At 45.8% G+C, this 144179-nt stretch overlaps 1 protein-coding gene and 1 long non-coding RNA gene across 2 annotated transcripts; one reads left to right on the forward strand and one right to left on the reverse strand.

Annotated features, from left to right (window-relative positions):
* The first annotated feature begins 11837 nt into the window (after positions 1-11837).
* Positions 11838-95652, forward strand: LOC142768320 (uncharacterized). Its single transcript, XM_075870289.1, has 9 exons — positions 11838-12083; positions 12259-12533; positions 21489-21524; positions 31118-31268; positions 42984-43093; positions 43975-44125; positions 49343-49531; positions 72014-72124; positions 95321-95652. Exons 1-9 carry the CDS (start codon positions 11838-11840, stop codon positions 95552-95554), a joined length of 1503 nt encoding a protein of 500 aa, XP_075726404.1. The 3' UTR covers positions 95555-95652.
* A 36305-nt stretch (positions 95653-131957) lies between these two features.
* LOC142769255 (uncharacterized) lies at positions 131958-141410 on the reverse strand. Its single transcript, XR_012885733.1, has 2 exons — positions 140916-141410; positions 131958-132743 (listed from the first exon to the last, which is right to left on the reverse strand). It is a non-coding gene; the product is annotated as an uncharacterized LOC142769255 (long non-coding RNA).
* Between the last annotated feature and the right edge of the window lie 2769 nt (positions 141411-144179).

Genomic DNA, 144179 nt, shown 5'->3' on the forward strand with positions numbered 1-144179 from the left:
TGGATTGCGACATTTACGTCGTCGACTTGCTGTGGCAAGCTAGTAAGCATGTCTTACTTGCGAGCTATCTCAGCCAAGGTGACAGAAAGGTCGGTATCTATCGCCTGTCATTTCACAGTGTTAGCTTTTGGTGCTCTGCATAACGCACATTGCCACGTCAAAAGCCCACTCCTGCCTTTACTTTTATACGTGGTTTCACTGCAGCCAGAACAATCTCCGAGATGGTAGCCGTACTCACATTGGAGCATTTCAGGCAGAGTTCATCTCCAGGAAGGGAGTCGTTGCAGGACCGGCACCGCATCTTCACTCGCCACCAAGTGTACAGTGTCAATTTTTATGAAAGGAAACATGGGATAGCGTGGCCTGCGTACACCGGCGGCTGCGAGCAGCGCGTTCAGGCGGGAGCGATAGCAACCACAGTCTCTTTTCAGGTCAACTCGCGGCAAGGAAAACGACCATTCGCTGCTGATATAGAAGCAGCGGCGAGACTGCGACGTACACCCGTCCCCTTCGAGCGGAATACGCGAGAGCCAATAATCACCTTGAAGCAGGGGGGGGGGGGGGGGGTCAAACCTGGATGTTTGATATCAGCTACGACTGGTTGTTTTGCTCACCCCGAGATGACGTGAAAAGAGACTGTGGTTGCTCTCAGCCCGCTTGAACGCGCTGCTAAAAGCCACCGGAGCACGCAGGCCATGCGTCGCCGTGTTCCCTTTCATGAAAATCGACACTATACACGTAGTGCAAAAGAGTACGAAAAAGCCAGAGCACTTCACACCAAAAGAAATATCAACATGGTGGCGATGGGGGTGGCGGTAGCATAAGGTACAGGATAACACAAGTCCTGTCAGGAATTAACCTGTGTTTACGAACCTGCAAAGGGTAAAATAAAGATTTAAGGGGGCGTCCTTCCATCACAGCTGTCACCGCTCATGTGAGCTAGGTCAGCTTGACTGTCACGAGCACAGCGAACACAGCCAAGATGAAAAACAGCGTTTGTGACAATATTGAAGCCGGCACACCACTGTCGCGTTGCGTCCGGCAAAGGGTAGAATAAAGATGTAAGGGTGGGCGGGGGGGGGGGGGCTTTTTTTACTACTGCCATCAGCGCGCAGTCCTGCATCCGTAAATTGGAGCATTACGGCCGTGTAAGAGTATGCTGACAATAGTGGCCAGGGCCCCGCAGTGTTGCATCCCATACCGCCCAAAAAAACGTACTGCTCACTTTTGCCGAAAATCTGGTGTGTAAATGCAGGCGTTTTTGAGAAGTACTCCCAGTACTCCATTTTTTTTTTAAATTCCGCCATTACGAAGCTTTCTTCGGCAGGGCTAGGTGAAATCCTTGCGCTGAGCTTCCACGAACCATGAACACAGCTGTGACTGTTTGCCAATTTTGATGCCGACATTAAACGCGGAGGGCAGGCTCAGCAATTCATTTCCTTTTTTTTTCTTACAGGTGACGAGTCAGCATTCCAGAGCGGATACGACTCCACCATAGAAGAGAGCAACTTCGGCTACTCGTCGGCAGTGCAGTCAACTGTAGGTTAGTACGCCGCCAAATTTCACTTCCTTCTCCAAAGCAACTGTTAAGTGAGTACATGCTATGGCGTCTCGAATGGGCCGAATATTTGGCATACATGTATCTTTCCGACTACAGAAATACGCTGTAGTTTATTTTAGAAAAGCTTCCGTCAATGTATGTAGTTTCATTTTTACTTAGGTAGAGAGAGATCATATGCTACGTCTAAATATTCTATTCCTATACCACAGCAGTTCAGGCGGCGCAAGTGTTCGGGCACCTTTTTTGGTCCAGCCTTCTTGCGCCTTGCAGTACTATCAGAGAGAATATTACGGCAGCTTTTCAGCAGAGGTGCCAGGCCTAAAAAAATGGCTGATTTGATTGGCCTTCGTTTTTTTTCCTTATCCTCTCTTGTATTTGTTGTTTTTCCTCGCTGTTTTGAATATCTTTAATATATTGGCCTGTTTTATTATCATTCTCTATATGTGTGCATATTTCTTTCGCTTTCTCGTTCTTTGCACCTTTGTCTATTTGTCAAGTTTTCGTGTCTATTTAAATTAGCCTCTTTTTGTTTCTCCTTTTTGTTGTCTTTCTGTGTTGTTTCTTTATATGTTTTGCACGTGTTTTCATTTCTTTAATTTTTCCTATATTCATTTTGCCTATCTATTCATCGGTCTTTCTCATTCTTGCGTCTATCTCTGTTTTCTTCTTTCTTTCAGTTCTGTTTCTTTTCACCTCTATCGCTCTATGTATTGCTCACTCTTTCTCTCTTGTTTGATACCCGTATCGTTCTCTCTCATCATATCTCTCTTTCACACACTTTGCGTGGTCCACTACACTGAGGAGAGTTTTAGTTTAACGGTCATATCTGCTGATGTGGTGCACTCAGTGGTCGAGACAGCATTTGTTCTGTGGCACGTACCCAGCTTGCGCGACAGAGCCCATGTTAAGTTTCGCTGTTGAAAACCGCCGACTTCATATACGCTATGAGGCTCTACTCTGCTAACTAGACCCGAAAAATGGAAGGCTAAATGAACACGCCGCAAAGCGTTCTCAATTCAGCGCACAAGCACATAGCCGAACAAAACGATCAATCTCAGTAGAAATGCACTCATGCTCAATGGTTACATAGAGCCAGCAAAAGTTTAAATATCAGTTCAATGCAGGAATCTATGTGCAGAAATCTATCATACAGCAATCTCTCAAGAATATTTACTGAGGTGTCCTCGAGAAAACTTTTGAAACGCATGTCCGGAATGCTTGCTTAGATAACATAACAACAAGAATTCAATACACTTCACTTATACAGAAACAATGCAAAATTTCAGGAGACTAGTGTGCTATGTAGCAACAGCACTTGACTTCCAAGTGTTCGTCCTCAAGGCTCATTTTGCCACTGATGCTCTGAGGGACGCGCTTTAATTGTTGTTCGGCGGGTATCTCACGGAACACTTCAAATCCTCTCCTCACTATGCTTTATCCTTGATATGGTTGCATGATAAATTTTCGGTAGCATGGGCTCATCTAATCTTTAATATTTATTCAACAATCTTTATTCAATCAATCAGTGATAAATCAGTTACAGAGTGCAATATAGACATGTAAGGGACAAAGTTGGCCGAAAGATAAATTAATATATGATAAGGTGTCATGGCTCGTTCCAGTCAATAAGGCATATAAGTGGCAGTAGCGTGCACATGTTAAAATATTACTAAACAGAGGAATACCGAGAGTTTCACTTGTTATACAGCAGTTCATAAAACATTGTTAGAAAAACACTTATACTTCGAGACCTGCCAGTAAGACTTGGTCTATATAACGGTGCAGTAAAATACTTTTTTTAAAGACACGAAAACAAGGTATGTGTGAAAATATTCGGACTTTTTGAATAACTACCCTGTAATTACAAATCACTAAATTAAAATGTGACGAATACTCATACACGTAAACTATAGCAAAAAGCCTGTGTGATTTCATAGGAAGATGACGAGGAATAACGTTATTGAAAGAGCGGCGAGTTGGTGGAGTGGGCCAACGTCTCCGCCTAGGTGACGGCCTGGAGTCCTTGAAGCCTGGCGGCTTCCTCGGTCCGCTGGACATCCCACCTTATCTTAATTCGAGGACGGAGCCTAGCATTGGGGAAAGCTGTCAGTAGAGGCCACGTATTCGTTATGGGGTCTAATATCTCGGCATTCCCATAACATATCCTCCAAAGCGGGTCTGGAGTCACAACGCTTGCACTTGTTCGTTGCGTAGTTACTGCGATATATATTGTGCGAGAGCGCAGTATTCAAATACGTCCTGATTCGCAACAGCCGCCATTCGACAGATAGTTTTTCTTTGGTTCATTTTGGGGGAGAGGGCGAGAATATGCCCCCAATGTAATCGATAATCTTTTGTGATGTCGTTGTATCTGCTCATTCTGTATTCGCACTTCCGCTCGTCGATAGCGCCGGCATCACCACAGCATGCTGGGGCAGGCACTTGAGTGGGCAGGTCGATCGTGAAGCCCTCGAGCTGCGTCATGTACAGCCCCGTTGTTGCTGTTCCCCGTGAGGGTTTCAGCGGATGTCCATGTGATGTGTGTATTTCCGTTGCTTGCTTGACAGCCTCCAAGTAAACTGCGCAGTGCCTTCGGGTGTATTCGGTCGTTGGCAATTTGAGAGTCCCTGACTATCACGGCTGGTTTTGTCTGAGCTACTTGTATTGCTATGGTTATCTTTTTCGCTGTATCACTAATCGTTGTGCGTATCGTCACGCATGTGACGATACGTACCAACTGCGTCTTTGTCATTACCGAATCATTTCTTTGTTTACTATCTCCTGGTCTGTCGTCTAGCTTTACTGTGTTGGGAGTGCATGTTTTTTGGCAAGAGGGGTATCATCATTGTGTCCCCGATCTTTCGGGATATCCTCCTTTAAACCGTGTGGTCTGTGATAGGTTTTATGCCTAGTCGCTCTATGACGTGCCTTCTTGCTCTCTTGCTCGTGTCTTAAAGGCTCCTTCATATTGTGCCGTACCTTGCACCTCAATGGGCTCATTTGTGGCATTGTGCAATCCTAGTTGTAGTAGATTGTCCGTGCTTGTGCTAATCGGTAGTCCTATTGCTAGTTTGAATATGATGTGCATGAGGCAGTATAACTTGATCTTTTTTGGCGACTTGTCATTTGAATTACGGCGCTACGTATACCATTCTGCCTATCACAAATGCCTGCATTAACCTTATAGGTTTTCCTCCCTCATGCCACTCGTTTTGATTGCTATCCTTTTTACGAGCCTTATTATTTGTGAGCTACGTTTGTATCCTATATTCTGAGGGTTCATCCGTTGTTGCCCTTGGCAATATGGAGGTGCTGACACCCCTTGTTAAGTTGTTTGCGCCACTTCGCGCACGTGTTTCACGCTTAAGCCGCAGTGCGAGTTCACAACTTCCGATCAGTAGGTGCCATTGTGCTCGCAAGTATTTGTTATCACCACCACCATCATTATTGTTATGGTTAGATTGGTAGCGCCGGCAATGACCCCTGTTGGCAAGCCTTCTGGGCAAGCCTTGTTAGCGGCACGAGAGTCTTCAGCGAGTCTCTTTCGCGCGTGGCGTTTGGCGCGAACGGCCGTCTCTCGCGGCGTGTCCCCGGTGCACGGCACTGCGGGCTGTCGGCCGGGGTGCCGGGAGCCCTCGTGGGGAGTAAAACATTCGCTGCCTTGTGTATGCTACTTTGTTTTTTCAGACGCAAGAACTGAGTGACTTTCTTTCACTAAGGTGGTATTCGGGATGTGCATTCAACATTTCAGGGATCCATATGCTGTTGCCTTTGTGTACCGTGTTTTGTTTGTATCCTTTCGCTGTAGTATCCTATGCATTTAAGGATGGCTGTAAATCCGTCTTCGAGAATATGGATTGTGAAATGTGACCGCATTAGATTTACATTTATTGCATACGATCATCTATGTTTTTATTTTTCTTTAAGATTTTCTCAAACGATAATAGTTTGCGTTTGTAAAAAAAGTGGGGTTGAATGCGTTTGAGAATTATTGCCTTCGATTATTCCTACTATTCTTTTGCGTAGTATGGCACACGAAGAACAATGCAAAGGCGGACAAGTGCAGCTCGCAACTCGTAATTGATAGTAATATTGGGAGTAACACATGAGCTGTGTGTCAGTGCTTTTGCCGTGTCCGGTGTTGAACAAGTGGTATCAGCCATTTATCAATATCATCAATATAGCTCGGCCACGCATATAATTAAGCTACGTATTACTGTTTATTAGAGTACGTTCACATAGAGTGCGGATTCGGAAAGCGGAGAAGTGGATCTGGAAAGCAAACGTGGAATATCTGCTTAAGCCGACGCAATAAAAGTGACCCCACAGTCGCTTTTCGGGATGGCGCCGGAACCGCAGTCACTCAGCGCCCGTCACTGCCGTGCGCAGTCCTGCGTAGTGCCGCAAGATGGCGACACATCCACCGTGGGTTGGTGTATTGCACCTTCCCGTGGCGGAGCTGGAAGAAGCAAGAAGGCGACGTTTTCGGTCTGAATAGCTGCGCGCACTCACTGCCTTTCAGCTTCAAAATCCGCTTGCCCGCTTGATTGCTGTGTGCTCGGTATGAAGACACATTTATTCTTAAGATACTCCTATGAAGGAGCGCTCAACACCCATGTGACTCAAATGCATGATACCGTGTCCGCATCATGAATTCTTTTGAGATGAAATTCATTAAAGGGGTGGTGCCACCAAACTTTAAGGCTACCCCGAGCCTTTTGTGGGTTTTCTCTGTATGCAAGGACTCTCCACACGAAGAGTCGGACACAACAAACGCGTAAAATATGTTTTAATTCACTTCCAAAAGTGTACCTGAATGCTCACTCTAGCGATCCAGTCCCATCGCTTGCGCAGAAACACTGACGTTTCTAAATAATAGGAGAAGCAACGTCAGTTGTCGTGACGTCACACCAGTTTTGTAGTGACGTGAGTGACCTCCGATATCTCCGAAATGAGGCTACTGTTAGGATCGTGCTGGCGTCGCTTGCAGTAGGCTGTGCGCGTCGCTCGAGGACACTGGGTGCTTTCGAAGAGACACTCTACGCGTCCTTTACTGACAACAAAGGCATCCGTCAGAGACGCCGTGCGCGTCCAACAGCGGGGCTGCCTCCTCCTCCTTGTGCGTACTATACATACGTTGTAAATATAGACGCTTTGTTTCCTTCTGGCTGCCTTTTGCTTTGCCAGTGCCTGGATGCTACTGCAGGTGGCCACGACGACTGTCAGCGCGTTTCTTTTGCTGGTGCTTGTGTGGCACGTCCGTGAGTGCAGACGAAACTCAGCACGATGTACGTTACAGCCTTGTGTCGTCACGGGACCAAGCCACCTATGCATGACGTCACTTCCCAACTCGGCGTCACGAAACCGAAACCGAAAATGGTGCCACATAAGTAGCACACTATTCAATTATTTAGCGAAAATACACGAATTTTGGGGCGTGCATCATGCTTCCTGGAGCCGAAGGAAACGCTTACAGCAAAGAACACGCATGCCATAAATTTGATGGCACCACCCCTTTAAAGTCAAGAGAGAGAACACGTTCGAACTACGGGGCTGCTACGAGCTCAATTCATTTGTGTGTAGCATAAATTGACTAAAACACCACATGTTTATGAACAATCTCAATCACGTTTCCAAGTTTGCAATTCTCACAAGGACCATGCGAATTTTCGTTCATGCACAAAGTGTCTCTGATTTACACAAGAGCTCCAGCTAATGAGTATGTTGCTTTGAAATTCGTTAGAAGTGAGAAGTACAATCTTTGTGCGATCGTCAGTCAGACACCTTTCTCTTACTGATTGAATTCTCACGAGGACACGTTTGAACTATTGAGAGAAACTCAACGTACTTGCAAATGTGTTGCTGTTGCATGTATATGAAAACTGCTTCACCACTACACTGCGGATATAATAATACCTGCAAACATTTTTTTTTTGCATCAAATTTAGGAAGCCAGTCGCAAATGAGCTCATCATGTAAGTACACAAAAGCTGCTGCCACTTTTCAGCTTTGTCGGCTTCTACTGCAATATTTTACGAAATTAACATTTTGTTTCAGATGCTTCCGAGTAAGTATGCTTCTTACAAATATTTGCTTTCTTCGAAGCTAAGGAATCCAATATTATTCGTGGCCTAGTTTGTCCATATGCTAACTTATGACAGGCCAAACACTGTTTTGAAGTGACGCGATGCTGTAAAATCCTCATATATCAAAATCAGGTAATGAAAACTATACTTTGTTTCAAACTATTTTAAAACATGCCAATTTCATACAGTGAATTCCCAGTTAAGCCTATGGCTACAAAAAACAAAAATAATGGCAACACCTGATACATCGAACGTCGTAATACACAGCACTACTCAGGAGGTTGATTTTTCCACAGAGGAGTTTGTCATTTCTCGTGGAAAAGAACTTTCCTGCCCAAAATTTAGATAGCGAGTGGTGTGAACGCTCGCTAATAAAAGCCCGGCACACTCGTGTTCACACTGTTATCCGCTCGCATGAAAAAAACTCCTTCATTGCGGAAATGAAAAACGGCTAGGCCTGTGCGGAACGTGCTGCACAGTCACAGCGAAAGCTGGAAAAGCAACCTTTCAAAACCCTTTTTCAACACTACTTGGTTAATCGCTCCAAGCGACTTTGCAAGGCACCCACCACACTATAAAACATTACATTATTTTATGTAGTGAGCAGGCATTCACTGTGTCGTCCTTCGTTATTCGGATAAGCATTGTAGCCGCTGCGCACTTGCAAGAAATTTTATTGCAGTTGTTTGATGCTGTTGCTGACGACGATGACGAATTACGCCTGAATCTTCAATAATAGGGTTCGAACATTCGATGACCCACTTGTTACGCGATTCGCATTGTATGACGCCACGTTGTGTCTTGGTTTTTCTAAAATGATTTATCACAATAACGTGATTCTTTTGCTGAACACAAGCCTACCTCAAGTAAGCTTGTGACGGACTTTCAAGCGCAGTCTTTGCTCTGTGTTAGAACACTAGGCTGGTACGCAAAGTCACCATTTGATTATGAGAGACGCCGTAGTGGAGGGCTCCGGAAATTTCGACCACCTGGGGTTCTTAAACGTGCGCCCAAATCTGAGCACACGGGCCTACAACATTTCCGCCTTTATTGGTAATGCAGCCGCCACAGCCGGGATTTGATCTCGCGACCTGCGGGTTAGCAGCCGAGTACCTTAGCCACTAGACCACCGCAGGGGCGCACGCTGTAAAAGATGCTGCGAAACTACATGTTGAGGAGAATCACATTGCAGCTTTTCGTCCAGTTTATTATATTCACTCCAGTTTATTAAAACTCAGTCAGTATGTCACAAATCGGCCGCCCAAGATACGGCAGTTTTGATGCATAACAATTACTTTCTATGATGATTTAATCGGTGAAGTTGGTGCCCTTCACACGCACTGCACACTTAATGCTCCCAGCTCAGACTCTAGTGTCTTACATTGTTACGATCAGCATTCAAAATTAGAATTACTAAGCCTTGCTTGGGTGTATGTGCCAACGCCTTACGCTTCTCGCAAATTAAAGCCCATGCTGAGGAAAAGTGATCACCACAGAATTGTTTCTAAGAGAATTTTTTTTCGGCCAGCAGGGGGGGGGGGGAGGGCTAGGCTTTACAATTCACGGGTAATTCATCTCTGGCTGCTAATAGTCGTAGAACGTCTTGAGGAGCACGGCATGAACTGCTTCTGAACGCACACGATGTCCTTGAAGTTGTGCCGTTCCGTCAAGAACAACCTCGTATACAAGAGAACCTAGCGGCGTAGTGACCCTGTAGGATATAAAGTAGCGCCGAAGCAGCTTCTCAGAAATCACACGGCCGCGGATAGCCAGCGGAAAGGGAACACCGCCTCGTAACAACTGCCCAGGTTCTATTCTTTCACCAAAATAATACAACTCTCTTGCACTCTCCTCGCCCACTATGATCGACATTGGCGCCTGCGCAGTACTTATTTTCGTGCGCCCGGCTCATCTAAGAAATAAGCATCTCCCCAAATGAAAGCACTCACCACCAACAAAGGCAGCATGTGGCACAGATAGTCGGTCCACACCAGCACAGGTGTCAATATCAACCGTCATTATTCGTGATTCCTATTTCATCGATTCCCGCTGTACGTTGGATCTGCCAGATGTTTTTATGCTTTCCATCTTTCCCATTTCAGAGAATCGTCGAAGTCGTTGCACTGCATATCTATCGCTGTTTGTTTCTGCGTATCTATGTTCCTCGGCTTTGCGATCATCCCGGCAATGAGTGGCACAAGTAAGAATTTTTTCCGTGTTATACTTGGAAACGAGCTTTTCACGATGGCAGTTTCTTTTTGATAGCATTACGAAAGTAACATTGAACATGACCAGAAGCATTTTCGTAAATGATTTATTATTCAAAGCTAAAAGAAAATGTACAATGAATAAAGAGAAATGTATTTCGACTGCCTCTGTTTCCTACCGAATTCGATTGCATCTCGAGTGGGCCAGCAGTGTTGCAAACCTTGCACGGTATGTAACATAACAAAACTTGCGGGAATTCAAAGACTGGTTTCAAGGATGGCTATACCGTTCGCTTCTAATAATTTTTTTACGCTCAAACAGCCGACTGATCTAATGAGGGCAATCATTATTGCAACACTTGCAGCGCATAGAAAGAATCTTTTCCAATTTCTTTCTCATTTGTCAAACAGAACCGCTCGAAGATGATGTAACATGAGACCACTTATGACGAAACCTACTCGCCAACGTCACGAAATCGGTCAGTTCGAATAGGCTGTTTCGGCTAGACATTGTCTAAGATGACCTACTTGAATAAAGCCGTTCTGCACAGGTGTATAGATGGGAATAACCTGCTTATTCAAGCACTTCATTTTTATATTTTGCATTTTTAATTTATTTATCGTTTACTTAATTTAATTATTATTTACTTTATTGCGTTTTAATAAGTTGCGTGATTAACGTTGCAGGCTTTTGATTAAAGCACTGTTTTTTTTGTTTTCAATGTAACTTTTTATATTTACGTTATAGACTATAAAGGCAACATGTGTTATCCTAACTGAGGTGAAAGAAAAAAAATTAAAGCACAACAGAAGGGCACCTGTAAAGTGCACTGTGCCTAGGTGTCTTTCTTTAGTTTTTGTGTTCTAATTTTTTTCGCGCACTTAAGTGAAAAAGAATTACCAACTGGGCCACCAGTCCGTGCTTCGCAAATATTTATTATACGAACAATCAATAGCACCTCTCAGCGTTTAGCTTGCTGTTGGTGTGGTTTTGTACTTCGATAAAAAAATACGTTCAATAAAAGAAATCATTAAGGAATACATCAGCAGCAAAAGGGATAAACATTGTATCAGCATGGCCCTGCATGGTTGTGGTTTGCATTTTTCTAGAGAGTAAAGAAACATGTGATTACTTGTATTGGAGTGTGCACGTGTTGTTTTTTTTTTTTGCGTAGTATTATCGTATTCATTATGCAGGCTGCTTCGCCATTATTTTTTCTTGATAGATATGCAATGGCTGTGAGGCCATCGGTAGTTGCCTGTGTCTTATGACTTCCATATTAATGCCACTGTGGGTCGGCTTTGTGAGTTGTCGATCTTTCTTTCGGCGCACCAGTTCAATATAAAGAAGAACCGTCAGAAAGTGGCTCAGGCTTTCATTTATTCTACATCAATGACACTAATATCTGCTGTGTACATGTGAAAAAAAAAACTCCACGCTTTACTGCATTCTTTTCAAGGTGCTCTCTCTGGCGAGGACGCACTCAATATTTAACGTACATGATCACCTGGTCCTCTAACATTGCTAAAGTCAGTGACATCCTAGTTAATGCCATGCAGTAACTGAGCCAGTCATCATTCAGTGGCAATTGTTTAAGGCTTGTCACAACATACGAAAACCACCAAATTTATTTCTTTAAACGTTGTGTTATGCACTCGGCTTCTATGCTGCAATATACACAATATTATACAGTAAAAAAAAGAACAGCAGCGTTGACCATTGTGCTTGTAACTTTTCAATATGAAAATTGTTCGGAACGCAGAAAGCGTTTTAGAAGAAAACCGGTTGTGTTTTTTTCCCATTTTTCGACATCACCTGGTTACACATAACACTTCCTGTACAATTTTTTATTAGGCGATGAACTGGCCACCGATAAAAATGACGACTTTCTTGGTGAAAGTGGAGGAAGTGGAGGAGGTGGTGGCCCAGTGCCTTCTTTCCCAACTCCGCACACCCCAATAACTAAGGCTGGAAATACAACCATGCCTGTAATCCACCCGTCAAGTGGTCCGCACCAGCTGAGCACGGATATCACTCATACGCATGCTGCTACACCGAGTACACCGCCTTCAACGCCAAAAGAAACTCCCTTCTCTTCGCTGTTTACTACTGCTCCGGCTACCCCCAATTTCGCTCCAACTGGTGCGAAATTGGTGGAAAAATGGCTACCAGGCCACCACGTCCGCCTGTCCCTCGTCCCACTCCAAGGGTACCGGCTCCGACTCAAGGTAGGCCTACCAGACGCCCTATTCCTACAACAGCAACACCAAGCTCGCATGCGTTTACCACACGTGCGACTCCGAGTGGACTATCTTTCACGACACTTCCGACTTTGAGTACACCAACTCCGACACAGCAGACGGCCGCTAAACCAGCGACTACAAGACTGACTTTCCAACCAAGGCTGACTACTTCAAGGCCGACTCTGAGACCGACGCCCGCACCACGACCCTCTACCACACGGACAACTGCAAGCCCAACTACTCCCACGCCACGACCCACTACCACACGGACAACTGCAAGCCCAACTACTCCCACACCACGACCCACTACCACACGGTCAACTGCAAGCCCAACTACTCCCGCACCACGACCCACTACCACACGGACAACTGCAAGCACAACTACTCAAGCACCAGTGACCACAAGACGACCTCGACCTGCAAAAAGTACACGAAGTAAGTTAGCATAATTGCCTTAAGATGATGGCTTTGTTATTTGAAATTTAAATACTACCTGGACTACCGTAACATTCGTATGGAATAGTTTTGAGCGTTTGGTGGCTTTGACGAGAAGATCACGTAATTTTAGGTGCGTGGTTTTTAAAAGGGCTGTCAAATGTGCTACAATATAACAGCCGACTCAAGTGCCATAGGCGTCACTTCGCAGCACCGCCTGCGTTTTTCGCAGGTGGTGCTGCGAAGTGGTGGTGCTGCGAAAAACGCTGCTATACCATTACCCTTTGATGTAGCCGGTGTTCTGCCCAGAGGACCTGAGCCAGCCAGAGTCTTGGCGAGATGTCGAGGAGAGGAGCCCGGATCTGTTAAGAGCTACTTTTAATTACAATATTTACAGGTAGCGTGTTACATGATGGTGGTAGCATCATAGAAGCTCTCGATGGAAGCATGACGGGAGCTTCTGGGAGCTAGTGGGAGCTTGTCAGGAGCACCTTGGCGCTCGCATTTTATTACCTGGTCTTCCCGAATTCCCTGCAGGAAAAAACAATGGAGGCCAGGACTGTACAATAAACTATGACATCTTCACCTTTGCCACCGAAAGGGGAAGGTGAAACGCCACCTCCTTCCCAACCCACTAAAGGGGGAAGAGGGATGCCCAGTTCAGCCCATGGCGAGGGAAAAAACACTTCACACCGCGCACGACACAGCACAGCACGAAGTCGTTGAGTCTTACGTAGAACTCAACTTTGTTGTCTGTTGCATTGATAGGTATGTGGCGCCAGGCAGACCACAAATTGTAGAAACAGCGGCATCAAGGCGCCACGGAGAACGTGAGAAATGCATACGCAGATAGTTCCGTGACGCTGGGTCCTTTGCCCGGGGCACCTTGACGACAATGCAAGCCGCCTCCACGGCCAACAACTCTTCCTAATTCGTCAGTTGGTCAGGCGTGTCCAAAGGGCTTTACGAGGGGTGCCGACGACATGAGATAACTAGAAGAACGTATTCTCTGTTGTCGCCGCATTTGGTGCATCTCTGGGAGCACACACTCGGAAGAAATCAGGGTACGCTAAGCCCCAGTGTCTAATGCGTCAAAGCGGCGTCAAGCCAGGCATGCAGGCCAATCGTAAGACCTCGTTGCCGCGCTGGCCATAACTGGGCACTACAATCAGAGCCATCCACAGCGAACGTGCATAAGCACTTCACATTCATTGATGTTGAAGCATGGTTTTTCGAAAATCCTTGATCTGGCAAGCTGTGCTATAGTTATCGCGCACCACCACGCGCACCATGGTCAGGGGCTCTGGTGAGCTTCATAATAAATGTTACCACCGTGTTATGTCAAGGCTACTCAAAATAATAACCGAAGACTAACAATATCACACGTTGTCATGCGACCACTTGTTGTAGAGAACGCGAGTATTTCGCTCACCCAACACGTTTCCAATGGTCCGGGACCAGCGCTGTCGTCGTTTTGCTTCGCGGCAGCTACGGAAATCGGTAAACCTGAAGTCCTTTAAGTTCGTGGCAATTCACAATGCAGTAGTAGCGTCGACTGAGGTCATCCTTCGTAGTGCGTGGAGCTGTTGCGTCTGCTCCTACTTTTGCCGTGGTTGGCAAGTGAACCGGCCATCACGTCATGGCAGTTTGGTGTCGCGTCCGAAAAGCGGGAAGAAATTCGTAGCTCTTCTTCGGAGTGTCCAATGTGCAAGCACCGCTACTATTTAGCTCAATCGTTCTGTCATACGTGCTAGTTGCACCTGGTTGCACAGCAAGCTACGCAAGGTTGTCGGGCTTTGTAATACACTAAACTGCACCAACGGGTGGCGCTACTTGTCTACAAATATCCAGAGTGTTACGTTTATACAGTGGGAAAAACATCGTGCTAGATATACGGTGACTGCGAGCAGAAAGAGCATACTAATGAGCCCCATAGGTCCACGACAGCAACCTTGAAAACCATGACACCCATCGAACACGCAGCTGCGTTATGCGCAAATGCACCAAGTGGAAGTGTTTTCAGGAATATACTAAGAATCACTTAAATAGCTAATCATATGTTCACTATTATGCTTTTTGGATATATCTTGTGCGACTGTTTGAAATATTGGTAGGTGTACGGAAGCCTTCTAGCGTTAAAACAGCACAGACACGTACATTTTTTTTGCTGACATGTATATATATGACCCAGTTATCACAACCGTAACCCTCGTTTGCGAGCGGGACAGTTTGTTATGTACAGGCCTTTTGAGAGCACCTAGCCGCAATTTTGGTTTCATAAAGCGCTCAGCGATAGGCAGTCGCTGTTCAAGCAGGAAGGAGAACACAACTACCCATGTGAGCGCGCAACTGTGACGCGGCAACGCGCGATAAAGCATGCACCAGCAGGCGCCGCACTAATACACAGCCCACGCAAAGCCGCAGGCACAGATGAAGAAATTGCGGGACGCGCGGGCGCAAAGAGTTTGTCCGAAACAAGCAAACGCAAACTCGGGAGGTAGGGTTAGTTAACACTGCCGCCACGTCGACATCAGCAGAGCGAAGGGCCCCGATCTCACTCATTACCTATGCTGCCTTTCAATTTTTGTATCAGTGCTCTTTATTCACATAAATTTATGAAGGTCTAAAGGAGGTTATTTGAAATTAGTTCTGTTGAATCCAGCAACATGGTTGAGAGCTTGTGAAGGACGAAGGTACGGTCACTCGCGTGGTATTCATTTAAGGTTGCAGCAGCGTAGAAAATTTGACGAGTTCGTGTAGCTTCATGGTGCAAAACGCAGCACATAAAGACAATGAACAAAAAAGAAGACAAAGCGTTAGGGCTACGCCGTCACTTTTTTTATGTGTGTCGTCTTTATGCGCTGTATTTCACACCATCATGCAATCAGGATTCATTTTAAATAAATTTGAGTTTGTATTTGCTCTTGATAATTCGTACATTTTGCGTATGTCTCCAGCCAAATTTTTCTCGTTCATTCCCTCCCCTTGTTAATTCTGTTTCACTGTTTCTACGATCACATTTTATCACAGAAACCTAAAATAGGTTCTTTCAAATTATCTCTGAGGAATTATGTAGGTGGTGCAAAGGTTGCGCAAGATAAATACGCGGCTGCGTATTTGTAGGAAAATGGCAGGAGAAACTCAGGATGCACTTGTCGGAAAAAAATGCTTCTATGCTGTTGTAGACAGGTAGGCCCTTGTCGGGACAGTGAACACAGGACCGGCACGCTGACGGTCTGGTCGTTTTACCAACTCAGCTATCCAGGAAGCCAGTCACTTCAAAGAAACGCTGAATCATCAACAACTCCGCAAACATGGTCACAGAATATTGCAAATGACGTTCCTTAGAATCACACAAGTTGACCGGTATGTTTCGAACCACCGAATTTTGCGGCACAAGGCTAATTTTCGTTTCGTAATCATTCTGCCAACTTGCCAGATTGCGCAGAACACCTTTGCAAAATGTTATGTCCACGTGCTACCACTGGTCGACTATTCTTGTCTCACGCTGTCAAACGGTAGCTTCCTGGTGAACTCATCAACTAGGTAGACCACCGTGCAATGGAACTGTCGCCGGTGTAGATCCGAGAATAAGCGAAAATTTGTGCACCCCTATTTTCAGCTTTCTTTTTTGCTTGTGTACTTCTCGCTCTGCTTTTTCCCATCTTTCTTCAGCATTGCCCCTTCCCTAAATGCAGGGTAGCAAACCGTATGCTTCAATTATGGTTCACCTTCCTGCCTTACTTTTCCTTTTTCTCTCTGTCACTCTATAAATCCTAATAAAATGCTGGGTTGATGGATTCCGTAATCATTGGTGAATTACATCACAATATTAACACGTGTGTTAGATAAAAAGTGAATAAAGTGACAGGAAAAAACTACTCTGGCTTTAGTTGAGCGTCGGCAACAGCTTTGCGGGCGCAGCCTGGGAAAGGCTGGCAGGCTGCGTCTGAAGAGCGTCTGTAGACGCCTAAGAACATGTATCTATTATTTAGCTTGGTTTCGCTGTGCGGCCGCGCTTCGTGAGGCGTGCGTCTCCTCCTTCCTCCATCTCCTCGATCGCCGCCTACTTTTTATTTCCTTCCGACGACGAAGCCTGGTTTCTTTCAGGTTGTGCTACTCACTTTACATATCTGCCAATGAATCCCACTGAGCCCCCCTTTCGTACATAAGATGTACTGCTGTGTCCGCCTTACATAAAATTGAACAGCGTGATTGAGAGCGGACAGAGCAGCTCACATGTACGTACGTACGCCCACGCACGCCCACACACGTACGCCCACACTAGCACGCCCACACGCCCCCACACACAGAGCGTCGACTCTTCAGTGGGAACAAGGCTGCAAAATGGTTTTACAGGCTCCTCCTCTGACGTCATGCCAGTTGGCGCGGTTACAGGTTTTATCCACTTAGCAAACCAAGAAGCGAGTTATTGTGAAGTGAGGCAAAATTATTGACAATTCGATCATGATCGTCAGAATTTATTCCTAATTAAGTTATTTTAGAATCGAAAATGACAACCGGTGTTGTAGGGAAAAGAATCAAACCTCAATATATTGTTGCACAAGACCACTTTTTTTTTTAATCAGTGGGTCACCAAGTGGCATTACACAGAACTCATTTGCGAATTTTTGTGTCTCTGACCAGTCGGAAATTTTATACTCGCGCTGTCGAACGATAGCTTCCTGGTTAACTCATTTACTAGACAGACAACTCCAGAATTACACTGATATTGAAATTAAGCCTACCATTAGGAATTTTCGGGCTTAACTCTTCTGAAAATTTGTATTAGTGATTGCGACAAAAATTATTGGAAAACGTCACAAAGTAGCTTATTTTTTTGATACAACAGGAAACAACATGAACGGAAAAAATTTGGCTTTCACGTAACTCACTTTTGCCTAGGTCTCTATAATCTGAGGTACGGTTAATCATATTGGACAGGTTTAAATGAGCTTCCACAACCCGCTTTGAAGACTTAGCCAGCGTCTTGCGTATGGCATGCTTTGCATGGCAGCAGCCTACGTATGGCCGGATGCGTCCGCAGAGCCTTTGCTCCGTCCCAAATAAATCTGTTTTAAGCTTACTGCATGCATACGCTTCTCGAGGCGTACGTCTCGTTGTTCCTCTTTCTCCTCGGCTCACTGCCACTTCTCAATTTCCTTCTCACGATGAAGCCTGACTTTTTCTCAGTTTAGGCAACTCACGTTCCACATCTGCTGGAGAATCCTACTGAGCCACTCTTTATGTAAGATCCCATCAGTTAATTTCCTCCTCCTCGACTAGCTTCTACAATAGCTTAGGAGGGAAGATCATTCAGGTTCCGAATGGGTCCCCTCGATGACTCGAGTGCACAGTGGCAGCGCAAAGGAAGAGCCGCAGTCCGGTGAAGAGACACTTTATTGCAGCTTCAGGCTATTGCCCGAGTCCAAGCCCGAACATCCGCTCTCATTTCAGATTCAAACAACCTCTTTTCAGCCCTTGGTTGAACAAAGAGTTTTTACAAACACCAATAACATGTTGGGACTGGCATCATCACAACCAATCACAGAAACACCTTCCTAACAGGTACTACATTGGTTAAAACCATGTTAGCAAATAAAACACGCAAAGGCATAGGTTCTGCGCGTGTGACACTCTCTCCCATGCCAGGCCGTGCTGCCTACGTCTGCCGACTTCTGTCGGCAGCCGTTCTTACGCTCGAGCCCCGTCAGTTCTCTCATTATTGTTGCTTCGTAGAACCCTCCATAAGAGCGGTGGTACACCGTTGCGCTCCGTGCGCTTAACAGGTGTGCATGCGACAGCGAGGCGCCCCGACATATTAGGGAGTTTTAGTTCTGGGTACCCAAGCGGCTTGCGTACGCAGGACGTTGGGGCGGCGGTATTGCGCATGCGCGAACTCCAAACAGATGGGTCGCATGATCGATGGGGCGGTGGGGCAATGCGTCCGCGCGGTCCACCTTCACAAGAACTCACGGTATCCGCACTGCGGATACTCAAGCCGTCGAGTTAAGATAGGCCAAAGTGCGACCACTTATAGTGATTACACGGTTTCAGTCAGATTTCCAAAGCTAGAATGACGTGGAACATAGAAACTAAAAGGCATATGCCAGCCCCCGACCAGCTGAATAGGTGGCGCCGTCTAGCACGGCCATTGTGAAACAGACAACCACAAGTTTGTTATTGCAGAAACATTGTGCATTGTACATCTGGTGCAAAAACTGCGCAGCGACAATATTACAGATGAGTAACCTTTTTATTCATTTTCACCTCAAAAACATTACGCGTAAGCTAACATGTTCATGACTGCGGTTGCACGAAGTGTTACAAGATGTCGACACTGTCATTACAGTAACCTTGTATTTTTCACTTTTTTGCGTATACCAGATTACTCTACAAAATAATAAAGTGTCCTGATCACTATGTATGTTTATTTTAACATTTTAAATCATAAAAAGACCTAAATAATACGCGACAAGACGCTATGGCTCTGCGAGTGCTTGTGAACTTCGTGCGGCTTGCGTTTGCGTGCGTGCCACCGTGGCGCCAACTAAAATGCATTCCGGTTGAGTATGGGTTCGGCACGCAACGCCGCGCACTCCCAAGCCTGCAAGGCCCCAAGAGAATGGGTACCCAGCACTAAAACTCCCTATTAGCAGCACTCGGTAATGACGTACAGCAGGGGAGGTTATGCTCGTCTCCCTGCCGCCACTAGGTCTCGGTCAGTCAAGTGGTCGCGTCCCCACGTCATTCTCAATAGCACGCGTGCATGCCAACAATGGCTTAAACTCAGACGGTGGCGCCTGACTTGCCTCTTGCCAGACGCTTTTCCGAGTAAGCTTTCTCCTTCTAGTCCCGAACGGGGATGACTTTGACGGCTCCGCTCGTGAACCGTGCGAACAAAGGAGGCTCCTTTTTTTCCTATGCTCGGGGTCTTCCGCGTTCACCTTCACGGAACCAATCGGTTTCGATAGTTGACGGGTCGGGAACTGGCTACGCGCTCTACATCGGCCGCATTGATTGCGCTACACCCAACATGCTGGTAACTGGTGCCTCGTATTAACTCCATTCTTGCTTCTTCTCTGTTAAGTCTGAACAGAGCGATTGAACGCGGACAAGTAGAACATGTGTGCGTGCGCGCGAACACACACAACGCTGGCTTTAAGCTGGAAGCACGCCTGCGACGTGGTTTTCCTTGCTCTTCCTGTGGTGTAAATAATACTAGCCTGGAAACTGCGGTTGTCAGAATGCCTTAAGCAGGCGAAAGGAGTGAATTCGGTGGAAAAGGCGCCTCTGTTTGCGTGCTTTATTTGTTGTTCAAAACGGCCATTCTATACGAAATTATAAAGTGAAGCCTCATGGTGGTGACTGCAAGAAGTTTTTCATCACAAGCTTGTTGAAAAACCCGAATTAACTTAACATGTTGGGTGTATTGAGCTGCAGTACGGTATGTGGTACTGCTGTGGCAAAATTACCTTATTTGAAAATAGTGACCTTTTTATTGTTTTTTTGCCAAGAGTGCAGAAAGTTGTTTGCACCTACGAAGTCAGCGGCGATTATAGCACTGTTCAGAATGCTTTGTTTTCTATCCATCTACTGTCAAATAATCTCTTACTACTAGTGAATCTCAAAGGCGCGAAGCTCGTACCTACGGAACACTATTTAACGCCCGCGATGTTTGCTACATTATGAGGCTTAGAAGTTGGTATCCACACCGACAGTAAATTTGCTACACCACCACGCAGTTCTCTAGATTTGTGTGATGTAACGCATAGAAGAGAGAACAGCCACCACAACTTAAGGCCTCCCTAGAACCTTATGTCTCGCTATTGACGCACACTCTTTTTGCCTCAGTGGCCTTTTAATTGAGAAGCGAATAGACGAAGCCTGAACGCATTACCATCAAGATTGAGTAGTCGTCTGCACCGAGATAGGACCCACCTTGTATGACTTTTGGTGAAAGTTAGGCCTGTCATAAAGCGCGAATCCACCTATATTATCATTGGCACTTTTTGGTTTCAGCAAGCAGAATCCCGACCGCTATGAATGATTATGCGGCACATTAGAAGTGTGGCAGCTTGGGCTAGTTCGTATGGCATGACGATAGTTATAGCGCGAGAACAAAACGACGATACAGAGACCAGTGTCCTTCTTGCCTCTGTGTCGTCGTTTTGTTCTCGCGCTTTAACTATCGTCATGCGGCACAGCTGCAGCATTGCTCAACCTAAATGAAACCTTCTTTCTGTATGACATGCATGACAGGAGAAAATATCGGGATACTTTTAGTGAGACTAGATTGAAAGATAAAGCCTCTGTAGAAGCCTTCGTATGATCTAGAAATGATTAATATACAGCATAATAAAGTGAAGCACTTTATATGATAATAAAGAGGACAAGGACGACATGATGGTTGCATTACTGGCAACCTATTTATTTCAGGGAAGCAAAATATTTCATGAATTCCTAATGAGGGCATGGTTATATGTGGCTAAATCCAGAAAACCAGATGAAACATTTTTTTAGTTCTTTCATGGCTTCAAGCGGGACCGCAGTTAGAGTGCATGAATGCACCCATGCATAACTAGGTTATGCAGAAATCAATCAACACAGAGTCACTCGGCGGTGCGTCGGGGTAAGTTTTGATAAAATAAGGGATACATTGGCTCACAAAAAAATTGAAGTAACGAGTGCAAAGAAAAACGTAATGTGTTCAAGATAGTGGCTTACACTGATGGAGGTAATAGCCCTTCATGATGGCTGCTGTGTAGGTTTCAGCGCTGTCGTTGACACTAAACGGAATTATGAGCTCAGAGCATCCGAGAAAAACATTTTGCGGCAATAGATTGCCGGAACAATAAACACACGTACTAAGGCCATTCAGTGAGGGCTAGGAAAAAGTTTGAAGCAGCCTTTTGTTTCTGCAAGTCGTTAAATTTGTCTTTTGTTTGTTTACAGGAACCCGGAAGACAACCACACTGCCGCCATTTTTACGTAAGTCAGCACCATCCCTAGCCAGTTTTTTCAAATTTATGCTAACTGTCACACATTGAAACGTCTAAGTAAGGAATTTCAAAACGGTACTGCCTTGTCTCAAATTTAACATGAGACCTGAAGTTTTTATAGCTTGTTTTCTACTCCAAATTCCTCCGAGTGCAAGAGTGCAACGCCAATCAGGAGCTACAGTGTAAAGAGTATGAAATTGGGAGCGTCAAACTGATGTCGAGAGTATTACGTATTCCAGGAATAAATGAAAAGTTGTCGCACAGCGGCTGCTGCTGAAAGCAATGTTTCGACAAGTGGCCTTCCTTTCTTCAGTGCATTAAATTTATTTGTGCCCCATGCGTTTGTATAGATCACAGACCGAATTCCATTCACTGCAGTGCAAGAGGCGGTTAGACCAAGAACAAAAAAATATATTAGGGCGGGATATTAGGACACGGCGTGGTACCTAAATGTGATACTCAATTGCAAATATGAGAGACTAAAGAAAACGCATCGGTTCTTTTTTTCCGTCATCCGTACCCGCGGATCACTACTTTTCACCGCCTTGCTATAGTATACAGTGTTATGCGAGGGCGTCCTATGCTTAGCCGTCTCCTCTCCCTTTTGTCACTTACCGACACACAAAGCCTATGATCACCCCTCTGTTATGATATATTATACAAAACTATGCCATGCTTTACTTTCTGAATTTTTTTCATCATCGTCAACCTCGCTTTTTCTTTGCCGTCTTGCTCTATTCTACTATACTTGGCTGTGCGATGCACCCGGTTCACAGTGCTGAGTTAGGAAGAGTGTTGCGTTGCCACGAGATACAACCCTATCTCAAGCTGCAGCAGCTACGCTGTCATAGGAGAGGGAGCGGTGCTGTTTTGCAGGGGTTTCGCTTTGCCTCCGAAGGGTCGACGCTGTGTTGGATTCCGTAGAGTCATGAACCAGCAGTGCAATTTCTGACTTTCGTTGTCTATTTAACACATCGCTTGCATCCTAAAGCTATATTGGAAATTACTCTGTTATCCGAATATTGGTAACATTTTCGATAGGCAGATGCCTCCAGTACTTGTCTTGTCTCGAGAACCGAACGTTCTAACTATGCACAGCTTTGGCTTGAGGATGCAGTGACCTGCCGTAATAAATTCTCAGTGGCAGCTTTTGGCAATTTATTTCTCAGTTGGTCTCACAGCCTTTTTAGCCTAATGGAGCAAGACTTCCTGGATAGCAAGCAAATATCACTTTAAAAAGCAATATGCTAAAGTAGGCAGGGTTGTATTAGTGATAATGAATACCGTGATGTCACATCACTGCGAGCGAAAATTGATGTTCCTTGTACTTCCCAGATAATGCTTTATTCGGTGAGAAGACATTCCAAATCACGTCGTGTTAAAATATTCTCAGAAGGTTTTGCGCATTACTTTAAAAACAAAATACCAATGACCCCTTTTTTTGCAGTGCATAGAAGTGCGAGTGAACTAAGCTTTCTACTCCACCAATTACCATCCTAGCTTACCGCCCACGGCACGCGATAGAATTCTGGTAGTTTTGAAAAGTAGGAATCAGGAAGCAATCAACAGAAATGGTACGTGCATCTACCTCGAACCGTGCCTGGGGCCACCCTTTTTCGCAAAAAGTGTCGCGAGCAAGTTATCTTGCGAATTCACAAATAGCAAACACCAGTACCAGCGCTTGAGCACTCGTGCTAATGCTTTTAACGTCAAGCTTGCATAATATACGTGGCGTCATTGACGGTGAATATTATATACGTGTGTTTTGAAACATAAAATTTGGAAAGTAGACTTTCCTAAAGTGACTACTTTCCTCGTGTCCTCCCGCTCTCTAAAATATCATGACGAAAAACGTATGCGTATAGAGAGCACGGCCAGTTTCGCGTGGCGAACGTGTTCAGCTCGGCCTGCTCAATTTGCAAAAGATGGCATACGCGTTAGTACAAATTCAACTGATCCTATTTTTACAGGCACAGCAACGTGTGCATTAGGCACCCTGCTCCCTTATCTCCACTTCGAGAAAAAGTTTGCCTTCCGGCGTGTGGGGTGTGAATGGTAATGTTCGATTCATTATCGGGATCTTCTTTTCAGAGCTCCCGGTTATGTCCAACTCCACTTTCCTGTGCACGGTAAGCGAGCCGGTCCGCAATACGAAAGGCAAAAGTGTGCTCTACCTGCCTCCAGATGGACTATGCGACGTCATGTTTTACGACTCTCTCTACAAGGGTGGTAGGAACACCATTAGTGGTGGTCCCAGCAGCTGGGACCTGGCTCCGAGGACCTTCCTTGATGAGGCGTCCAAGTTCAGCCAGACCGCGATCGGCTTTTCCTTTGCGCCAGAGTGAATAAACATTTACAACGAATGCACCGTGTTTAGAAGCACTATCAGCATTTTTTTTTCTGCACGAACGAAACAGCACGAGATGTTCTCTTGCACATCACGCACATTTTGGCGTAGTGAAAGTTTGCACTATATATGGCAAAGTAGAAGTGTGCGCAGAGGCAATCACGTTATTCTTCAGCTCTGAATTTGACTACACCGCTGGAACGTATTGTTGATGCAGCATTTTGAGACTTTGCCTCTTTACTTGAAGTCATTAAAAAGAAGAAAAATAACATTTTCATATAGTACACGCACGACCCAGCCACTCTGATGTATAAATACTATGAACGTTTAAACTTGTCACGTTGATTTGTGAGAGTTCATGTAGTAAAAAAATGTCTGATTCATTGTAAGGGAGAAACAATGAATGTGGTCGCAGCAATTGCGATGCTTCATCAAGAACGGCAAACGCTGTTGATTCCTGAAGGACGCGCAGAAAGAAAACACACACCACAAGTGAAAACCTCCGCAACTCGACACCGCTGGCGGGGTTCTACCAAACACAAACAAAAAGAGCGCACAGGTAAACATATTGCTAGTGCAAACTCGCAACTGTCACCCTGGTCACTGCTTGTGTTCCTGATTTATCCTTGTTGACAACGCTCCCATTGCTCCATATTCCATACCTGCACGAAGACTAAGGCAAAGAGAACAAAGAAGAAGTGTGTGTTGGCATTTCGTTTGAAGATACGCGCTCGTGCCTTTCTGCCCCAGTGTTCCTGTCTTGCCTCTGTAGCTCTTGCTGTGTGAAAAACAAGGGGGAGCTGTAAAGTTATCTATGCGCCGTACCCCTCCACATAGCATGAACTCAAGCGTCGTACCGGTGGTCACTCCTGCGCACTGCGCCAGCAGAAAAATTCGAGGGCAATCCCCTGAGTTTGGACTCCTTGCAAACAACATGGCAGCTACGACGAGCCCTACCGACACCAACCCAATCAGTACGAACGGCACAACGCCGCTTCATTGCACCTTACTCACTCCGCGAACGCCACAGCTCTTTCATGGCTTTGCACTTGAAGATATCAAAGATTGCCTTGTTCCATAGGACTTTGGTGCCTTGCACAACCAGTGGGATGACACAGACAAACAGTGGCACGTCAATTTCAGTCTTTTGTACGGCGCATGTGTAAGTATTGAGAACCAAACAGGTATTCTTACTTCATGCGAAGACTTGAAACGCCGACTTCTTGGGACATATGCCGGCCTTCACCGTCAGAACAGAGCTGAGCGTGACCTGCAGTCCTGCATAGAAATGCCGAACAAAGGGGTTGCGATGTATGTCGAGGACATCACGCGTCTTTTCCACCGAGCAGACCCCGGCATGCTAGAAGCAAAGAACGTATGGTACCTCATGCGCGGGGTGAAAGAGCATCTTTTCGGTGGGCTTGTGCACAGTTCATCCAAGACTGTGTCAGAATATCTCACAGAACAGTCACCATCGAAAGCACTTTTAGGCACTGGGCCCCGTCGGACGAACGGCACGTTAACGCTTCAACTATGGACTATTTGGGAGATATTGGTGGCCAAATCAATTTCTTCCGGAGCGATCATACGTTAAGTCATCCGCGAAGACTTCCAAAAGCTGTCAGTGCCCTCGTAGCCCACTATCTCCTTGTTTTCCAGCGTTGTTCGAGATGAATTCTAGCATGCCTTAAGTCTAGCATGCGAAATTATCAACCACCCAGTGAATTCCCCCGAATGTCGTATGCTCAAGCTTTGCGGCAACCTTTTACACCTTCAATTCTGCAATTCTGCCCCAGTCATGCTGCAGATGTTCCAAGCGGCGCCATATTACACCACACCTCACCTTATCTCCCGGAAATCAGACATCTGGCGTGCGCCGTATCGACGTCCTCTATGCTTCAACTGTGGCGAAGCTGGGCATCTGTACCGATAGTGTTCTTACCGACAACTTTGACTACGCGGATTTTTGACAAACTCACCACCACTCAGGCTTGATGAGCGGCCGCCTGAAAATGAGCATGTGGCTCAGCAGCGTGGAACTTCATCATCCTTGCACCAGTGACGCTTTCCGTCACCGCGGCGATTTTCTCCTAATCCCCGTACCTATTCCAGCTTGGCGCAGGGTCGGTCACCCAGTCCATGCCGAGAAAACTAACCAAAGCAACCTTCGAGGGCGAGGCCGCTCATACTAGACAAGCTTCAGTCCTCCTACCGGCACATCCGCAAACTGACGATTCCCCGATGACGACGACACCAGCTGATTCTGCAATGATTTCATTAGACGTGTCAGTGATGCTCGACGGTCTCAAAGTCAGTGCTTTAGTTGACGCTGGTGCGAATTTTTCTATAATAAGTGAAAAACAGGCTGTTCTTCTGAAGAAAATGACGATGCCTTGGAACTTCAGGCCATTTCGTACTGCTGGCGGGCACATCATCATGCCACTCGGCGTTTGCACAGCACGAGTACAGCATCGCGGTTCTACCTTTGTTGTCAGCTTTAGCGTTCTCCGTCGGTGTTCGCGAGACCTGATCATTGGCATGGACTTCCTGAGGGAGCACAGTGCTATCATCGACATTCGACAACGACTCGTCACGTTCTCGACAAAAAGCGCCACACCAGAGCATGATCCCAGGCACAATCGAGTATGTCTGCGTGCAGTTAGTTGACGATACTGCGGTGATACCACCGCGCTCAAGTGTTATATTTCAAGTGGCATGTAACGAATCAGCAGATAACGAAATGGTGGTGGAGAGCAATCAATCCCTGCTGAAAACTTTTTCCAAGGTGTCTGCGTAGCGCGAAGCCTATAGTACACCTCCAGGCTGGCCACTGCGAGGTTTTTGTTACAGACTTAAGCTTTGAGCACTGACACCTTTTCCCTGGTACTTCCGTCGCCTATGCCTACCGAGTAACCAATGTGACTGAGTGTTTTGCTTCCGAGGCAACCGATATTGCCAAAGCACCTCTCCAGGACATTTACGTAAATCCAACGCTTTCTGACGAAAACAAACGAAGGCTGAACAACCTGTTGATAGAATTTCACGCCTGTTTTGCTCGTTCATCGAGAATCTGTCAGTCATCGATTACCAAACACCGTATTATCACCTACGGCAACGCACACCGTATACGGAACAGCCTTACCGCGTTTTACCAACTGAACGACGCGCGCTTCAAAGGATGTGAAGGAAATGCTTCAAGACGGTGTTATACATCCGTCAAGCAGCCCATGGTCATCGCCAGTGACCCTTTCAATGAAGCAGGATGGTACACTTTGCTTTTTCTGTCGATTATAGAAACTGAATAACGTCAAAAAAAGACGTGTACAAGTTGCCTCGAGTGGACGATTCTCTTGACGATCTGAGCCGAGCAAAGTACTTTTCCACAATGAACTTCTGAATTGGTTATTAACAAATGGAAGTTGATGAACGTGACTGCGAAAATGCGGCTTTTGTAACTCCTGACGGTCTGCATGAATTCAGAGTGCTCCCATTCGGCCTCTGCTCCGCTCCGGCCACTTTCCAACGAATGATAAATACCGTTCTCGCTGACCTCAAGTGGAAAAGTTGCCTTGTCTGTCTAGGTGATGTCATCGTCTTTTCAAAAACGTTTGACGAGCACCTTCGTCGCCTTCGGAGTGTTATTGAAACTGTACGATCTGCTGACCTTACGCTCAAACGTTAGAAGTGCCAATTAGGCTACAATGAACTGAAGTTCCTGGGTCACGTTGTGAGCGCTGCAGGCGTTCGACCCGATTCCGAGAAGACTGCCGCTGTGGCTGCTTTTAGGCTCCGACAGACAAGAAAAGTCTTCGACAATTTTCGGGGCTCTGCGCATACTATCGCTGCTTTAATGAAAACTTCTGAAGATTGTGGAGCCGCTCATTTGGCTTACGCGTGACGACACCCTATTTCTGTGAACTGACGAACAAGCGACTCCTTTTGCGGAACTGCAGCATCGATTGTCTTCCCCCTGTACTTGGTCATTTTGGTTAGGACGCCGACACAGAGGTGCGCACTGATGCAAGCAACATTGGTCTCGGAGCTATCTTGCTGCAAACACAAGATGGGACCAAACGTGTGATTGCCTACGCGAGCCGCATTTTATCATGTGGCGAGACCAACTATTCAACGTCAGACAATGAATTTCTAGCGGTATAATGGCGATTACAATGTTCAGGCTTTATCTCTATGTGCGCCCACGTCCTCAGTAAGCAACTAGCGGACCCCGATTTAAGACCCATCATCGATCATTTAGAAGGCAGCACCACATCTATTCCTCTTCCACTTCCCCGTACATTGCCGTCATTTCGCTTGTGACACGACATATTATACAAGAAAAACACTGGTGTCGGCAGCAGATCCTATCTTCTAGTCGTTCCTCAAGACCTTCGTGATAACATCATATTAGCCTGCCACAATGAGCCAACATACGGCCACCTGGGATACTAACAGACGCTCGACCGGGTACGACAGCTATATTTCTGTCTTAAAGTCCGAGCTTGTGTCAAACGCTACTTGAAAGGATGCCGCGAATGTCAGCATAGCAAGTCACCACCTGTGAAGCCTGCAGACCTCCTACAACCCATCGACCCACCGCATACGCCGTTTGACCAGGTTGGGATAGACTTCTTTGGACCGTTTCCTTTGTCTCACTCCGGAAACAAGTGTATTATCGTCGCAACTGATTACTTGACGCGGTACGCTGAGACGAAGCCACTGCCACGCGGCACAGCATCCGAAGTCACCCAGTTTTCATTCACCACATTGTGCTTTGTCACGGCACCCCATCATGTATCATCATTGACCGAGGGACAGCGTTTGTGGCACAACTGTTGGATGACATCTTCAAGCTCAATTACACGAACCACCGTAAGACAACCGCATACCACACCAGAGTAACGGCCTGGCAGAAAGGCTAACCGAAACGCTGGTGGACATGATTTCCATCTACGTGGATGTGCAGCATAAAACGCGTGACGAGATCCTCCCGTATGTAACGTTTGCGTACAACACCGCAACCCAGTAAACAACTAAGTTCGCACCCTTACGCCTCGTTTACGGTCGAGACGTGCAAACCATGCTAGCTGCCATGATTCCTTGTGACATCGACCAACACGAGCTGTTAACTACTGATGTCGAGGATTACATTCATCGTTCAGAAAAAGTACGTCAACTAGCTCATGTGCCAATAAGATCGCAGCAATGTGAAGGCACCCGAAGGTGCAATATCCACCATCAACGAGTCACCTATCAACCTGGCGACCAAGTGTGGGTTTACCTCCTGTTAGACGGCGAGGTCTCAGCGAGAAACACCTGAGCAAGTAATTCGGACCCTACACAGTATTTCGGTGGTTAAACGAGGCCAACTATGAAGTTATTCCAGACAGAGTCTCGGCAACTACCCAGCGCCACTCATCACAAACAGAGATTGTGCATGTCGTCCGCTTAAAACCTTACCTTACGCGGTGAAAATCGCCTTATTGTGCCCTGGCAGCAAACATTTTCTTTTTTTATGTTGTCCGTTGGGTCTCCAATGAACTGTGAACTGTGTTAATGTTTTTTTTTTTCTTATGACCAACCACAGACATTTTTTTGCACCTCCATATGCCCTCTGGATCATAAGTATAGTTTCTTCCATTTGTTTTCCTTATGACCCCTGCTGTCCCATTGTGTATCAGCATCGAGTCTATATTCTAATGGGAGGGGTAATAACATCACCTAGAGTTCTGAGCCTCTAGTCCTAGCCAGCCGAAAAGGGCAAACAAAATAAAGAAGTGTGTGTTAGCACTTCGTTTGAAGATACACGCTCGTGTCTTTCTGCGCCGCTGTTCCTGTCTTGTCTCTACGGCTTTTAATTTTTAATGCCTGAGTATATATATAAATATATATATATATATATATATATATATATATATATATATTAGGTTCCCAATATTTTCATGCTCTCCTGTTCTTCTTGGGTAAAGTCTTATTATTTCAAGGAACTTAACAGCCCTCTAAAGAGCACTTCTGCGAGTGACCTATAATGTATACTGTACATGTTACACATTTAGGATAATGAAACGCAGGACGCAGACACCATTGTAACAGTTCAACTTCCGAAAAGCACGATACAATTAGGAAAGCCATAGTAGTGAAGGTATGTAGAATATATGATCCCCAAGGCCCATGTAGCGTGTGCGCATGTAGCGTGTGCCATGTGTATGGTACACTTGGCCCTGACACATATAGATTTCGCGGGAAAGCAGAAAAGAAAGTGAACTATGTATACAGCAAAATCGACTTGCTGCGCAACCTAAAGGAAAACAAAAAGGGAGACAGGAAAGAGCGCAGACTACCAACTGTCCCCCTTCTCGCTTTCCTTCAAGTTTGCGCAGCAAATTTATTTTTCAAGTATGAACCAACTAATCTGCAAAGAAGTATTGCTTCAACAAGTACGCAGGTATCCAGCAGTATTTGGTCTCTAGCTTGCGGCCGCCACCGCCGGTATTTGTGCCCAGACCCTGCGGGCCAGCAGTTGAGTAGCATAAGCACTAGACCACCATAGCGGTTCGATAGCGAGATAGGTTCTTTCAATATCATAGCGCGAAGCAAACCCGGCGCACTGCTCTGTGCGCTCTACCTGACAATTATCAACCCAAGCCCTACAGTCATTTCAATAATTCATGGTTTCGCGTTCTAATGAGTGCGCATTGTTCAAGTTGTTATTAAAATTTTGGACCATCAAGATATTTTTTTTACTGTGAACGCGTCATTCGATGCCATCAGCACCCTACCCTTTACTCACTGCACCTGTGAAAGTTTTTCAAACATGATATGATTACCTACCACCTCTGGGAGCACAAGTATTAGCAAGCCTTCGGTGCGTCACATGTTTTGGCACTGCATCCGTGACCACCTAACCACTGAGCATCCGCCGGTTTCATGCGTGACTAATAGAATGTGAAGCCAGCGTAGGCGATGTCATGAGGACGGCGCTAATTTAGGCGATCTGTTCAGTCAAGTTATTTACGTCATTATGTTATGAACATTCGGACTGCGTGTATCGGCACTGAAGCAGACGGTTACTTCTCTCGTTAGATTAGGCATTCGATATTTTCGCCTTCTGAGCAGTCTCGCACATTGGCGAAAAAGAAATAGTGGTGACGACTTCGTGAGCAAGTACTGTGCAGTGCAACGTGTACTCGTGCCTTCTGTCTCTGCGAACAAATTTGTTGTGACCATCCTCTCTACAGGCCCAACTTCCTGCGAGAGTCCAAGTACCCTGCATTCTTCGGACGTATAGTCACCTTTTGGAATGATAATATCACCCACTTTGGGTTGCTGAACATCTACAGAGAGTACACGGATGCTGCCGTAATGACTCAAGTCTTCAACGTACTAAAGGTGAAGTTTTTTTCGCAGTCAATTTTATTTGTGCACTAGGCGATTTGAAACAAAGTGAATTTTCATATTGCAATAGAGCCCTGAAGAGATCGGAGCAGCCTGCGTATTTCGATAACCGATGCAATGCAGAACGGTCAGGGAGGAACTGCATACACCACAAGGGTTCTTATTCTGACCAAAGCAAGACACCCTCACCGTATGAACGTCACTAAGATTACACGTGAAAAATGGCGTGCATCCCATGCTTTTTATGGATGTCATGCTAGACCTTCAGTTTGTGTTCATCAGACTGTTATTCGACCGTATTTCAATTCTAGATATCTGCTGTAAAAAAACGACTGCAAATTCTCCTAGACTTTTCGAGGCAACTAAAGTCGTACATCCCATAAATGTAGTTGTTATCATCCTACTACTTGTCACTCATATTATTGAAACACTTTTGACAATCCCCGTGCATTTGGGTGTGTATAAAACTAACAATACAACCAAGAGAACAACAAATTACATGCTGAACTCATGCTCTAGGTGACATGAATATCTGGATTTTAATATTATCCACCCCAATTGCTGTTTTGCACAGATTTGACATAACACAAAAAATATTGATATGTTGTGATACCACACCTACAGTATGACCACGAGCGCACGATGAACGCAGCATGTAAATAGTGTTCCACATGACACGTATGTCATAATTTTCATGCTGCTACTTGCACAGGTTCTGCATTGGACTTATTTCGCTCGATACAAAGTTTGGTTTTTAACAAGTGCATGAAAGCACCATGAAAGACTATGATTGAACGTGCCGTCCAAGTTATTGCGAACGTGACATGCATGCCACTATTTTCGTTCTGTGAACTTCAGATATGTTCACCATGCAGCTGTCTCAAGCCATACCGATTTTGCTATATATCGCACTAGCAAAACGACTTGTAATGTATGTATTTCGTACATGACATCAATTTCTCAAATAATATGCTACGCCATGTCATATTAGGTGAATGGGTTAGCACTCATTGTAGAAGTTTCACATTGCATCGGCTATAAAACTAGCACCAACAGATAAACAACGTGGCGTGTGAAATATGCCACCCAAGAAATGCGTGTTATGTTTTTCGTGTTAATACTTGTCGTTTATTTTCATCTTAGATTCACGTCGCTCCATGCGCCTTTCGCAGCAGGTCAAGCAAGCGGAACTGCTCATAGCACTGTCGTGGGACACGTTCTGCACATGACATGCCTGCCATGATTCTTGGCGTAACGACATGCTTTTTTATGTTCATCATGCATGACACGAATATCTGATTTCTGGTGTTCCTATTTCTCATTTGTCTTCGTCATAACCGTGTCACTTAGCAATTTTGATATTATGCAAGGGCCCATAACGGCCACCCGCAAATCATAAGCGGGACGCGAAAAAGATGCCGCACGTTAAATACTTATAGTGACATTCATGTTGGCAACTGTCATTTGTTCATCATTGTTATATCACGCCAGACGAGGTTTTCTGTGTGTCAAGCTACCATAATGTCCACGATCAGATCAGGAGCATAGCGTGTGAATTGTGCTGTGCTTAATATGCATATACCATTTGAATGCTCTAACGTTTCATGTATGCTCCTTAAGAGGCATGCCGCGATATAACATTCGGAAAATATGTCAGGCTATCTTAACAGCTGATAGCACATAGTGAGAGTGGCGTAAAAATTGTCATACTTTGCATGCATGCATTGATCTTTATTTACTACTTGTCGTTCATCAAATTCCTGTCATACGTAACCTGTTACGGTATATATAGAGCTATAGCAAAACGGCCGCGAGCACGTCACGAGCCATGCATGTAAGTCACACTCTAAATGCGATGCATATGATGATTTTCATAACAACGCTTGTTCTTAAGACTCGTCATTCGGTCAAGTCGCGTAATTATAGCGTTAACGTATTAAACTAGCGAAATGGCCGCCATTTTACCATGAGCAGGGCATGCGACTCAAGCCATACATGATGTGTGCGTTATAATTTTCATACATACTGAGCAAGAAACTGAATGAAAACACACAAGAGAAAGGAGCGGTACAAGCGCTGAACCAGTTGCTGTCCTCGTACCTCCTCGTGTGTTGTCATTTTGTGCGCTGCCCACTACAGATAAGTTCCAACTCGGCCACCTTTCGATACTCTTTTAATGCTTTTCGTGTTACCACCTGTTGTTATATTTTGTGATTCATGCACATCACGTAGTATCTACATTGCCTCAGGTTAAATTAGCGAAATTATCGCAAGCGTGCTGTAAGTGGGGATTGCAGGTCATGCTGTATATGCCATGCAAGTCACTATTTTTATGTCAGCCACTCAACCACGTGCAAAAATGTCTCATCTTACTAATTTTGGAACATAATCGCACGTGGCCAGGATTTGGAAGAATGTCGGCCATGAGCACGTCAAAGACGAAGCTTCTTAGCTAATCACTAGTAGTGTAGACTTTTATGAAAAACATCCTTCAGGTTCTAAAGTCTATTCCAAGCATATACGTCCTTCTGAGTGGTTTTGTTCAGGCCATGGTAGTTAACAGGAAATCCTTCTTCCTTCAACAAGACTGCTGGAAGTACCGCAGGCTTACTAAAGCTTGTAATATATCATGTGGTCGCCGTCAACAGGCTTGTCGCCTTAAAGTTCACCGTTCTCGCGTCGAGACCGTGCAGAAACTCTCACGGAATGGTCGAGCGTTTGCTTCCGTAAAGATCCGGTGCATGGCAAGTGGCGTTTATAAAACGCCCAAATACAAAGTCCTTTCTTGCTGAAGATGACATCAGAGCTGCTGCAGCGTGTGAGCCGAAAGACTACCTGACGTAGTTAGGTGGTTGAGGTAACTTTGTCATCGTTGTGGCATCGTCAAAATTTTACACGCCAGAGCAATTGCGCATGACCACAATTTCTTTAACGTAAACAGCCATCGTGGCCTGGCTGAGGTGTCAATATTCATTGCTGAAGTTTGTGTTTCCCATTTGTGAGACTTTATTTTCTCTTTACACTTGCGTTGTGATCACTTCTAACAACATCGCTTACACTTTCCTTGGCACGATTGTCTGCAAGATCTCATTATTGTGATTCCAACAAAAAAATGTACCCTTAACCGCACTCTTCTTTATTTTCCCTTCAAATCGAGGGTCTCCTATCAAACTTTCTGCTTTGGGGTAGTATGCGAGAAAAAATTATTCAGCTGCCATCTCGTAAAAAGCCCGCTTGCTGCATGACGTCGAACAGGCGGAAAACGTGGTCTACACTCGTTGTCGTGGCTCCTGGTGGCGCCCACGGATGCTCCCACGATTGGTGCACATATATACTAGATAAAGTGGATGGCGGTTTAGTAACCATAGTAGTTCAATCAGTAAAGCGTAGGACGCGCTATTCGAATGGTATAGCTCCCGTCCCCGCCCATCGCATGGTACCTTTTCTTCCGCTTTTGCTTCTTTACGCTTACATCGCTTTATTGATTGATATCTGGGAGTTAACGTACCAAAACCACCATATGATTATGAGAGACGCCTTAGTAGAGAGCTCCGGAAGTTTAGACCACCTGGGGCTCATTAACGTGCACCTAAATCTGAGCACACGGGCCTATAACATTTCCGCCTCCATCGGAAATGCAGCCGCCGCAGCTGGGATTCGATCCCGTGACCTGCGGGCCAGCTGTCGAGTACTTTAGTCATTAGACCACCGTGGCGTGGCACGCTTACATTGCAGCTCTTTCAAATAACATCGTCATATGGCATGAACCATCTTGGCATGATTGTTTAAAAGATCTGATTATTATCATTGTGTACAACGAAAATAAAAACGAGTCCCTACTTGTACTCTTCATTTCCTTCAGGCTGTTTGAAAGGTGTTTAAAGGTATATTATGAAAAAGTCTGAGTCAGATTGGTGGTATAATTTTCAAAAAAAGGTATATCAGGTAGCCAAAGATTTAAAAAAAACTTATCTTGAAGAAACCACGCCTTCATTGTTAAAAACACTCGTGCAATCTGCTCACAACATACAGCGACAATTTCACTAAAATAGTTGTTGGTGATAAAGTTTTTTATGAAAAAAAAGAGAAGGATAACAAGTGCGTATATTCAGCCAATCAGGAAATACTTGTGAAAAATGAGCATATGCACTGAAACGATGATGAAAAAATGCCAGCGTACTTTTGAGAAATTGCAAAATTGAATTTTGATAATAAAGTTTCTTATAAAAAAGAATGGCAATGATAACAGGGGAGTATTAACAACCAATGAGGTAATAATTATGGAAAAAAAGCATGTGCACTAAAATGATGATGGAAAAAAGGCAGCGTACTTTTTAGAAATTGCACAAAATTAATTTTGGGGATAAATTTCCCCATGAAAAACAGTGAAAATCATAACAAAAGCGTGTAATAAACCCATCAGGAAAGATTTGTTCAAAAGGAGCATGTGTGCCAAAACGATGAAGGAAAAAACGCCAGTGTACTTTTTAGGAATTGCAAAAATGAATTTTGGTGATAAATTTTCTTATGAAGAAGATTGCAAATGATAACAGGTGAGTATATTGAACCGATAAGGGAATAATTGTGGAAAAGGAGCTTATACACTGAAACAATGACGGAAAAAAGGCAGCGTACTTTTCAGAAATTGTGGTAACAAGCCCCATCTTTAAAGGGCTTGGAGCACACAAACGCTCTGGCCCTTGGATGGTTTTGCTCCTTAGAGTTGGTAATATTTTTTTGCTATAAAAATGAAAATTGCGTTTTGGTCGGCCTACCTAGCCATCACCCCTTAAAACAATCATGTTCATAGGGCTGGGCGCTAAATACGATAGCAGAAAAGTTTTATACTTTAGAAATTAGGTCTACCATGCAGCTGACTCCTATAGTATTTTATCTGGCGTAAATATCACAGCGTGCGGAAACCTGGCTGCTGCCGTGGGTGAGGTGTTCCTTGGACTATAAGCTACTCTATAAGCCTCACTGTTTATGACGTGTGTCGCAAGACTGTACGAAACTTGTCAGTATACACAAGTGAACTTACCACGTCTTAAACAATGTATGAAAGCTAGAATTGGCTGACGCCATCGAGTGAAATTGACTCCTACAATGCATGGGATTAATTGGTGTTTAATCTCTCGGGCTATTCTGTAAAACGAAGACAAGTACTTTCTACTTTTTGGATATGGACAGTTCCGTTCGAAGTTATTAGTGTCTCTTGGGGTGAATCGCGTCTGTGGGCTATCATTATTAGACATAATCTCGTGTATTGCTCGAAATGTGCCAAAATATAGTTGTCATCTTCGGTGGTATATCGCATAACGTCCCATGAAATCAGAGCTTATCGGCCAACAAGTCATTTAGCTTATTTAGTTTATGTAATTGCTTCCGTTTTCAGAGCATCCCATATTCCTCAGAGTTATTGAAGAAAGTAAGATACGCAAAAAAAAAACAGCTGCTGTAGCCCCACGTTTTGAACTCGTTCTATGAGTTAATGTAGCTCAGCACCTATTGTATTCCTGTATTCCTGTTCGACTGCCGTGTTTCATTTATAAAGTCAGAAAAGGTGTTCTGAGTTATCAAGGTGTTCCAATTATCAATTATATTTGCAGCTGCGGCTTTTCTCCGCGCACCCACTGTGCCAGAACGTGCGTGTGTTTTTTCGTAACGTATTATGTTATTAGTCTCGCTACAATTTCAGAAAACAGCAATATATGCAATTTATAATGATTTGTCAACAGTGTAGTTACCAATAAGATGTTGTTTAGCTCTCCAATGAAAAAGAACGAAGATAGCACACGTAATCTTACATGATGTTAGAGAATCATAATCTAAATCATCTAGGGTCTGAGAGAGATATCATAGCTTTAACGCTCGGCGAGATATAGTTGAGCAGAGAGTGGACACTGAAGCCAAGATACCTTCTTGTAACTGCCGTAATTTGTTAGAAGGTTCTGTCTTATGACAGTGACTTTTTGTTACTTGAAGTTTACCTACCCTGTCTAAACATCAGACTTTCTTTTTTCAATCAGCATTGCATTTATTACTGTTATACAATATATGCGCCGTGAAAGAGTTCATTTTTAAGTTGAGAAACTTTTCAAACTTTGTCTATATTTTCATTATTACTTGGTTTTGTTATAAAGTAGAATTAAATAAAAGTTTACTACTTTCGGTAGAAATCATCACGAACCTCACTTCTCTCTGAATCGTTGGTTTCTGTATTATGTCGAAATGTCTGAATCTTCATTTGGCTCATGAAGCACTTTCAGAAAGGTGAGCGAGGGTTAAAAGCTCTTCAGCGAAATTTTATGAAGTGATGAAGCCGTCTTTTTACTTCTACAAATACCCATGTTGGAAGTAAGTCATGCTTATTAGGCATGCTGCAAAAGCCTATAGAAATTCAGACCACCTGAGGTTCAATTAAAATGTCAAAACCAGATAAGGTCACTAGAGTAATGTAGCAGGATGAGGTGGCAATGCTCTTTATACAACAAGGTATTTCAGCTCTGTTGGGTTTTTAGAAAAAAGAGAGTTCAACAACCACATTTATAGAGCTTCCGCAGGAGCAGTTTGTTTACCAGTCTTCGCAAACATAGTTTTCCTTGTCTGTGCTGGGCTGTTGGGGTTAAGCCGGCGGCTATAGATGTATTTGTTTGGTAGTTCTTCCAAACTGAAAACCACGACGACTAGCGGCATCACGGGTAATACGCGTGACACTTGTATTACGCGTAAAACGCTTGAGGCAAATGCCGTTCATCATATTTTCACATTTTTTTCAGGGCTCAACTGCCTTTTCAACTAAAATCTGTTTGCTGATGCAGTGATATCGGGGTTTCGATGAACATCGCGCGTTTTGCGTGGCTGCTTGAGACTTCACTTAGCGCGTTTCCAATCCTGCGATTCATCTATATCACCATAGCACAATTCTTTCTGGGCACAGTTTGACGCTACGCCAAAAGATCCATGAAGACTTCCATCGACAGATAAAATATCTGTTCTCTCAGACGTTTTTCGAGCGGCTGTTGTATGAGTTGCTGTTTGGGTAGCATTAGTGATCGTGCAAGGGTTTATTGCAGACACCTAATGTGGCCATGTTCATCCCAAGCCTTTCAATAAACCCATTACATGGTTCTGCGATTTATCTTCCACATCACCTGCAACCTAGTTGTTGACCTCAATGTCCCACTTCACCTCCCTCGATAGAACAACAAAGAACTCGATAGAACAAAGAACAAATAGCACTGCAGCACCTTGGCCATGCGGATCCCTAACCACTTCGTATTCCTTGTGCAGTTTCTACTCGGCCTGCTGTTCCCACCCTGCACCAGCGCTACCGGAAAGCCATTTTCGGTTAACGCCACTCGGAATGCAACGAACAGCCACGTGCCAGAGACAGTTGCAAGGATCGCCCTGGATAATCAACGCTATCAGCACTCGTCAACACTCACGGATTCCGGCGCATGCGCTCACCCGTGGTCGCCCCTCGCGGATCAGCCTATAAATTCGTCACCCAGGAGCGCGGCGGCCAAAGGGCACGGCAGCACCTTGGCCATGCGGATCCCTAACCACTTCGTATTCCTTGTGCAGTTTCTACTCGGCCTGCTGTTCCCACCCTGCACCAGCGCTACCGGAAAGCCATTTTCGGTTAACGCCACTCGGAATGCAACGAACAGCCACGTGCCAGAGACAGTTGCAAGGATCGCCCTGGATAATCAACGCTATCAGCACTCGTAAACACTCACGGATTCTGGCGCATGCGCTCACCCGTGGTCGCCCCTCGCGGATCAGCCTATAAATTCGTCACCCAGGAGCGCGGCGGCCAAAGGGCACGGCAGCACCTTGGCCATGCGGATCCCTAACCACTTCGTATTCCTTGTGCAGGTAAGGAAACGTTTCGGTAAATGCATCCGCTCTAGTGACCGATGCCTGTTGGTGCTGCCGTGCCCCCGGCTGTGTGGTCTGTTGTTCGAATGCTCATTGTTCGTGAGAAAACTGTTGTTGCTCGGCGGTGATGTAGAGACCAATCCCGGACCTGAGCTTTCTCAAATCATCAAGCAACTGAATGTAATTTCCGCAGATATTAAGGAAATTAAGGAACAGAGACTAGCGGATATTGAAAATAAACTGGACGCTCTAGGCGCACTAGAAGAAAAACTTAAAGCCTGCAACGACCAGGTTTTCGCCATGAATAGTACAATTAAAACGCTTGAGCAAAGAGTTGAGGAGCTTGAAAACCGCAGCCGTTGGTCAAACCTAATTATTTATGGCCTAGAAGAAATGAAAGACGAAACAAGCGATAAACTGGTGCAAGCAGTTAACAAGGGTATAATAGAAAGTGTTCTTGAGCTGGAGCCGGTTCAAATTGAAAGAATTCATAGGTTAGGCAGATATGCGCCAAACAAGACACGACCAGTGATTCTGAAGCTTCTTGACTCGTGACAGAAAGGGAGTATTTTGAAGAATTGCTTCAAGCTCAAGAATACCGACCTCTCTATAGGGGAGGATTTCGCTCGCAAAACCCGTGAGACAAGGAAAAAGCTTTGGGACAGCGCCAAAACTAATCGGGAAAAAAAAGACAAAGTCGCACTAGCATACACCAAGCTTTATATTAACGATGTCGCTTTTGTCTGGGACGACGAAAAGGGTGAAAGGGTACAAGTAGGAAAAAACGGCACAGTAAACCGCCCGAAGACCCGACAACAGGCCCAATCGAAGAAATAACGTTACTAACTGTAAACGCCCGCAGTATACTAAATAAAACAGCAAGCCTTGAACAACTACTGCTTGATCAAGAGCCACACATAGTCGCCATCACGGAAACATGGTTGACGCCTGGTATCTCAAACGACGAATTCACTCCCCCGGAGTACGTTGTAATCCGGAAAGATCGTCCCACACGTGGTGGGGGTGTGGCCCTGCTGATAAGCAAATCGATTCCTTTTATCGTGCTTCCCGATGTTATGGGCGCAGAGGCGGTATTCTGTAAAATTCATTGTGATGGAAATAGCATAGTAACCGGGAGCGTTTACAGAAGCCCCTCATCAGACAACAAATGTATTATAGCGATCCAAGATTATCTTCAAACTCATGCCCATAACTCTCGACTAATCATCATGGGTGACTTTAACCTTCCCGACATAAATTGGAACAACATGCAGTACACGTCACAGTCATCGGAGCCACTTATTGATTTAATTTTAAATTTCAATCTACAACAAGTCGTGCTTGCGCCAACACGTATAAAAGATCAAACAAAAAGCGTACTCGACCTTATATTGATTAGTGGCCAGTTCCCGTTAAATAAATACGTCGTCAATGTGATTCCGGGGATATCACATCACCGCATACCAATCTGTCAGCTCCAACTAGGATATGACATAACAACACGTTCATCAGTAACTACTGTACGAAATTTCTCTAAAGGTGATGATGCCAGCATTGTAACCTACTTAGCTCACGAATTTGAAAACTTTTCAAACCTTGCTATACATCCAACGACTGATGTAAATCATCTATGGTCGTGCTTCAAGACTATCGTTGTGTTCTGCGTTACCCACTTTGTCCCACTGAAAACAAAAAGGCACAAAAAATATAATCCTTGGATAACCCGCGAAGTTTTACACGCAAAGCGAAAAGTTAAGAGGCTACGCCAAGCAATCAAAAAGAAAGGCAAGAATCCAGTAACCGCATCTAACCTAGCACGTGCTATTACAGACTTCAAACAAAAAGCTAGCTTCGCCAAACGGCAATATTTTACTTCAACGCTTCCGTGTTAAATAAAAAACAACCCTCACCGATTCTGGAAACATTTTCGCCCTGCCGCTGAAACAAAGTCGTGCTTAAGCGATAGCAATAAAACAAACCAGGCCAATATCTTCAACGATTATTTTCAATCTGTCTTTACTGATGACAATGGCACCACTCCTGCGGCCTTGCCTACAGCCCGAATTCCCATTGAACCATTAGTTATAAGCGACCCCGGGATTCTTAACTCAGTTTTGAATCTAGACACGAAGAAAGCCAGTGGCCACGATGATATTGCAAATGAATTTCTTTTTCGATACGCAGAACTGTGCAGTAAATACCTCGGCATAATTTATCGCAAATCTATAGAAACAGCAAAACTGCCATCAGAATGGAAAATAGCAAAGGTGATACCCATACACAAAACCGGAGATACCGCTGTTCCTTCTAATTTTAGACCTATATCCCTCACCAGTACGTCATGTAAGATACTAGAGCATGTAATCGCTAAGCATTTAACTATTTTTCTAGAAAACAACAATCTTCTGTCCCCCCATCAACATGGCTTCCGGAAAGGTTTATCAACAATTACGCAGCTTACCGAGGTTGTCCACGACCTTGCACTTAGTATAAACAACCGTGGCCAAACTGACGTAATTCTACTTGATTTAGCAAAAGCGTTCGATCGAGTGTGTCGTACTAAACTAATTTCGAAATTGCAGAACATTATTGGGGATGGGGAAATTACGAACTGGGTAAGAGACTCCCCCTGTCAATCAGCGAATGGAATAGGTTAGATCCCTCCATTACTAACGCACCATCACTGGCAGAATTCACTTCAAAAATTGAGACTATACTTTGAGACAAAGGATTTCTTCAACCATGACCTCCATTATTGTTTTCCAGTAGTATTTTTTTTGGATGTATAAGTGTACACAATGCCTTCTCTGTATAAAACTGTATTGATTATTTTATGCAGCAAAGATTCAATTCGCTGCTTCCGAAGTGTGAATATTTGGAGTGCATAAATACCTATGTCTAATGTTTCTATGTAACTAGGATTATTATTACCAATTTAAAAAAAAACTACAGTTCTGTATGCCGCCTGTAAGAAAGTACTTAGCTTTCATTGTATTCTGTAACTCATGCCCTCCTGCTTTGGTCTCGTAAGAGACTGGCAGTATTGTAAATAAATAAAATAAATAAATAAACTCCGTGCTTCTCCTTCATAGGACTCATTTTTCATCACACGTTATGACTCTATGAACACTCGGAGCTCTTGCTAAATGAGTACTGCTAATAATTAAACGTTTTCTGTGATCTCCATTTTATCGTCACGTTCAACTTCATGCCCGTTTCCTCAAGCTTGCTCTTCATTCCACTCTTCGGATAACACACCACGAAGAATGTTTTTTTTGTAATACCATTCCCACCATGAAAATGCCATTGTGCCGTTTCACTCATGTGAGATACCAAATAAGAAAAAGATTGAAGCTTGAGGCCTAGGTAAAAAATCTTGATTACGGCGTGTACTGAAGCCTACCTTTCGACAATTCGTCTTCTCTTATGCAGCAATAGTCGCATCTTCCTCAGACACCCTGTCATGAAGATGTAACGTTTTGCTGCGTTAAAGATAGGATGGCATGCCATCTGGTTTTTTGCAGAAGCACACCCTGCCTTGACAAGATAATTTGTCAGATGACTCGTTTCAGCGTTTTAGACACACACATTGTTACATATCTTGAGTAGTCTCACAAGTATTAAGATTCAACTTCGCTCTTATTAGCCCTAAACAATCAAGCGCTAGTCACGGGCTGGTCGCTGCACGCACTAGTTCCACCATCGTATTTTTCTTCTAACATTTGCAAATTGTAAGCTAGCGGAGACGTCATTAATAAGTTACTGTAAGTCAGCACGACTGGCGAAACGAGAACAAGTTTTGCTCACCATATTCCTTGTTTCCAGGCGCTGTATCTCTACCTGAAGCCGAGATTTACAAGCACGAGGACTTTATTCTATGTTGTTGGCATGTCTCTGGATGATCCAGCCGGCTACCCGGTCCTGAAATTGATGAAGTGAGTCCTCGACAATATGATTTGCATATCTTAGCACTTCACAGCAAGTATTCTATGGTATGTGGTTGATAATGGTCCAGAAGCAACTACGCCGGATTGTGTGGTTTTGACAAACCAAACCTCTTTTACCGAAGGCCGTTAAGAATTACTAGAGTGAATATTTGACACGCACGTACCGCTGAGCAGCTTTACTTCAGCTTAATCCACGCGTATTAAAATTGTATCTTTGGGCTAGAAACCACTTGAGCTCTCTTTAGCGGAGATGAGGAAAGAATATATGGCATTTTTTACCTATATATCTCGCAATATTTATTCATTCCCGAAGATGGCAGCTAGTTTTCTCATCCACTTATTGCTTCTGCAAACATTCATATTTCAAGTAAAGGCTGCAGGAATAAAATTGACAGTCACTCCGGTCTCACTTATGAAAAGCACGCAAACGAACTCAGGAGCCCATCACCTAACGGAATAACGGAAACCCCCAAGGGAATTACATGTTTCGTCACATATACAACTTTCGTCACTTTCTATTTCATTGCGTTGCACAATAGTCTCTCCAAATTTTACTTTCTTCCATACCGGTAATTTATATCTAGGCAAAGACGACGTTCATGCATTCACCTATAGGGAACAATCATGTGTCGCACCGTGAAGTCACCTCAATAAATTCTTGGACAGGCTACACGTCTAAACTGTCTGATAGTAGAACTCCGTAAGGGTGCTACTTCGCTATAGTGATATTTGCCTGTATAAGTACACCAGGCTTTACCGGTGATTATGTATGCCCACCAAAGACGTGCACTCTAGATGTAAGTGGATAAATCTAGAACGTAGTTTGCGTTTAGCCAATGAATGTCGCTCTATTGATTGCTTGTTTTCAGAACCGTGTTCACTCCATCAATGTTCGTCGCCATTGCACACCTTAGCTACCCAGTGAGGAAGTTCAAAGACTGTCGAATATTCCCCGTGGTCGTGGACAGTCTACCTACGAACCTCACCCGTGGCAAAGATTACACTTATGGACACACATTCGTACGTATTTACTGGCATCACTAACTAAAGTGCAGACAGGCCTCTGGATACATTTCATTGTGACATATTGCGCATAACAGAAAAAACCTGTTGGGGAAATATTTGTGAACATGGAGTATTACTAGAATAAACATCAGCTCAAGCAGACTTATTCTTCTGGAGCTCCCAGCCTTGGGCAAGGCAAGCTTGCCTATAGAAACGCCGCTCTCTTCATACTTTGCTTCATGAATTTTTCACCTTTTCAAGCTTGTATTTTCTCATATTTTTGCTCCTTTTCGGAAAACTACTAAGCATATTCAATTGTACGTAAAAGCCAAGGTTGGCAGATAAAGTCTTCTGAATTGAGCAGGCTGCAAAAGAGGCAGAAGTCTAATACCGGTGTCACATGGGCATTTTTTATCGCGATCAATGTCGATCCGGATTGAGAACGATCGGAATTAGATGCTGCTCTACTGTCACTTTAAATGTCGATCAGGTGCGATCAAGACTATCGCGATCCGCGCATCGCGATCTGGCAGGGAGATCGAGGTTCCAATGTCATTTGCATCCCCTGGCCACTCTTGTTGAAAGCGCAATAAACAGAAAAATCGAGCTTAGTTCAATAAAGAAACATTAAAACAACAAGATGATCATAAAAAAGTCAATTCCAAACTCTTTATATTGGAACTAAGTCTGAAATGTGACATATTTTAGGATTCGTATTGACCGCATGTAATTATGGGAGAAGCAGACGATAAGCAGATGAACGTTCCCTTCCGCGCTTAGCTTAACTCTCGCACCGTCGGAGCAGTCGGAGCACCTCGAAGCAAACTGATTGTGAGTGTCACGAGCTTTTCGACTACGTCGCATCGTATGCGCACTTCGTGGTCAAATGAAGAGATCTCTACAGTAATTCACCACTGGCTGGAGTGACTGGAAGACTTGAGAAGTGAAACTCTAGCGCGTACAACGAGGTTAACGATTCGCTGCGACTGAATGGCTGCAAGTGGGAGCCATCAGAAACAGCAAAAACATATTAGGACTCTCGCACGGTAATACAGAAAATAGCGAGAAATTTTCTATTGAATAATGCATTTATGAAACTAATTTTGTTGTGGTACGGAAAGTTTTTGACATTTGGGCGGTTCTCACATGAATAAAACATTGATGATAAAGGGCTCTATAGCAATCTTGGTTGCCAAGGTTTCTCAGGGACATGCTTAACGGAATGCAAGCACCGCTTCTTGCATTTCGTCTGACTCAAGCTCGAACAAGATTAGCTTGTGCCGTGTAGCAGTGGTCATAAAGTTGATCGCGATGAAGAAAACCGATCCGGCTCACCCTTATCGCAATTGAGTGTCCATGTGACGCCGGTATAAGAGCTGCCAAAGAAAACTTGTGCATAGGCGAAATTCAGGTGTATGCATTCAGAAACAAGCAAAGCAATGTCGTAACCAAAATTGATATGGTAGTTAAGGTGGGGCAAGAGTTCTAACGAGAGCTTTACAGAAGCCGAAACAACCAGGGTGATATCGTAAGAAGCGACAATCAGCCCAGAGGAATTCGACTTCCTACCAGTGACGACAGGGGAAGTAAGGAAATGCCTAGAAAAAATGCAGCGCGGCAAATACGCTGGTGAGAATAAGGTAACAATGGACCTGCTAAAAGATGGCAGAGAAATTGTTTTAGAAAACTAGGCCACCTTCTATACGAAGTGGTGCTTGGCAAAAAGGGCACTGGAATCTCGCAAGAACGCGAAAATCATCTTAATCCATAAGAAAGGAGACGTCAATGACTTGAAAATTTACAGGCCGATCAGCTTACTTATTATCTACTCTATTATCTACTAAATTGAGGGCGACATTACAGTTCAATTGACCAAAGTACCAAGCAAGATTTCGTACTGGCTACTCAAAAATACACCATTATCATACTAATAACTAGGTAATAGTTAAATGCTCATAGTAGAACCAAACCCTATACATATCTTTCATAGATTACAAGAAGGTGTTCAACTCAGTCGAGGCAACAGTAGTATTGCAAGCACAACGCAGTCAGGGCATTTGGAAACGCTTCATAAACATACTGAAAGAAATCTACAGTAAATTTTCAGCTGACATAGTTCTCCATAAAAAAAGCGAAAGAATCCCTATGAAGAAGGGTGCAAGGCAGTACACAAGATTTTTTCAATGCTATTCACCACGTGTTTACACAAAGTTTTCAGGGCCCTAGATTGGGAGTAGTGAGCGATAATAGGTATTAGAAGGTGTCTTAGTAACCTGTAATAATTGATGACATTGCCTTGACGAGTATTTCACGGGACGAATTGCAGCTCATGATTACTAAACTGGACATAGAAAGCAGAAGAGTAGGTCTGAACCTATGATGGACAATACTAAGCTACCGTGCAACAGCACACGGCGATAGGTAGAGAGACGCTACAAGTTGTAATGAAATAAGTCTACTAAGAACAAGTGGTAACTGATGAGCCGGACCATAAAAATGAAATAACTAGAAGAATAAGGATGGAGTTGATCAAACTTGGCAAGCATTCTCAAATCATGTTCGGTAATATGCAAGCAACCCTGATATTGCAGGCATATAACTGCTGCATCTTGCCGGTACTTACCTACGGAGCAGAAACCTGGAGGCTTAAAAAGAGGTTCACAATACAGTGAGGATGGCGCCGTGAGAGATAGAAAAGAATATGATAGGTGTAACCTTAAAGGGGCACTGACAAGGAAGCATTGGCCTCGCGTTTTTCTGCTGCAATGCGTTGCTGGGGCCTGTTAGTCAAGACATGACACATTGTTTTGCTACAGCACGCGACAAAAAATAACTACAGGTCCCTCATTATCGATCAGTTTCAGATTCGGTTTGACAGAGCTCAAAAAACTGGGCGCAACTGTCGCCACCTAGCGTGTGGAGATCTTGATCACGCCACCACACAGAACTGTGGCACACTTCCGCACGATCCGCATCATGAATTAATTTCGTATAGAAAATAGGACTGCAGTGTCGCCAAACGCAAACCTTTGTAAGTGTGCGCCACGGCCACGCACTCGCAACCAGCCGCCAAAATGTATCGACTGCGGGAACAAACACGGTGAAAAATATGGCGGCTATGGCGTCATCATATTTTATTTTGTTGACTGCAGCACGGTAACTCGATGGAAGTAGGTGATCACCTCAGGGTGCCCTTCGAGGGTGTCAATAGCGCGATGGAGTCGGCAGCTCTTGCAAACTTTAGAAGTCTTTAATATACATTCCCAGCTATATTCGCTGTTGATATTTTGCAGATGATAGACGAAAGTGGTTGAGAATGAACCCCACAGGCTATCTGGGCCACGAAATTTTGTGCCAAAGCCCCTTTAAGAGTCAAGAAAATAGCGAGTGGGCCAGGGAAGATACAGGGGTTAAGGATAACATAGTTGACATCAAGAAGAAGCAATGAATATGGGCCGTTCACGAAGCGCGTAGGCAGGATAACCGCTGGTCATTAATGGATTCCCAGAGAATCCGAACTCACGAAGGGCAGAAAGTTAGGTGGGCTGAAGCAAATACAAAGTTCGCAGGCATACCATGGCAGCAGTAAGCACAAGACAGGGTTGATTAGTGAAAAAAGGGAGACGGTTTTGCCCTGTTGTGGGCGTAGTCAGGCTGCTGCTGCTTCTTATGATGATGATGGTGAATGGGCACTGTGGTGTACTTGACATTTTAGTGCATTGTATGTGCTTGGCTATATATAGGTACGTACTTGACCGTTCGTACGTATTTATTTGACCTTTAAGTACATCCACTTCATTTCTGTGATCAGCTTGAGTCAAACCATAGCGTTTTTTTTCTTTTGAAAATGCACCACGCTTTGTTTAAATGATGCATAAATCAGGATATATGAATGATTTCTAAAATTACCATACAATCACAATAATGCACGTTACTTTTGAAGAGCTTGAAGGGTTATTTGTAAGTAAACTATGTCTTTCTGCGATAAACGCACTGCGTGCGCCAGAGCAATTTGGTTTTTGGTCAGAGCCTACGCCGTCGGCGTTGGCTTCGTAGGCCCAGCGACGAGGTATACCGGCAGATATTTATGAACGAAAGGCTCCAGAGGCTATTGAGAAACAAAACACTATAGCACATCCGAAATCAGCCATACAATCTAAACGACATTGTTCAGTATTTTGACGCTTTCCTTGTTCTTGAGATACCCCCTTCAAGCGTATGTAAGTGATTCTTTTTGCACTGCCTCAAATCTTCTGAAGGTATCCCTAAGAGATGGAGTGCATACTTTCACCATGGGAGGAAAGAGTGAGCAATTAATGAGGCATTTTTCATTAATTAGCTCTTCTACTTTATTACTGTCTAACAGTTTTCATATTTACGTGTATGGACTCCACTCGTCATGCAATATAGCGCAGCTGCCAACAGACATTGGTGTCCACGCGTAGAAATCGCTTGCCAGTATTTTTATTGCGAGGCTGAAAGAATTTAATTCGAAATGTAGTTCGCAGACGTGCCGTCCCTGGAACCTACAACACTATTGCTGCCGTAAATTTCGACTTGAGAAAGACTCTATCGAGGCTTATGGACTAGGTTCTAGGGACAGCGTGGTCGTTCGCACGAAAATACGGGCTCTTAGGCGAAACCAGCCAATTTTCTGAGCGCACAAGATGGCATCCCATGAAGCTGTGCTGGTCACATATATGTTTCAACTATTAGACTATTTGTGCACGCCTATTTGTAGACGCTGTTTTCCAATGATTCATTCTCTTCCAATAGCGCACTTCTCGGCGAACAGCGTTTCCGGCTAGTGAAATACCATGTGATATCGAGGTACCTTCCCGTTTCACGTTACAACAATGCATTGACCCCTAAATATGAAGGCTTCGTCTAACGTTACGACAACGGCAGCGAAAAGGTAGTCAGTGCCTACAATGCCGACTGGGTAGGGTGAGTGGGCATCGTGATTTGCAAGTAAAAAGATGAAAGAAAAAAAGGAAAGTAAGAGAAAAGAACGAAACAAAGAGAGGAACAAGTAAACGTGATGAACTCACACACCTGCATAATGTTCGCACAGGGTGAGTTTTGATTCCGAAGATGCGATGCAGTTGCTAGACAGCATGCCTTATAGCGATCAGTAGTGCACTGGTTTATTTCATTTTTGCACACAGCATAATCACCTACACATAAGTTAGCCAATCAGACTGTATCTCTATTTTTCACGTATGATTTCAGAACGAGACCATGGCGGTTGTTCAGGAAGTCAATAATCTGAATCTCTCAATTCCACTTGCCATCTCATTCAGCTATAAAGGAATATACTACGTCCCCCAAAGTTATGCAATACTGACAGACAGCAGTTACTACGAGTATTTCATGCCTTGCACAGACCACCCGCCGCCGTACTATGTCGATCCAAAGGAGGTGAGAGAAGTCAACTATTATTTATATTTTCTATATATGGCAATGCTAACAGCATGGAAATATACACTGACCATTTTCGAAACTCAATAGAAATTTTTCTCGTCTCCAAAATATCAAGTAAAGGAGCAAGATTGTTATCACCAAGTAAAAATAAGCACTTAAAGGAATGAAATGCGCCAATTCATATAGATGCAAAATTTATTTGATTCGTTACAAATTAGCCCATAAAAAATTGCCAGTCCCATGTACAGAGGAAATCGATGACATGCGAAGCACTAATAAGAAAGGTTCATATGTCACCTTAAAATCAGCGCAACGTTACTAAATGACTTCCGCGTCATGATTATCACGTATAGATGTGTCGTTTACTTTTGTTATCTGTTCCCGTCACGTCATACCAAATTTAGTATAGGCACCGTTCCGTCGAGTTTTCCAGTCTGACTGCAGTGCCAGAATACATAACCTAGCGGATAAAAAAAGAAACCTTGAGACGGCATCGGTGAAAATGGAAAGTGACACGCGCGTCTCGCACCCTGACTCTGCCGGCGGATTGTGTTCGGGATACACTGGGGACGCGAGCACGCGTCTCTTTTCTGCGTGCCCCTAACGGTGAATGTCAGAAACTTTGAGATGGGGCAGTGTGAACAACGCAGATCCCTCTGGTCAGTGTGCGGTGCCTATACGTGGAGCTAGCGAAACACCCGTGAGCACGCTTTGAGCGTGGTATGTTGTCATCGTCTTACATGACACGCGTGTCTGGATTATCATGATTGCATCAGTGTCATCCATTGACGTCACGTAACGCCAAATCTGGTATGTGGGGCTAGCAAAACGGCCGCGGGCGCATCATGAAGGACCCAATATACTCCAACGCAGCGTTGTTGCACGCGAACTCTAGGCGCAGCGACGCTACGTAAGCAAAATGCGAGCACTCCATAGTCTGAAGCCAGGCGCGACCGGAGCGACCAGTGACCGTCGGCACGGCCCAACGGCAACCAGCGCGAAATGCGACATGCTGCATTTCGTGCCGATGCGTTACCCAGACAACACTGTGTGTCCCTCTTTTCGTGACGGAGGGACGCCGGACACACTGAAACGCGCATGCGACAACGCAACGCAGTGCGCGCCTGCGAGTACATGACAGGACCGGTGCCTGGCGTGGAAACGCCTGCGTGACGCAACGAAAAAGCACGCACACCGCGTCACATCGAAATGTATTGGCACCTTGACAATGGAATGTAGTCATGTTCTCACATGGCACGTATTTCATGATTATCATGTTTGCACAAGTCACATACCTTCGTCATCCATTGGCGCCACGTAATACCAAGTTTTGCATATGTGAAGCTAGCGAAACGGCCGCCAGCGCATCATGAGCGTGGCATGTAGTAATGTTGTAACATGACACAGCATCTCATGCTTATAATGTTTGCACAAGTCACATACTGTTGTCATCTCTTCACGTAACGTATTATCAAATTTGGTATAAGTTACGCTAACGATACGGCCATGAACGCCTCAGGTGCGTGGCATGTAGTCTTGTTACATGACACGCATGTCATGATTTTCATGTTAGGGTTTGTCGCAAGCTTGTGTTCGCCATGCAGTCGTGTCATACCATATCAGTTTTGCAAACAAGCCATGTGAACGAAACCACCGCAAAATCTTCAGGGCCATGAAAGGTTAATCAAGACATTCATGACATACATGTCATCATTTTAATGTTTTGAATAATAAAATATGTTGTTCATACAGGCACGTTATGCCATACCAAGTTTGGTATCGAAACCGTTGTTGAAAGAGCCAGGAGAGCTAAACGTCGTAGGTGGCTAGATAGATAGATAGATAGATAGATAGATAGATAGATAGATAGATAGATAGATAGATAGATAGATAGATAGATAGATAGATAGATAGATAGATAGATAGATAGATAGATAGATAGATAGATAGATAGATAGATAGATAGATAGATAGATAGATAGATAGATAGATAGATAGATAGATACGCTTAAAGTCGCCACACTTCGCTAATAAATGCTTCGCACTCAACAGTTGTGTTTTACGAATGAATTAATAAGCGGATAATCACGAAACTGCTCGTTCCGACAAAGCTTGATTCATGAATACGACGACTCGTTTCATCTAAGTACACTAGTTCCAGACGCAGTAGAACAACTACGAATTGGAATGAGGTGAATTCGGTTGTTATAAACGCTGCTAAAACAAATGCTGTTCTATTCAACCTAAATTTTTAAATTGATATACTGGCGTATACTTATACCTTGGTGAGAAAAACTGAAGGTATAAAAGACACTAGGATATTCTTAAGGAGAGAGTAAAGTTAATGGTTTGTTTTCTGTGTTAGACACCGTGTTTAAGCTAACAAAACTATTGACAGCAAACATTTAGAAGTAACTTGAATGAGAAGCTGAAAAAGGAGAAGACCAAGAAAAGATCACTTGCCGCCGACAGGCTCGATACCTTGAACCTTCAAACAAGGCGTCCGATTTTCTACCACTGAGTTACGGTGGTGGTCACTGCCCGTCCACTATATGGAGTATAATATGTGCACCTAAACATGAGAGCGTCATTCAGCGCCACCTGTTCCGAACAGCCGCCATTCAAATTACTGTGACTGGCCACATAGACAGTGCTCTAGGCATAAAACCAGATCGTAACGACAATATTCGAGTCAGCAGAGGTTCTCGGTGTGATATTTCGCAAGAGGCTTACGGAGCTTTGTCAGCCTGTGCTCACACTTTCCACGTTTTGTCGAGAATTAGCCTACATTAGCCATTTTCTGGTGGAAGTGCTGAAGAAGCATATGCAAATTTTCCAGCGTACCAACTAACTGTATAAGGCACATTTATTACATTACTCATTTCAAGATTATTTTTCTTAAATTGAGACATCATTTGCACCGCGTCCAAAGTTATATCGCCTTTGAAACTAAGGATGACTTTTTTTCCGCTCTGGAAGAATGCTCACAACATTACTTTGAATAATAATGGTTCATCATCCGAAAGCATAGTGATGTGCAAAATATATGGTCATACCGTCACCTTTCGCAACTCCTAAAATCTATATGTATGGAGCGTTTTTTCCCTCTATAGTATCCTTTTGTATTGTTCTATGCACTTCTAATTGTTCTATGTGGCCACCTGTGTCCTTCAGTCTCTAGGAAATCTTATGGCGACGTAAGTGTCACTAAATAAATAAATTGATAAAGTAAATAAGTACATTCTTTAGCCATTTTTATTCTTACTACTAGGTGCATATCGCAGAGAACGAAAAGAAAAAAATGGCAGCATATCCACGGAGTGAATGATGGAGAGCGGGGCGAAGCATCCGTCCGTCCATTCGTTCTTGCTTCCGTCCGTCCATGCGTCCGTCTGTGTGACCATCCGTGCGTTCATTCGCCCGTCCGTGCGTGCGTCTGTTCGTGCGTCCGCACGTTCATCTGTGCGTCCATGCGTTCGTCCATGCATCCGCCCCTGCGTCCGTCCATGCGTCCATCCGTCGGTGCAGCCACCCGTGAGTCTGTTGATGCATCTGTCTGTGTGTCCGTTCGTCCATCTACTCAACACTCCAAGTACCACAATCTCGCATATGTCATCACATATTCCGCATCTGCACCGCAATCCAGTAGGCATTCCTTGTTTCCAAGGACTAAACGAGAGGTGACACATGAACACTTTCTTACGGCTTGCGCTTCGTGTCTACTTCCCACTTTTAACCACCTCGAGATCATGGTATATAATACTTCACTGTATTCAGGGCACTGCGGCCCAACGCTCGCTAAACGTACCTTTCTAAAACCAAGGAGGTTATGCCCAGCGAGTATAACGTAGCAACCTTTTTTTTTGTCAGAGAGTGCTCAATGTACATGACAATGGCTGCTAAGGGGGAATGAGAGACGGGAGAATTCGTCTTGCAGGTAACGCGCATGCTGCGAATTTTTTATTGTTCAACAACGCCTTTCTGTGTCATCGATGATCATCACGCGCTGTGTTGGCTTTCTTCTCTGAAGGACCCCACTGGATGACTTGGCCGTTGGGCATGACGCCTACAAGAGTATTCCTACTCGGTTGCTTATAAGTCTGGAGGTCTCCATATCGACGCCGATTGCTTATCTAGCTACCCTGTTGATCAGCTCGACGAATCGGACATCGAGCCTAGCCTCAGCGTCATGTCTGTGTCCCAGTTTCTTCAGATTGGTGATGAACAACGTCGTGATGATTCTCTGCGACAACTTATTGACCGTGTAGAATATGCTCCGAACGATGCAGCGCTTCGCGTGTACGTCCTCCTGAATGGCACGCTGTACCGTCGTAGCCACCAGCCAGATGGCCCTGAGCTCCCTCTTGTCGTGCCGAAACATTTGCGTTCAACCCTGCTGCACGAGATTCACGATGAACAAGCTGCTAATCATCTGGGTGTATCACGCCGCTTCTTTTTGCGCGGTCTCGCCCGGTCCGTTCGCCGTTACGTGTCCCCCTGCGATAAATGCCAATGTAGGAAGCGACCTACTGCGCCCCCGGCTGGACTTCTTCGACCGATCTCTATCCAAACCGAACCTTTCTTCCGTGTTGGTATAGATCTTCTCGGTCCTTTTCCCGAGTCGAAATCGGGCAACAAGTGGGTCGCCGTTGCTATACACTACACGACTAGGTATGCCATAACTCGAGCTCTCCCCACCAGCACCGCTACTGACGTTGCAGACTTTTCACTCCACGATGTCATCCTACACCATGGCGCTCTTCACCATTTACTCACGGATCACGGCTGCGCATTTTTATTCCGCATAATTGATGATCTGCGCTTTCCTCGATGCAGCACAAATTAACCACTTCCTACCATCCCCAAACGATTCGCCTTAACAAACGGCTAAATCGCACCCTCACGGACATGCTCGCGATGTATGTGTCCTCCGACCACCACGACTTGGACCTGGTGCTACCTCACGTGACCTTCGGGTAGAATTCTTCGCGCCACGACACCACTGGTTATTCGCCCTTTTATTTGCTCTATGGCCGTGATCCGACGTTACCACTCGACACCCTACTTCCAACCACTACAACTCCGTCAACCGAATATGCACGCGACGCTATTGCTCGTGCCGACTACGCACGTCAGATCACCCGCTCTAGACTTTCGGCTTCGCAAGCCACCCAGAAATCCATCTACGACAGCCGGCATGTTGATGTTCGCTTCTCGCCCGGTTTTCACGTTCTCCTGTCGTTCCCAGTTCGTCGAGTTGGCTTATCAAAGAAGTTGTTGTTTCGCTACATGGGTCCTTACCGTATCATCCGCCAGGCAACCGACGTCACCTGTGAGATCGTTCCTGCATCTGAGACCACAAGCCTGCCTGCAACCACACCCAGTGATGTTCTGCACGTCAGCAGGCTAAAACCTTACCACCTCACTCTTGAAGAACATAGTAAATGCTCACCGAGGCGGAGCTTTTACCAACCGGGGGGGGGGGGGGTACTGCTACGTAGCTGACATATCAGTGGTCAGAAGACGACAACGAGGAAGAGGTCTGTCAGTTGTGCGTGCTGTCTTCCATCTTAGTCGATGCTATACGCATGTTTCAATATAGATTCTAAATAGACACGCCTCGTGTCATTTTTACGTATCAATATGTACAAGTACCACCCTCTACGGCTGGTTCAAGAACTAACGAGAGGTGGCTACATACGAGTACGACGGGGCGCTCAGCGTACGGGTTAAGGAGCTTGGCTCTGAAAAATACGTAATCTCCCGCTGAGGTAAACTTTGTTTATATGTGAAGCAGCGGGTGCTAACGCTTACACTGGTGGCGACGTCGATGCTCCCACTCAGCGCGACGTTACGCAGGAGAAAAACCAGAGAAAGTTCAAAGCACGCAGAGATGGACGAATGTTTCCGTACTGGAACACGCCAATCGCTGTTAATGGGCGATCAGACTCAGAAGACTCTGATTGAAGAGAGAGCCCGATAGTCCGCTTTTAGTTAACGTGCACGGTGCAAATTTAGATTGTGAAACAACGCACTGGAGAAATACTCCACCAGCATTACCTTGGAGGTCTAGATCCAGTGGCTACTCGAAGGTTTTCCAGAAGGAAGTTAATTTTGGTAAATGCGGAACATTTCTTAGTCGCACGATATGTTGCGCTTCAACGTAGGCGCTAGCGTCGTTCACACCCCCCCTACGCATGCTCGCTTGGGCTTACCCAGAAAGACACCCGTGAAATTGTTGCTTCCCCACCCCCCCTTTCTAGCCTCTCAAGGCAACGCAGGCAGCGTCTGCTAGTAAAAAAACAAACGCCAGGCCTGCGTAAAAGGCGCAGCACAGTCACAGCGAAAGCTCGAAGAGAGGACTTGCAGGCGCTTTTCTAAACACTCATTGGGCTCATATGGTGGTTTCGGGACGTTAAACCCCACATATCATCAAACACTCATGGGTAGTTGCTGGAAGCACACTTGCTTGATATCTACTACGGCATTATTATAAATATTTTGTAGTAGGCTGGCATTCGCTATGCTATTTTTGTCATTCTTCTGAGAAGCGTAGTATCCGCTAAGCACTTGCAACGAATTTCATAGCAATTGTTTATTCAGTGGTTGACAACGATGAAGAATTATGCTTGATGTGGGTATACACCACAGTTAATAAGTGGACAAGAACAAAATTTCGTAAGGGGTTGCAGCATTATAGAGCCCACTTATTACGCTATTCGTATTGTGCGACGACTGTTTCTTCGTTCACTGTTTCATAATGCTTTATAAATCGTATAATTAATGCTATTGTTTTCCCGACATCAAGCCTGCCTGAGGCAAGTTATCAAAGAAGCCCCAAGCACTGGCGTTGCTCAGTCTTTCTTTCGTCGGCACTGACGCACGTCGGGCGCAAAGATCTTGTGCTCCGTAGAAGCGGCGTTTGCGGCACAGACTAGCCAAGGTAACAGGATAGCGGAAGATCAAGACGCAGGATACCATAATATTTTGGCACCACTGCCCTAGAGACGCATGTCACAAAACACCTTGTTTTTACACGGTGATGTGCGAGGCAGACCGTATCAACTAGATTTACGAGGCGCACTCACTTGCACGGTTCTGCTGCCGGAGGTGTTGGCACTGGGCGCCTACCAGATAAATTATGTCTGGGCTGTCACCACGGATGCTACGAAACGCTTGCTGGTCGTGAAGGAGCTGGAAGTCAGAGGCCGACGCTGCATCACTGTAGACCCCCAGTATAGCAGGCGCGGCTGCACCTTCATTGGTTGTTTCATGGTGTCAACAATTAAGACTTCCGAACAGCGTTGGCAGCTTTTCGGAAGGTCATACAAGTCACCCCGTAACATTGGCTTTTCTCTGTGTTGTGGTTTTGTCCTTCTTGTCTCTGTGTCGTTCGTGTCCTTCTTGCCTCTTTGTCGACGTTTTGTTCTCGCGCTATAACTACCGCCATGCCACACCAACTAGCCCAAGCTGCCGCACTTCGCGTTTAAGAAATCAGCGACAAGGGGTTAACTACATGGTCTGTGCTTCTTAAGCTCAAGAGTGGCGTTAAGGTTAAAGAACCCCCGCATCAAATCAGGGTGGCTGGTGAACTGGCACGTGTGGTTGCACCTGGTCAGTCAATGCAGTGTTTGCGCTGCCAAAGGACCTGCCAAGTTAGAAGAGAGTGTAAGGTTCCCCGACGGTAGCGCTGCCGGTGGCTCGGCTGCAGCGAAGATGAGTGCATGCGCACGTACGCATCAGCTATCGTACCAGCTGAAGATGAAGACACAGCAGAGTTGGTGATGGATGCGACCAAGGCTGAGGGCGTGGTGAAAGGGACAGTGACGTAGTGAACCCACATGCTTCAACAGGTACACCTACACCGATTGGTGGTGATGGCTTAACAGTACATGCTGACAAGGCACCTGAGGAGGTTACTCAAAAGCCAGCCGGCCAAACCGAGGAAGGCTACACAAGTACCCTTGAAGGAACCCGTGCCGGTGGAATTAACCGAACAACTTTCAGTGGGGAACGAGAGTACCAGTTATGGGTCACCGAGCAAAAGACTTTACGAACAGTCTGCAGGAAGGAGTGGGGTGCCCAGTGGAAAACATGAAGATGGGCCATCTGCGAAAGCGACGTCGTTCCGATGTAGTAGCACAAGGCTGCGTCCCAACCTGATTTCGGACAAACACGGGTCACCATTGTCCTCCAGTGGCACAGGTACACCTGGAGGCTCTGAGGATGTCTAGCTCCGTGCAATGCGCTGAAGGCAAGCATCATGCCCCAGGCTAACTTCTTCAGTGTGTATACATGGCTTTTGCCACAAAATTTAGACTGGCAACGTTAAATGTTCGAGGTCTCGCCATCAAGCGGAAACAGAGCCAAGTCCATAGGCTGCTCGTGATTATGGTGTGGATGTATTAGCTGTACGAGAAACGAAAGTAGACGGTGATGAAGAGACCCGGCGCATGATGCTGATGTTTGCGGCGCGTTACTGCGCAATTGTAAGTCATGCAATAGGCACGTCTGCAGGCTCTGTCTTGTTCATTAAGAAGTTACTGGGCTTGGTAGTGCAAGCTATTTTCTCTTACCAGTCCGGTAGATTGGTTTCCTGTGTTATTGTGTTTAATAAATGCCAGTGGCGTATTGTGTTTATTTATGCACCAATCATTTTCGAAGAACAATGACATTTTTAAAAGCTAAAAGCTTACTTAAGTTTGAAAAGGTAATCTGTATAACTTGGTGATTTTAACTGCGTCCTTAACGGGCGAGATCGATCAAACGGGCACGTCATGTACGACAAAAGCAGTAAGACGCTAGCAGACACAATACCGAATTCAAGTTAGAAGACGTGAGTGGCTGTATGGACGGAAGGCGGGAAGCACGTTTCACACATTTTCACTGCAACAGCCAAGCACGCCTTGATCGCATTTACGTGTCGCTTGAAATAATAACCCCCTGTAAGACATATGGTGCCTACCCAAATACACTTCAGCGACCACTGTTTAGTTAAATGTGGTATGGGAGAGAAAACAAAAGGTGGAATTTTGTCATGGAAGCTGTGGTGAATTCCACTTTGATCACAGACGAATATTTGTTAAGATCTCGTAATGAACTTCTTCAATAAAATAGAAATGGATGATGAAGGTAAACTTGCAAGACCATGGGAAGAGTTCAAGCAGCGAATAAAAATAACAGCCATTGATCGTTATTGTGCATTAACCACGGTGCACTCATTTGTGCGTAGAGCTGAGGCTTTAGCTGATGGAAAGACGCCATCCAAAAGAGCGTTGGCGGTGGAAAAAACGAACTCTCGACGGAATCACAATGAAAAAAAAATAGAGAAGGTTGGTCACGAAGTAATTGATATCAGCAGCGTTTCAAGCATATTTTGAAGGCATTATTAAAGCCTTTTTGCTGGTAGGAAGGTACACCGAGGAAGATTTAAAGCAGAATATTTAGGACGCATGCCACAAGTGAGTGAGGAAGTAAAAAGCATGTCTGCATCTGAACTTGAACGGGTGATTGATCAGTGAAAATCCCGCGAGTCTCGGGGACCAGAATGTCTTTGTGCCAAGTGGCACAAGTGCTTTAAAGTAAATTGCCTCCTAGACGTGCAGGTGTCTTCAATAAGGCATATAAATAAAAGAATTTGCCGCCGTCCTTTCATGAATCAGGTACCGTTGTGATTCCAGAGACATATGAGGCTGAAAAGCTGAGGCACGTCACAGCATACAGGCCAATCGCACTGACAATCGTAGACTAAAAAATATAATAAAAATTTTGGCTGCTAGACTTCAGTGAGTAATAAAACATATCGTCGGGCCAGCCCAAACACGTGAAATTTAGGTCGTTCCAAAGTAACAAATGTTCATAAAATGCGGTCTGTTCTCAAATGTGTTAACATCAATCTGGCTCGTGTCGCACCACTCCAATTGGATCTCTAAAGAAGTTGAATGCGTCGCCAACGCTGTTTTGTTTGCAGTATGGAGCACGTCATTGTTGGTAAAATATTTATGAAGAGTGTAGCCATGACATATCGAAATCGTAGTACAAAACTAATATTCAACATGACAGGGTGCCCCCCCCCCCCATCAGAATTGAGCGCCCAGAGCGTCAATGTCGCTGTGTTAGTTCCTTGTTGTTGTGCGTCCACATTGAAACATTATGGCGGTCGATACTGCAGAGTGACATCAATAGTGGGTTTAGAAGTACTTTCTGAGGCGGTATTTAAGAATCAATCAGAGTTTATAAATCTTCAGCTGAAGTTCAACGAAGCCACATAAACTGGGGTAAATGCCTCGGCTTTTGGCATGAGTATGGGGCTTTCACCCCATAATTTTTTGCTGCCATTTCATCGGCGAAAACGCCTTTTAAATCTCGCGTTTTTCGCTCGAGTCATACAAATAGACTGACGATTATTGCACAGGCCAAACAAAAGAAATGTATGAGAAAGCGCATAGGTGGAATGCAACTTATCTGTCCAAGTTTGCAAGGGCTGCTGCACGCAACTGTTTTTTGTGTCTAAGCTACGGTATGTGATGCAAGTGTTGTACTGTTCCCCGCTCAACGTGCAAAGATACATGAGGTGTATGCAATACTTGTGTGGGGGTCTAACTGGGAAAAGTGTGGCCGCACGAATTTGTTGTGACGGGTGAAGTGTGGAGGTCTTGGGCTAGGACATTTGTTTATCAAACAGTTGATAATTAGGTTTTTCATTTTCCGCGAGACAACAGATCCTTTCTTACTAACAGTGTGTCAAACAAGACTAAGTAGACTGTTTCCCGAGTTTGTTGTAAGCACTCATGTTACTACAGGGGCTGTGCAAGGATACACGAAGAAAGTTGTTTCCAGTGTGCGGTTTTTGTGTGTTCGTTTTTTAACTGACTACCTGTGGTCTGTTGAAAAGAGAAAACTGTACAAAGATTTATGCGACACTAGACTCACCATCCCGCTGTACAGAGCTCTATATACAGCACGCATGGGTAAGAATTCACTTAAACGAGTTTAAAAAATGCCGGCAGCTCCAAGTGCAGAAACGTTCTTTTTTTTTAATTATACACTGGAACACTTCCTGTAAGAACCTTCCTAGAGGAACGTAGGTTTTATATACCTTGGTGATCTCACTGTTTAATCTGTAACAAACTGGAAACTATTGTTTTCCTGCACTAATGGGAAGGAGTATACTTTTGGGACGTATTACATAGGAGAATTAAAAAAAATGTCTCCGTTAGACTCTCATGGAATTAGGTATTTGGCAATAGGGAATGATGATGGATTACCTTTCGATTTCATCATGATGAATCCCTTGCACAGCCTTTGGTGCTCAGGAATGGCTGGATTTCATTGTCATCCTGACAGGTCACCAGCAGAAGAGTATTTCAAAGAAAGTACCTCAAGGTTTGTCGAGGCAGTAAGAACAGATGAATGTGTACCTTTATGGTCAGAAAGGGTAGAAGCCCTACTGACCATGAACGAATGCTAGGACGTGATGTGTTGTAGTGATGCTTGATGGCTATAGTTATTTTTGTTAGGTTTGTTCTTTATCTTTATATATTTTATCACCCCACGTGCGAAGAGTAACGAGAAATAAAGAAAAAATTACCAGCGTGGTTCGGTAGTAAAGTGTTGGGCTGGCAATTAATGAAAACGGGTACAAGTTCCACTGTTTCAGTATAATTAGGTTTTTTTTATAATTTCGTGCGATGTGGTTACGGACACCAGTGGCAGCAGCGGCAGTGGCAGCAGTGGCAGTGGCAGCAGTGGCGGTGTTGGATACTACGGCGCCGTGAGGGACACGAGTTCTGATCTCATAAGTGTTCGCTGGAAAACGACTGCTAGCGCAGCGCAACCATTCACCACGCCTTAAGGTTTCAGCGAAGAGCGTCTTTTAAGTGCGAATGCGCTTTATAAGCGACCCCGAATCTGCCGTCTGCGGAGCGCCTCAGCCTCTCCCCTAGCAACGGCGCGAGGAGCGGAGAGGAGCATCTGTGCCAACGGCGCAATGATGTCACACACCACGTGATTGCGCGCGCTCCGCTCCGCTCCGTGGCTGCGTGGGCGCGCGCAGTCACGGAGCGCGATCTCGAGCAAGTCGTCTCGAGCGACTTGCTCGAGAGCGACTTGCTCGAGACGACTTGTTCGAGAGCGACTTGCTCGAGACTACTTGTTCGAGATCGGCAAGTCGTCATAGGTATGAATCCATCGCAGGCATCAACCTCGACTGCGATACCTCCAACAACCAGTACAACGCAATCGAATGCGAGCATTGCACGCGTCGTTGAACATGTCGCGCCAGTTGAGAACAAGGCAGCGCGGCGAAGGGCCCGTGATGCCGAGCGCAAGCGGGCGAAGCGGGCCGCGGACATAAACATCTTTATTGTGCGAATTTATTGTCACGTATACTCATAAACTCACCATGATTTCCCGAGAGGGTCTATTGTTTCCTGGGTGTCGCAATGTGATCACACGGGGGAGTTTACGTTAACTCACTGGCAAATGCCAACGGATTTTAACATTACTCCCCCTCATAGCATCACCCCGTGCATTCGCACTTGACCATGTTCACCGTCGGGGAAATGCATGGAAGTTTTTTTAATAAAGCATTTTTAGCGAACTTCGACAACTTTCAGCGTATCTATCTATCTATCTATCTATCTATCTATCTATCTATCTATCTATCTATCTATCTATCTATCTATCTATCTATCTATCTATCTATCTATCTATCTATCTATCTATCTATCTATCTATCTATCTATCTAGCCGCCTATGACTTTTATTTTTCCTGGCCGTCTCGATAATGTTATCGATACCGAAATCGGTATGGCACATCATTACTATATGAAGAACATAAGTGACTAGTCATAACATGAAAAGCATGACATGCATGTCATGAATGTCATGATATAAATTTGATGGTCTTGATACTCTTGAGGTGGTTTCGTTTATTGATATGTTGAAAAACTGGTTTGGGACGACATGACTGCATTGCAAACACAAGCGGCAGACCCTAACATAAAAATCTTGACATGCGTGTTATGTAACAACATGACTACATGCCACGCTCATGACCTGCTCGCGGGCGTTTCGATAGCTTCACAAATACCAAGTTTGGTATTACGGGACGTGAATAGATGACGAAGGTATGTGACTGGCGCAAACAAAATAATCATGAGATGCACATGATGTAAGAACATGTCAAATACAACTCTCTTGCTTGGGCACAAGTGGCTTCACTGCACTGAACAGATATGACCGAATTCAGCTGATAATTGGAATTTAGTATTGAAAACGGTGTTGCATGTCATGTAGTTTTATAATAAAAGGTTGACGTGCCTACACAGTACCTAACAATCCTCAGATAGTTGCACATGCTCATATGATGTCATGTAAGAACATGACAACATACCAATGACGCGCTCACGGCCGTCTCGCTAGCTTCACCTAAAACTAAATTTGGTATTACGTGACACGAACGGATGACATACGTAAATGACATGTCCAAACGTGATAATCATGGCATGCGTGTTATCTAACAACGTGACTATATGTCACACTCATGATGCGCTCGCGGCCGTTTTGCAAGCTTCACGTATGCCAAATGTGGATTACGTCACGTGAGTGCATGAAGAAGGTATGTGACTGGTGAAACCATGATAATCATGAGATGCGTGTTATATTAGAACATGACTATATGCCACACTCATGACGCCAATACACTGAGCGACAATGCACATGACCCAACGTGCGTGCACAGCAGTGTTCGTTTTCTCGCGTCACGCCAGCAATGCCACGCCAGGCACCGATTTGCCCGCCATACACTCGCAGGCGCGCGCCGGGCTGCGTTGCTTTGACGCATGCGCGTTTGAGCACGCCCGGTGTCTCTCCGTCACGAAGACAGGCAGATGCACTGCTCTCTGCGTAACGTCGTCGGCGCCAAATGCAGTATGTACCGTTTCGCCCCGGTTGCCGCCGGGCCGCCTTGACAGACACTGGTCGCACCTGGCGTCAGTGCTCGCGTTTTGCTCGCGTTTTGCTAGCGTAGCGTCGCTGCGCCCAGCGTGCGCGCGCGTCAACACTACGTTGGAGTATATTGGGCCCTTTCATGATGCGCTCGAAGCCGTTTCGCTAGCTTCAGATATTTCAAATTTGGTTTCGCGTGACATGAATACATGAAGAAGGTAAATGACAGCTCTAAACATGATAATTATGAGATGGAAGTCATGTAAGACATAATTTACCTCCGCCTAGTAACGTTGTACCGATATTAAAGTGACACATCAACCTACAGAATCGAAAGTTGGGCTAGTTGGATATGCATGGTATAACTGTCAGTTCAAGCGCACGAATAAACAGAAAGTAACAGAGGAAAATCACTTGTCCTCTCTTCCTTTCTGTTAATTCGTGCGCTTGAACTGACAGCTATACCATATCAACCTACCTCATTCGTACTTCGCATATCACCGATTCTCACTGTACATGGGATCTGCCATTTTTTTTTACTTTAGCTTGACGTTTGAAGCAATGCTTCTTCTTCTTTCAATAAATAATAAAAACAGACGACATAAGAGATAAGATTCTCAAACTAAACCCAACTACGCAGCATTCATGCAATATCTCCCTTTCTCTGAGACGTACTTTCTCGAGTTCCCACTTGGAATGACGTGGCCGGCGAAGTTTTTTTAAGCCAGGAACTCGCTAGCAGACGCTGCCTGCATCGGCGTTGCGAGGTGAGGAAGGGGACGCACCTGCGTAGTGGGAGGAGTGTGAACACCGCGGGAAGGAAAGCATAGAGCAAAGAGACGCGAAGCTCAGTCGCAGTGCGGGGTTGTACGGGCAGCGGGAAGGAAAGCCTCCCCGGCGCCTGTACGAGAGAGAGGGTGGTGTAAGAGAGAGAGGGGGTGCTAGCGCAGAATATCAGACTCTCACTGCATCTGCGTTGCATTACGAGGGAAGAGGCAGCATGGGAGAGCAGAGAGAGAGCAGTGAACGAGCGCGTGCATGCGCAATAAAAGGTGGTCACGCCACACATAGAATTGAGCTCAACTCTCCAGTTTTTTTCATCTATGGTAGCCGTGACATGCTGAGTGAAAAGATAACCTCGCCACACTTTTTATGGTCCCTTCGCAGCCTGCAATTTGCACTTTTTAATTTCTACTCTTCGATACTGGTGAGAGGGCTCGTGAAGATTCTTGCCATAATACATTAATGCAGCTGGTCAATCTCAATGGTTCACTCGTATATCTTTTTGCTTTATTGCAAGTGGAAAGCATGAGGGTAAGGCACGCGGTTTACAACGTTGATGTTCGTGAAAGTTGATAGGAAAGTGTATCCGCCCTATTGAAAAGCCTGGGTTGGTGGATATTGCCACGTTACCTACGTGGAGAAAGAAGAGAGCGAAGAAGTGAATGGCTGCTGTGGCTGAGTAAACAGTCGTACACTTCGAGTTCCTGTCTATCGTTTCCTCTCGCGACAGACTAGTGGAGGTGCTGGGTACTCTACTACAACGTCTCACGCCTGCTGGTCCTGAAACAGAAGCAACCACCACCAGTGCACCAGGATCTGCTGATATCCATTGAAGCAGCCGCCGCCTTGAAGGACTACAACCACAGTACGGCCCCTTGGCAAGTTCCATGAAGACAATGTTTGCCACATCCACAACCCAAACCGAGCATGACCCATTCGCTAGCGTACCCTGTGTCATCAACACGCCTCGCACACCCAACTCATTCTACGGCGACGCCAGTGAGAAAGTCGATGACTGACTCGACCATTTTGACCGGGTCGCTGCCATCAACGACTGGGACAATCGCCGTAAGTTGAAGTACGTGTACATCTCGCTCTTAGATGCGGCAAGAGTGTGGTACCAGAACCACAAATCTTGATTCACAAGTTGGCAGGAATTCCATCGGCAGCTTCGCGAGGCGTTCAAAAGCCCCGAACGGAAAGAGAGAGCGGAGCAGGCACTTTCTTCGTGGTTTCAAATGCCGAACAAGGGCGTCACCACGTTTGTCAAAGAGATGTCGCGATTCTTGTGACGGGCTGACCCCCGCATGCTGGAAGACAAAAGTGCACCTGCTAATGCGCGTCGCAAAGAAGCAGCTTTTCGCGGGGCTTTTGCGCAACCCTCCTAGTACTGTGCCGGATTTCATACGTGAGGTCAAGATTATGGAGCGCATGCTTCGGCAGTGGTTGTCGCAGTATGAGCGTCAGACGGCCATGTCCACTGCGTGCTCGCTTGTACCAGGAGGTGATAACAGGGAGGTCCTCACAGAACTCATATGGTAGGTTGTACGCGAAGACCTTCGGAAATCTCATGCAGCGTTCCCTCCGAGTATCGTTGCTCTTACGGACGTCGTTCGTAACGAAATCAGGCAGTTCGTTCATTCCTCACCATCATCGCAAGTTGAACCTCCGACGCTTTCCTACGCGGATGCCCTAGGCGTCTCTGCGCCGTCGACGGCACATTTTTCTCATACACCTGCTCGGACCTACAGACGAAGGCGACGTCATCCCTCACGAGTTGTTGTAGAGGGTCAGTGATTTTCAAAAATTTGGCCACGAAGCGGCGGTATTAACCACAAATGTCCAGAAAGCGGCATACATCATGCTTTGTTCTCGGTATCAGGAACAAAGCAACTGCCATAGCCTTCTCAGGGTCGGGGTGAACACCACTGCTACTGACAATGTGGCCAAGAATTTTGAGTTTCTCATTTCCAGCATAACACTTTTCCGGTTTGAGAGAGAGGCCGGCAGTGCGATTAGTCAGAAGTACTGCCCCAAGCCGCTCAATGTGCTGTCAAGAAGTCGCAGAAAAAACAACTACGTCGCCAGAGTACACTAAACAAGAGTGCCTCTTCAGGTCACATGAAACTGTGTCCATAATTCATTGGAATCTGGCTAGAGCGGAGCACAGGCCAAAAGGGAGAGCTTTAAATTTATAAAGACCGTCAGGTGTAATAAACGCTGTTTTTTCTCGTTCCCCTTCATATACTGCAATCTGCCAATATCCGATACGCAGATCCATGGAAGAGAAATAACGGGCGTGCCGCAGGTGATCCAAGCAGTCATCAGTGTGGGAAAAAGGATATAGAAACGTCTTTTTTTTTCATTATCTTGTTCAGTTTGCGGTAGTCGACGCAGAGTTGTATTGAACCATATTTCTCTTTAACCAGAACAACTGGTGACGCCCATGGACTAGTCGATGGTTTAATTACGTCATCGTCAAGCATTTGTATCACTTGATGACGGATGGCATCCTGCTCCTTCTGCGACATGCGCTAAACGTGTTGGCGCACGGGTTGGACGTTCGGCTCAGTGATAATTCCGTGCTTCATTAGAGGGGTCTGCCGGACTTTCAACGTAATGGGAAAGCGGTCAATAAAGGATGACAGGAGACTGAGGAGTGTTGCCCTCTAAGGCTGTTCTACCCGACGATGGATGTTGCAGCGACTAGTCACGCCAGTATAACAGCTGTTCTCAGTCGAGATCGTCGCAATCAAAGGAAAGGCGTCCAAATCATCCAATGCCTCCAAGTAAGCTATGGTTGCGCGCTTCGCACAATGCATGTATTTGCCTCTGAAGTTCGTTACTAAAAACGTAGTCTAGCCATTTCGGACTTGAACGAGACTTCAAGCAATGGTGATTTCCCGATCGAGCTATAATGTCAAGTTACTTTCGGTGATACCGGTAATTGACGGCTCCCGTGGACACTCAACAAGCACGAATATACTACTGCGAGGTGCAACTTGACGCAATCAACTACGCGTAAAGCCGCACCACGATGTTCGTTCTCAATGTCGGAATCTCGAGAAACACAGTTGGCAAAACGCACGAACGCATCACGCAGATTAATTATCGCTCCATACTCTTGCAGAAAATCTATGGCCAAAATGACCAGCCGAGAACGTTTGGGCAGTACAAGGAATGACGCTACAAAAGCCGACGCACAAACCTCAAGCCTGGCGGTGCATCTCCCTATCGGGGATACGAGATGTCCTCCAGTGGTAATTAGTTGACGGCCGTCCCACGTTCTAAACACCTTGGGTAAACGGATGGCTAATGAAGCACTCATTACCGAGTAATCAGCTCCCTTGTCGACAAGTGCAGTCACCGTATAACAGTTGACGGATACGGTAATGGCAGCAGACATTCTATTGGCGGTTTCAGAAACACGCTTTAACGGTACGTCGTAAGGCAGCGGCGGAAAGTATTTGTCGGTTCGTGTGAAAGGGGCCTCACCTCCGGACGTTGCCGTTTACAGTTTCCCCGGTGCGGACTTGCGCCACTGACAACATGGAACCCAAAGGCGGGTCGGGCGCGGTGCGTTGATGTGGACGGACGGGTAATGGTGACCGTGACTGTCATCGCGGTGCGACAGGTGGAAAGAATAGCGGATATGGTGGAAATACTAGTGGATTTGGTGGAAATATTAGTGGATATGGTGGAAACTGTAGTGGGCATAATGGCTGATGACGGCGAGAGTGTAAAAAATGGTGGAAGATGGTCGTGGTGGTGGCGAGCAAATGGTGACGACAGGGCAAAATGCCGGCTGATGGTGGCGAGGCATAACGTGTTTGGTGGAAGGCTTGGTGAGCAAGGTGGGTGACAGTGGCGTGATGGAAGTTCGGTGGATGATGGTAGCAGAATGAAAAAGTACATGACAGTATGTGAAATTACTCAGTTGTAGTGTTTCATTTTTGAATTGGCAGAGATATTTGTTCACTGTCAAAAGAAACCAATCCTGTTCATCACGCTTTCTAGCACGTTATTCTTTTTATTCATGTGGTGTCAACAACGCTTAAACTTTTGTAGAGCGTAGAATATGTGGCCACGAATATGTTTACATTTCGCGCACGTACAAACAGCAGTTTGACATCCGCGATGTGTTTCTTTTTTATGGTGTTTAGAAGACTAGAGGTATCACTGTGAACAGTGACAATAAATTCTTTACATCGGCGCGCAGTTGTCAACAAATAAATGAGCTCCAGTTCGCAATTGCCCCCTTCAATGTTAAAGCAGAACATAGCGATCACTTGATGTCGCCACGCTATAAACGCAACTCTGGCAATTCTTGTACACTCTACTGCTTGAGCCGTACTTTTAAGTTAACAAAGTGCATGCAAATATGCATAAACGTTCACTTTCAACATGCGTCGAGACGAGCTCCAGTGAATTTGACTTCCACCCTACCACCACGATTTCCACCTAAGGTTAGTCATACCGACCGAGCCCGTACAAGTGTTATCGGTGCTTCCGGGTTTCAGAATACGTGATTTTCACAAATATAAATGACAATACAACAGAGCTGTGGCATCATATATTCTAAATGTAGCCTTTTTATTGTGTACGGTGTCCGCGCAAGAAGCGACCGACATCGATGCGACGCGCTTGCAGCATTTCCACCAAATTTACTTCTCCCTTCACCGACAGCCGCAGGTCGCATTCACCGGAACTTTACTACCTCTTATGCGAGAACACAGACTCGTCAATTCGTATGCTCACTGAACCAATATGATAGCATATATAGTGTTTCTGGCACACTGCATTCGTTTTGGCCAAGCCATTATGTAGTTGTTCCTAACGACAGAGCAACAGCAGTGCGCTGGCACGACTGCGCTGTGCGTTGCGCGAAATACATCACAATCAATTGTGTGGGCGTATCTATCGAATGAGCATAAAAGCGTTATAAAGCCTGAACAGATATCGCCCGTTAGGAGGAGCAAGAAACTTCGCAGTAACTGCCGATAAACTCTACCTGCTCTTCAGTTCACTGAGTTTTTTTTCTTGTGGTTGTAAATTGTAACAAAAACATAGTGCTGTTGCCATAACCACAGTGGCATTTGTTACAAGCAGCAGTTGTTTGGGTTTATAGAATGTGAACATTTTAATAGCAGGTGCACATCGCGTCCATCTCAGGTAAGCTGAGACAGAAATGAAGTTAAACAGTGACTTTGTGAGCTGACTACTTCTTTACCAACAAAGTTGCCATCTGTCGGCGTAGCGCAGTGGTTAGTCTAACTTGGGAATCCGAAGGTGGCAGGATCGGTTGCGCGCTGTTGCACCCTTTTTTACGAGTGGTTTCTACATTGTTCTTTATACAATTTTTTTATTATTTCATTAGTGGCAGCTCGTTTCGGTTGTTTTGACACTGCTTAGCGCGCCAGCATTGCCAGCTGGAGCACTCCATTTATCATCCGCTCCACCATACGCCACCATACACCGTGTGTCACCAACACTTACGGCACCATAATCCACCGAATTGGTGGATGGTGGAATTCTTCATTCCCATGGTGGACTTTTTTTCAATAGGGCGCGCCTTTACCGAAAGAAGTTTGTAGCGGGAGAGAGACCAGAAACAGCGTTGTAAAAGTGGTTGATGCGGCAGTGCCAATGTTGCCACTTTATTCGTAGAGCTGGAGCGGAGTGGCTGTGGCTGCCAGCGTCAGACACGCCAGGTGCGTGAAGTCGTTGTGTTGCTCACTCGAATGGCACGGCGTGGTGGCTGAGAAATTATAATGAATAATGGCGATGATTACAACACTGCAGATTACTCCTCCCGGCAGACATTAAACCGAAATTAAAAACTATATGGGGACTTATATACAAGAAGGGTGGTGACGCGAGATAAAAAGTAATGGGGAAGGTACAGGTCGTCAACATAATGTGGCGCAGGGTCTACATGAATGTTCTCATGGTCGACAGTGGGAGAACCGCAACATACGAAGAAGTAAATGTTGGAGCATCGTGGTCATGCATCAGCGTGTCCCACAATGACCTATTCAAATGGATCGAGAGCGGAACATGTGTCGCAAGGCTTGGCTGCTAACGTTGGCAGTGGGTCGGCTGTGGTGATGTAGATGTCGGTGTCCACGCAGCACGGATCTCAGAGTTGCGTCCAGTGTGCTTGCGTGGTTACGCGAGCTGACAAATGAGGAAACGTGCCCGTATAACGGCACCACGTGCACTGTGGGTAGTCAGGTGCCCTGTAAGTGATAAGCAATTGCGTCGACCAAACCTAGTAGACGCTTGCGCTGTCTTGAACGGCATGACTGCAACGCGTGGGTGCGTAGCTGGACGGCCGAAAAAGGGCCAGTCTGTTTTATGCCAAGTGCGATGAGTTCATCGACTTGGTGCAACAGGTGGTAATGAAGCAGTAGGATTGGGCGTTGTCGCTGTTGTGACCATCGAGACCTGCGTTGTGGACACGCGTCACGTGATTCTCATGCAGCGTTAAAGGCTCCGGGTATGATTGTGGAGCCCCACTATGAGTGACCTCCCCAACGAGGGGTATGACACAGTGGCTGAGAAAATATGATGATAATGAATGATGATGATGATGACGCTGCAGCTTAATCTAAGCACTGGTTGTGTAAATAATACTAATTTGTCTAACAGATCAAGAAAGTACACGTTAACATATTATACTTTGCAGTACAGTTCATTATGGTGTGAATTAGGTTCAGACTTCATTATACCACTACGAGCATGTATTCCCGACACACTTCGTTGCATGACGGCAAGGTCATCCAGGAAAGCCTGTTCAGTCTTTGGCGAGTGATAGGTTTTTACTTGAAAATTTTTGTAGCTGTCAGTTATGGTTTTGGTTTCGAGGAACTCATAAGAGGCAGTAATGGAAGTGTTGTTGCAAACTGAGTCATGTACGTGAGCACTCAAAACAGTAACGCACGGGCCGTAAAGCTCTGCGCACGGACCCGTGTGCATTTGAACACCACCGTGAAAATTGTGGTAGAGAGTCTATGTAAGAATGGCAGCCCAATTTAGGTGCTGTAGATGTGTTTTGTTATCTATAAAATGGGGTATTTGTTCATGTCACGAAGTGATCTGTTCTTCTCTGAATTCCACAGTAAATTTTTTTTTAAAATTGGTTTAAACGTGCGTCCACTTTTGTATCCTTCATTGATAATTTGCAGACGATGTGTATGTGCGTTAATAGTGGTGTCTCAATTTACGTCATTATGAACGTTTTAAAACTGTACTCCTTCATGCACATAAGGGTGCCACTAGCGTGACGATTTCGCCATTCTGAACATGCGGGGTGATTTTTTACTACCCCCGGCTCGCTGCAATTTAATAGCCACCAGAATGAAATTCGAAAGCACTTAATGTCTTCTAATAAAGCGTCTCTCAATCTAAGCGACATCAATGACGTATCCTACTGCATTGCCTTTATGGTCACGTGAAATACATCAACGGCACCTTGTCAGACTGACCACCCACTCGAATACACACACTTTCAGCTGGTTCGAGTGGTTCAATAGAGCAGCTCTTAACATAAGGCTGATTTAACAACACGTTGACACCGCATAAATAAGGTGGGGCCAACAATTCCAAGGTTGGTTCACGCTGCACAACTTGTGTTTATGCTGTTTACTTTATGAGAAGTTTCCGTTTGATTTGTAATTTAACATACAATTTAGTGTTGTCTTCGTCCCTGTGTCCGTTCTGATGATGATTGGTTTAATTTCATAGTACTGTGGCGGCTACGTTTATTATACCCGTTCTAAAGTGGAGGGATTCGCCTCTAACTCCAATGAGAAGAGGGCAATAACCTTCGTCACCGACCAGATTTTACAAAAGTTGGTGAGTAATCCACACTGTTATCCATACATTGGCACAATAGTGCGCTTGGCATATAACCTGTTATCGGCGTCAACATCATTGGTGGTGACGGAAAAATGAGTGTTGTCATTCAGCGAAACCTCTATTGAACTCATGCATGCTGCGTGGCAAGCAGGTCCTCTAAGACAGAGCCATTGCACTGCTAAGAAGTCCTGCTGAAACGCCATTTACGATTGATATCCAGTGCTATGAGTCTACCTACTTTATGTAATGTTGCGCTAAAGAAGTTAGGAATCGCGTCTGCTCTTTGCATGTGAATCGCGCCTTGAGTGATGGCTGTGAAAGCCGGACTAGTGCAAAGCGCTGAGGCAGCTGTCGAGTAGTCCGATTTGTTGGCTTGAAGACTCGTTGTGCGTATTTGGCTGATTCACATGATGGCGAAGCGGCCACATCGCCACTGCGCTTACAAAACTCACTAAAGGATAGGCTTAGGCTTCTCATGTTGCATACACAGACGTTATTTTTTTGTTAGTGTAGACATGTCGACTGATAAACCAAACTAGGCTAGCGTTTGAGAGAGCCACGCAAACGGGTCTTGACTGCACTATCGTGTTCAACTCTTGAAGGCGAAGCTCAAGCTTCCTTTAACTTTCTATTACTTTTTAGGAGTTATCGCAATGCTGAGCATAAAATAATTGGTGTCATTTAAAGCAATGCGAAGCTCTCATAGAAAGGGGAACCATCATCGGGGACAAGAGATGCTCTGGGTTGTAGTTAGCCGTAAAATTATCATGCATAAAATAGGATCATGTCTCGCAGCGCAGGCGAAATTTAACATTGTAGACAGAAGCGTTTGTTCTGTAGTGGCAAGAGAATGTGATTATGATGAAAACGACAACGAAAATGTCGAGCAGGTGGGCGCCCCATGGCCTTCTCACATCCAGTGGAGAAGATGACGTTGGTCATCAAAAAGCTACAATCTACGAATCCAGAATGGTAGAAAAGGCTTGCGCCATGTGAGACCAAACAAAATAAAACAACCCTAACATTTTAGCGTTAACAAATGCGTCGTCATAACCATGAAAACAGATCGTAATAGCCGTACGTCCAGCACATATGACTGCACGTTGAACGCAATACTGTTTACCGTATTACATTACCTGTTTATGCACAGTGCTAGATTCCGTTGCATGAGGAGGAGGAAAGAATTTTATTCAGAGTCTGGTGAGTTTGTGGGGTGGGCATATGGTTCGCCTGGGTTGCGGCCAGAAATCCTTTAACCCTGGCGGCTTCCTCAGCCTCCTGGACAGTCGGCCCAAATATGATTTTCGAGGACGGGGTTGAGCATTGCGGCTTCCCAGTGCGCGCGAAGGCTGCCACCAGAGGCCGCATACTCGTTATGGGCTCTAATCCCTCCACATTCCCAGAACATATATATGCTCCAAAGTGGCTCTGAAGACACAAAACTTGCACCTGTTCGTTTTGTAAATATCGGGATATTGTGGGCATTTAGAGCACGCTTCTTCATCACCTGCACAAAACCATCATCAACTAGTGTTCTCCATATTCATCGTTAGTGGATATGGCTATTGAGTCGGTTCTGCGCCTCGGAGGTGAATGTTTTTGGCCACAACTTCTAGGCCTGATAAGGGCGTGTAAAGGAATCCGTCGCAAGTGGTGAAGGTGCGGGGTAAATGCGTGGGAGTGCAGGGTTGCGATCCGTCCTAGTTTGTAACTGCCGCCATTCGACAGGCTGTATTTTTGTTAATTTTGGGTGAGGGGGTGATAATATGCCCCTCTGTAATATATAATGTTTACTTATGTCATCTTTTCAGGTAATTATGTCTTCCCATACCCACTCGTGTGCCGCGCCATCAACGGTGGAGGATGCTGGGGCGGCACTTGAGATGTTAGCTCGGTCGGTGACTGCTCGAGCTGCGTCATGTACAGCCTCGTTGTTGTAGTCTCCCGTGATGGCGTTAACAGGTGTCCATATAATGTATTTGTGTTGCTTGTTTGATCCCTTCCAAGTAGATTGCACCGTGCCTCTGGTGAAATGCGGCCGTTGGTAAAGTTTTTCACTGCGGTTTGCGAGTCACTGACTATCACGGTTGCATCTGTCTCAGCTACTGCGAGCGCTATGGCTACCTCTTTCGTTGTCTCGGTACATGTGCGTATCGTCGCGCACGTCGTACAGCGTTTTTTGCTGTCGATTGCTGCCGTAAACCCCCGTCTGCACTTGTATCGAGCAACGTCAACGAAAACTGCGTCCTTGTCATTACAAAACTTTTTTGTATTTGCTTTACTACAGTCTCTCGTCTGGCCTTATTGTGTTCGGGGTGCATTTTTTTGGCAAGGGGGCTAACATCAATGTTTTTCTGGGCTCTCTTGGGATGTCTACCTTGACGGCGTGTTTTAAGTGATACGTTACGCCTAGTCGCTCTAAGATATGTATTTCAGCTCGTGTGTTAGAAAGACGTCCCCAATGTGCCATACGGTAGGCGCAATGAGCTCATATATGGTATAGTGCAGGCCAAGTTGAAGATTGACCGTGTTTTGCTGATCGGTAGTCCAATGGCTAGTGTGAATATTTTTCGAATGAGGCAACTTAACTTGGTCTTTTCCGCGACTTGTCATTTCAAGTACGGTGCAGCATATACTATTCTGCTTATCACGAATGCCTGTATGAACCTTATCGTGTTTTATTTCTTCATGCCACTGTGCTTAGTTGCTATTCTTCTTATAAGTCTTATTATTCAGGTTATAGTTGCATCCAGCTGTCTGAGGGTTTCAGTATGGTTTTTACATCGGCTATTTTTAGCTGCATTTCTTCTCTGTGAGCGAGAGCTTTCAGGCAGTTGGCGACCTCTACGAGTCGGTCTGTACGGAAACAGCTCCAATTTTTCCGCAGCACAGGCTAGCCAAGTACCTTTCAGATATCGCTTCACTGTTTTGACTGCTGTTTAAAGCGCTTCTTACATCTGCCAATCACTCCCATTTCTCAGCCATAGGGTGATGTCGCCTGCATATATTAAATGCGAAGCATTTCTTAGCAAACTTCGGTGACTTTGAGCCTGTCCGTCCGTCCGTCCATCCGACCGTCCGTCCGTCCGTCCGTCCATCCGCCCGTCCATCCGTCCGTCCATCCGTCCGTCCATCCGTCCGTCCATCCGTCCGTCCATCCGTCTGTCTGTCTGTCTGTCTGTCTGTCTGTCTGTCTGTCTCTGTCTGTCTCTGTCTGTCTGTCTGTCTGTCTGTCTGTCTGTCTGTTTGTCTGTCTGTCTGTCTGTCTGTCTGTCTGTCTGTCTGTCTGTCTGTCTGTCTGTCTGTCTGTCTAGCCACCTACGACTTTTAGCTCTCCTGGCCGTTTCGATAATGTTAACGATACCAAACTGGGTATGGCAAACAAGACTGTATGGATAAAATATTTGACTAGTCATAACATGAATATCGTCACATGTATGTCATGGATGTCATGATTTACTATTCATGGTCCTGCAGGTCTTGCGGTCGTTTCGTTCACCTGGCATGTCGCAAAACTGGTATAATAACGCATGATCGCATGGCGAACAGAAGCGACAGACCATAAAATAAAAATTATGACTTGTCTGTCATGAAACAACCTGACTACATGCCACGCTCATGATGCGCTCGCGGCCATTTCATTAGCTTCACAAGTAACAAACTCGGTATTACGCGGCGCGAACGAACGACGTAGAATAATGACACGTCCAAACATGATAATCGCAACATGCGTGTCATGTAACAACATGACTACATGCCAGACTCATGAAGCACTCGCAGCCGTTTCGCTTGCTTCACATGCGCAAAATTTGGTATTATGTGACACTAATGAATGACGAAGGTGTGTGGTGCAAACTTGATAATCGTCAGATGCGTGTCATGTGAGAACATGACTACATTCCAAAGTCAAGGCGCTAAAACATTTCGACATGACGCGGTGCGCGTGCTCTCCAGCGTTAATTTTGTCGCGTACCGCTGGCGTTGCCACGCCAGGCGCTGGCCTTGCCATTTACGCGCAGGCGCGCGCCACGCTGCATTGCTTTGACGCATGCACGTTTCAGCGCGTCTGGCGTCCCTCCGTCATGAGTCGTGAAAAAAGCGAGACGCAGTGTTGTCTGGGTAACAAATCGGCGCGAATTGCAGCATGTCGCATTTTGCGACCTTTGCCATCGGGCCGCGCTAACGGACGCTGGTCGCGCCTGGCGTCCTATTATAGAGTGCTCGCGTTTCGCTAACGTAGCGGGACGCGCTTTGTTCTGGACTTGCTGTCAGTGGGCTGGTCTGCAGGAGATTGCCCACTACCTACGGACGCCACTCGTATAGGCAAGTTTGTCCTCGTTTTCGGAGTTTCCAAGATTTTCCTATCAACCCTTTGGTGGCAAGGCTAGGCCTATCTCCTAGGCCAAGCCTGAGACGCGTCGCCGGGCGTCTGGTTTGCGCCTGGTGACCGTGCGCCTTGTTAGGCTGGAGATGGAATACTACGTCGAAGGAGAGACTATAACGGCCGATGATTTTGAAGCGGGAGAGTGGGCTCCAGTGCTGAAGGCACAGCTCCGATTTAAAAAGACTCTGCATGGCTGTCACAGAACGAGCGCTAAAAATGGGCGCGCCGCAAAATTGTCGCGACGAAACGCCGGAGTGACGCCGCGAGGTCAAAAGAAAAAGAAAACAAACATCTAAAGCCTCCTCGGGCGCGCGCTCTCCCCTCGGAAGCGTGGCTTCGCCGACGAACCTCCTCACCCCACATCGGCGGCCGAGCAAGGTCGCAAAATTTCTAGAATGAAAGAGGCGTGGTCACGCCGGGTTTAGTCATCCAATGCGGAGGGCATTCGAACCGTCTGGCCCTCTTCCCAGGCTTCGCTGCGTATCACGCCGACGAAATGACGAGAACCTTCTGGAATCCCGCACGGAAGGTATTTAATCGAGCAGCCGAGACGAGAGATCAGGAGAAGACGGAAGTTAGCGCCAGAGCGCGTAGGGATTCCGCCATGTAGTCGGCGAAAATTTTGTCCGTAGAGACAAAGCAGGAGATGAAGAGGATTTCCACCTGAGGGGTGACGACTCGAGCTACAGGCAAAAGTGTGTGTGTACCGCTATCGAGCGAAGACGCGTGGCGACAGCTGCGTGTGTGGAGCCGACGTGTTCCGGCGAAGAAGTTTGAAGCTTGGAGAGTGGCCTATTGAAGACGGGAGGTTTCCTGGAAGAGAAACTTCGGCGAGGTTTCCTGGAGGAGAAACTTCGAGGGCTGGGGAACGACAACAACGCTGGACTTTGAGTGAGTGATTCTCGGAACAGTATCATCTAGACTTTGGTTCCAAGAACTTTGGACTGAATAGGTTTTCTATCTCTTTAGTCATTAAGTGTCTTGGTTGTTCAATGCATGCGACAGCATTGTAGTGCGTATTGTTGTCTGTGTCCGTTGTTTCAAGTGTGGTTGATTGTACACTGTTGTACGTGGTTTGTTTGGTGACGTATTGTATGTAACTATTGTGGAGTGTGCATTCTTGTGTATTGTTTTCAATCTGCCATTTTCAGAATATAATATTTGTTTTGTTTATCAACTCTCCGCTCTGACTTGTTCTTTGGGCCACAGCCGGCGTCCGCTGGCGCGCCAAAAAGGACCACTTCTAAATTGTTCACGCTTTCGTGGTGCGGTTCGGGGGGCCAATACTTCAGCCCTTGGAATTAGCCCGGCGATCGCCTCCCTAATTAACGGGACCTGTGTTACAATGGCGACAACGCCAAGAGTAAGCCTTGCGAGATGAAGGCCGGCAGCGACGAGCGCAAGACGCACAGAACGCAGCAAGTCAAGCGGGGGAAAGCGCCGGCGTGGAAGAAACGCGGACCGTTTCTCTAGTTGCCAGCCACGGATTTCAAGGTTGTGTACAGGCCCCAGAACTGTGACTTGAGTGTTGTGACAGCTAGAGAGCTCGGATGTGCACTGAGAGCAGCAGCGTGTCTAACGAGTGCAATTGCCGCGGAAGAAGACATTGTGCGGGTTGATGGCACAAACAACACGTTGACGGTGAGCACACCATGCATAAATTGCAGTGGAGCATATGCGATTGCGAAGACGCTGGGTGATCGTGACCTGCCGGTTTTGGCGTTCGCGGTGCCGTTGGAGAACTCCGTTCGGGGAATGATTTATAATGCTTATGATGGATGTCCAGTGGAAGAAGTTCGGGCGGTATTCCTGAAGAAGAATGAAGGCATAGACATTCTGGACGCGAGACCTCTGGGAAAGTCAAAGGCGGTTCAGATTACGTTCGGGGGAAAAGGCATAACCCGACAGGTTACTTACTGGAACTGTCTGTACGCTGTGATCCCGTATAGAAATTTAGTCGAGACTTGCTACAACTGCAGACGAGTTGGACATCGAGCGGACGTTTGCTATTGTCTGAAGAGTAACCTATGTCACCGTTGCGGAAAGGATCCTCCTGCCCCGCTAGAAGAAGACGCACTCACGTGCACGCCGGACTGCATCGTGTGCCATGGTGCGCATTACACAGGGAGCAGGAACTGGAAGTTTCGCCTGACTCGCAAGCCACCGACAGGCCGGCAGCAGAGCATCAAAAGAGAGAACGAAGCTGGACACGATGGACGGTTCTCGAAGGCCATGGAGTGGTCATCGAGGGGTAAAGAAGGCACAAGCAAAAGCAGGGACCGGTCGAGTTCCTTCCCGCCAATGCCAGGGCGCAGGGGCAGCCAAGATGGCGGACGAGTATTCAGTACCAACAGCTACGCACGCGACACCAACAAAAAGGTGAGCTTGTCAGGCACGGCCTCCCAGAACGAAACTGCTCGAGAGAGGGAGTTAGCAGCGTTGGTTCAGAGACAGAAAGATCTGATTAAAAGAACGGAAAACAGAATTGCAGAGATAGAGCGCGCACTTAGAAACGACCAGCGGCAGGGGATACAGGCACCAGCAGTGCAGGGCCTAGGGAAAGTGACGCAAGAGGCGTCTCCTCGCGTACAGGAGAGTGCAGCTATGGAAGTTGAGAATCGGGGGATAGTGAAGAGACCACTGCCGAGGGATGAGGAAGCTAACGCGAAACGATTAGCCGAAACATCACCACTAGACATGCCACAGCCTGTGTTTAAGGTCAATAGTCTTAGGTCGGATGTAACTACACTTGCGGATAAAGTAGGCAAACAAAGAAAAAGACAGAATAGGTTGGAGGCTCGAGTCGAAAAGATCGAAGCCAGATTAGACACAATAGAGGAGCGTCTCGGCATGTTCTCCAGTGAATTTAGGGATCCCGAAACCAAGTCATCGGCATGTTTCAGCAGCTTCATACTCTATAGGAGGCAAGACTGCCTCCCGTGGGCGGCCAAGTTCCATTAGTCAGCCTTGTACCTCATCATGGTGCCTCGCCAGCAAATTGAGGTTTGGCAGTGGAACTGCAGGGGCTTACGTCAAAAGCGACATAACCTGCAGTTGCACGTACAAAATCTGGACCGTAAACCAGACATATTAGCCTTACACGAGGGTAGTGGTTCTGTAAAACTACCGGGATTTAAGGCATTTACAGCGCCAGGAATTGTCTCAAGGGGTGTATCACGCGTCTTCCCAGCCGTGCTAGTCCATCGCAACAACACTGCCATTCAGCATTCCGTAGACAGCAGCAGAGAAGACTATGTCCTGCTAGAGATTTTGCCTAATACAAGTACGAGAAGAGTCTGTTTTTACCTAATGTGTATAGTTCTCCAATAGATAAAGGATTGAGCTTGCCACAACTCCTGATTCAAACTCAACGGTTAGCAGCTCGCGCTCAACTTATAGTGGTTGGAGATTTCAATGCGCCTCACCCGGAGTGGGGTTATATTCGAGCCTGCCCCAAGGGCAATGGGCTTTGGCAAGTTGCCCAGGATCTGCGGTGGACGCTGTTAAACAATCCACTAGATCATACGAGGATAGGCAACAGCATAAGCATGGATACCTCTTCAGACCTTACGCTTTTCAGAGGCATCAGTAATGTAATTTGGATTAACACGGGACAAGCACTAGGAAGTGATCACTATATCTTTTCCACGACGTTCAGCACTGCGAAGCATAAAGACAAAGTGAGGGGGCATAGAATTACAGATTGGAACAGATTAAGGAAAAACAGAGCAGACACTGTGAACGGGAAAATTAATGACCTGGACGCATGGGTAGAGGGTCTCAAGGAGGATGTAAATAATACCACGGTAGAAGTGCCAGTCGAGCAGGAGGAGTTTACCACTGACTCTAGACTATTACACATGTGGGCAGCGCACGCAAGTCTCTTGAGAAGGTGGAAGAAGCAAAAACATAATGGCGTCCTTCGCAGAAGGACTGCCAATGTAGAACGTAAAATCGAAAATTATACAATTGAGTTTCAAGCCAAGCAGTGGGGCCAGATTTGTGATCGCATGAATGGACAGTTTGGATGCAAAAAGACATGGCAGCTGTTAAGGCATCTTTTGGATCCGGCAGCAACAAAATCGGCGCAACGGGGACAAAATACTCGGTTAATGCATCAATATGAAGGCATAATTGGAGAGTTTAAGCAGCAACTCCGGAATCGGTACATAACTGATGGAGTAGACGGTTGCTTACCACACTGCTTGGGGGTGGAAAACTCAGAACTAGATGAAGAGTTCACAATTGCGGAGGTGGAGTTTGCCATGGGGCAGCTGCGTACTACGTCTGCCGCAGGTCCGGATAGGGTTACTAATAAAATGCTGAGAAACCTAGATTTAAAATCGGTCGGGGCGATCACTGGCTTGATAAATGAGTATTGGGTGGCCGGGGAGATACCAGAACAGTGGAAGCATGCTAGTATTATATTTATTCCTTAGCCTGGCAAGAAACTCTGCTTGGAAAACCTGCGCCCTATATCGCTGACATCATGCGTTGGCAAATTGATGAAACACGTGGTTCTCAACAGCCTTCAGAATTATACAGAAGACAAGGCCATTTTTCCCCCAACTATGATAGGTTTCAGGGCCAATTTGTCTACACAGGATGTCATGATAAAGTTGAAACATGATGTAGTCGATCCCGGGCATGGCACGGGCACCAAACTCTATTGGGGCTCGACCTGAATAAAGCTTTCAACAGTGTTTCGCATGAGGCATTATTGAATAACCTATCAGAAATTGGCTCAGGGGTCAGGACATTCCGCAACATCAGATGATTCTTGGAGGGCCGAACCGCAGAAATTTCAATAGGAGATATCAAATCGGACTCATTCGCGTTGGGAGGCAAAGGGACGCCTCAGGGTTCAGTTTTGTTGCCGTTCCTGTTTAACCTCGCCTTAATTGAAATACCACCGAGGCTGGACGAGATACCGGGACTCAAACACACACTTTATGCAGATGATAATATTCTATGGGTAACCAGGGGTAGTGACGCGCATCTCGAAGAAACAATACAACAGGCAGGTAATATTGTCGAAGAGTTGGCAGGGGAGGCGGGACTTTTATGCTCTCAGCCCAAGTCCGAGCTCTTTGTGGTTCGGAACAAACCCAGAGGGCTACATGCAAGACACTATATTCCGCCACCGCCTTTCGAGGTAAAGGTAGGGGGTAGGCTGGTAGCTGAAGCTCAAACGATTAGAATTCTTGGCCTCTATCTGCAAACTAACAGGAAGAATAGGGTGGCCCTTGAAAAACGTAAGGCCACGGTTATTGCTACTGTCAGGCTTATCAGAAGAATTGCTAACCGTAAGAGCGGGGTTTAAGAAAAAGAAATCTGTAAGCTGGTACAGGCGTTTGTGCTCAGCAGGATTACTTACGCGACAACTTATATGAAGTTGGATGCTGCAGAAAAAGGCAAGGCCGAGGCTATGATCCGGCAAGCTTACAAGGCAGCACTTGGGTTGCCTAACAACGCGCCTACAGAAAGGCTGTTAATACTAGGGGTACACAACACTCTGGATGAATTATGGGAGGTGCATCTGGTGATGCAGAACGCTATGCTTTCGACAACTAAATAGGGCAGGATCATATTGGAAATGATTGGCATTGGAGCAGAGGCTCCCACTGGGGACACTAAAATTCAGGTGCGGCGTGAGTTACAAAATGCCCTGTACATAAAACCTTTGCCCAAAAATATGCATCCGATTCACCATACGCAGCGCAGGCAGGCAAGAGCCAGAGCTATACACGTTGAGTATGGCGAGTACAAAGCGGCAGTCTATACAGATGTTGCGGAATATAAAGACAAAAACGCTTTTGTGATTGTGGTGGTGGACAGGCGGGGACGCTTGGTCGCCCCTGGATCGGTCAAAACCCACTCCCCAGAAACTGCAGAAGAAGCGGCAATAGCGCTAGCTATAACTAATTCGCAGTCAGATATGATTTTCAGTAATTCATAGTTAGCCATCCAAAATCTGGCGAGGGGCAGAATATCGGCGACTGCCACACGATTTCTGCATGGGGCCACGGAACGAGAAATTAGAGAACTAGAAATTGTCTGGGTACCAGCACACTCTGGGAACCCTGGGAACGAGGCGGCTCACCTGAATGCTCGAGGTTTCGTCAGCCGGGTAGGTGAGCCGCCAGTTCCGGGGAGGTCCATGAGAGATGGGCTAATGTCCTTTCACGACATAACGAATTGTTATAAACTAGAGCGGAGGTTTCATCCGCCCCCACACAAGCGGTTGACTATGGCGCAGGAATGCGCCTGGAGAAAACTACAGACGCGATCTTTCCCCAACCCTTATGTGTTGAATAAAATGTACCCGGAGGAGATAAAGCCGCAATGCAAATGGTGTTAGGCTGTGGCAACACATGATCACATACTTTGGGAATGTAGCATAGTGCCGTGGCTGGTGGATATTATGCGTGATCCCTCTCTTGAGCACTGGGAGGCCGTGTTGACCAGCTCAGACCCACTCGCACAGTTAAGGGTCGTGGAGTAGGCCACACAGGTCGCCGCCAACCTTGGGTTGATGGCCATCTAACACGGAATCATCCGCAGTTGCTTTCTGACGAAATAAAGTTTTACCATTCATTGCTAACGTAGCGTCGCTGGGCCACCGTGCGCGCCCATTGGAGTATATTGGGCCATTTAAGATGAGCTTACTGTGGTTTTGCTCGCTCCACATATACCTAACTTGTTGTTACGTGACGTCTATGGATGATCATATAACTGACTGGTGCAAACGTGATAATTCTGACACCCGTGATACCACGCTAAAGAAGAATGGCAATTTGGGCTAGTTGGTTTGAATTCATGGTAATAAGGGCTGCAGCGCGAGCGCGAATGCGCTAGAAGAAACAGATGAACGTCGAGGCACAGAAGGCAAAGAGGACAACACGAGTGCTGGCAACACGAGTGCAGCGTCGTGGAATATTCGGCAAGGGACATGTTCGGAAGAAGTTCGCAATTTGTGCGGGATTTTAGCTCCATCCAGAAGACACGCAAAAAGGATGTGCAAGATCATCCGGTCTGAGTGCTAGAGACAAGTGCGCTTCTACAGAGATTGCCTCCGAGTTTCATGCGGCCGGTCCCTCACTGGTCGTCACAGGGAGAGAGCGTACCGACAGTGGTACTACCAGTCTGAGTTAGCAACTGGGACAGCGCTCGTGTTGTCCTCTTTGCCTTCCGTGCCTCGACTTTCGTCTGTTTCTTCTAGCACATTCGTGCTCGCGCTGCAGCCCTTGATACCACGCTAATAGCATGTTCGCGGCCATTTTGCTAGCTCTACCTATACTAAATTTGGTATCATGTGACGTGAATAGATGGCGAAAGTAAACGACATATACAAACATGGTAATCATGAGCGAAATCCATATATGGCATCATTTACATCCACCTCGTAACGTTGTGCTGATAATAAAGGGACATATCAGCATTTCTCATTCGTGCTTCGCATATCATGCATTGCAACTGTACGCGGGATCTGCCAGTTTTTGTATGATTGAGTTATTCAATTGCTTTGAGCTTGCTCAGCAGTTAAACTAGGGCCAGATTGAATAACATAAGCTATATTACCGAGTCTTGTGGCGTACCTTCACTAACCATCTCAATTTTCTCCAAAACTAGGCCCCCTATCATGACCTTTGCCTTCCTTCTCGTCAGGAAATTACTCACGTCATTGTACGTCTGTTGTACCAGGTATAATTACTTACCATTTTTAGCACCGTTGCATGTGTTACGTTATCAAATGACTTCTTCAGGTTTAACCCTAGCATGGCCTTTGTCGCTGCTCCCAGATCTGTAGCAATGCGTCCTGCGTTGAGAGAATCCTTTCGAATCCTATCATTGTGAGTGGGAGCACGTCCCGGTCCCCGAGATAGGTAGTTATCCCCTCCAGAATTACGTGCTCCATGAGTTTCCTCACGTCATATGGGAGAGATATGGGTCTCAACTTCGCTACCTGCAGTCGTTTACTAGCCTTGGGTATAAACATGATTTTTGCCGTCTTTCGTTGTTGTGGAATCTGTTCTGCCTTCCATGATTTCTCAATGAATTCATTTACTTAGCTTTGGACTCATCATTCAAACCACCAAGCGTTTTGTTAGCTATGCCATCTAGTACAGGTGCTGATGTAGTATTGAGTTTTTGCATTGTGGCCCTCACTTCTCCCTCACCGATCTCGTTGTCTAAACCATCATATACCAACCCTTGTAATCAGGCTGTGGAACTGGAAGCGCTTGAGAGATGTATGTTTTCTTGATTTCATTGAGAAAATATTGTGCTTTACCTTAATACGTTTGTATTACTGATTATATTGTGCTTTACGGTCAACCTGCTCTCTTCCGGGTTTAACAAAGGTCTAAGGATGTTCCACGTTTTCACAATTCCTATCTAGTTGTCGATGTCATGCCCTTTTTCCTACCACTGTTGTCTGTACAGCTGCTGGGCGTATTGCTCTATATCCCAATTCAATTTACCTATTTTTCTACGAAGATTCAGGTTGCGTTTCTGTTGTAATTGTGAAGCATTTCTAAGCGAACTTCAGCGACTTTGCGCTTATCTATCTATCTATCTATCTATCTATCTATCTATCTATCTATCTATCTATCTATCTATCTATCTATCTATCTATCTATCTATCTATCTATCTATCTAGCCGCCAACGACTTTTAGCTCTCCTGGCCGTTTTGATAAAGGTATCGGCACCAACCTTGGTATGGCATACCATGACTGTATGGAGAACACCTTTGACAAGTCATAACATGAAAGTCATGATATAAGTCACGAATGTCATGATTTTCATTTCATGGTACTGCCGCTCTTGCGGTGGTTGTGTTCACAAAAAATGCCAAACTGCTATGGTATGACATGATTGCATGGTGAACGCAAGTGAAAGACTAACATTAAAATCATGACACGCCTGACATGGAACAACTATACTGCATGCCACGCTCATGATGCGCTCGTGGCCGTTTCGCTAGCGTCACATATACGAAATTTGGTATTACTGTACGTGAATGGCTGACGAAGGCATGGTACTGGTGCAAACATGATAATCATGAGAGGCGTGTCATTTGACAACATGACTACGTGCTACGCTCATGAGGCGCTCGCGGCCATTTCGCTAGTTTAACAAGTACCAAACTCGCTATTACGCGACGCAAACGGACGACATAAGTAAATGACACAACGAAACATAATAATAACGACATGCGTGTTATGTAACAACATGACTACAAGCCACACTGACGATGTGCTCGTGGCAGCTTCACTAGCTTCACATATTCCAAATTTGGTATAACATGAAATCAGTGAATGAATAAGGTATGTGGCTGGTGCAAACAAGATAATAATGCGATACGTGTCATGTGAGAACATGATTACACACCACAGTCAAGGCGCCAAGACATTTTGACCTGACGTGGTGCGCGTGTTTGCCAGCGTTCATTTTGTTGCGTCACGCTGGCGTTGCCACGTAAGGAGCCGGCCCTGCGATTTACTCGCAGGAGCGCACCGCGCTGCGTTGCTTTGACGCATGCGCGTTTCAGCGTGTCCGGCGTTCCTCCGTCACAAAAAGAGAGAGACGCAGGGTTGTCTGGGTAAGGCATCCGCACAAAAATTCAGCATGTCGCATTTCGCACCGGTTGCCGACAGGCCGCGCCGACGGACGCTGGTGGCGCCTGGCGTCAGACTGTAGAGTGCTCGTGTTTCGCTAAGGTAGCGTGGCTGTGCCCAGATTGTGCGCACGTCGACGCTACGTAGGTGTATATTGGGCACTTCATGATACGCTCGTGGCCGGTTCGCTAGCTCCACATAAACCAAATATGGTGTTACGTGACATCAATAGATAACGGAATGTATGACTGGTGCAAACATCATTATTATTACACGCATGTTATGTAAGAACATCTCAGCATACCACGTTTATAACGTGCTCGCGTCTGCTTCGCTAGCTCCACCTGTACTACATTTGGTATCATGTGACGTGAATAGATGGCGAAGGTAAACGAAAAATGCAAACCTTACTATCATCATAGAACCCATGTACGGCATCATTTACCTCCACCTCTTACCGCTGTGCTGATTTTAAAGTGACATATCGACATTTCTCATTTACGCTTCGCATATCATCGATTCCCACTATATTTGGGATCTGCCACATTTTTTTCAACCTCCATTGTAACCTTTCCTTAGCTATCCACTTGTGGAGAAGCTTATTATCTACAGACTCTAACTGCGCTTCCGGTGGCACCGTTTGCGTAGCTGCCTCCACGTGTCGTTTTGACTTTTCGGTCTTTTCCTCAATACTCTGTATCATTTCGTCGGGCTCGTATCTCACGTTCCTGAACTTGTCCCAGTCGACAAGTTTGAGTTGTCTGCCTTTTAGATGCGGAGCATCTTATACTCGCGCCTTGTAGTGCGCCGTCCGCACCGCTTCTCGAACATTCGACAGCTGACGCGCGCGCATGCGCCGTCGCGCCGTCGCCCACTCTTCCACCATCTGTGCATCCCTTCCTCCTCTACACACCGCGCGCGCTTCACTCCTCCGCCATCTGTGCACCCTTCCTCCTCTACACACCGCGTTCGACATCTACAATTCTCCTGATTCTCCAGTGGACGCGCATGTGGCGTCGCGCTTCGAGAACATTCAACAGCTGACAGTGAATGCGCCGTCGTGCTGTATATATACTCAAGGTCGGCGCTCGCTCGCTCAGTTGCCGCTCGTCGGTTGGTTTGTACGGCGCGTCGACGTCCAAGGTCGCGGTGAAATGAATTCCAACGAATCCACAAACACAATGATCGACGTCCCTTCGACCAGCGCCGCCCTTTCGCATACGTGTGTACGTGTTCACTCATTTAACACCCCCTCCTACAACCACGTTAACCAATTTAGCCATCGACCCAAGTAAGTCGCAATTTAACACCCCATTTCACAACCACGTTAACCAATTTAGCCATCGACCCAAGTAAGTCGCACTTTAACACCCCGTTAACCAATTATATGGTCCGCATCCTCCTCAGTGTTCCCCCGAGGGAAGCTGCGGGCATTTTTTTTCTTCCGTGGCCCTATTTTCACCGTTATTTTAAGTATAAATGACCACGTCCCAAGTCATGTTGCGTGTTGGTTCACTGCGTCTCCAGTATGTTTTTGGCAAACGTCAAATTTGGCGTGGTATCCACGCAAATGCTAGTACCTGTACTCGTAGGAATCGATAAATCGGTCAGAAGCATCACGTCCTCCTCCTTCGCGTCCAACCACCTTCAGCCAAGCTCACCTGGAAGAATACCGCGGTGCCACGTATGCCGCTCGGTCCTTTTTAGCTTTGGGATCCTCCTACAGCCTGTGCTGGGGGAGACGCGGTATTGATAGTCTTGGGTCTGGACCTCGATGTGGACCTCGATCTGGATCTCGACTTAAATGTGGTGGTAGAGGACGTAGAGCGGCTTTTGTTTTGTGCTTGAAGCTTGGCGAAGGCTTCCGGTCCAGATGAGTCCCGCGTACGATTTTCCGAACGTTGACTCGAGTCGCCCCATCCTTGCCTGTGTAGTGCTTTCGCTTCCGTCTCATAGCGCATCGCTTCTTCTTCCTCTCGTTGGGCTCGTTCCCAACAGCATCGTTTCACCAGGTATGGTATCTTGCATTGCAATAGTGGGCTTTGCAATAGTGATGCGCTGTCGGGTTGTCTTTGCCGCACAGCTGGCACTTCACTTCGCACTTGTGGTGTTGCGGTGAGTTCTCAGCCCCGCATTTTCTGCATAATCTGCTATTCGGGCTCGGGCAGATGTTATCTCCGTGACCAAGGCGTGTACATTGGTAGCACACGTCTATTTTCTTGCGGTATAGTGAGCACTTGGCCAGTGCTCTTCCGTATATCATATAACATAAAACGCGACGCCCATCAAAAAGGACGATGACCTTCGTCGTGCTTCCCATCCTCTTGGCCATGAGGACTGTCGGATTTCTTGGTGTTACTAGGATTTCAGCAGTCTCTCTTGAAGACACGTCCAGCGTTACTCCTCGGATCACCGCTTAGATCTTCCGGAGCTGACTCGTATGCGTTGGCTTTGAATTCCTTGTCTACAATCTTCAGTTGAGCGATGTTTCTGTATTTTTCGGCGTGCTCTTTCGATAGCCTGCTGATCACTAGAATGCTCTGTTTATAGCCAGCACACACCGCGTCTTCTTCCGATTCCTTCATGGGTATTTCGGCGGCGTTGGCGATGCAGCATTCTAGACGATTGATCCCGTAGTCAGTGACCTTGAGGCTGTCACGTGGGTGCACAATTATCTTGCACTCTTCTTTTGGCAGACGGGCATCCTGCTTGTAGCCTCAATTTCTCTTCCTCTCTGCCCTTTCCTCCACCAAATACTGACCACGTTCTCGCTTGAGAAGTGCATTTGTTGGTCCTTGGCTTCATGCATTGTGGCTTATTTGTTGGATCCTTTTCTTGCGTTTACAACGCGCAACCTGCTTCATTCTCATACTCTTGTTGCGTGGTATCCTCGTCGTCCACGCTCATCGTAGCCATCCTGTGGCAATAATCCGAGAAGACGTCGCCTTAGAGGGGCTCAAGTCGCCATCGTCGGTGGGCTAGGCCAAGTGCATCATGCACAGCAGCAGAAGGCAACGGCGTCGTGCGTTCGGCGGCGTTACACCTAAGTGATCAATTTGCCGAAAACTAACCAGCCACCTACTTGGAAGCGGTATCACGGGGTTTCGTGGAACTTCTATTTCATCTCTGTAAATAGACGTACTTCAATAATTAGAATCACGCTGTGAATCGCTCAAGCCCTGTGGAGCTGACACGACATGCGTGTCTGCCCTCCATGGTCCTGCCGTCTTCCGTTGAGCAATAAAACACAAATGAAAGCGAATATCCCTTGTCGACTGTATGGAATACGTGGGTTTTCAAGTTTTAAAAATATGAACTTATTTTCATTTCAATAAATTGATATGTGTAAGCAAAATCTCGCTGAGACTGCATCACAAAGACTTCTGCATAAAAGATAACACATGAAAATGATCAAAATACACAATAATATCCACACCTTGTCGTCATACTTGTGCAAGTGTCTGAAAAAACGAGCTCATTTTCGTTATATAAATAATATACGTCATAGCACCTAATATTTTAGCGTGAACAAATGTGTCGTAATAATCATAAAAAGATGAATGACAGTTTGCAATAATCTTGCATCAGGCACATAAGGGTTCACGTCAAGCGCATTAATATTTACCATATTACATTGCCTTGTTATGCACAGGGCTCGACTCCATTGCATGATAAAACTAATGAAAGGGAATATCATATTGTGTTGAGTGTATTCAATATGCGTGCTTTTGAGTTTATATGTGGCAGCACAATCTCACTGAGCCTGCATCAGAAAGACTTCTGTGTGGAAGATTACAGACAAATTAATGAAAATGCACATTAATATCTACACTTCATTGCCGTAATTGTGTAAGTGTTTCAATCGGTGTAACCTCTTTTCGAATGTATGTTTTCGTGTACTAGACACAGATGTGAGGAGTCTGTAGTATTAGTGGCGGTATACTTGGATGAGGTGTGCAAAGAACGTTGCGCCGTGGCCGCATCAACGTAAAGAACAATGTACAAATGCTCTTAATTTCTTCCTACTTTACTCTTTCGTATACTATTGAATGCTCCAAGTTATTATCAACTTCATATGTGCATGTTGGAACACGGTTTATCCCCTTCAGGCGCAACGTCCACATTTGTGGACGCCAAGTTCACACCTAGGTGTTTCGAAAATAGGTCTTGAATCTCGCGCGCAAACAATGCTCCCGCAACCTCTGCATCTTGCTGCAAGGACGCGTGGTGCCATCTCTTGCACCTGGTTCAAAATAACATCGTAAACAAAAGTCAAAATGGACGCCTCCACTTTCTATGGCGGGACGCGTAAGTGGCTCTGATGTTTTTATCGTTTACTTCGTACCTTTTTAGCTGGCGTGAAATTTTGCATTTGTCAGTAATAACTAAGATATCCCGCATGCCTTTTAACAATATTTTGGCAATAGGAAATCATTTGTAATGACAGAAAGGTTCAGCTAAATTTCGCGTCCACGAACGTGGACACTGCGCTTCAGTGCCTCCTTTGTTGAAAGGCTGCTATTTCTCTGTGTTTCACTTCCGGCAGCATCAAATGATGTTTACGTTAATAATTTTTGTCACCAGGAGTTCAAGATCATGCATCGAGACGACAAAAAGTCGACGGTGAAACAGCAGAAGACGTCCTTAAAAAATAGCCAATGGAGATGTTTCCGATGGAGACATTTCGGACGACGAAAAGGAGGAAGAGAATGAAGAGAACACAAAATTACGTTTTGTTTGAAAAACCATTAGCCTTTTAGTTAAGATCCTGCCGCCCGGTTCTTGGCCGATCCCCCTTTGTGGGTGTGCGCCAGACTATCAAGGATCATCATCATCATCAGCTGAGCGTCAACAAGCCCCAGAAAAATCGTGGGCGACCAAGCAGTGAGAACCCCCAGGTGATGAAAAGGAAGGCACCCAATGCGTCACCCCTGCCAGTGAGCACTCTTCGCTATGACGGCATCCAGCACTGGCCACAGCAAATGAACATACCCAACGCACAACGCTGCAGGAGGGATGGATGCTCATCCAAGAGCCGCGTCCGCTGCAGGAAGTGTGACATTTTTCTTTGCCTGACATCGCAGAATGACTGCTTCTCCTCTTTCACACTAAATAGACTTTTTCTGGTAACTTCTCTCAACATTACTTTGAAAGAAGTTATTTTGAATTTAAATGGAAAGCGTGTTTTCTTCTTTGTCGCTTTTCACTAATATTACTGCTTTGAGGCGCAATGTCCACAAATGTGGACGCTGAGCAAAAATTGAACCAATAAACATATTTTGCATTTGTTTCGAGTTTCTTACTTTAAAAGGCTTAAATATTGAAATTATGAACAAAAAAAATTTTTCACGTTGCCAGATTTAATTCGCGCCTGAAGGGGATATTGACTTCATGAAATTCGCAATCTGGGGAGTTATATTCCCGTCATTTCCACTATTGCGAGCACACAGGTTGAGTCATACGTACATGGGCAGAAGGTATCGACAATTAGGCATTATTATTATTGCGCAATTAGTATGGAATTTCACACACACGCAAGCAGCACACTACGCAAGTCCTCAGATTCCGCATTGTAGGTGTGAAGTTGTTTCTCCTGCCCGCGTGCGGTCACTCAACTGGTGCATTCACCTGGAGAACCAACACGTGCGCACCAAAAATTTTGCGAAGTGCTTTTTCGGCTCTTGTTCTGAGGAAATATTGAAGGTAGCGAATTCAGACTTACCGTTGAAACAATAAGTGTACAAAGGGATCAAAGGTGAAGATACATAAAATGGACTCCAATAATCATGAAGGTTTTCTGTTATCCGATTCAACGCAACGGTCTTGTTCTAACCCTGAACCAGGTAGACTAACCTCTTTTTTTTTCCTAGGAAATACTTTTGGTCTTCATAAATGTTTTCGCAAGGCAGTATCGCACAGCTATCTCGGCAAACACCACATACTGCATTTGCGTGGACCGAGCTCTACAAAAGTTAGAATATGAAATATGGTTAAGCATACGATGCTTACTATGTTGTATATTGAAGGCCTTGTAAAAGAGACGAGGTATTAAAACAGCCAGGCAAATTTGCACTGAACGCTGCCACACAAATTCACTATAGAGAATAGGCAAAACGAGCCTTCAGTTCGCTGTTCTTGTTCTTCGAAAAATGATGCCACGTTCTCTCAGCGTTCAAATATTCCCGCAGTGAAAGTCAAGCAATGCCCCTCCAACACGATATTTTCCAAAGGAATACCCATTGTACACACATTCATTCGCAGGACCCGCAACGCACAAGGCCTGGGCAAGCACTCTTCTTTCCACTGGCAACTCTTAAGGATGGACTTCGGTGCTTCTATTGACCCCGATGGGGCAGTAGGGGGTGTTTCTTACTGTCGCTGCACCTCACCTTGACAACAGAAAGCTGTAGCTTTCAGGCTGATTTTGGAGGCCCTACCCCGACTATTTTCTCAGGAGTGGGCAGAGCTATAGTGAATATTCAAAGCTATTTTGGCACCAATTTCATGCTTGACAATTTAGGTGGTGGCTAAGGAAAGACTTCAGAATTCTTGACACCGCCAAGCGTTGAGGTAAGCCTACTCAAGCCTAGCTAGAGTGCCACCTCGAAGCCCACCGCTTCACCGCAGTGCGTCTCCTGGCTGCCCAGTGCATTGAAGTACCCTGCGGAAAGACTGGAAGTGTCGACCAAAGAATTATGGAAACATTCGTAGCAGACAGCACGCTTCCACGACCGGAAGCACCACCACGTGGCATTAAGCCGCGCCGCTGTGACCAAAGCTACGCTTACCTGCATGTGACTTCACCTGCTACCAAACTCACCACAACAGAAGCAGACAGTGCTTCGCCACTTCGTCACCACCGTAACGCTTAAGCAACACGTCGTTCTTGTCGCTTGCAAACTCACATGAACACCATGAGCCTCCTTCCTTATACTGTGCTCGGTTTCTGCCCTAGCCTCACAATGCAAGACAGCCACAACTCATTCACTTTCTCAGACGCGAAGGCTCTCCAGAGTCACGATCTCATAAGCCCTTTCTTCAGGTCTCTCATTCGGCTGTTCTCACTTAACTTGCGGGCCTTATTCCCGGGCTCAACTCTTAAAATATGGTCTCTTCATCATTACAGAAGATACCGCCGAGCTCATTGTTGGCAATCCTTCATCATACTCTCTTGGCTGTGGTGATACATTCTAAGGTGCAGTATTGTTAATTTCTTTGTTTTGAAACCCATTCTCCACTGATTTGCCGAAATGGTAGAAACATCTCTAGCCTAAAACAAGCTTTGTTTGCGAATAGCTTTTTTTGGGTCACGTGAGGTAGCAAAGCACCATTGAGCATACTTCGCAGCGTGGCCCACGTGAAGGCGGCCAGTGTCTTCGGCTCGGCGGCCTAATCAGTCGATCTCTTCATCGGCCAAAAGGCCCGCCACAAGAAACCTCACCCCACGTTTGTGGTCTTCTTCAGCTCAAACCTGTTCCTGTCGTCTCGCATCTCCACGAGTTGGGGTTGGTCTACCAATGCAATTGTTGGAACGTACACTATCGACGAGCTTTCGGTTCGGGCTGAGCGGACTAGCTTGCTAGCTTGCGTTGGAGCGTGGTGCGCGGATATGCGTGATCGCGATCTCCTCAGCCGAATCGACGCTTTAGTCAACTGAAGTCTCATTTCCAGCTTGCCTACGCTTATGTCAAATCTGAACGAGACATGATTGACATGCTCATACCCGTCGGTCATACAAGACTGCCCTTAGGATATCCTCCAACACGTCAACGAAACGCCTCTTCCACCTAGAGGTATACAGAGGCGCGGTTTGGTTGAACCTGATGGCAGCTCTCATGACAACACCTTTTTCGTTTGTCGATTGTTCTTCCATCGACCACAATAATACCTCTGTTATTTACCGAACAAATTTTCACTACCGCACGCCCCTCTGGCAGTTGTTTAAATATATCCGCTACCCAGGTACAGGCTACCGGGCTAGCATACTGCCAACGTCAATGCTTGTGGCCTTAATTCGTAAGAAATATTACCACCCATCCGTCATTTTGTCGACGCGGCTGGTTGCACCTCGCCCGGCAGTGCACGTGGCATCACCGCCACGTTGCCCTCCTTGCGACTGCCCGCGAAGCTAAGTGTCATAGCCATCACTGTCCACATAACCTGCTACATTGAGGTAGAGGAGGTTGCCGTCGCCCCAACTGCTACGTCTGCCGAAGCCGCCGTGGTGCTCAGCGGTACTCATCTCATGATCTGGAGCTTTGCGCGAGGCCTTGTCTCGCTTACCCCCCTGCGGTTCTTCGACTTGAGCTTCCTTCGAGATGCAATTCTCAAGGCTTCCCCAACCTAGCAAAGGGCTTCTCTGAGTCGTACGCACCAGTGCCGGAGCACCTGACCACACCAAACCACCTCCCACATTTACCTGTTTTCCCGTACCATGCGGGCGAAAACTGCATCACTGCGGCCCGCTAACTCAAGTGAGTCTTCAGGGCGACTGTTCACTTTCTCAGGGTTCCGCTTATGCTGTCACTCGCGTTTCTGCTGTGGGCGCAGGCCTCCTTCTTGGAGATTTTTCCCCAGCACGAACCCAATAGGCTACATGGGTTTCTCGTTGTCTGTGGTGCCACGAACGTCTCTTTGTGCTATTGTAGCAGCACCCTCACACAACGTGGACGCAAGCACATTTGCCTAAGCCATCATCTGACTTGAAAAACAAGCGCAGCTAGTCCAGCGCTCAGACTGGTGCGCCATCTTTAGTTTCTGCATTTATTCACACGGGGACTATATGATCTACATGTAAGCAGCTTCGCAGCCGAACAACACGAGCACTTTTAGCACAGCATCATGCAGAAGAGCAAAGAGGGACACATGAACAAAGTGTTTATTTTAGGGTCATGTAGCTTCTAAATACTTTCTTGTGAGTATTTCCGCGCGGCTTCTGTCTTGCTGCAATAGGATACCGTGAGTACCAACGTGAAATGCAATTCACCGGTAAAAAATTTCAATACACACTCTCTGCATTACGTTGTTACGCTTTCCGCTACATTGCAAACGAGTTTAGGCTTCGGAATAGAGCTAAACGCAATCTTCGAACATGTCAATGTTTTCTTTGTTCCTTTTTGAATGTTTTTCTTTTCAAAGTCTTTTCACCATTATTGTGACACCTGACATGATTTTTCTTTCTGTTTCAGGCATGTGTTGCAAAGCAGTCTAACTTTGACTTAAATTTCGTTCTGGCTGCCTACGAAGTGGATTTCGACTCCTTGGGAACATGTACGGAACTGGGTTTCTTACCTCTTGACGGCACGTATCCCCTCACGCGACATACGAAGAAGTTGTCGAATAAGTTGCTGGCTAAATTCGGCTATACTTTGCCCGATAATAAGTTTTTGTTGACCTGCAGATTCTCAAACTTTAGAGTATGAACTAAAAAATAAAAAACCCTCTTCAACTGAGTACTGATTGTTTCATACTTCTTGCATCATCTTTGTCCAATGCAAATAAAAACCGCACTCAATATTTTTGTCTTTGACTAGTGTTATGCATGACGCAATTATTTCTTGGTGTGCAGAGTGCAGTTCGTTGCCTGCAGCAAACAATCTTCATCTGCCCCGGCGATGCTGTGCTGGTCACACTGCAAGCGATGTGCCGAGGTACCCGGGAAAATGCTCCAAAATACATAGCGGCGCGTTTAGCATCACGTTAAATGCGAGGACGTTGTCGAATCGCTTGCTTACTGCATTCAGCAATAATTCGGTCAATAATATTGTCACGGGGTCGTGACGTGGCCGAAGACAGGAGACTTCGTGTTGGGATTTAACTGTTTATTTGGGCGAAGCTGTGCCCGGTAGAAGGAAAGTCCAATTACAGCAGCAGTCTCGCACAGATAGCAGTCTCGGACTGATAGCGGCGAACAGAGCGTCGGCCTTCGATCAACAACTACTGACAAGTGGCGAAGCGCGTCGGCATTTATATTGCCATCGAATGTTCTAGCGTAATTGCTGGCGGTGGCGTAGGTTCCAGAACAATCTGTACCGTTCGCACAGTGGGCGTGATCTTATCGAAATGATCTACTACAGTGCGGAACCTTCCGGAAAACTGCAGGCGCGGTTTGTGCTGAAAATCGTGTGGTGTTTTGGGACGAAAACGAAAACTTGGGAAATGGAACGTGGCATTGCCCCCCTCTGAAAAAAGGCATCGTCCCGATGCTTTAACTAAAGATGAAGGTACAATAATAATGCAAGAAAGTACAATGAATTAATTATGATGAAACAGTAATACAAAAGAAACACTGTTTAAGTTTGTTAACGCGCATGAAACGGCTTGAGGCGCGCGACATGCACGACTTCAGGTCGCGATCGGCGTCGTTGAGAGTTCGTGATGCCGTCGGGGACAACCTCGTAATTAAGTGGGCCGAGACGTCGAACCACCCTGTACTGTTCGAAGTAGCGTCGCAGGAGCTTTTCACTTAGTCCACGTCGGCGTATCGGCGTCCACACCCAAACACGTTCGCCGGGCTGGTATTCCACGAAGCGTCGCCGAAGGTTGTAACGGTGGCTGTCTATCGTCTGTTGATTCTTGATACGGAGACGCGCAAGTTGTCGGGCTTCTTCGGCACGTTGAAGGTACTCGCTCACATCGAGGCTTTCTTCGTCGGTGACGTTGGGTAACATGGCATCGAGCGTCGTTGCCGGGCTCCTTCCGTAGACCAATTTGTATGGAGATATCTGTGTCGTCTCCTGCACCGCCGTGTTGTATGCGAAGGTCACATACGGAAGAATGGCGTCCCATGTCTTGTGTTCGACATCGACGTACATTGACAGCATGTCGGCGATCGTCTTGTTAAGCCGCTCGGTGAGGCCGTTGGTCTGTGGGTGGTACGCTGTCGTCCGGCAGTGGTTTGTTTGGCTGTATGCCAAGATCGCTTGAGTTAAGTCGGCAGTGAATGCCGTTCCTCTGTCGGTGATAAGGACCTCCGGAGCGCCGTGACGTAGGACGATATTTTCGACGAAGAACTTAGCTACCTCGGATGCACTGCCTTTTGGCAGGGCTTTTGTCTCGGTGTAGCGGGTGAGGTAGTCGGTAGCTACCACGATCCACTTGTTTCCGAAAGCCGACGTTGGGAACGGCCCTAGTAGGTCCATATCAATCTGCTGGAAAGGTCGACAAGGTGGATCAATTGGCTGCAGAAGTCCCGCTGGCCTTGTCGGCGGTGTCTTGCGTCACTGACAGTCCCGGCATGTCCTCACATAACGAGTGACGTCGGTGGTAAGACGTGGCCAGTAGTACCTTTCTTGTATCCTCGCGAGCGTGCGAGAAACACCGAGGTTCCCTGCCGTCGGATCGTCGTGTAGGGCCTGCAGGAGTTCTGGTCGCAGAGCTGAAGGCACCACAAGGAGGTACTTAGCTCGAAGCGGTGAAAAGTTTTTCTTTTGTAGAAGACCGTTTCGTAGGAAGAACGACGCAAGTGCGCGCTTGAATACCTTCGGGACTTCGTCGGTGCTGCCTTCGAGGTATTCTATTAGGGCCTTAAGTTCCGGGTCGGCCCGCTGTCGTTTAGCGAAGTCGTCTGTAGTTATCGTTCCCAAGAAGTAGTCGTCATCCGGGTCATCAGGTAGCGGTTGGTCGACAGGCGCACGAGAGAGACAGTCGGCGTCGGAGTGTTTTTTGCCGGACTTGTAAATGACAGTAATGTCATATTCTTGAAGTCTCAGGCTCCATCGTGCGAGGTGACCTGAAGGGTCCTTCAAGGTGGCTAGCCAACATAAGGCGTGGTGGTCGCTCACAACTTTAAAGAGCCTGCCGTAGAGGTAGAGTCGAAATTTCGACGTAGCCCACATGATGGCGAGGTACTCCTTTTCTGTTGTGGAATAATTTGCTTCTGCTTTGGATAGCGATCGGCTGGCGTAACCAAAACCCTTTCAAGTCCGTCAGCCCTCTGCACAAGAACGGGGCCAAGACCTACGCTGCTTGCGTCAGTATGTATTTCTGTCTCGGCGAATTCGTCGAAATGGGCAAGTAACGGAGGCGTCTGGAGGCGATGTTTAAGCTCCTGGAAAGCGTGTTCCTGTGGCGTTTCCCACTTGAATTCCACGTCGGCCTTGGTAAGGTTAGTGAGAGGATCGGCGGTGCGGGCGAAGTTTTTCACGAACCGCCTATAATAGGCGCACAGGCCCAGAAATCGGCGCACGGCCTTCTTGTCAGTGGGCGGCGGGAAGTTGGCGATGGCGGCTGTTTTCCGCGGATCAGGACGAACTCCAGACTTGCTGATAACATGCCCCAGAAACAAGAGCTCCTCATACGCAAATCTGCACTTTTCTGGCTTCAGTGTGAGTCCGGACGTCTTGATGGCTTGAAGTACAGCTTCAAGGCGCCGAAGATGCTCGTCGAAACTCGAGGAAAACACGACGACGTCGTCCAAGTACACAAGGCAAGTCTGCCACTTCAATCCTGCCAGTACTGTATCCATAACGCGTTGAAAAGTTGCAGGTGCTGAGCAAAGGCCGAAGGGCATCACCTTAAACTCGAAGAGGCCGTCCGGTGTTACAAACGCCGTCTTCTCTCGGTCTCTTTCGTCGACTTCGATTTGCCAATAGCCAGTCTTGAGGTCCATTGACGAAAAGTACTTGGCGTTATGGAGCCGATTAAGTGCGTCGTCTATTCGTGGGAGAGGATACACGTCCTTTCTTGTGATTTTGTTCAGGCGGCGATAATCGACGCAGAAACGTAAGGTCCCATCCTTTTTCTTCACTAACACCACGGGGGACGCCCATGGGCCCTTGGACGGCTGGATAATGTCATCCCGCAGCATTTCATCAACTTGTCTCTTCATGGCCTCACGTTCTCGCGTCGAAACCCTGTACGGACTCTGACGGAGTGGTCTGGCATTTTCTTCGGTTATGATGCGATGTTTTGTGATTGGGGTCTGCCGAATTTTCGATGACGACGAAAAGCAATCTTCGTATTGCAGGAGCAGGGCCTTGAGCTGTGCTTGCTTATCGTTCGGAAGTCTGGGATTGACGTCGAAAGCTATGGGAGGGGCTTGGTTCCTCTGAGCAGGTTCCGCAGAATCGGCGAGGGCGAAAGCACTGGTGGCTTCGACAATTTCTTCGATGTATGCGACCGTTGTTCCTTTGTTCACATGTTTGTACTCATTGCTGAAGTTCGTGAGCATAACCGTTGCTTTGCCTCCCCGCAGCTCTGCAATTCCTCTTGCGACGCAAATATTTCGGGTGACCAACAGATGCTGACTGCCTTCAACGACGCCTTCCAAGTCAGGTGATTTAGGAGCACCGACTGAAATAATGACGCTTGAGCGAGGCGGAATGGTGACTTGTTCTTCCAGCACATTCAAGGCATGGTGTCCTGACGGCGTGCGCGGCGGTAGTGCTTCTTCTGTGGATAACGTTATCGACTTTGTTTTTAGGTTAATAACAGCCCCATGGAGGCATAAGAAGTCCATGCCAAGGATGACATCTCTCGAGCAACGCTGTAGGACTACGAAGTCTGTAGGATAAATACGGCCGTTAATGGTGACTCTCGCTGTGCAGATTCCTGCAGGCGTTACGAGATGACCTCCAGCTGTGCGGATTTCAGGGCCTTTCCAAGCTGTCCTAACTTTTTTTAACTTCGCGGCGAACGACCCACCGATGACAGAATAGTCAGCTCCAGTATCGACGAGATCAGTCACACTGTGGCCGTCGATAAGAACGTCGAGGTCGCTAGTTCGCTGTCTCGCATTACAGTTAGGGCGTGGCGTCGGGTCACGGCTGCGTCGGCTTGTTCCGCTGCTTCCATATTGCGTCGTCAGGCCACCTTCGGTAAGTGAGCTTTCGCCGTCAGGGCTTTGCCTGGTTGGCGTTGTGTTCGGAAAGCTCCGTCGCGGCGTCGTCGTCGTCGGAGGATCTTCGGTAGTTCGTCGCACAGCAACCGCACCTCCACCGGTTGCTGCCCTTAGTTTCCCGGATACGGGCTAGGAGACCGGCCCCGCGTTGGGCCGGAGTACTGCCGGGGGTGCGGTGACATGCGGCGGCTGGGCGACGGCGAACGGGAAGGACTTCGTGGTCTCCATTGAGTTTCTGTCAGGTAGTCGGCGATGTCACGTGGCCGTTCCCCTGGCTGCGGACGTGGTGCATCGACGGCGAAGCCACGCAGTCCCATGTGTCGGTACTGGCAATGGCGGTAAGTGTGCCCGGCCTCGCCGCAGTGGTAGCACAGTGGGCGGTGGTCAGGGGTGCGCCAGACGTCGGTTTTCCTCGGCGCACTGCGCTGGCCCGCTGGCGAACGGTAGGTCGTCGGTGGCGGTGGTGGCGGCGGTGGTGTCTGGCGACGGAAGTGCGACGGGGCGGCGTTTCGGCGTGGACGGGAAGGAGCGTTGTGGCGCACTGCAGCGGCGTAGCTCATAGTTTCTGGCTCGGGCAGTGGTGTTTGGGGAATTCGAAGCGATTGCCGAACTTCTTCTCGCACAATGTCGGTGATCGAATCCACTTGAGGTTGCGCCGAAGGCAACAGTTTGCGCAGCTCTTCCCGCACGATCGCTCGGATCGTTTCACGCAGGTTGTCGGAGTCACTGGCTTGAGCAGCAGCGCATTCTGGAGTCAGGCGACGATTATACTGTCTGGTGCGCATGTCCAGGGTTTTTTCGATGGTGGTCGCTTCGGCTACAAATTCTTGGACGGTTTTCGGTGGGTTTCTCATCAGTCCCGCAAAGAGCTCCTGTTTGACCCCTCGCATGAGGAAACGAACTTTTTTCTCCTCAGGCATGTCTGGGTCAGTGTGACGGAATAGTCGGGTCATTTCTTCGGTGAAAATGGCGACATTTTCATTTGGTAGCTGAACCCGGGTCTCCAATAAAGCAGCGGCCCTCTCTTTGCGAGCGACGCTCGCGAACGTTTGCAGGAATGCGCCGCAGAAAACATCCCACGTTCGGAGCGTGGACTCCCGATTTTCGAGCCAGGTCCTTGCGGTGTCTTCCAAATAGAACACACGACGCAGCTTTTCGTCATGGTCCCAGTGGTTGAGGGCGGCCACACGGTCGTATGTTTCTAGCCAGGACTCCGGGTCTTCGAACGATGACCCATAAAAAATTGGTGGTTCCCTGGGTTGATGCATGACCATCGTGGGCTGGGACGCTGCGGTTGTCATTGTCGCTGCAGTCGCGGTCATGGCCTTGGTCTTCCGCGCCTTGTCTTGCAGAAGCCCGTACTCCGGTGGTAGCCCTTGCTGTCGGCGGCTTGTTCGCTGCTCCTGGTTGGCGTCGGTATCTTCTCCGCGACGTGGGCTGGGTTCATGGCTTGACGGGGGCGACCGGTACAAGAACGAAGCAGCACCTCCACCAGATGTAACGGGGTCGTGCCGTGGCCGAAGACAGGAGACTTCGTGTTGGGATTTAACTGTTTATTTGAGCGAAGCTGTGCCCGGTAGAAGGAAAGTCCAATTACAGCAGCAGTCTCGCACAGATAGCAGTCTCGGACTGATAGCGGCGAACAGAGCGTCGGCCTTCGATCAACAACTACTGACAAGTGGCGAAGCGCGTCGGCATTTATACTCTTGCCATCGAATGTTCTAGCGTTATCGCTGGCGGTGGCGTAGGTTCCAGAACAATCTGTACCGTTCGCGCAGTGGGCGTGATCTTATCGAAATGATCTACTACAGTCCGGAACCTTCCGGAAAACTGCAGGCGCGGTTTGCGCTGAGAATCGTGTGGTGTTTTGGGACGATAACGAAAACTTGGGAAATGGAACGTGGCAATATCATTCAATTGCGCTGAAGATTCCCGAACCTTCACGGATGAAATAAAAAATAAAAAAACCTTCTTCAATAGAGTACTGAATGTTTCATGCCTCTTGCACCACTTTTGTCCAATGCAGCTTTAAAAAACGCATTAAATATTTTGTCTTTGAATCGCGTTCTGCATGGCGCGTTTATTTCTCGGTGTGCAATGTGAAGTCCGCTGCTCGCCGCAAACAGAATTCCTCTGCCCCTGCGCTGCTGTGCTGGTAACACAGCAGAGGATGGGCCAAGGAACTCGGAAAAAAGCTCCAGAATACAGAAATTGAAATACACGTGTTGAAGCTTAAGATAGGATACCGATACACTTACGTTGCCATAATGGGGCATTGTGGCAAGATAACTTTGAAATTAATTGCGAAAAATGGGGAACCCTAAAGCTTCGCCTTTAAGAGTTCAACGCTATCGCAATGTGTTGTGCCTAGTGCGTACTTCAATCAGTGCATGAAACACTTCTTCCAAGCTATGCGCCCATGTATGTGGCGTTAAGGGTATATGTGCAGCAGCGTGAGTGCCTATTGTAGTAGTTTAGCGGCTTAAAATCAGTAAGCCATTATGATAATCTCACGTTATGACACGCCCTGGCAATGAGCGCTTGTACTACGCATTATCACTGCAATATTTTTGTAGCATGGTGAAGCATGTATGCAGTACGCGCGTGGTCGTATAATATTCAAGCTAGATCACTGCAGACGTGTGGCCATGTGGCAGAACATCCGCTTGCCATGCATATGCCAGTTTCGATCACCACTGGGACTCAAACAACCCTGGTCGGGGCCCATTCTGATCGGGAAATTTTTTCTATTCTTTTGTTTGCATTATTCTCAATCTGGCGGTAACGCATAAGATTACTTTTCGCTCACAACGCCAACGAAGCAAATTCCAACGCAGGAATTTCAGCAAAATAAGTTCTTCAACGCTGCCGCATCAAAAAGTTGCGGTATACAAATGTAGCAGTGGACCTATACGAATGCACACACTGAATTAGAGATACCCTGTGGTAGCCTTACGGTACGGACGCACTTCAAGTGGGCTCCTGCGTCTACGTATGCTTCGGCAGCGATAATCACCACGCAACCACACAAATTAGGCCTCAACAAAACCACCTCTATACCAGGAATTAGTGCATACCAACATTCAGATGATGCGACATTTCTTTCACAACTTTATGGCCACTTTCTTGCTCGTGGTGCAACACGAAGAGGCGCGAACGGGCTTCCCAATGCACTAGGTGGCACTAGACGCTAAGCAGCTGGTCTTGCTGGCAGTCGAAGCATCTTGCGATGACATCAAGGCAAACAATTGGAATTTTAGAGAAAGAAATTACGAAATACATGATGAATCGGCAGATCAAAAGAGATGGCACACGGTCAAAAGGCGACGCAGTCAAGGTGAAGACAAGGATTGCAGTGGCGGTGACAAAGGTGATGGCACCAACGCTGATGCGTTGATTACGGGCAAGACGCAAGCCAAAACCCATATTATACTGCTCGAACGAATCGAGAAGAAAAGCAGGATGCTTAGGCTACCTGCTGGTGACTGTAAGGGGGTGATTACACCCAGAAGAAGACTATGGGTAGCTCAGCTAAGCCCAACAGAAATCAGCAGTTGCATCTACGAAGCAGCTGGCACATCTTTCGAGGACAGAGAGTACGACGTCACCTGTCCCAACAAGATTCAGGACATCTTAGTGGTGAGCATTCCTTAAGCTGATCGGGCTGACCAGTACAGATAAATCGAGCAGATCAACACCAGAGGCAATAAACACGAAGTGGCTGCGTACGAGACAGCGCCTGAGGATACATCTGAGGAAATTATCGGAGGGATTTATCTGAAGGAAACACCAGGAAATATTTAATCATATCTTGTTAATCACGGTTAGAAACCCCATGGTCTTCACTGCAAAGAGGCTGGGAAACACCACGATTGTTGAAGTGCTCTTGAGCGGAAACAGGGTTCACATTACCGTGTGCTACGCAGGGGTCGTCACACGCTGTGTGCTTAATTCACACAGTGTAACAAGATCGGCCGCAGGAGCGATGTGCGCCGTATCCGACGAATAGACTGTGCCCTGGGTGCAGTGTCTTCAATCCACACAGAGACCACACGTGCAAACTCAAAAGCCGAATGCGCGGCAAGGATCACGCCACCGCCGAGAAACTGCAAAGCCAAGTATAATCAGCCTTTCGTCGTCAAGCAAATACAGTGGACAGAGGTACAAGAAAACCGGAGACAGGCGAGTCCTCTAGCAAGAAAAAAATTCCGCTTGAAGTCGAGATCAAGGGGACGATGAGGGACGGGTTTCCCCTCTAGAAGCTCCACCCTTGCCAAGTCGCGGTTTATGTCTGAATCACAGCCATAGGATTTACCATACATGGTGACCTGGGCAGACAAAGTATGCACGTCGCGACCACCTGAGACGGGGAAGGCAGTTCAACAAACTATCAAGAAACTCGGTAAGCTCAAAGCAGAAAATACCTAATTAAGAGACCTGATAGCACAGTTGAATGCGAAAATTGAAAAACTTTCGCGAGAGTTTAGAACCGGGAAACTCAAGCAGTCCACTCCTACCACGGTAACAAATAGCGAAACTTCAATAGGTGAGGATCGCATGGAGGTAACGACCCCACCTCACGCTAAAACGGAAGACCAAAAGTTAAAAGACCATGCAATCGCAAGTCTCCAGGCAGGATCTCGCCGAACAGCAAAGGTTATATACTATCGAGAGAAAGGTAGATGAAATAATAGCCAGGATTCAATCGTTAGTCGAGGCCACGACGAATGCGTCCAGTGATATTATAGCACCCGTTACCGGAATCGAAACAATGGAACGATGTAAAAATAGCACAATGACAACACCGCCTATCGTACCTGCAGAAGCCATTTTGCAGTCACAGCAACATCACTCCTCAAAACTCCAACCGCTGCCACACCGATTGCTATTCTGCGATAAACTTGTTTTATCCCTCCGTCACACGTGACTTGAAGTATTAAAAATCTGCCAATGGAAGTGTAGAGGACACGGGACCAAAACTTACGTTCTCCAACAATATATTAGGCACAGCAGTAAACCGGACGTCCTTTTGCTCCATAAAACGCATGGCCTTGCCAAACTGGCAGGTCACCAATTCATAGGCACCGGATGGGGCGACATTGAAAGAAATTTCCCGACACTAGTTAGCAGAGAACTAGCGGTGAAAACGCATGACCTCGGTGCAGAACACAATCACATAATGACAGAATTCATTCCTCTAAGTTCAAGGGTGACAAGTATTTCTATACCAAAGATATTGTCGCAACTCCTCAAATCAGTGACAAAAATAATCTCTTCAACAAAGCGGTTGTGGGTGCAGGATACGCTCCACGTTTAGTGGGTGGAGACCACAATGTTCCACACGAAGCTTGAGCTACCTACGGCTTCACACCCCCCAGGGCAAATATCTCGGCATAGCTTACAAAACGAGAACTGAACGTTAATCACTGAGCCCGGTGCACACTTGTGCATATGTACGAGTGCCCAAAGGGACATGACGCCTCACTACGACTAAAAACGCCTTAGGAGCAACGCGGCATAACTTTTTTGACGACCTGGGTAGGAAGCATAGAGTGCTCTTGATGACCATACCGCACACGAACAGCGAAACTCGGTCATCCACTCGAACGAAACGACTTGTTGACTGAGACACATTCAGAGAGATAAGACCAAAGTCGTCTTCCCCACCCACATTGGTAATGTATAGCTGGTATGAAATCGTACTAAGGAACGCCCGGCAAGCCACGCAGAAAGTGCAGACGGACCATCCCATTGACAGGCTAGACAGTAAGCTTGTGCACCTATGGCAGACGAAAGAATAACTTTAAGCGACATGGAGGAAGCAGAGATTCCAAAGAGGGTTACAAAAAGAGATCTCGCAATGATCTCGCAAACAGGGACATTGAGGCCTATTGCAGGCAACTAAACGAGCAACAATTGAAAGATGTGGGGAGACATGGGCAGGCAGCTCGGAGCTTCTCAAACGTGGAAGCCACTTCGGTTACCTTTAGACCCGTCAAAAGTCAAAATTCAAAAAGGCACATCATTCGGAAATAACGCACAATCCCAAGAGAAACAAGGAGCTGTTAATCAAGGATCTAAAGGCTCTATACGTTGCACAAGCCTCACCTGTGTGACACCAAGATTACTCGGGAGACGCCTAGACCACAACACTAGACTACAAACTCATCATAGCGAAGATATGAGTGGTATTGCACAAATTCAAAATTGGCACCGGGGCCGGATAGTGTTATAAACCGCATGCTCCTAAACCTAGACTAGGACTCCACAAAATTCCTAACCGAGCATATAATTGAGCTCTGGAATAGCAGCGAAATACTCGCGTCATGAAAAGACGCCACGGAAATCCAAATTTGTAAACCCGAAAAACCAACCAATAAAATAAACTTCAGGCCAATCTCGCCCATGTGCGTGGGAAACATAATGAAGCACAGCTTTCTCTCTAAATGACTACCTAGAGGACGGAGGTAACTACTCAGACATAATGCTGGACATTAAATGGCACTTGCCTATTCAGCATGCCATTTTGACACGTAAGCACCAAGTACTCGAACATAAATGCATATCCACTCAGGCTATTCGTGGACTGGATCTCAAAAAAGCCTTTCATAACCCAGCACATAGGGCAATTATAGCTCGATTGTGTAGTCTATACAAAGGAGAGATAGCGTAGAACTATGTCAAAAACTACCTGTCCATCAGCGACACGATGGTCACCATAAATGACCTTAAATCAGACCTCTACGAGTTCGGCAGCACCTGAATGCCACAGGGCTCCGTGATTTCGCCAATGCTTTTTAGTTTGCTAATGATAGGTCTACCGAAGGAGTTTGATAACATTCCAAGACTTCACCACTCCATCTATGAAGATAATATTACCATCTGAATAGCCGGTGCTAGTGACGGCTACAAGGGGCAGAGGCTTCAATAAGCCTTAGCCACGTTGGAGAGACACCTTGAAGGCCGGATCTCATGATGTTCACCAGAAAAATCAAAGCTCCTTCTCTATGAAACCACGGTTAGAAGTAGGCCACCTAAATTCTATTCAAGTAGTCGCCAGAACGGATGATAGTAAACCTATACTCATATCTAGGGCATAGCTTACAAAACGAGAACTGAACTTTAATCACCGAGCCCAGTGCACACACGTTCATAGGTACGAGTGCCCAAACGGACAGGACGCCGGGTTTTACTATGACTAAAAACGCCTGGGGAGCAACGTGGCTTAATTTTTTTTGACGCTTACACGAGTCCTTAAATTGATTATTTAGTCCAATGAAAAAACCGTCCACAAGATACAAACCAAAGTCGCCAACGCTATGACGTTAGTGCACAGGGTTGGAAACAGATACCGAGTTATGGGCGAGGGCAGCCTCATGCGCCTAACACAGATCTTTGTAATTAGCCAAGTTCCATACGTAGCGGCTGTCCGCAATCGATATACCACGGAAACAACAATAACGTCCAGATTATAAAAGTGTAAATACAAGCCTTATGCATTGCAAAATATTCAAGTACGGAACTACTCCTGAAACTAGGCGTTCACAAAACGCTAGAAGAGATTGCCGAGCCCTGCGCGTCTCGCATTTAGAAAGGCTGTCAACAACGAAAACGGGCAGAAACAAATTAGCGAAATTCGGTATCACATACCACGTTCAGCACGGCGACCATTGTGAAATTCCCACCTACATCCGCCCCAAAAATGTGATAAACCTGCTGCCTAGAAACGACTGGCACATCCCACGTACTGCGGGAATCGATGACATGCGAAGCACGAATAAGCAAGGTTGATACGTCACTTTAAAACGATACAACGTTATGAGGTGGACGTAAATTATGCCGTGCATGAATTCCATGCTGTGGTTATCATGATTGAATGCGTCAGTTACCTTCGCCGTGTGTTCACGTCACGTAATACCAAACTTCGTATATGTGGAGCTAGTGAAACCGCCACGAGCACGCTATGAGCGCAGCAGATAATCATGTTTCAAATGAGACGCATATCGAGATTATCCCTTTTAGGCGTGTCATTTGAATTCGTCGTGTATTCATGTAACGTGATGGCAAATTTTATATATGTGGATCTAGCGATATGGCCACAAGCACGTTATAAGCGTAGCACCTAATCATGTTCCGCATGACACGCATGTCTAGATTATCATGTTTGGACATGTCATTTACCTTCGTTCAGTCACGTCACGTACCGAATACCGAATTTTGTATATGTGGAGCTAGCGAAACGGCCGCGAGCACGCTATGAGTTTAGGATGTAGTCATGTTTACATGATATACATATCATTATTGTTAATTTTTGACGCGTCAATTCTCTTTGTTGTCCATCACATGATATCGAATTTGGTATAGGTAGAGCTAGGAAAACGGCTGCGAGTGTGCAATTAGCGTAGCATGTAGTCATGCTTTTTGCGATATGCGTGTCATGGTTAAAATGTTTGCCCCGCCATATTCATTTTTTATATATTGATACCATGAATCACCAAATTTTGTACACGTGAAGCTAGTGAAATGGCCATGAGCGTATCAAGAGCGTGGCATGTAGTCATTTTCTCACATGACAAGCATCTAATGACTATCATGTTGGCGCCAGTCATCTATCTTTGTCATCCACTCACGTCTCGTAATACCGAATTTGGGATACGTGAAGCTGGCGAAACGATCATGAGCGCACCGAAACGTAGTGTGTAGTCAGGACTAGTCATAAAAAGATAATCATGATATGCATGTCCTGATTTTTACGTTAGAGTATGTTAATCATGTTCACTGTGCAGTCATGTAATACCATACTCACTTTGCGATATGTCATGGGAATGAAACCAACGCAAAAACAAGACCTTAACATGTAATTCATGCCATTCGTGACTTACAGATCTTGGTTTTCTTGTTAGGACTAGTTAAATATGCTCGCCATACAGTCATGTTATATCATACTAATTTTGGTTTTGATACCATTATAGAGACGGCCAGTAGAGCTAAATGTCATGGGTGACTAGACAGACAGACAGACAGACAGACAGACAGACAGACAGACAGACAGACAGACAGACAGACAGATAGACAGATAGACAGATAGACAGATAGACGGATAGATAGATAGATAGATAGATAGATAGATAGATAGATAGATAGATAGATAGATAGATAGATACGCTAAATGTCGCCGAAGTTCGCTAACAAATGCTTCACACTTAACGTGAACCACACCTCGAATGCAGAACTCAGATACCACACAGCTAAAGCACTGCTCAAGACACATGACACTAGAGTAAAGTCTGTAGAAGGGAGCCTGCACTCCAAGAAGGGAGCGGACGTTGCAGTGGCTGTAGACATTACTGCACACTGCGTTAACGCTTGCACTGTCTTCACGACACAAATTGAGGAAGCTTAAGAGGTGGCCATCGCCATTGCTCTCACTTCCACAAATCTAGCTCAATACTGAGTGACTCACAGGCTACGATTAGGAATTTTACGTGAGGACGCATGTCACTAAATGTCCTATATATTCTAGCGAAAAGCCAGAAACTCATTAGCTCGGAGGAACGTATACATATAATATGGTTCCCGGCACAGACGAACACCATCACCTATACAACTCAAACGAAACACTCCATGCGCTGTCGAAAAATTTAACCTACCACCCAGCCCAAGGAGTACCCTCATCGGGAGAGTGCTGCGGAAATTGATCCGCTAATAATATACAGAATCTACAGCTATGCAGAACACACCAAGTATCATCGTAACTTGAGGCGGATTTTCCCTTCGTCCTCCACCTCACGCAAAATTAGATCAAAAACGGCGACAGACTGGTGCAAATTACAAACTTAATCTTTTCCCAGACCTACTCAGCTACACAAAACGTTTCCAGCAATTTACCAAGAGCCTATATGTAAATCCAGTAAAGTAGAAGTGGCCTCACTAAGCCACTTTATCTGGAGTGGTCGCAAGACGCAAACAGACTCCCCAGAACCTCTCCGAGAGTGATGGCGTACAATGCTGCTCAGCTGAAATTTAGAAGACCAAACCTGCGCCATCCAGCAGGCCAGGGAGTCTATTGAGAGACAGCCTCTTCTATACTCCATGTGAGCGGTGTAGCCCGCGCCAGCAACAAGCTGGATCTCGAAATAAAGTTGTTTCATTCATTCAAACTGAATTACTTTTTTTTCAGCTATGCAGATGCTCATATTCCAAACATACATTTTAACTACAGCGTAATATTTGGTGCGCCAGGACATTAAAAGACATGATTTCTTCCTATCGCAGGAATATACAAAAAATAGCAGGTAATTCAGAAGATATACCCATTTATTGCATTTGACACCATGTGTTGTTGTAAGATGGGTTTTGTCCTGATTGCACCTTTGTAACGATAACCGCTCAAACAGGCTGCCCCACATACAGCATTACTTCAAAATATACAAATTTCTCCACCGCTGTGAACTAGTAGAGCTTCGTGCTATGACTAACCAATAGTGCAATTCTGACTCCCCCCCCCCCCAAAAAAAAAAAAAAAAATTGGCGTTGTGCAGATGTCTTGAAAGATACCTGCTCTTGTCAGCACACATATGTTTGTTATCCACACATCCCTTTCCCACTACCGCACGCTAGCGTTGCTTCAAAATATACAAATTTTTCTACCGCTGTACACTAGAGCTTCGTGCTATAACCAACACAGTGCAATCACGCCTCCGAAAAAATTCCAGGTTGTGCAGATGTCTTGGAAGGTATACTCTCGTCAGCACTAATTTTTCTGTTGTCCACATAACCATTTCCCACTACTGCATGCCCCTCTGGTGGTAATTTACGTCTATCCGCTACCCAGGTGCATGCTTTATCGCCAGCATACGCCCCCCATTAAAGCTCGTGGCCGTGGTTTGTAACAAATACAACACCCATCCATCCGTCGTTTCTGTGAATGCGCTGGTTCCACCGCACCCGACGAGGCATTCACCATCGTCGCCGTCTTGCCCTCCTTGTGCGTGACCACGAAATCGAGTGTCACAGCCATCACCGTCCACACAACCAGCCCCATTGGGGTGGAGGAGGTTGCCCTCGCCTTAACTGCCACGACTATCAAAGCCTCTGTAGTGCTCGGCGATTCCAATCCAGCGATCTCTAACTTCGCCTGAGGCATTGTCTCGCTTACCAACCTGCGGCTCCTTCACATGGTCTTCCTGCGAGACAAGCTACACCAAATTGAACTGATCTGAGTCCCCGCCCAGTCGGGTCACCACGTATATGCTCGAAGCTTCCTCAACCTAGCTGTGGGCTTCTCTGAGCCAGATGCCCTATTGCCAGAGCAGCTACCTACCCCCAACCACCTCCCACGTTTACGTTTTCCTGTAACTTGCAGAAAAGAAACTGCGTCACTGCGGCCCACTAACTGTGGGTCCTTTATTTGTTAAGAAAATCTGAGGCTTCAAGTTTTATTTTATCAAAACATACTCCCTGAAACTCCACGGTATTACTGCCATGTGCAAACAAAAAATTAAAAGAGCAGAATTGCTGAAGTTAGGAAATAATTTGGACGAAGGAAAAAGCGGAAAACTAGATCCAAATGAACATTTCATTTTAGAATAGTCGAAAGTCCAATACGGAGCAATGTTATTGCGAAAATAGGGGTTTAGAGAGAAAAGCGGCAGCTCAGAGCTTGACTAGGCTCTGCTCCTTCATACAGCAGCAGTGACAAGACGAAACATATTAGTCAATACAATATTGTTGACAATGTTGTAACGATACAAACGAAAACATCATAAAGAAAGAAGACAATAAAAAGCTTGCTCAGTGATCGCATTATTTACTGTATGCACCAACGCCACCATTGGCTAAATCTGGACAACGGTGAGTAGTAGAGGACATGCACTATGTGCACTGACCAGAAGCTTGTGTGCATCCAGACGCACCGAACAAAATGCCACAGAATTACACAATTGCAATGCCTTCATATACTTAAGGCCACTGAGTTTTAAAAATACGGCAGCTGCACATTCGGAGTGCCGTGTCTCAAGAATTTCAAGAGAATGTGGACGGGGGCAGCCTTCATTTTTAAAGATGATAGTCATTCTAGATATACTTGAACGCAGAAACTTCGGTAGGTTTGGCTGTTTGTCCATCGCGCGATTCAGCCTTCCAACAAAAGTTTAGGCAATTCCGCAACGCGCAGCTTTGAGGACTTTCTTTACGTTAGTAAGTTCACCTTGAGCAATTTCTCCACGTTGCGTTTTGAAGACGATTGTAGACTACCTGTGCTGACTTGGGATCGCGTGCCTTAGCTCCTCGAGCATATTGTCATATTTTAGAAGATTTTTTTTGTTGGTTATCTATGCATTGACTGCCCTCGGTTTACATTTTTTGTACACGTTCTGTGGGCTGCTTTTTGATAAAGAGCTCTTGACTTTTTCGTAGTATTAGCTAGTAACGCGATGAATTTCAAAAGCTCTTTTTCAGAAATCTGAACATTTTCATGCTTGGTTGTATGCAAAATATTATATCCTTGACTACGCGGGAAAAATGAAAAAATAGAGAATAAAAATCTTGAATTTGAGGGATAACCGAAAAAAGGCACTATGCCTACTTTGCAGGGGTTCTACTACAAAAGTTTTATTGTTTTTGAGTTACTCATTAAAATAAAACAGTACAATAGAAGCACAAACCTAATATGTTAATTAGGTTGGTATCACGACACATTTACGAACACGGCCCTAAAGTGAAGTGGACTCAATCAAGGAATGGACCCTTGAGAAATACGTCAACAAGCTTCACTTTTAAATGCACGCCATCGCACCTTAGCGTGCACTTGATTTCTATAAAACGGATGCTCACGTTGAATGTAAGTTATCCTTGCCACCTAAGTGATGTTGGTACACACTATTTCAAAACGCAGTTCTTGGATATGCAGAACAACTACCTAGATTGCTTAAGTATATCCAGCTACTCGCTGACTGCTTTTCATCAAATCGCATCCTACAAGTCATGGGGCCTGCCAGATTTACTTCCGTACCCACGTTCAAGCAGCCTATGCTAGTGAGCCTGGTTATTCCTTGTCGACGAAGCTGACGCAGTAACTGCATTTTTATTCCTACGTCTCAAGTCAAGCTCAGTCAAAGCTCAATGAAGATAATTGCCTTTCCACGCTGGTCTAGGGGCTAAGTTACTCGGCTGCTAACCCGCAGGTCGTGGTATCGAATCCCGGCAGCGGCGGCTGCATTTCCGATGGAGGCGGAAATGTTGGAGGCCCGTGTGCTCAGATTTGGGCGCACGTTAAAAAACCCCAGGTGGTCCAAATTTTCGGAGCCCTCCACTACGGCATCTCTCATAATCATATGATGGTTTTTGGAAGTTAAACCCCATATATCAATCAACTAAGATAATACAGTGCCTAAACATATGTCCACTGTAGTACGTAAGTGCCGTGAATTGATCTTAATCTCCTATAACTGCAGTCTATCAGGAAAATTCACAATGAATCTTCGCCAATCCTTTGTAAGTGGGGTAATACATAGAAAGAAATGCTGCAAAGTCTTTCCAGGCATGGTCTTTAAGTTGTGTCCAGCGAGTATAAGTCGCATTTACACCGTAAGTGCGAGAATGCGGGCACATTTTGTTTCGGTGTACAAAAGCGGCAGACCAAACAACTGCTGCCCCGCGCGATGTATTAGTGCTATGTAGGTAAAGAGCAGACAAAGATAAATGCGAGTAGTGAGGTTCGTTGTTCCGGCTGTTACCGTTACTCAGTGAACGTTTTCAGCTTTTTCCTACGCTTATCTGGCGCACATTAAGACGCCGAGTGCCATGTTCAATCTAAAAACAACCTTTGAGTGGGCACTCGCAGCTACAGCGAGAGAAGGCCTCTCAATTGAACAAAGCAGGACCGCTTGTTCCCGTCATTTTTAGTGAAGCACGCACATCCTTAGTAATTTTGTGAAAAGGCTGCCAATCTGTCGGGTTGACGTTCTGCACTAACGGACTCTCCAGGCTGCCAAGTTACGAACTACTTGTTGATCGCGGCTCTATTATGTTTCTCGTAGTAGCTTGCGTTCTGTTCATAGCATCACTAATTGCGTCGAGAAGAGATTATTTGTATGTCCTCTTCGTGGCCGAGTATAGAATTGAACATAGAGCCGCCTGTTGACCTGGCAGCATAGAAATAGCAAGCATGGATATCCTAGGTACGCGTCTTTATAAGGTTTGTTGTCTCTTTGCTACTGAGTAGCCAGTTCACCCAGCAATCCTACGATACTGGCAGTCCCACATATCCTCTATTTTATGTGTTCGCATTTCGTTGCGTATTGCATGCACTTCTAGCCTAACTATCTATCTATCTATCTATCTATCTATCTATCTATCTATCTATCTATCTATCTATCTATCTATCTATCTATCTATCTATCTATCCGTCTATCCGTCCGTCCGTCCGTCCGCCTGTCCGCTCATCCGTCCGTCCATCCGTCCTTCCGTCTGTCCGTCTGTCTGTCTGTCTGTCTGTCTGTCCGTCTATCCATCCGTCCATTGTTCTGTCTGTCTGTCTGTCTGTCTGTCTGTCTGTCTGTCTGTCTGTCTGTCTGTCTGTCTGTCCGTCTATCCATCCGTCCATCCGTCCATTGTTCTGTCTGTCTGCCTGTCTGTCTTTCTGTCTGTCTGTCTGTCTGTCTGTCTGTCTGTCTGTCTGTCTGTCTGTCTGTCTGTCTGTCTGTCTGTCTGTCTGTCTGTCTGTCTGTCTGTCTGTCTGTCTGTCTGTCTGTCTGTCGTATAAACGTATCTGTTTGAGAGGCATCTTGATCAAATGAAACCATCAAACTTGCCGTTGGCACGCGCATCTTGAACATCTCGACGTCTTCACAATTACCTCGGTTTTAATTGCATTTATAGAAACAGAGACATCTATTTTATCAGCCTTACCCCGAGCTATTTGATTATGGAATTCACTTGCTGACAACACTGTAAAAAAATAAATGAAGACAAATTTCTGTACAATTCTCACCATAAATTCATTCACAATCATTATCTTTTCATTGACATTCATTATCTAACGTAATGCGAAATGAATTTTTCTTCTTCCTTTAGTGCAAGCGCTGTGCTCCCATGAAATTCTTTTTTTTGCTTGTTTTGCTGGGTGTTTCTCAGTATCGTTGCTGTTTTTTTTTCATATTTTGGTACTGTTTGACAGTCTTCAGTACATCATGCGTTGATGCTTTTGTGTGCGCTTATGCTTGATGCGTTTTAAGTGTGTGTGTGTGTGTGTGTTCTGCGTGACTATTGCACCGATCCTTTTTTACAAAGTTATACTGTTTACTCTTTATTTTCTTCAGTATCTTTAGTATTCTTGAACACTAAGTTATATCTCTTACATCACATTGTCAGCGTGCTATTGTAGTATACTCTTTTTCGCTCATGTATTAGCTTTATGTGGTTGTTTTTTTTGTGATGTGGCCCTTACTCAATTGCTCCATGGGTCTGGAAAGTAGCCTTAAATAAATAAACAAACAATCTAGTCACCAACGTCTGGGTTCTCTCTTAGCCCCTCCCTTAATTATTATAAGAGGGAAAGATGATTTGATGTATACGGCTCGCTGGTCATGACCTAAATAATTTCCCAATCCCGTGTGTCGTCGTCAAACACTCATCAGTGGAACTTACCTGTGGACGAGTATGTGCCATAAGAATGCGGGTATGTGCCCCAATTGATAGACAGTTTACAATTACCCAGGAAGTACCAGTGTGAGCTGTACACAAGATAATTCAAGCGATCTGGGCGTTTGGCCAGCGTTTCTTTGGTAGGGCGTGAGAATTTCAGTCCAATGTGGGTGAACGTGCGATAGGTGCGATGCGGTGTCTCGTTGTCGGCTGCACACGATGCCCCTGATATTTACCTAAACAGTGCTGAAACACTCGCTAATATTACTTTCACCGCATCGCATGTAGGCTGATAACGTACAAAGAAAGAGGACACATGCGCGAACTTCTCCATGCGGGAACACTTCCTACAGCGTATACAGGTCCGCATAAGTTACAAAAGGCGGATAATGCCTACAGAAAAGTAACATACACGGCCAATGTTTGATTCGTCCTACCAACGGGGGGTAAATACTGGTATGCACAAACCGATGACCTCTTCTCACAGTAACAATTAAAATTTAGGTAGTCCACACATTTATTGTAAGAAGTTCAACTAATCTCGTCTGGTACTCACTTGAGCCACCTGGTCAGGTGGCGAAATTCGGCAGTGGAATTCGGTACGCAAGAACGCAGCTAACACGCGTGTTGTCCTTCGTCGAAGAAGGATGCCAATTCGAACTTGCCTTCAACTGTCTCTGTATGTCATACAACGGACAGTCGCACAGGATGTGGTGTAGCGTCTCTTCGCAATGAGATGCACCGCAGAAAGCATTGTCGGCCTTCCTATGACAATGGAATAAGATTTTGTAAATGCCACTCTTAGCCATAAGCGATGAAGAGTGACTTCTCTTCTGTCGAGTCCAGTGGGCGTGCGGAGAGCCATCAGAGGACAGGTGGTGTTGACGATTTGTGTCGTTGTTTGGTAAGCACCAAAGAGAAAACGTCATTTCACGCGCAAGTCGTCGAAGATTACTGGCTCCATCAGTCCGCGAAAGTGGTATGGCTTCTTATCGTGTTTCTTCAAGAGCTGCCCACACGGCGGTATCGGCTTGTTCCTTCCCTATGACGCCGCAGTGACTTGGCAGCCACTGAAACGTCACATGATGCCCTTTCTCGTGTGAAGTGTGGAGAAGGCATCGGATTTGAAAAACAAGCTGTTCATACGGCCCGCGACGCAGTGCTGAAAGCACAGATTGTAGGACAGCCATAGAGTCGCTGAAAATCGACCATTGTTGCGGTGGTTTCCGATTTACCACACAAAGTGCAGCGCGCAAAGCAGCTAGTTCCACTGCTGTAGATGCCGTGGAATGGTCAGTCCTAAAGCTGATGGTAACCCCTCTTGCTTGGACAACTACTGCACCTGACGAACACTGGCGCTTCGTGGAGCTTACGGTGTATAAATGTATACTCTCTGAATATTACTCGCGCCAAAGAAGAAGAGACAGCTGTTTCAGCACGGGTGATGAAAGCTCAGATTTCCTCCGGATTCCTGGTACACTAAGATGCACTTTGGGTTGAATAAGACACCAAGGGGGTATCGATGGTTTTGATGCAGTAGTGAAGCCCGAGGGAAGTTTCTCGTTGCACTTCACAATCATTTTAGTCAACGATGCTTGGCGCCTCTCTGAAGGCAACAGTGCAAGGTGATGACAGGGAGCCCGTGCGAAGTGTCTGCTGTGCGTTCTCAGAACTTCTACAGCAATGTGCGTTTGTATTGAAAAGTCACCAGCAACTGCAATTGTTGCCTCTGTTGACGTACACAGGGGCAGACGAAGGCACACTCTCATCGCTTGGGCTTGTACTGCCGGTAGAACACGAACATTGGTCTTGCAGGTATTACTAAGCACGGGCAAGCTATATCTCAGGAAACCGAGAAACAGGGCTCTGTAGAGTTCCATCATTGCGTGTACTGACATCCCCCACGACTTTCCTGCCAGGAACTTGAAAAATTGCGAAATAGCCGTCAGACACTTCTTCATATAGGCCAAATACGGACTCCAACAGAGGTCGCTATCAATAGGGACGCCTACGCCCAGGCTTCAGTGGGCTCGGTGGCACCGCCAGGCGCACGATGCTAAATTTCGTGCTCTTCTATGCACAGGTGTTCCTGGGACTGGGTTTGCGCGACGATGCCTCGTTTCCGGCGCCTTTGGGACACATTGCATCTGTGACATCGACAGCACCGTATCAAGTTGGCCTGGCCCCTGCTACAGCCATATCGCTTCCCCGGGTTGACTCGACGTCGCGTCACGTGGCCCATCCTGATAGAAGTTTCGGTAACACAGCAACCCCAGCGACCCACGAGGAACGGCATAAAATGGGGCAACGCCTACGCCCAGGCTTCAGTGGGCTCGGTGGCACCGTCAGGCGCACGATGCTAAATTTCGTGCTCATCTATGCACAGGTTGGTGAAAAAAATCATTTAACGAAGTGTTTCAGGACTAGCTGTGCATGCCTTGTGGTGTTGCCGAGCGGCCGGCTGTTTGTGGTCATGTTGCATGGATGCGTCTCGTATAGTTAAGTTACTGCTAATTCTGAGCGGTGACGTACATGAAAACCCAGGTCCTAATCCCGACGTATAGGCTGGTCCTGATTTTCATGTACTCCAGAAGATTTTAGATGCCGTCACAGAAATTAAGGCTTCCAACACTGAACTTCAGACCACAATACAGGGCGTTCAAAAGCGCTTGGCTCTCATTGAGAATACACTAGCATCGCTCAACGACTGTAAGGAAAAAGTTGAAAAGTGTTAAGCAACTGATACTGCGGTTGAGAAGCAAGTCGCACAATTGTGCAGTAAAATGGACGACTTAGAAAACAGAAGCCGCCGTAACAATATCGTTATATACGGCATACCAGAAAATAACGATGAAGGCCCCGAATCTTTGAGAAAATATGTCGAAATTGAAATCTTCCGCCATATACTGAAAGTTTAAATGGAGACTGTGGAGCGCGTTCATCGTGTTGGCAAAAAATTAACTGATCGGGATCGTCCCGTCATACTGCGGCTTTATGACTTTGGTGAAAAGATGGATACTGCGCAACTGTTCAAAGTTGAAAGGTACGAACATATCAGTTCCCGAGGATTTTTCACTTGCAGTCCGTGAAACACGCAGGAATTTAGGGAAGTCCTCAAAATCTAACTGAGACAGCGGCGATAAGGTTGTGCTTCTATTCGATAAGCTGAAAATACATGACACGCTCTACGTTTGGGATAGGCACGTGAGAAAGAGGATACCACTGCAGCCGGCGCGTTCCCAAACTGCTGGCCGCGAAGGCAATAGTTCAAGTACATGAAGCCAAGCAAACATGCAGTCGTTTTCTTTGTTGTGTTTCAATGCCAGAAGTAGTGAACAAAACGGACAAACTAGAGGAGATCTTGCTGGCTTTTGCGCCTGGTGTTTTGGTGATTACCGAGACGTGGCTTCATTCCAGTATTCATGATTCAGAAATAATTTCAGAAGGCTATAGGCTACTTCGCAAGGACCGTGATAGCCGCGGAGGTGGAGTGGCTATTGCTTCAAAAGATGGTTTAGCGTTCCAGGAAGAACGTGGTATACCAAACCACGAGAGCCTGTGGTGCGCTGTAACATTTCAAACCACACCTCTACTAATAGGTGGAATATACAGATGACCTGGGGCACCTGAATCTTCTCTTACGGAACTGCACAACTATCTCTTTGCGAAAATGCGCGATCGGACGTAGCTAGTACTTGTTGGCGACTTCAACTTGGCAGAAATAGACTGGGAAATCCTAACCGCCAGTAATAGAGAGGCGAATAGCTGCGAGCAACTTCTGGATACTGTATGCTAAGTTTCTCATTATCTCAATGCGTAACGCAAGCGACACGCATTCAAGGGCTTGCTTCCAACATCTTAGATCTTGCTTTAATTTCTAGCTCAAATAATGTTCAATTTATGGTGCAAGATGGAATCTCCGACCATAAAATGGTTCTAATTGAATTCCCCAATCTTAGCCCGGCAGAAAGTGACAATGAAAATTCACATATATTTATCAAAGATTACTCTAGAGCTGCGGATGAAAGTATTATATATTACCTAGAAAGGCAGTTAGACGATTTTGACGCTGAACCTTCCGATGATGTTGACAACTTGTGGTTAAAATTCAAGGTAGCAATTTTTCACTGTGATGAAACCTACACTCCTACGATACGTAAGAGGACAAAACGAATGACTCCTTGGATAACGCGAGAAATAATTCATATTAAACGGAAGCTGAAAAGAATGCGGAAGCGTAAATGCGATCCAGCTGTAATAAGTCAGTGCTACCAAAACTTTAAAAGCCTGTTGCGCGAAGCGAAGACCTATTTTTTTTCACACACCCTAACCAACTTTATGACAACACAACCGAAAAAATTTCGCGTTACCTAGCTAAGCCGGACAGTCCAATCCGTAAGATGGAAATCAACGGCATCGTTACTGAAAATACGCACACAATAGTTAACTCGTTCAATTCCTTTTTCCAATCGGTATTCACCCAAGCATGCCTAGTCCAAGGGCCGCTTTTTGAACGTGACTCGGCCATGCCGGAAATCGAGATAACCGAACAAGGTATCTTGAACCTGCTTTTACAACTTGTTGTTAAGAAATCACTGGGGCCAGATAAAATTTCAAATGCGTTTCTTAGGCGTTATGCAGAACAGCTTACTCCTTTTTTGTTCAGGATATTTATGTTTTCACTGAAAACTGGCGCACTTCCGAGAGACTGGCTACGCGCAAGAATAATTCCGATCTTTAAAAATGGTAACAGACTTCTGGTGGACACGAATCGACCCATATCGTTGACGACCTACTGTTGTAAATTAATGGAGCACATCCTCAACAAAGCCATTGTAAATTACTTAGAATCTAACAATATGCTGTACCCGAAGCAACACGGATTCCGTAGGGGTCTCTCCACGGTAACGCAACTTGCAGAAATAGCGCATGACTTTGCTGGCATAACTGACTCCAAACTTCAGGCTGATGCAATGTTCCTAGACTTTGCGAATGCCTTTGACCGTGTGCCTCATTCCAAATTAATAGCCAGGCTTGAATCTCTTGGGATTAATAGCAAAGGAATTACGTGGATTTCGGCCTACTGAACTAATCGCTCTCAGTATGTAACTTTAAACAACGTAGACTCTGACTGCCTCAGTATTTTTTTCCGGTGTACCCCAGGGGTCTTTTTTGAGGCCAACATTATTTCTTGTTTACGTTAATGATATCTCTTCTTGTGCGGAACCAGGTGTAACATTGCGACTTTTCGCAGATGACTGCGTCATGTACAGTACAATACGCGGTATTGATGACCATTTAAAATTCAATTCTTCTTTAAAAAACATTTCCCAATGGTGTGAGATGTGGGAAATGGAAATAAGTGTGTCTAAAACCGCGTTTATAAGTCTAACCAAGAAAAAAAAACGACCTTTGTCATTTGTGTACAATCTTATTGGTTCCAATATTAGCAAAGTTAACAGAGTACAATATTTGGTTGTCACATTCTCGCAAGATTTAAAATAGGAACACCACCTTACCAACACAAGTGCCAAGGCATTTAAACAACTCGGATTTCTGTGTAGAAATTTGAGCAAAGCACCTTCAGCAGTTAAACTAGCCGCCTGCGAAACCCTGGTCAGGTCCACTCTAGAATACGGAAGTATAGTGTGGGACCCTCATCAAAACTATCTTCGCGAAAAACTTGAAAAACCGCAGAACAGGGCGCTGAGGTTTATATACCCAAAATACTCCTGGCGCGACAGTGCAACGCACATGTGTCATCAAGTGCACCTAGCAACTCTCTCTAGCGGGCGTCATGTTGCTTCCATGAAGTTTTTTTTATCTCCTTTTTCACGGTCACCTTAAAATATGTAAAGACAACTATATTCATCCGCCTGGCTGCCGTTCTAGTAGGACGAACCATGATAAATGTATACGTCCCTTCAGTGCCCACAGAAATGTACTTCAATATTCTGTTTTCCCTCGCGCTGTCACCGATCGGAACGCGCTACTAGGTGAATCTGTTAATAATACAAATATTGATGAATTTTGTTCTTTTGTGGAGCAGTTAACTGAGCCAGTATAGTAACATTTTGCTGCTGTTGTTGTTGCGATAACGAAAAATGTGTTTTGCAGTGGTGCATTGTAATCTTTGTACATATATATTGTTTTTCATGCGTAGTACGTGGTTTTTATTATTATTTTTCTTTTTTTCTCGTCTTCTTGTGTATGGGAAGAGCACCATTGTAGTATTGTTGTACCCGCTATTGTAAGTGTTTCGCTGTTGTGCGTATCGTCCCTCAAAATATTGTATTTCTTGAACTTTGTTCCTGAACTTGGTTACCTGTGATGATGTATGCCCGCTTTTTGTATGGTTCTGAAGAAGACCTACAGTATTGTTAAATAAATAAATTAAAAATAAATAAATATTCATGGCCATAAACCGGTGGGTTCTGGCGTAAGAAATGGGTCGTTCGCAGATTAAGATGACGTAAGGGGTCATTGCTTTACGAGTGAAGGCCGCCAGCGTGAATTGTTCTGGTAATTTGCTGAGACCTTGTTTTAACAAGTAGGTAGTAATCATAGTTGCTGCTCTTTGAAGCCTGGAACGTATGTGCGGACGTGTGACTGCCGAAGTCTAGATACATATGTCGTCTGCGTATATTGAGATTTTAATGGTACTTGGCAGGTATTCAGCTAGGCCAATTAGTGCAAGATTGAATATCGTCGGGCTAAGAACTCTGCCGTGAGGAACACCCCTGTAAGTATAGCGTCGCGTAATTGGGCCATCTTCTGTTAACACAATTGACCTTGCTGCCAGGTAAACCGAAACCACCGAAAGACTCGACAACCAAGACCAACGACCACAAGAGCACCCAAAATGTCTTCATGTAGTACATGATCATTCGCGCCTTCCACATCTAGAAACAAAGCTGTAGATAGTTGCTTACGGGATGTTTCGCACTGAACGTACGAAACTAGATCAAGATACTGTCAATGGAAGAGTGGTCGCATCGGCAACCAGTCATAGAATTAAAAAAACCTTGTAGTATTCAAGATACCACTCCAGGTGACCTAGTATCATCGGTTCCATTATCTACCCTACGCGGCTGGCCAGTGCTATTCGGTGGTATGAGGCAAGTTCGAGTGGGGATTTCCCCTGCTTCAAGATGGGTAAGAAGCGGCTTACTTTTCAGTCGACAGGAACATCGCCATCCTGCCACGAGATGTTGTAAAGGCTCAACAGTTCTCTCCTTGCACCTTCCCCAAGGTTGCACAGTGCTCGGTACGGAATACCATCTGGGCCCGGAGAAGTTGAACGCCTGCAGAGAGCTAGTGCCGCCTCGAGCTCCTCTAATGTAAAAGGGAGGTCCATGGGATAATCACGGAAACTGGTGATGTCACCTCTCACTGGATAATCTGGATGAGTGGCTTGGTTGGCGATCTGCGCACAGAAATCTTCTGCGGCATTGATGTCCTGCCTACCTTGAAATAGCGCGAGCGCTTTGAATGGGAAACGCTGTTCCGTAGGGTGACGCATACCTTGCACCGTTTCACAAAAGTGTGAGAGTGGCTTGCGAGGGTCTAGTGACTGGCAAAACGTTGTCCATCATTCTGACGCTAATCTATCTATGCGACGCCGAATCTTCTTTTGCATCCTCCTGGCTGCCCTAAGATCGTGAATTGATTTTGTGCGCCCATACCGACGCTCCGCCCGGCTTCGAAGTGTTCGGAGTCACTCCAACTCTACGTCAAAGTCAATTCGTGCGCAAGATATCATCACCGTGTGAGTGGTGCGTTGCAGTGTGCTATTAATTGTTTGCTCTAAGCCAGCTTGTAAGTCATCGCTGCAAGCATCTTCTATGTCAAATTTGAAGTTCGTCCACTGGACTGCTCGAATGGTCGACCATAGACAACAACTAGACAAGCGTTTGATGTTAAGGTAGATTGGAATGTGATCACTTCCTCGTGTCTCAACATCTGGAAACCACTTGACGTATGTCGCGAGGGAATCGGAGACAGAAGCAAGGTCTAGCCAGCTGCCGTATGCCACCTCTCCAGGAAAAGTGGGGCTACCGTCGTTCAGTAGAGTAAGACCATAGTTGTAGGCGATGTTTGCTAACCTGCGTCCTCTTGCATTTGTCCGCGTACTTCCCCATGCGTGATGGTGCGCATTGAAATCACCTATGATGACCCACGGTGCAGGACACACTCTCAAAATATCCGCTAATCTCCTGATATCAAGATTATTCGACGGCGATATATAAACGCCCATGAGAGTAGACATGAGTTTGTTCTTTTTCACTGTGATGCAGACATACTGATTGTCATTGTGAGGCGCACTTGGTTGCACAACATACGTCAGTTCACGACGAACAATGACGATGATTTCGCTGCACGCAACTCCATCAGAAATGTGACCACCACGGCTGGGTTCGGATCTCATGACCTGCAAGTCAGCATTCGAGCACTATAACCACTAGAGTACTAGCTGTGGCGGGAAGTATGAAGAATAAATTCGGCAGATCCCACGTACGTGGGAATCGACGTTATGCGAAGCATGCGGAGGGAAGGTGACCGTGTTGCCATTTTATATTGAGCGACACGTCATGAAATGACGCTAAATATATTCACAAATGTTGCACGCACAGACATATATTGAAGAATTAAAGATGTTTATATAACCAGTGTTTTGCACTTGCGCAATGATGTCAACTATAACATCAGTGTTAGCAACACCAGAAGCTGACATGAAGCGCTGATGCTCGGGAAGATGCTGGCCCTGAACAATGCTACATAAATCAACTTCAGCGCTTGGCCCCTAGCCACAATTGACATTAACCCGAAGGGATGGCTGTATAAAAGGTGTACATATGTAATGTTTATAAAGTTAGGTAGGCAGCACTGCAACCACTATTCATGTTTTACGAAGATTAGCGTCTATTTGAAAAGTAGTTCCGAGACCTGACAAAGCTCTGTGGTAGGATGCTTCGCTGCTAGCAGAATGCTTGGGTTGGATTCTTGCTGTAACCCTGACATTTATTATGTGCATTTGTCGAGGGCTAAACGCTACCTATGTCAGGTATTTCTTAACACTGACGTTTATTCTTTGCGTTCGTCAGGTTAATGCTACCGATGTCGGGTACTTCTTAACGCTTGCGTGTAAAAATTGCCGTGCGTGTTGGGTAGATACTGGGTAGATACTTAGTGTCAATCGCCTGTGGCACATACCCGCATACCAGCGACACATACCCACCAGTAGTATGTGTTACTGTCTGGCTGGAAGTGTTTGACGACGTACGCGATGGGATTGTGACATTATTCATGTCCTGACCAGTGCGTCATATTCGTCAGGCCACCTTACCCTCTCAGCTAACTTTGGTTCACGCCGAGTAAAGAAGTTGAGCATGAGAGCACCCAAACGGAAGCGGCTAGATAGATACGCTCAAAGTCGCCGAAGTTCGCTAAGAAATGCTTCGCATTTAACAAAGCAAACGTACTTCACTCTTCACGCATGTGGCAATAATTGGTGCTCCAGAAAACATTGACACCAGACAAACTCTCCAACTAGCTGGTGCACTCGCCGCAGCATGAGACTCGATGCTTTTGTTTAGCATTTTTTCGCGTCACTCTTGCCAGTGAGCTTAAGTTATATAATGTAAACTTTTGCATCGCAAAAGTTGATCAGTTGGAAAGGTAAATCATATTGGCTGTAGTATAATGCCACTAGAAGTATTCGCTGTACTCCTACGCCACTCGCAGTTATCTATAACTCATTGAACCGCTAAAGGCACGAACGAAAGACGTGCGAAGGACACAGAAAATATGCTACTTTCGATTGAAATTTTATTAATTGGCGACATCGAATATATAGGTGCAGCCTGTAGAAAAAAGCATGAAAACAAAAACAGATCAATCGAAGAAGATCATGGTATTACTATGCTCATTCGCGCCAACACGTGTCCAAAGCATACGCGCTGGCCCGGATCTAGGTGAATACATAGTTAGACATCACGCAAATAGCGTCTGAAAGTGTCAAGGTGCGCCACAAGTGACTATCTCATGCGCACCCTCCAAAATGTGCAGTTCCTTTCTTGTCAAGTAAATCGAAAGAGCACCTAACCACAATTAAATCACTCGTTTTCATCTCACCGGCCTCAACATGTTGTTTAGATTTAAAGTCCAAGTTCCAATATAACACCATGGTGGTATTGAAAAAAAGTTCGCACCCGCAATTTCGATAGTTATGTGCGAGGTGCCCATCTGTTCCCTCGCGCATCTTATTGTGATGCTCACTTATGGCCATGTTACACAGGCAAAGCAAGCGCGATTACGACCTATCACGGTTGCCCACGTTGAACCGCGGTTAGCGCCAACCATGGTTCGCCGATGTTACGCAGCGCGAAAGCATCCTCGTTTAATGTGGCTAACGCCATCTGGCGTAGAACAATCAAGAGAGCCAGTTCCTTGCGTATATATGTTCCGAATACATTTAGCAGCAACCAGGCAAAAATGTCATATCTGCACCCTAGTATATTCATGTACTATCGGCATCAAATGAAACGCAAACAGTGGAGCGCATGTTTCAAGCATTAGAAACAGTATAGTGTTCACCGTCCAGTCATCACCATTGACCGGCCAGCACATCCGGTTTGGCAGCACTGCGTGATCCCCCTATAGTGCGTTATCTCCATCTCTGCTCTAGTTTTCGTATAGTGATAATGGTGGTTAATGTGGGCGTGCCAAGCGCTTTTGATCGTATCGCTCGTAATATCTTGCTTTTACTTAGGCGTCGCAGTGCAAACGGTGTCTAGGCACGATACAAAGAAAAGATCCAGCTTGTCGGGAAAATTGATCAAGGTGTACCGATGCCCCAAAGTAGGTGTTATGTCCGGGGTTGTTGTCAGCCCATAGACGTACGCGTTGGTCGCGGTAGTCCAAAAAGCTCAGACAGCCTCGAACGGTTAAAAACAAGTTTATTTCTATTCGGATGGAGGCGGTGGCCGAACGTTGCAAACAACGACCGCAGAGTGCCGATAAGTGCTGCTGATGTCGTTGTAGCAATATGTTTTAACTCCAGCCACTTGGTGTACGCGTCTACAATCACCAGGAACGAACATCCTTCGATAGGTCCAGCAAAATCAATGTGCAGGGTGTGCCAAGGCGTGTGTGGTCTTTCCCATTCAGGAATAGGGGCTCTTGGCGGGCTTCTGTGGTTGCATTGGTAAGGCTGGCAATCGTGAACTGTTAATTCTATATCATGGTCGATACCAGGCCCCCACATATAACTTCTGGCGCACTTTTTCATGGCAACAATGCCTCGATGACCTGCGTGGACAAGCGACATGGCCTGTTCGCGAAGTGCCGCTGGAATTACAACTCTTGATCCCAAGGTGACGCAACCGCGATGAGTGCTCAACTCCGCAGCTCGCTTGCGGTAAGCGTTGAAATGTTCACCCTTTAGCTTCTGCACGTTGCCTTCTTGTATAGCTGCGTAGACTTCCTTCAAGACAGTGCACTCCTGCGTTGATGCTTCTACCGTGTCAGCTGTTAGCGGAGGGTTCGGCAGCGCCTCGAACATGAGTATATCACCCGGTGGGGGTGGTTCATCTATTGTGGTGTCTAGCGGCAGGCGGCTTAGTGCGTCGGCGTTCTGGTGTTTCTTCCCCGTGCGATGTACGAGTTCGTAATCGTACGCCGACATCTTGATGCACCATCGTGTCATTCGCGGCGACAATGTCTGTGGCATTGGCTTCTGGGGACCCATAATACCCAATAAGGACCGGTGATCTGTTATGAAAGTCACTTTCCTGCCGGTAATGTACTGCCGAAAGTGATCTGCTGCGTAGACGATGGCAAGTCCCTCTTTATCTAGCTGGGAATAATTCTTCTCTGCCTGCGATAGGGTGCGCGAAGCAAAAGCGATCGGGGCTTCCCGTCCCTGGTCGTCAACTTGGGAGAGGACTGCTCCCACTCCGTATGGTGATGCGTCACAGGCTAGCAGTAGGGGTCTCCTTTCATCGTAGTGTCGCAGAACAGTAGACTTGCGAAGTAGTTGATTAAGGGCAACAAATGACTGTTGGTGGCGTGACGACCAAGTCCATGGGACTTCTTTCTGCAGGAGCTGATATAGATCGTTGGCCACTGTAGCTCGATGTTCTAAGAACCGGTCGTAGAACGTCAATAGCCCCAAAAACGACTGCAGTTCTTGCTTGTAACTAGGCGCTCGTGCTTGATTGCACGCACTTTGTCTTCAGTGGGATGAATACCCTGCGCGTCAATTTGATGTCCAAGAAACATCACTTCAGGCACCGCAAAAACAAATTTTTCTTTACTGATGCGCAAATTAGCATTTGCTAGCCTTTCAAAAATGAGCTCCAAGCGTTCTGTGTGCTCTTCATTGGAGGCGCCACCGACAATAACATCGTCGAAGTAGACGCAAACACCTGGGATCCCGCTAAGTGTAGACTCCATAAATTTCTGGAAGATTGCTGGTGCTGCAGATATTCCGAATGGTAGCCTTTTAACTTTGTAAAGACCCTTAGTAGTGTTTATTGTGAGCAGTTCAGACGTTGATTCGCTCACCTTCAGCTGCTGGTAGGCTTGTGTCAAGTCCAAGGTGCTGAAGATTTTTCCACCACGAAGCGTGCTAAAAACCTCTTCCGGTGTCGGCAGTGGGTAGGAAGATGCTTTTGTCGCCAGGTTGACAGTGCTCCGGTAGTCTCCGAAGAGGCGTAGGGTACCGTTCTTCTTTCGGACGAAAACTCCGGACATAACAGTAGGCATGGTGAATGCTGTTCCCAACTGCTCTCGCTGTCAGAGCCACGCCTACCGCACAAATTTTGGAACGCCGTCAACATTCCTACATAGTGGTGGTTTTCGTTGATGCTGTCGCGTTGATAGCGCCTCTATGCGGCTTTCCGTTAGTTCATATCTGCCGCTTCTTCTGTATCAAAAAGGTTCGTGCTTTTACCGATAACGCATTTTCCACCCACCCGTGATTACAGCTCGCAGTGGTGCACATTTCGGCTGAATAATTCTTAATGAAAGTTGTTGAGAACTTAGATATCTGCTAACAACTATACCTTACTTTACAGGACTTCAAAAGTAAAGGACTGTGCTCATCGGAGTTCTCGCGATGATTACGACCGAATTACGTAATCTTTTAAGAGCCCTCCTTGTTTAGGAAAAACACTGCCCTCTCGCTCTTTCACTTCTTTTCTAGCTTTTTTTTGTTCTTCTCATCCTTTAGTTTTCGCAACCGTTAATGGTAGGGTACCACCACCATTTCCTGTCTACGACGCTTACGGCCCCATCACCATCACGGCCATTTAAACACACACTCAGAAAGAGAGAGGTAGATTTAGGTACCAAAAGGGAAACTGAGTAGAAATAACTGATTGGTATACTATTCAATTTGTGAGCCATGACTTGGAAACACTTTTTCCTCAATCTGAAGGAATGGGTCATTCTTTCCTACTATTGATTATTCATTTTTTTGTTTTAGCTCTTTATAACGTTTTTTTTTGGCCTTTACGAAAAATAGCAATATGCTGCTTGTATAGCGTTTTTAATAAAAAGTCACTGATTTTATCGCGAGTACTATGTTCACACCATGTCTTTTATAGATTCCTATATTTAATGACTTAAATACTTCACAAGCGAATGACGCACGAAAAGTGACATATTTTGACAAAAGTAGGAAAGATAGCATTGTGACTATTATTGCAGCTTTATTTATGAAGTGAAGCATTTATTGTAAATATGTGGCTTTTATAGCGTTGTGTAGTATGCTTTGTTGGTAAAATAAACAGAAAATTTAGATTAGTTTTTCTTTTAAGCGAAGAAAAATTTTCAACTGCACCACCACTAAGGTAGCCAACGATATACCTTTGCCTCGCTTCAACTGTATAGCAATTCAGCGCGATATTCTCGTAAGGCCTATTTGGGAGCGGATACTAGTAGCCACACAGCTGCTTGTCACTTCATTTAGTAATACAGATGTATATAGATGTCGAAAAGGGCAATAGTGCTGAAATTAAGGAAAGGTATCATCCCGCTTGTATAAAAAAAGGGAAGGTTTTATGCAAATTCTTCATAGTTCCTTGAGCCTAAATATATTGTTCACTGGTCTGCAGGACATTTTTATGGCATTATGTTTGGCTTCGTGTAAATAATTCACCTGGGCATTGGTAATACTCAGCTGTATTTTTCTCAAGGTGGTCTTAAGATGTTTCAAGTATGGGCTTATATGTGATCACTTACGATTGGTTTGCATCATGAAATGATTCAACGTAGGCGCTGATGCTGCTGATAATTTGATGTCGTGCCCATATATGACACTCCAGTGAACATTTTCGAGAAGATTGAACACTGTCATTGCCCTTTTTATTAAGAGCCTGAATACGCAAAGTTGTTTAAAGCCCGTTGAACGTTGTGACAGGCTTTTAGAAATTAGAGCGCCTTCGGTATGCAGTTAATATAAAGTAATGAAGAAACTACTCAAACTCAAATGAGAAACTACTCATCAAGGTCACTGCTGTTCTCATATTGTTGTTAGAGTATTATAAATAGCATAATGCAGTAAAATAGCAAAAATAAATTGTTTTGACATTTATGACCGCTTCGCAAAAACAAAAATCACTGTTGGTACTCAACCCTGCACACACTGAGAGATTTGTGACATCACCGCATGCAATGTGCATGTGAAAGAAAAAAAAGCGTGGCAGTTCCCTTAAAACAAAACCCAAAGAAGTGCGTAGCATGGGAAGTGAGCGACTCACGTTCGCAAAGGTCCCACATTTCTGTTTACCAAAGTGTCAACCATAGCACTGTTTACATGTAAGGTGTCACAGCCCCAAGTGTATACTTGTTAGGGAAATTTGCAAACTTAGATGAGACATGGTCGCTACCATTTGGTGCACTTCATTTTGACTTCCCTCTGGTTACGGCACCTTATATGCGCGTCGTTTGCAGCAAGTTGCGTCAGGCTATTTCACCAATCAGATGTAGTCATGCAGCACCATGATAAAGTGTAGATGAAGGGGCATTTCTAACACGTACAACTATAGTATTTTTACAAAGTTTTTTTTGATCCCTGAAGTCATGATCACCGCATAATTTCAAAGCTTTTAACAAGTTTTTGCGTGAGAAAGAGCACAAAAAAGAGCCCCGATATTTTTAGAGCATTCAAGCTTTTGACTCATCACCAAGCTTATCATCAACCACACCTCTCCTCTACTGTTTTTAGTACTTTTCTTTTTTTCTAATCTTAAGTAGCACGTCATGAAATTAATTTTCGGCTAACTTCTCAGATTTCTACAACAATAGACCTCTCACTCGTTGTGGGTGGCTGCTTGTGTTTTATGTTTTCGCCTATAATCATGGTTAAGTATAGTAAAATGAGTGAGTACCTTTCTGTGGGAGTATCTCTAAAACATTCGCTCTTTAATCATTCACATGTTTCAAAACCTGGCGCGGTGCACATCTGCCTCGCAATATGCCGTGCTTTATTAACGTTTCTTTCACTACAAGGCATACACAGATAATTTTCTTTTTGAAGTCACTTCAAGCATTACTACTCGAGCGAAAATTTCTTATTCCCTTTATTTTGCACCTTTGACAATCTTGCGCCCACAACCAACGACACCAGTGCCGATGTTTTCGCGAAACGATTACAATACCGTGTGAAGCTAGTGCTCAAGTGTTTGATTCAAACACATTGATAATGAAAATTAGTAACTAAAACATGCTGTATTTTACACCAACAAAGACGTAGCACGAATACTTAAGTGTCCTTAGTACCGCAAGCACACCTCAGCTGGAAACTAATTCACTTGGATTGGATGTGTTTGGGGCAGCAGTGCTATTGCAGACTGAGCCACAAGATCGTTTCTTCAAGTTAACCTAATCGAGTTCTCAGTTTGAATTGTTTTTCAAACAAGCTCCCAAACTACCTGAAGCTTGTCGTCCGCGATGTACCCTTCACGTTCCAGTTCATCCAAGCGAAATGAGCGGGCAGTACAATATGCTCCAACATTTCGCTCTGTATCAGGTCTCGCATATTCCTTAATATTAGTAGCGACCACCAGTCTCTGACACTCCTTGCTTTGTGATGGATGTTTGATGGTCAGCCTAAAGTTCTCCTCAAAGGGCCATTGAAGAACACTGTCTATGATTCCTTTGTGCAGCCTGATGTGCGGACACATCAAAACATGTTGTCCGTCTCGTTTGAAATATATGCCTGGTGACAAGAGATAACCCGATGTGTACACTTTTTTCTTCTCATATGCACAAAACCCATTTGCAAGTGCTCTGCCTTTAAATGTGTTCAGGCCTTCTACAGAGAACTCGTGTCGTTTTAGTGTAATTGAGCTTAAGGCTGAGATTTTTTCTTTATTTTTCACAATCGAACCGGCTTTGTTCTCGCACTCCTTCACTTCAAGGATTGCGGCAACAGTTTCTGCGCAGTTGCTGGAGGCTGCCTTTTTGACATTCTCAAGATCTCTTCTCATTGCTTCCCTCAGCACGCTCCCCTCACCACAAACAATTTCTTTTAAATCCACTCTCAAGGTGGTTGCTGTGTCTTCTTTCAGCTCTTCAACACATCGCTTCGTGCCATATAAAAGATCTTTCAGTGCTTCGTGTGAATTGCCTATTGTTCCTGAAAGCTCTTGTAACATTTGGCCATGGTGATTCAGTGTTACTGTGCTATGTAATACATCTGAGGCAGACACAACACTGCCCAAATCTCTAGTTCTATGTGATATTTCTTTAAGTGTTTCTTTCATCGTGTTCATGTACTGCGAAATCTCATTAAGGCAGTTACTTTGGGTGATATTTTCCTGGGTAAGGTGGTCTAAAGTGTCTTTGATTTGACCTACACGTGTGCACATGTTTGCATTCAAAGCCATCATTGTCGCATGCTGGCTAGATGAGTTCAGTTGAGGACTCGCCGCTGGCGCCGACATCGCGTGATCCATGCACTCGCTCTGCATGTGGGCACACACACTATTACAGCGTACGACCATCGAACATCTAGGACAGGAAGTGGAGTGGTGGTCACAATCTTTGCAAAAGTGTTTGTTGAGTTCCGATGCAGGCAAAACAACGTCGCAACCACGGTCTTCGTTCCAGCATTTCACCTGCAAGAGAGAGAAACAAATTACTTCAGATATTTTTTTACGTCTCTTCAAAGGCTGGTAGTTTCTACGTCCTGGAGGTTAACATTGTTACGTGCTGAGAATTTACACCACTGTTCATTTCACTTGAAGCAAATGAAAAAGAAAGCATGGTTGATGTGTCATCGCATGTTTTTGTAAGTAGAGCCGAAGATACAGTTAAAACTGTTGCTTTGGCGAGTTAGTTCATGAATATTGGGACTGATTTATGAGCGCAAAAAAGATGGAACTTATTGAAAAGGCACAATCAGCGCTGTGTGTTTGTGTCTTTTTTAGAAGCTCTGTACTTTTTGCGCTCATAAGCTAGTGTAAACAAAGATACAGGTATAGTATTTAGGCAAGATGAATTGACAGTAGCTGAATATATCTTATTCTTCATTAGTATCTACCATAGTCATATTGACAAATTGGAATTATCCTTAACCTAAAGAAAGCAGTGGTAATCAGAGAAATAAGGATAATGTGGAAAGTAAATTGAAGGAAAGCAGTGATTCTTCTCATATAAAAAATAAACAAACGTGCGCAGGCGGGCAGAGGCGTAGAAGACTATGAAATGTCAGGTAGGTTTCTGCCAATCTTTTCGCGCTTATTCGGCAATTCTTCAACAGTTTTTTGGCAAAAATATCTTTTACGCAGAAACGTTTTTCATCGCAAGCTATAGAAAATACGATCCGCATGGTTGCTTCGAGCTGCTGGGGGCGAGGACAGCTGCCGAGTTTTTCGTAACCATCACTGGCAGAAAACCTAGATCACAATAGCCAGTGGTATGTAGCGGCTGAAGTCCACGCCGAACTCCGGATTAACATGTTATACAAAGAGTGAGCAATAAAATACAAAAAAATTACTAACAGATCCAAAAACAGTCACGCTCAGGTTGCCTTATATATTTAAAGGCAAAGCTTCAGGTGTCTCGTGGAAGTGGAAGAGTTACCTACAGCTTATCTAAGGCGTAAACTTTCAGGAAGCCAAACATTTCCCGCCATGGGTTGATGTAATCATGGCGTCTAAGGTAGCCCGAATTCGCGATGGTACCAACGCGTCATTTGTCATAATCATGTGATGCTGACACTTGGTTGAAGATGAGCTGAACACGTGAGCTGCAGACAGCTTCCAGTTCCTCCAATCTTCTAAAAATGCGGAATAGTGTCGGTAAGCTTTCGGGGAGGGGCAGGAACGAAGCCATTGTCTGATAAAAACAAGATGGCTTTAGTGCACCAGTCTCTTATATGCAGACACGTAATTAACCATGTTACTTTTAAACAGTTTATCTGCTAGCAACTGCGTGCCCTCCTTGCATAGTGGCGCACTCAAACATCTCAATAGCGATAATGCTATCTGCGTACTTCATGCGCCCGAAGATTCAACACAAATCTATCGAATTGTGAACTGTGAGCAGTGCAGTGCAAACTGCTCCTTAGAATAGAACCTCAGTAGAGTGACTTTATGGGCGTGTTGGTTTATTCTTACGGTAGCTTTTACGCGAACCAAACACGAGAGATGAACAAGGGCAAAGCTTGTTCGTCTCTCGAGTGTATTTCGCGCTAATAGCTACCGTAAGAATGGAACCTCCGGAATTCGTCATGCCATGAAACTGCCGAATATTCGTGTGCAAGCCTTTTGAGGCCACATTCACAAACGGTCAGGCATCGGGAGAAACACTACTGGAGTGTTCACTATAAAAGCGCCATAATAACACTAATCAGGTATATTGGGCAAAAGTAATATCTTGTGGGAAAAGCTGCAAAGGCGACTGCCGTTTAGCGTTTCCGAAACTAGTTACGCAAAAAGAGTCGAACCCCCAACAAAAGAATGTATTCACGATCCTCAAAAGATAGAGTAGCAAAACGTCTCGGAGCATCCAGATCTTCCTCGCATAAAAGCAGGTACGTAGGACGCTTCAGAAGTGTACGATGCTTCAGACAACCTTACGATGTGTTTCAATCATACTCGCTGCTCGACAGCACCAAGCGTACGTATACGCTCCGTAACACTGCAATACTGTTTAACACAACATAGGACGTTTAGCTGTGACATTCTTTTTGTGTGTACAAAAGAAAATTTAAACCGGATGTTTAGATGACAAGTGTTTAACACGAGCTTCTCTGATCCAGCACTGACAGCTGCAAGGTTGGACTCGTGGCTGAAAGAACTGCTCACTCTCGCACGTACCGAACAGTAAAGCCGAGAACAGTGTAATTTATTGCCAAAATTATCTATGAAACCTTCTTGAGAAAACTCGAGAAAGTGGGAACATTCTCGACTACAGATTGCTTCAAACAACAGCCACGAGTGTGGTCATTCTAGCGAGAGCTGTTGTGAGATCACGACAAGGGTGTCAGTTGTCACCGAAGGCGGTGTGGGGAACTGCTATAGTCTTAAATAAGCATTAAAAAACGATATAACAAAACTATTCTGGATGGAGCTGGGTTCTCACTTGGGTGCTCTCCGAGGCACCTCTGTATTTTATCACTAATGCAAGCTGTTTTCTTCTTCATTTGCGGTTTGACGCCACACAATCCCGTCGTTTGTTGTGCATATTAAAATACAGAAGAAACGATGCTCTTCCACGATGCTCTACCACGTTGCTCACTGGCATAGAGCATAGGACGCGCTATCTTAAAGTTGCACGTTTGAGTTACGCAAATGGCAAGTTATCTTTTCATCCACTTTCTTTTCTTTGCATTTGCTTTGCAATTACTTCTTGCAACGCCACCTATACCTCTCTATGCACCATTGTCTGTTAGTTCTCAAAGATATCGTGTCTAACGATGAGAAGTGGGGTTTTAAATTTACAATTTCTTTCACTCAAAGCGAGTCTTGTTGTGGCACACTCGATGTCTTCAAGTAGCTTGTGAAGAATCATTCGTCAGCTCCCAGGTCGTGATTAGATAACGGGCTACGCCATGCCAACAAGCAAAAGGAGTGTTCTACACTCGCTGAAATGGACCCTGGCGGCCCTAACTGGAGCTCCCAGAATTAAATGCGCATATGCCGAGTGCTCCAGTAATAATTAGCCAAGGGTTAAAATATAAACATTAAAGGTAGCTGACTGAAATTAATTGCCTATTATTTACAGCCATTTGCGCACTACACACCATTTCTGGTCTGCTAGATATAAATTTGTTAATGGCAACTAGGTAACTAATTTGCTGAATATTGCCTTTAGGTGACCAATTCAATTAAAAGCTCAAGGGTGTCCTCAGAAACCTACCGTTACATTATTTTCCATAAAGAAAGTCTCACGTATACCAAAAAAGCCCGCAAAATAAAAAAAATGGCAACATATCCACGGAGTAAATGATGGAGAGTGGAGCGAAGCATCCGTCCTTCCATTCGTTCTTGCTTCCGTCCGTCCATGCGTCCATCAGTGTGACCGTCCGCGCGTCCACTCGCCTGTCCACGCGTGCGTCTGTTCGTGCGTCCGCACGTCCATCTGTGCATCCATCCCTGCGTTTGTCCTTGCATCCGTCCCTGCGTCCGTCCATGCGTCTATCCGTCGGTGCAGCCATTCGTGAGTCCGTCCATGCATCTGTGTGTGTCCGTTCGTTCATGTATTCAACACTCCAGGTACCACCGTCTCGCATCTGTTCATCATATACTCCGCATATGCACCGCCATACAGCAGACATTCGAAGGACCAAACGAGAGCTGGCACACGCACACTTTCTTACGGCTTGCGCTTCGTGTCTACTTCCCACCTTTAAGCACCTCGAGTTCATGGTATATACTAGTTCACTGTATTCATGGCACTGCGGCCCAACACTCGCTAAACCTTTCTAAACAGAGGAGGTTATCCCCAGCGAGTATAACGTAGCAACCCTTTCTTGCCAGATAGTGCTCAATGTACATGCCATTGGCTGCTAGGGGGGAATGAGGGACATGAGAATTCGGCTTTTAGTTAACGCGCACGCTGCGAATTTTTTTTGTTCAAAAACGCACAGAGAAAATCTGTGACAGGCACCACCTTGGAAGTCAAAATTCAAGACTAATTACACACTACGTTTACTACTACAGCTACGAGGGCGAACGGGTGCCGCTATAAGGAGCTTCGTCCCTAAAAGGAGCCCCGTGAGTGGCGCATTCGCGCACCGCGAACGTGCCACTCTTAATCGTGGTTTGAGCAAACGAAATCAGCTGCGGTGGCGGCTGGCCAGATCTCTAACAACAGTACGTCACGGACTCTAATGCAACAGAAACGCGCTTCTAACGCGGTGTCCTCAGTGGTGCCAACGCAGCACAAATGCATTTCAAGCACCCTGCCTGGAGGCGGCGGCGAGTGCAGTTGAAGGCAGGGAGCGTTTGTAAATGCGTGTGTTACGGTGCCTTTTTGGCCCATTGTTAGCCACTTGGTGCGCATGGCGGCGGTAATTGTCATGGGTCCAGGCTAGAAAACGACAGCCAACTTACCCCCTATTCAGTAGCGCTCCTTCACTTCACTATTTAGCCACCATATCAAGGCAGCGCGTTAGAAAAGCGTTTGTGTTGCATTGTACGATTATGTATCTATTTATCTATCTCACAATCAATCCATCTCTCCATCAATCACTCCATCTATCCATCTCTCCATCAATCACTCCATCCATCCATCTCTCCATCAATCACTCCATCCATCCATCTCTCCATCAATCACTCCATCCATCCATCTTTCCGTCAATCACTCCATTCATCCACCTCTCCTTCAATCACTCCATTCATCCACCTCTCCGTCAATCACTCCATCCATCCACCTCTCCGTCAATCACTCTATCCATCCACCTCTCAATCACTCCATTCATCCACCTCTCCGTCAATCACTCCATCCATCCATCACTCGATCCATCCATCCATCCATCCATCCATCAATCAATCAAACAATCAAACAATCAATCAATCAATCAATCAATCAATCAATCAATCAATCAATCTATCTATGCAGTCACCCACGTCTTCGTGCCTTTGTGATTGCCTCCTTAGCTTGCTGTAAATTGCTATAGAAGATGAAGAGGGTTTTGACCAGTACCTCCTTAACTTCATTTATTGCCAGTGCAAACGTGCGCTTTTACACGAGACCCGTCGGTTCGCATTAGTTCAAGGAGTGGTCGTAATGCGGCATTGCATGAGGGGTAGGGCTGCTTGCGTCACGCGTGCTTCCTAGCACTTTCGCCAGGAGATGCGATAGACGTGTGTCCCTCTCCCTTATTACGAGTCTTTCAGATTTGTTCCTTCACGCCCCTCCTTCATGGGTCGAAGCATGGGTGCCGCCACCTCACAGCGCTATTTATGCAGCGGCGTCAACGTGACGCGTCTCCATTTGCGTCCCGCGTAGCGCCACGAATAACGACGCGCTATCTGAAAGCAACGTTTTACTTACAAAGCCAGCGGGACCACCAAGATTTTGATCACGACGAAGGCAAGGCGCCGCCCCACTGATTTGGACACAATCAAACAAAAATTACGTTATCTCATTCCCGTCTAGAGGCACAGCAAGAGGGGCTTTCTTCCCCATGACCGCAAACCACACGCGAAGACTAGGCAATGGGCGAAAAAAGGAAAGGGTTAGATAGAGGGTGTGAATTGCTGGATCAGGCGCATCTGGCTTTTTTTTGATTAAACAGTGGGAAGGTGCAGGTTTTACAAATACGACTGTGGGATCAAGACGCGAATACAATGAAAACGTCACGCACGCCGTCAACGCTTTCCTCTATAGACATGTAACATACTCGTAGACAACAATCTATGGTATTCGGGTGTGCCCACCGATGACTGATCATTTTCATTTATACAGGAACGTCATCGATTGATTTGTGGGGTTTAACGTCCCAAAACCCCCATTTGATTATGAGAGACGCCGTAGTGGAGGGCTCCGGAAATTTTGACCACCTGGGGTTCTTTAACGTGCACTCAAATCTGAGTACACGGGCCTACAACATATCCGCCTCCATCGGAAATGCAGCCGCCGCAGCCGCGAATCGAACCCGCGACCTGCGGGTCATCAGCCGAGTACCTTAGCCACTAGACCACCGCGGCTGGGCTATACAGGAACGTCAAGAACGAACATAGGTAAATTAAATGCCAGCGCGTTAAGAAAAGCCATATGGGCAGCGTTGGCTGGATGAATGTGAAGTATAAAAGTAAGGAGCCGAGCAGGAATTCGACCGGACTTTCTCGGTGGAAGTCATGTATATTGCTACAAAATCATGCCAGGTCTTGACACTGCTTTGAAAGAACACATTATGCAGGCATAATGTCAGTCAAATGTAAAATGGTTGCAGTGATTGGTGTATACCACCCATACGGAGCAATAAATATCACACTTGTACTCCTATGACACAGGCATCATGTGATGATATTGTGAAATAGGCTGCAATGTTAGCCCAATGTATATATATATATATATATATATATATATATATATATATATATATATATATATATATATATATATATATATATGATAAATTCAACGTTTTTAGGCTAGTAAACATCGCATTTTTATTTCCATAATTTCTAAAACTATATTGAAGTGTTTCTTGACCCCAGTGCCGGAAGCAAACGCAAGTTACCTATCATATTCAGTTCATTGCACCGTAACGTGTCGTTTTTAATAATGCCGACGCCTGTGCTCCTACGTCAGTCCTGACGTTACATCAGCTGATAAGTTTCCCCCTAAAGGTCAGTGTTTTTGACATTTTTGGTAAACTACGATGTACACACAACTACTACACTTACAAAAAGATGCATATCTACACACATCCTATAGCACTTCTCTCATAGCCAAGAGATTCAGCATAGACATTACATTAGCTGTTTCGAATGAAATAATTTTTCTAAGACCTGGGGTCTCTAGAATATTTTATAAGTAGTTTCGAGCACTAGCATGCTTCTGTAACAGGACAACTGACTCCCCAAGGAGTATGCCTTGATTTGGTTCGAAGTCGAACGCCTATCTTTAGTCCTTGCTCTCACCGTGAGTTCTTGAACACAAGCAACGCACCGGCCGACAGTGACAGTCTGAGATCTACGACCAGGAACTTTGACGTATTCCCGAAAATAAGCAGCAACAACGGAACACACTCGACATTCACTGCAATGGCAAAGATGGTGGCAGCACAAAACAGTCACTAATTTCGTGCATGCAATGGCTTTTTAACACGATAATTTGGAAGATTCATGCTCAGCGCAGCGCCACGTGTCGGTTCGGTACTTGGCAAAGAAAAGCTACGCGCGTATACCTTATCTTTCTTTTTCAATTGTTTCCGTAAGTAGTTCAGAGATAAGAGACCTCAGATGAAAGACATTGCCCACTATATATTTGTGTTAAAAAGAGCAAGAAGACTACTTTTTTCCGGCAGTAAAGCAGCATCTACTGTACAGATGGAGGGAGGTAGCTACCCTAAACGGCTTAGTATAGTTTTCACCCATGCACCTTTATTCCTTATTAGAGCGTTTATTTTTCGTCCACCTGAAGCAGGGAGAGGCACACGAGCTGCTGTCTCCCTTGCCGTATACGACGAAACAATAATGCTTCTCCTGGCGCTGCTATCACACACTACAAAACTGCCCTACACAGTGCGTATACTCGAAACCCAAATTCTTTTTTCTGCATGGCCTCATTCTTACTCACTTTAATGAAATACAATACTGCGTATGCCGCGCCAATGCTTTCATCGTGGTGCCATATCTATTGCTGTATAATAAAAGTTGCATTTCTGAGAGAATTATCTTATTTTTTTTTTTGGGGGGGGGGAAGTTTCGTTAACTCCGCCATTTTATCAGAGCATAAATTCAGACATAAAATGTCAAAGCTGTTTCCACGCGTAGCAAAAGTCTTTGTTGCGCACCGACTTCATCTTGCAACCCTTTAGTGAGAACACTACAGCCTAAGCATGTATTAAAAAGTTGCAAAATGCAACAGGCCCAGATCTCTGACCCTTGTGACATGGCTTCGCCGCAGCTTGGTATTGCGCAAAAATCTACCTTTAGGGAAGCTAAGAATTGAGCTCGCAATATCAAAAAAATCAAAATGATATAAGCCGACGTAAACCTCGTATCATCTGGAAAGCCCAAATGTTTTTATTTCTACTCCCTCGTTTGGCTCTTTCAGTCACAATACTTGAATGTTTACCATACGAGCCGAGGGTTCATCCCTTCGCTTACCATGCGCTTGAGAAGGTTTCTCACTGGAAACTCTCTCCATTCGACATCTTCTGTGCTGGCAGGTTGACCGTCAAGAAGACAGCAGTGGCCGGAATCAAGGCGGCACTGTTCGAAGCAGCTCTTGCAGAAAACGTGTAGACAGGGCAACAGTGCTGTCACTCTGGGCACTAGTCCACAGGCTTGGCATACTCGATACGACGGAAGGGGCTCCACAAAGCTCAGTGGTCTCCAGTCTAACTCATTCGAAAAACCAACTACGGTGCACCGCTGTGTCGAAGTGAGCATGGCGAATGCACCTTCAGCGTTTCCAGAATCAGGGCAACATCCACCTGTTGGAACGCAGAACAACGTCAATTTTTTATCGAAGTGGCGGTTTCCATGACTGCTATCACGCTGATAAGTCTTGCAGTCGGCTTGAAGCCAACCCTTGGTTCCCACTTCTCATATCGGGATTATACGCCCACGTTGCGCAAATAAACTCAGAGCTAAAGAGCGGCTGTGTGACGAAGGCAGACCGTACTATGACAATCGCACGAAAGAATATATTTAAAAACAAGGAAAATGTTAAGGTGTTTCAAAACAGAGACATTTAAAAATAAACTGCCGTAGTCAACTCCTGCTCATGAGGTGCTGACAGCGCACTCGTGTGGTCTGTTGATTGGCCTATAGAGTGCGAAAGTGGTCGAATTTGACTTTGCGTGTGTATTACTAGAGTTAGAATCATAGCTGGTCGGGGCAAAGGTGTCGTAACAAAACATTATTTGGCTATCATTCACATGTGAATATACTTATCTGAATTATCTCAGAAGTATTTTTGAAGTTTCGAGAAGGCGAAGGAATTACACAAAATTTAAGATTCTTCTATGAAGAAAATGAGGCGTAATGCTTGGGCTGTGCGTGCCATGTTTGCCACTTTTCTTTTTTTTAGTCTCTAGCGGTGCTTGTCTTTGTCACTTTTTCGTCCCTGCGTATTTCACTACGTTGTTGACAAGTATTTTTGTCGCTGCTTCTTTCTAACACCCTAACAGTCAGTTTTTTTTGTGTATGCGCTGTGACCATGTCTGATATTGTCTCTGCTAGTTTCTTCTTTCCGTAACTCTGTTTTTTTCTTTATTTGTGTCTATATCTTCGACGAACAAAAAACTTGATACGTTGCAGAAGTGGCATCAGTGTGCGCCAGTGCAGTTTGCAATATGCTTAATCAATCACGTCTCGTAGCCTGAACGTGAGTGGTTGGTCATGCGTTCGTATCATGGCGAAAAGAAAATGAGGCAAATTAAAAGGACGACTGATCTGGACAAAACGTTATACTGGCGTATCAGTACTAGCTAAAGGCCGACAAGTCCGTTATCGATAGTTCATACGTATGCATGTCAGCGTGGAGCTGTGGTCAGTCTCGGGGCACCCAAGAACCACTTTACAAATGGTTGATGTGCCAATTTCGTGAGACCGAATTTGATGATATCACTGCCACGCAGCTCTTGTGGCTGCAAGGTAGGGCCTGTAATTAGGTAATCCTCGCTTTTTTAAAGAGGATAGTTTTTCTTGGGAACCTTCTAAACAAAAAGTTTTGTCTGTCTGTACAATTGTCTATTTGTCCACGCTTAACGTTACCGGCAATTTCAAACGGCAGCAGCGGATACCCCAAATGACCGACCCAATCCGCAGTGCCAAGCAATGTTGCTCAAGCTTCAGCGTCAATACTTGTGCGATAGCCAAATACAAAGCAATTATCGCGCATATCTAAGGCACCATAACAACACGTATATATTCTGCATGTGCGCCTTTTACTAGAACCAGCATACATAAGTTATTCTGAGGACCGTAGCGTTTGTCACGCGCCGCTGACTCTGCAACGCTTGCACGAAAAGGGAAGTGTTTCCAATGCTCTGCTAAGACGACATGGTGGTGGCACTTGCCCGTCGCCTTGCGTTCTACACCTTGTCACCTCTGATACGGTGCGCACGCCCGTCTAAGAGCCACGCGTCTAGGTTTCCGAGATAACGGCCAGATTGCGCTCATGTCTCACGTTTGACGTGACTTAGTGCGCTCGTTCGCCTCCGCTGCACGCTCGAGGCACTCTAACGCCGCACCTCCAGATCACCATTCACCAATTTTTTTTTTTTAGTAGAACATGAAATAAACGTTTTGTTCAATCTCTTCAGACGCAAGACTTTCGCCTTTTGACGACATCTGCAGAATAACATGCAGATACGGGGCAAATTTTTAAGCTATGGTCCTCAGGCCTGGCCGACCTTGACCACCCGATCTGAGGACATTACGCCATTCATTTTTACACTTTCTACACGAACCACATTTGCAGCAGTCAGCCGCATTGGTGTAACGGCTAAAGTGCTCCGCTGCTGACACGAAAGGCACGAGTTTGATTCCGGCCGCGTTGCTCACATTTCGATGGAGACCAAATGGTAGACGCCTGTGTGCAGTGCGATGTCAGTAGACGTCAAAGAACTCTAGATAGATCCTATGTCTGAATCCCTCCAGTGGGGAGTCTCTCATAAACATATGGTTGTTTTTGGACGTAAAACCCGAGATGTCGTTGTTACATATGCATGTGTAATTTCGACACGGCAATATATTATGCATCTGTGCAGAGCTTCAAAGTATAAAAAACGACAAAAACAAAAGAAGCATACCATGGTGACACGCAAACCGTCGACGGCTGCCATCAAGTGCACTCCAATTGTCGTGTTTTTGATATATTACGATGGCCCACCAAAATCCATAACTAGCAGAAGTCACAAGCTGCAAAGCACTTTTACACTCATGTGTGGACTACTATACAAGATAAGAAAAGCACTGGTTTCTTTAGGCAGCGCCAAGGGGGGCACAAATATCAGCGCTTGTTCCATTAGCCGCACAATTCAATTCGCAGAGCAGATTCTCAGAGACAAAATACATTAAATTTAGGTCCCGCAATACACCCATCGATCAGGAAATAACCAATGCTTATGCAGGATTGAAACTGGAGCAAATAACAAACCGAAAGTTTATTTGAGTAACATTTAATGAATAGTTAAGCTGGAATGCACATATTAGCCAACTGGGTATACACTTATCAAAACGTTTTCGTATTATGCACAGAATTTTTAAACTGATTCCACTATGGTTGAAACAAAAGGTGTACAATTGCCTTTTGCAATCTAAGCTTTGCTACGGAGCTCTGGCGTGGAAAACGATAACTAAAGAAACTGTGAGAAGCTTGTACTTCTACAGATAAAAGCTTTCCAGCTGTATACCAGCCAC

Source organism: Rhipicephalus microplus, chromosome 8 (genome assembly GCF_043290135.1).
Source record: "Rhipicephalus microplus isolate Deutch F79 chromosome 8, USDA_Rmic, whole genome shotgun sequence".
Classification (NCBI taxonomy): domain Eukaryota; kingdom Metazoa; phylum Arthropoda; class Arachnida; order Ixodida; family Ixodidae; genus Rhipicephalus; species Rhipicephalus microplus.

Coding starts and splice junctions, on each gene's coding strand:
- LOC142768320 (XM_075870289.1), top strand. CDS start 11,838: ATGCCTGTAATCCACCCGTCAAGTGGTCCGCACCAGCTGAGCACGGAT. Junction 21,525..31,117: donor CACACTGCCGCCATTTTTAC/GTAAGTCAGCAC, acceptor TCCTCTCTACAG/GCCCAACTTCCTGCGAGAGT. Junction 49,532..72,013: donor ACTATGTCGATCCAAAGGAG/GTGAGAGAAGTC, acceptor TTAATTTCATAG/TACTGTGGCGGCTACGTTTA.